Source organism: Pelodiscus sinensis, chromosome 7 (genome assembly GCF_052426305.1).
Source record: "Pelodiscus sinensis isolate ZL-2025 chromosome 7, ASM5242630v1, whole genome shotgun sequence".
Classification (NCBI taxonomy): Eukaryota; Metazoa; Chordata; order Testudines; family Trionychidae; genus Pelodiscus; species Pelodiscus sinensis.
The window spans coordinates 45,383,750-45,527,928 of NC_143058.1; the positions used below are offsets into that span (position 1 = coordinate 45,383,750).

The 144,179-nt window shown below is 43.7% G+C and overlaps 2 protein-coding genes and 1 long non-coding RNA gene across 11 annotated transcripts in view; 1 reads left to right on the top strand and 2 right to left on the bottom strand.

The window, feature by feature from the left end:
* The first annotated feature begins 280 nt into the window (after nucleotides 1–280).
* Nucleotides 281–24,298, top strand: LOC142830196 (uncharacterized). Its single transcript, XR_012905226.2, has 3 exons — nucleotides 281–809; nucleotides 6,197–6,233; nucleotides 20,663–24,298. It is a non-coding gene; the product is annotated as an uncharacterized LOC142830196 (long non-coding RNA).
* A 2,341-nt stretch (nucleotides 24,299–26,639) lies between these two features.
* WIPF1 (WAS/WASL interacting protein family member 1) lies at nucleotides 26,640–118,748 on the bottom strand. 9 transcript variants are annotated; one of them, XM_089779766.1, is made up of 11 exons: nucleotides 118,509–118,748; nucleotides 92,822–93,041; nucleotides 90,564–90,673; nucleotides 67,815–67,880; nucleotides 50,635–50,723; nucleotides 48,928–49,057; nucleotides 47,174–47,353; nucleotides 44,372–45,145; nucleotides 37,761–37,976; nucleotides 33,118–33,231; nucleotides 26,640–30,170 (listed from the first exon to the last, which is right to left on the bottom strand). In XM_089779766.1, exons 5-11 carry the CDS (start codon nucleotides 50,683–50,685, stop codon nucleotides 30,115–30,117), a joined length of 1,521 nt encoding a protein of 506 aa, XP_089635892.1. In that variant the 5' UTR covers nucleotides 50,686–50,723; nucleotides 67,815–67,880; nucleotides 90,564–90,673; nucleotides 92,822–93,041; nucleotides 118,509–118,748; the 3' UTR covers nucleotides 26,640–30,114. The 9 variants fall into 9 exon arrangements, with proteins under 9 accessions (XP_089635892.1, XP_075789779.2, XP_075789777.2 ...); XM_075933664.2 differs by lacking the exon at nucleotides 92,822–93,041; XM_075933662.2 differs by lacking the exon at nucleotides 67,815–67,880.
* Nucleotides 118,749–133,386: 14,638 nt separating this feature from the next.
* CHRNA1 (cholinergic receptor nicotinic alpha 1 subunit) overlaps nucleotides 133,387–144,179 on the bottom strand; it is an 11,819-nt gene continuing 1,026 nt past the window's right edge. Inside the window, exons 2-9 of the mRNA XM_006119477.5 lie at nucleotides 142,363–142,508; nucleotides 142,218–142,262; nucleotides 141,515–141,624; nucleotides 140,806–141,001; nucleotides 139,645–139,882; nucleotides 138,268–138,491; nucleotides 136,595–136,834; nucleotides 133,387–135,357 (exon numbers count right to left, since the gene is read on the bottom strand). Of these exons, the coding sequence (XP_006119539.1) occupies nucleotides 135,226–135,357; nucleotides 136,595–136,834; nucleotides 138,268–138,491; nucleotides 139,645–139,882; nucleotides 140,806–141,001; nucleotides 141,515–141,624; nucleotides 142,218–142,262; nucleotides 142,363–142,508 (1,331 nt within the window). The 3' untranslated portion in view covers nucleotides 133,387–135,225. The remainder of the gene's footprint in view (nucleotides 135,358–136,594; nucleotides 136,835–138,267; nucleotides 138,492–139,644; nucleotides 139,883–140,805; nucleotides 141,002–141,514; nucleotides 141,625–142,217; nucleotides 142,263–142,362; nucleotides 142,509–144,179) is intronic.

Genomic DNA, 144,179 nt, shown 5'->3' on the forward strand with positions numbered 1-144,179 from the left:
TGTTCTTCGAGATGTGTGTCCCCGTGGGTGCTCCACTGTAGGCTAAGGGTTGCCCTGAGCCGCAGATCGGAGCTTTGTATAGCAGTTTCCCCTGTTGATCCATGCATGCCCAGGAGGCGTCTCGAGCCCTTCCCGCCTCCTGAGGAGCATGACTCAACCCCCTCCCTTTCAGTTCCTCGTCTCTGCCCGAGAATTTGACTCCAAGAAGAGGGGAGGTAGGGAGGGTCGTGGAGCACCCACGGGGACACACATCTCGAAGAACACTCATTACTGCACGAGGTGAGTAACTCCCTTTTCTTCTTCGAGTAGTGTCCCTGTGGGTGCTCCACTGTAGGTGACTACAAAACAGTATTCAATGTAAGGCTGGAGGGAGCCGGAGTCATTGTTTAGCAGTGGTAGAGAGTACTGCTGTGGCAACTGCTGAATCACTCTTGAGTTGTGGAAGGATAGCGTAGTGTTTAGCAAAAGTATGGTCTGAAGACCATGTTGCTGCCTGATAAATGTCTCTTAAGGGGACATTGCCCAGAAAGGCTGTAGAAGCAGCCGTGGCTCGAGTAGAATGCGCTCGTGGTGGGCGTTGTAGTGGTCTATTGCCCAGAGAGTGGCATTTGATTATACATGTCGATATCCACTTTGAGATTCGTTGGGATGATATTGGTGTCCCTTTGGATTGTTCAGCAATGGAGATAAAAAGTCTTTCAGATTTATGAAATGGTTTTGTTCTTTCTAGGAAGAAGGCCAGAACCCTCCAGATGTCCAGAGTGTGCAGGCTGGCATCTGTCTGTGAAGAATGCGGTTTTGGGAAAAAGGTAGGTAATACGATTGGTTCGTTGAGATGGAATTCTGTACAGACCTATGGCAAAAACGTGGGGTAGGGTCTAAGTATGACCCTATCCTTTGTGAAAACTGTGAAAGGAGGTTCTGACATTAATGCTCCGAGTTCGCTCATCCTCCTGACGGAGGTGATGGCTAAGAGGAAACAGACTTTCATAAAAAGGAAGGGAAGTGGTACTGTTGCCAGTGACTCAAAGGGAGGTCTGGTGAGGCAGTTCAAAACAAGATTTAGGTCCCACAAAGGGGGTGGGGCCTTATGTGGTGGGTACACATTCTGGAGTCCCTTGAGGAATCTCTTCGTAATAGGATGGTTAAAAATGGAGAAGCCGTCTACTGAGGTATGAAATGCTGCTATTGCAGAGAGGTGTACTCTTAGAGAGGAGATTGATAGTCCTGATGCTTTAAGGTCCAGAATGTAGTCTAGGATGGTATTTAGTGGTGAGGCACGGGGCTCCACTTTGGCTCGCTGACACCAGTGACAGAAACGTGTCCATTTCTGTTGGTAAGTTTTCCGAGTAGACTGTCTCCTGCTATGGAGGAGGACGTCTTTTACTCACTGGGAGCAGCGCTCTTCTACCTCCGAGAACCAGAGAGAAGCCATGCGTGAAGATGCAGGGTATTGAGTTGTGGATGCAGTATCCTGCCGTCGTCCTGAGATAGTAGGTATATCCGGTATGGTAGTGGGTGTGGAGGCTGGACCGCTAGCCTGTGAAGGTATGGGTACCAGGTTTGGCGAGACCATGATGGCGCAATCAGGATGACTAGGGCTTTGTCTCTCAGGGTATGTCTACACTACCCTCCTAGTTCGAACTAGGAGGGTAATGTATGCATACCGCACTTGCTAATGAAGCCCGGGATTTGAATTTCCCGGGCTTCATTAGCATAAGCGGGGAGCCGCCATTTTTAAATCCCCGCTGCTTCGAACCCCGTGCAGCGCGGCTACACGGGGCTCGAACTAGGTAGTTCGGACTAGGGTGCCTACTCCGAACTACCGGTACACCTCGTTTCACGAGGAGTAACGGTAGTTCGGAATAGGCACCTAGTCCGAACTACCTAGTTCGAGCCCCGTGTAGCCGCGCTGCACGGGGTTCGAACCAGCGGGGATTTAAAAATGGCGGCTCCCCGCTTATGCTAATGAAGCCCGGGAAATTCAAATCCCAGGCTTCATTAGCAAGTGCGGTATGCATACATTACCCCGATAGTTCAAACTAGCGGGGTAGTGTAGACATACCCTCAGGATCTTGCGCAGAACTCTTGGGATGAGCGGTATGGGAGGAAAGGCGTAGTGTAGGGGGGCTGTCCATTTGATTAGGAAGGCATCCCCCAGAGAGTGTTTGTCAAGTCCCGCACATGAGCAGAATTGGGGACATTTGGTGTTCTGGGTAGAAGCAAAGAGGTCTATCCCCATTGGTAGAAAATTGAGTTTGTCACCTACATATGTAACTCCCATTCGTGGTCTGCGGTGAAGTTTCAGCTGAGGGAGTCCGCTTTGGTATTGTTCATTCCGGGCAGGTAGGATGCTATAAGGGTGACTTGGTTGCGGATGCACGCGTTCCACAGGTGAATAGCCTCCGCACATAAAGAGCGGGAGCGGGCTCCACCCTGTCTGTTTATGTAGAACATCGTGCAGATGTCCGTTAGGATGCGTACTGTGTAATTGGTGATGTCGGAGGCAAAGTGTGCACAGACATTCCTTACTGCCCTCAATTCGAGGAGATTGATATGTAAGAGTGTCTCGTTTGGGGACCACCTGCCTTGAACTTCGTGACCATCCATATGTGCCCCTCAGCTGAGCAGGGAAGCATCTGTGGTGATTTGAATAGTGGGTTCGATTTGTTGGAATGGAACCCCTGCCAGAAGATTGTTTGGCACTGTCCACCATCGTAAGGATGCGAGCACGACTGGTGGCATAGTAACCGTTTTGTTTCGAGGGGTCGTGATGGGATATAAATGATTGCAATCCAGAACTGAAAACATCGAAAGTGCAGACGAGCATGGTGGACTACGTAGGTGGTGGAAGCCATGTGTCCCATTAGTCTGAGGCATGTAAGTACTGTGGTGGTAGGAACTGTGAGCATCCCGTTTATAATTTCTTGCATGGCTGCAAAGCGTTGCTGAGGTAGGTATGCCCGGGCTGTAACTGAGTCCAGGCGTGCGCCAATGAACTCTATATCTTGAACTGGGTGCAGAATTGATTTGTCTTGGTTGATTAGAAGGCCTAGACGACTGAGGAGGGCCGTGGTAATATGCATCATAGAGGTGGTTTCGGCGTATGAGGATCCCTTTAGAAGGCAGTCGTCTAGATAGGGAAATATGATGACGTTCTGCCGTCTGAGATACGCAGTTACGACCACCAGTACCTTCGAAAATACCCTCGGAGCTGATGAGAGACCGAAGGGAAGAACCTTGTACTGGAAATGGTCTAGTCCCAACGTGAAGTGTAGGTAGCGTCTGTGGGAGGGGTGGATGGTTACATGGAAATAGGCATCTTGGAGGTCGAGGGCTGCGAACCAGTCCCCTCGATCTAGCGCAGGAATGATAGTGGAAAGAGTGACCATCTTGAAACGTTGTCTCTTGAGAAACTTGTTCAGTTTGCGGAGATCCAATATAGGTCTCCAACCCCCTGTTCTTTTCTCGGTCAGGAAATAGTTCGAGTAAAACCCTCTCCCGTGGAACTCTCGGGGTACCCTTTCTATAGCCCCAATGACAAGGAGCCGATTGACTTCTTGTTTTAGAAGGGTTTCGTGAGAGTGGTCCCTGAAAAGGGACGGGGTAGGGGGAAAGGTAGAGGGGATAGAAATAAAAGGGATGGTATAGCCCACTTGAATTATCTCTAGGACCCAGAGGTCCGATGTTATGGATTCCCACTGTGGGAGGAAGGCACGCAAACGATGATTGAATAGATGGCCATGTTGAGGTGCTAGATCGAACAGGAGGTCTTGCAGACCCTCGACCAAATGTTCAAATTTGCTGCTTAGATGGTTGGTTAGCCAGTGGGCGGGCTTGGTTGGGTCGCCTTCTGGGACCTCACTGTCTTGGTCTGTTGTCTTCATAAGGCCTCTGTGGTCGATTGTATTGTCCATACCAATATTGATTATATGAATTATATGGGGTGTATCGCCTGCGTTTATAGGGTGGCGTGCACATACCTAGCGTGCGAAGTGTGGACTTAGAATTTTTGCTGTTGTGGAGCATTTCGTCCGTAGTGGCTGCAAATAGCTTTTGTTTGTCAAATGGCAGGTCCTCCACTTTGGGCTGGAGTTCGCGGGGAACTCCAGACGACTGGAGCCAAGAAGCTCTATGCATCACCACCGCTGTAGCTGTAACTCGGGCTGCAGTGTTAGCTACATCCATTGCCATTTGGAAAGCGGTGTGGGCGATCATATGGCCCTCATGAACTATTGATTTTAAGATGGGTCTTTTGGAGTCGGGGAGATGCGCCATTAGTTCTCCCAGTTTTGAGTAGTTGTCAAAGCTGTGATTTGCTAAGAGAGCAGAGTAATTTGATATTCTGAGTTGTAGGGTTGAAGAGGAATATACTTTCTTGCCAAAGGAGTCCAACTTTTTGTGGTCCTTGTCTGCATTGCCTGTCCTATATTGTGGAAGCTTCGCTCGTTGTTGTGCTGAGTCCACGACTAGTGAGTTAGGTTGTGGGTGAGTGAAGAGAAAGTCGTTGTCTTTTGAGGGGACAAAGTACTTTCTGTCAATTTTCCTGTTAGTTGGTTGGATGGATGCAGGCGTCTTCCACAGATCTTCTGAGGTCTCCATGATTGTTTCTTCTATGGGTAGGGCAATCTTGCCCTGTAGTGTCGGATGTAGATTCTTTAACAATTGGTATTGTTTCTTCTGCACCTCTTGCAGGGAGACATTCTGGCTTGTCACTACTCTCTTGAATAGTTCTTGGAACTGTTTTAGATCGTCAATCGTTCCAGTGTCTGATGGTACTACGGCGTCCTTTGGTTGTGCATCAAGGGCATCAGAATGTGTGACATTTACTGACTGAGTATCTGAGTCATTGTCTGAGATTTGTTCCATCTCGTCCTCCGAAAAACTTGCTGGAGGTAGGGGTTGTGGCCGAGGCAAACTTCTCCGGGATGCAGTGGAACGAGGTGGGGAGCGGTGTCCATATGGCTCCCAGTGTTCCCAAGGTCCCCATTGCGGAGGATAAGGTGGAGGTGGGTAAGGCCAGTATGAGTGCCATGGGCCATGTTGTGGCGGAGCCCTATAATGGTGGGAGCAAGCCTTTCCAGGTGACGGATGTTGCGAGGAATAGACCGTGCGGTGGTCATCATCAGGAAGGGGAGCGTCGTGAAGAGACAACGGTGATATCAACCTGGGAGGGGATTCCCTTGATGGAGACCTCCCAGGAGAGTAAGAAGTAGAGGGCAAGCACAGATAATGATGCCTGCTGTATGGATCAGTCTCTTGTTGGGGCTGATCCCCAGCAGCCGCATCGGGCTGCTTGTCTGGCTGTGGGAGGACCAGCGGAGCATCAGCTGGTGCCAGTGGCTTCGGAGGCTGCCCATCCTTTTGCTGCAGTGCCGTGACTTTAAGAGGCACCGCAGCTTTAAGCCGTGGTGTAGCTTTCGGCGCTGCAGAGGCTTGAAGCGGCGCCGGGGCTGGAAGTGGTGCCGCGCTCTGAAGCGGCACCGCGGTTTGAAGCGGCGCCGGCTTTTCATGCCGTGCTGGCTGCTTAGAGCGCTCCCCGGGCGCCGCAGAAGCTTGAAGCAGTGCCGGGGCTGGAAGCGGTGCCACGCTTTCAAGTGGCACCGCAGTTTGAATCGGCGCCAGCTTTTCATGCCATGCTGGCTGCTTAGAGCGCTCCCGGGGCCGCTCAGCTGTTGAGCGCCCTGATGCCAGCGCGGAGTAGGAGGATCGCCCCAAAGCCTTAGTGGAAGGGGACTTCCCAGTCTGGTGTGCCTCTCCTCTGTGTTTGGGAGAGGAAGAGGCTGGAAGAGAGTGGGATGGAGAGGCTCTCGTTCTCGGGGCATTTTTGGAAGGCGGCGGAGGCTCTTGCCGCGGTGCAGATTGTTCTTCCGCAGGCTGTAGAGCTTTTTCAAATAAAATCATCCTGAGGCGGAGTTCACGGTCTTTTCTGGCTCTTGCCGTCAGGGAATTGCAGTGGGTACAGTTGTGGGGAGAGTGGGTCTCCCCCAAACACCGTATGCAGTCCAAGTGGCCATCTGAAGCCGGCATTGGGTCCCAGCATTGACCGCACTTTTTAAAACCTGAGGAGCTGGACATTGCGGGCTCTCTCCCTCTTGAAATTATTATATTTATCTTTTATATTGTTATAGTTTATGTGGTTTTGCTGCTTCTTCTTTTTTTTTTAAAAGTCTTTATGTGTTTCTTGTTTTGACAGGTGGGAGAAAGCCAGTTCACCAGAGTCCTGGTCTGAGGTAAGTTCAAGCCCCCTGAGGGGGGGATTTAATTAAGTCTATTTTTCCTATTTCTAGTTTTTTTTTTTTTTTTATAAAGAAACAAGGAAAGAGTAACTAGGATAAAACAGGGGAAGCTAACTATGCCTAAATAACTAAGGGGAAAGTAGTCAGATAGTCTGACAGGGAGCTCCTGGCTGCTCCGTCCGCTGACGAGGGTGGTTAAAGAGGAACTGAAAGGGAGGGGGTTGATTCACGCTCCTCAGGAGGCGGGAAGGGCTCGAGATGCCTCCTGGGCATGCGGGGCTCAACAGGGGAAACTGCTATACAAAGCTCCGATCTGCGGCTCAGGGCAACCCTTCACCTACAGTGGAGCACCCACGGGGACACTACTCGAAGAAGAACCACCCATTATTCAAATCCCTAGTCCTTCCAATACTGGTAAAGAAATTCCTGCAGTAGTGGTCGAGTCTATACAACCTTTGTTCCAGAGTCCCCTTCTACCCATCAGAACCGTCCATCTCCATGACAACAGATGCATCTCTTACAGGATGGGGCACTCACCCATGACATCACACAGCCCAGGGTCTGTGGTCCAGCAGTGACAAGAACCTACATATAAATGTCCTGGAACTCCATGCAGTCAGGAGTGCATTGGCGAAATTCCTCCCATTCATCATCAACGTAGACAATGTCACAGCAATGTTTTATATAGATCATCAGGACTGGGCCCGATCTTGAGCACTTTGCACAGAGGCCATAGCATTTTGCAACTGGTGCCTGGAACACAACATAAATATTACCGCAGTGCACCTTCCGGGCACTCTGAACACAATGGCAGACACACTCAGAAGAGCCCGTCTGACCAAACACGAGTGACAAATGAATCTACACATATTGTCAAACATTTTCCAACAGTGAGGTTACCCCACCATAGATATATTTTCCACATAATCCAACAAAAAATGCCACCCGTTCTGTTCCAGGGCAGGCATCGGCAACGGATTGATGGGAGATACTTTCCTCATCAGCTGGTCATCTCACCTAATGTACGCGTTCCCTCCCATACCCCTGTGAAACAGGGTTGTCCACAAGACAAGGAGAGACAAAGCCCACCTAATACTTAGAGCTCCAGCATGGCCACGTCAGCATGGTTCCCCGTTTTAATGGCAATGTCTTGCGCATCACCAATACACTTACCTTACAGCCAAGATCTCCTTCTTCCTCCAGACCCTCATGCTACCCAACCAAACCTCCACTCCCTGCACCTGAAGGCGTGGCTCCTGGATGGTTCTCTGAGTTAGAACTGACTTATTCACAACAAGCACAAACGGTACTTCTACACAATAGGGCACTAGCCAACTGTAAGACTTACTTTCAGAAATGAAAAAAAAAAACCCTCAGTGTGATGTGTACGCCATCAGGTAGCACCTTCAACATCCTCCTTACCTGCCATCCTCAATTATCTTTTGCACCTTAAGGAAGCGGGCCTTGCAATAAGTTCCCTTGAATTTCATCTTGCAGCTATGACTATCTTCCAATTTCAGATAGACGATTCATCCATATTTGCACATCCACTCACTAAAAGGTTTTTAAAGGATCTTCAAGCACTTTATCCAGACATCAATTCACCAACACAACCATTGGACCTGCATTTAGTATTGAACGCTTTAACTAGGCCATCTTTCAAACCAATGGCCACCACCTCACTATTATACTTATCCATTGAAACTGTCTTCTTTGTAGCCATTACCTCTGTGGGAATTGGCTGATCCCCCCATACACCATCTTTTTTAAAGACCAGGTCATTTTACATACCCACTCCAATGCCTCCCCTCCTCATCCTTCCACCTTAATACACAATATGCCTTCCTTCCAGAAAATACACCTGTTTCCCCAAACCACATGCCAATTTATTTGAGATGAAGATGTACGCCCTTGATCTGCACAGAGATCTCTTTCTTCATGCAATGAACTAGACCTTTTTGAGCATCTCCAAGACTGTTCATGTCAATAGCTAACCACAATAAAGGCCAGTCCCTCTCATCACAGACTCTCCCACTGGATTTTGGATTGTATTAAGCCCTGTTACTCCCAAGCAGAGGTGCCCCCTTCAGACAGCATAAGAGCACACTCAATCAGAGCCATAGCCATCTCAATAGCATTCCTCCACAAAGTACCCCAAAAGAGACATTTGTGTAGCTGCTACATGGTCGTCAAACCACACGTTTGCAAAGCACTACGTACTTACGTAGGGGCCTCTCTCCAACCTGAAACTTGCTAAAGCAGTCCTTTCCACTGCATTTCTGTCAGATCTGAAGTCCCTACCTCGCCTAATGTGGAGCACCCACAGGGACATCTCTCTTGAAGAAGAGAAGGTTACTCACCTCGATAGTAACTGATGTTCTTCGAGATGAGTGTTCCCCATGGGTGCTCCATAATCTTCCCTTCCTCCTCTCTACTTTGGAATTCTGGCCTCCTCACAGGCAACATTCAGGGTAGAGAAGGAACCAGGGATGGGGGAGACTCACACATGCACAATGCCGGCCATCTAGGAGTGCATGGCTGCAGACATGCACATGCGTGGCCCTAGAGACACTGCTCTGAAATCTCTAATCTAAGGCTCAGTGGTTGCACGCCGAACTAATGTGGAGCACCCACTGGGACAATCATTTCAAAGAACGTCAGTTACTATCGAGGTAAGTAACCTTCTCTTCTGCAAGCACACTTGCTGAAATGGAAATATCTTCTTGCAAGGTACTAGGTTTCAAAAGAAAATGTTATACAGGTCCCCTTGCTGAGTATAACATATAAGGATCACAGAGTTATCAGTGAAGTTGGTGGCAAAACTCCATCATTTTTGTAGGACCAGGATTTGGCCTAGAAGTTTATAATAGAGACAGAACTGTAATGCAAAAATAGTAAAAAAGCAGCTTGATTGTTAGTATAGAGAAGTCATCTTCTTGAAAGCTATCAAAGCAAACAAATCAGTTTGACAAGTCAAAGTACAAACTCTAGACTGCCCCTCAATATGGTGTTAACATGTCAAACTGCAGAGTAAAAAAAAAAAACAAACCAAAAGACATAGTGGACCTATCAAGTAGTATTCTAAATTTCATTTTTCTAACATTATTGCTTTAGGACTGCTTAATCAATGGGATTTGTTACTTGCAATTAAAAATATTGTCTTTTATGATTTAGAAATAACTACACATTTAAGTAGCATTAATATATAGTGTACAATATATAGACATTGTAGCTATTATACATTGCACATATTTATTTTGAATTAGCTGAGGACTCGCCACATGATGCAGTGAAATGTCTGTTGTGGCTAGTTTCCATGTGAAGCCACATTTATTCACTTTTCTGTATAAAGGCTGTTAATGGTATTATCACTGTCATATCTTTCCATAAGCTCTGCACTCACTTAAGCATAGTTATCTATGGTCATTGTAAGAAAAAGAAATTCATTTTGGTTCAATCAAAATAAATAAATGGAATGTTAACAGTAGTGATTCCAGGTGTCAAACACTGCTTCAAGGTCTCTCTGACTTTGCTCAGGAATTATATACTCAAGCAAGTTGCATACAATAAACTGCCTTCTTGATAAGAAATCTACATGGCCTGTTAATTGTGCCAGCTGATTCATTTGGAAAACAAGACACTTTGGACACAGACATATCATAAGCTTTTGAACAGTGTACGTTGAAACCTATTCAATATTGACCAGACCTTAACTGAACTCTCTTCCCTGCTTATCATGATCTTGTGGGGGTAGGTTACCCCATCAGAAGGGTTCTAATTAGTGGGGGAATTAGGATAGGGGCTTGGCAGCCCAAGTGACCTGATCAACCACCTTACAGTAGCAGCTCTGGCTCCCAGGTCAGCCTAGCCCAGTGGCCAGACTCAGTAAGACTGTCCTATGCAGGGTATCACAACTCTGTAGCCAGAATAAAGTGGGCAGCAGCTGGGCCTTCCCTATTCCACCAGGTACCAACCCAGGGGTACCCATTATAGGCCCAACATGGGTCCATCAAAACACACAGGATTTCACAACCAGTAGTGCCTTTGGACTACTTCCTACCCTTTATTCTGAGATGGGCAGTCTCAAGGCTTCCACTGTCTCTCCTCTGTTGGTAGTGGTCAGCTGGGAATTGGTTGGAGCCTTGGCTTGCTTTGGTACCTGGAAATGCTGCTGGGGTCTTTGCAGGAGTCTGCAACAAACATCTACTCTCTTCAGCAGCCAGCCGAGAATGAGCTGAGCTACTGTCTTTTATACCCAAGTTCCAGCTGGAGCATGTCCTGCAGGGCTGAGAGGGCATGGTCTCCTCACCCACAGAATGCAATTAACCCATGCTGAACCAGTGCAGGGTAGATACCCACCCTCACATTTGAGTTGCAAGGGACCTCAAATGCAGGCCCACCAACAGGAAAGAAAAAAGGGGGCGACTGCCCTGGGTCCTGGTGATTCAAAAGGGCCTGAGGCTGCCATTACAGTGGTGGTTGGATCTCTGGGGCCCTTTAAATCACTCCCAGAGCCTTGGGCATGGGTGTGTGTGGTCTGGGTAGCACTGAGGGCTGGCTGGCCCCACTCCTTCTGGGAGTGCGGATCCACCCACCCGTTTGCCGAGGGGCTGGTGAGTGTATCAGTTCCCCTGCTCAAATGGATCACAAGTGCATCAGCTCTTTGGATCACAAAACTCGTTTTATTATTCTTAAATGTCTTTGATTGATAGGTATCTGTGTTTCTAGATCTGAATAATTTCACTGATGGAAGCCCTCTCTTCTCCATTTATTCCTAATGAACAGTGTCAACAAACACCTGCTCTTGGGTTATTCTCAGCTTCATTCATTTCTATCCGTTTAGCTATAATAATGGATGTGGGGTGTTTTGTTTATATTTTAAAATGCTAATAGTATCCTTCCTTCTGGATGAATTGGTTCTTGTAACACAATTATTGAGCTGATTCTCCACTTTATAACATCAGTTTTAGGTTGGTTGATGCAATTATACTGACCTGAAATTTTTCTTATTGAGTGGAGAATCAGGTTTTGTCTACCGTATACCTCAGTTACTTACATTTTGCCTGCTGGTACAGCAACTGAAGGTGCTGTTGTCACTAACTTTACATTTTTATACTTCTGATCAAAGAGGTTAAAAGAAAAAAATTAGTTTAACACTGGGAATATCTTAAAATATATTCCCATATTTGAGGTAAAATATTGATAAAATGATATAATTTCATAATTTGTGACCTTATAGATGTAGTGCCTTGTGATCACAATACAAAGGCTCATGTGAGCAAATCACAAGCGCCACCTAGTATATTGTCAGAAACGCCATCTTGGTTTTCTTTTACTAAAGAACATTCTGGGGAAAATACTTTGCAGTAAGCTGAAATTTTATTTGCTGCCAAAATTCACTAAGTCAAAGTATGTCTACTGACAACGAGCTTTAGTAGACACTTCCTTTGCAAATTAGAATCCAAAAAAGTATCTATGGAACAAATCCCACAATCCTATTAGTGTTAGTGACAGTGGTCATGCAAACATGTGACTCCACATGACGCCTTACCCCACAGGAGTCCATGGTCATTTTGCCAAGAACTTCAGTGTAGCCAGGATCTCACCAATTTACTTAAATGAAGCTTTGTAAACTTAGAAACTCTATCTTTTGGTTTTGAAAACTTAAAGAGGGTCTTAAAGAGTTATTTAATTCCCCTGGAGGGAAAATATGAATCAACCTACCAAAAGTAGAGAAATGGCTCAAATAGATATTTAAGATCAAAATTATGAGACATAAGCCTTAGTGAAACAAGATTGAGGTGAATAGAAGTTTTTTTTTAAATGTGTGCTGAGTTATACCAGTGTAAATCTAGAGTAACATGGAGACACTTCAGAATACATTATGCAAAAGATGAGCCACTGTTTTTTAATATCCTTTTCAGTGACTTACTGCTATGAAATGCCATGCTGTGTTAGGCCACTTGCAAAATATACTGTGCAAACCTGTTTAATTGTTTAAAACAATTTTAGCTGTTTGGTGAATTGTTTCTGTGAGGGCATTACCAGATGCACATTATAACTACAGTATTTTCAGTTTCCATCAACTAGAAATTCAGATGCAGTATGTGCACAGCATGCTATCAGGAAGATAGCAAAACAACTCCAAAGTCTAGGTAGTTATGACTTTTCCTGTTTATTAAACATGAAGCTATACATGTGCAGCCTCTTGCGTTGTGATATAGGTACTTGTGTGCATAGCTGTTCCATCAAATACAGATTTTTTAATAATTTTAAATGTATTAACAATTTTACAGTCCTCTTTTCCCAAGTTTGTAGGACACAGTAAAGAACAAAGAAAATTAAAAGGTTCCTACCCTGAAGAATTTAGTTTTGTTCAAGACGCGCAGACAGGATGTGACTATTTGGGCACCTGGGCATTATTTTAATTTTAAATACATCATTAACTTGGGCGGGACAGTATAGCAAAATTAGTTTAAAGGAGGAATTTGAAGGAAGGAAGGGAAGGAGTTAGGCAGGCACTCTCAGGAAATGTGATCCATGAAACCAATCAGGAAAAAAACCCAGAAGGTGACTAAAATTTTGTAGACCACTTCTGTGCTCTCAAATAAACCATCGTCATTGTCTCACTGCTTTCATAGTAATGCAAGTAACTTGCAAGATAGCAGAAGTGAAAGCTTCTGTTTTCAATTAGGCTCCAGAACGATTTCAAAACACTCCAGCAATAAAGGCCTGGTTTATAAGTGGTACAACAAAACAACACTTTCCACAGCCTTCGTCTCATGTTGCACTGGACATAAGACTTAACACTAGACACTAGTTCTACTGTGTGTGTTGCTTTCATAGCTGCTGCCTCTTACATGCAGAGCCACTTCCTTTTAGGGAGCTTTTGTCATAGTCTGAACACTTCAGCTACCTATTTTTAATCCACATGTATCCTTCTCTTCTTAGGAAATGGCTTAACTACATTGAGTTTTAACTGCATGTGACATCTTTGCCCTCTACTGTCAAAAAAGAAAAACAGCAGACTGTTAGAAAGTACAAGGAATGTATCCTGTTTGTCAGGTCACTGTTTTTGTGTTTATCAAAATCTCCTCTCTGCAATAAATGTCAAAATATTGGTGCAAACAGGAGGTAACTTATCATTTGCACAGTACTATGTACGTATAAACGCTCATGTTTTAAAATTAGAATTACTTTCATGTCCAAATTTATGTCCATACAGAAACAAATTAACAATCTGATTTTCCTATGGAAATTACCAGCACATATATAGGCACACACATGTACACTTTGCACACAAATTTGAATGTTTCTGTGCACACAGACTTGGATTTGACTAATTTCACACACAAAAGCAGATTGGCAAAGTTGCACTTGTATGATGAGAGGTTCTTTTTGAAAACAGAGCAGAGTCCTAAAATTTTAAAAATGTTCTTTCATTAAAACTACTGTAACCAAATATCAGAAATTCCTGTTTTTGAAGGAGCATGAGATAGCCTGGAAAAGCAATATTCTACTTAAAATATAATTCAGATGTATGCCTTTTGGGCCCTTTTCCCAATCCCAATGTCTGTTAAAAAAATTACCAGCTACTTGGACAGGCAGGGATTGTGTCTTCTTTTTGCACAGCACATGGGTGCTTACAAATAAATGATACAAGGAAAAGTAACAAGAAATAGATTCAAAATGAGGAATGAGGAAGGCACTCACAGGAACTAGTATGAGCACTTCTGAAATAAAATGTTACTTGTTTCAGCTGAGAGAGGGAAAAAAAGAATAATGTAACAATAGAGAAGGGCATGTAAAGGAGATTACAGGGTAAAAAAGCACTGATAAAACCTTACCAATTAATAAGGGCCTAGCAGGCTAAGTACTTTTATATTATTGTACATGCTGTGTACACAATGTATTGTGATTACAGGCAATGTGTATGATGGGTTCTGTCACAGAGATCCCCATGAGACTGTCATTTGATGTGCTGAAATAGCACTGAATCCACCTACCTACCCTTTGGAGTGCCCCATGATCCTGTTCTGCTGAGCCAGACCCTCCAGTCTCCCCCAACACAGGCATAGAGTTGAAGTCACAGCCCACAGCAGAGGAATAAGCACACTAAGATCAGCTCACCTCTGAGACGGCTCAGTCAGAAATTTGACTGTGCACCCTGGTGCACAGTCGCAATGGGACCAGAACCCCAGGTAAATCTGTCTCAATCTGCATAAAGTTTTATATAGAGCAAACTCAAAAATTGTCCATCCCCTTTACCAAAGAAATATGAACAGCAGTTGTCCCTCCTGTAATAATTATTCACCCGGGGTTTATTAATAAATCAAAATGACTTTATTATCTATAAATGTTAGCATTTAGCTGGTTCAAGTAACAGCAGACAGATCAAAGTAAGTTACTTAGCAAAATAAAACAAAACATGCCAGGTAAGTCTAATACACTAAGAAGCTTGCTAGCTGCAATTTCTTACCCTAACAATAGTTTTGATAATCTTTTCTCACAGGATGGGGAGCCTCCCAATTTGGGCCTGATCTTTCCCCCTGTTCAGTTTTAGATGTTTCCAGAAGTCATCATGGGTGGTAAGCAGGGGCACCTGGAAGCCCCTATTTATTGTTTGTTTTTCCACCTTATATCCCTTTTGCCAAAGGTGAGAATCCTTTATGTTCAGTTTAAATTTTTCACACTTCCAATGGAAAGTACAGCATCCAAAATGGATTCGAGCTTCAGGCCACCTGGCCACGTGTCCTGGCGGGACCATAGACTATTCAAAGATAATTGTCCTGAGGTCTTGACCATTAAGTTCCCTGAGTATTACTAATGGCCCTCACTTAACATGTCAGATTGGTAAATAGGTTTATACTTTATCATTCCTGTTTTGAAGATAGAAATATGCAGTCACACAAATAGAATATTGTGTGACTGCATATTTCTAACTTCAAAACAGGAATGATAAAGTATAAGAGAGTTACTCACCCTGTGCAGTAATGGTGGTTCTTCGAGTGGTCCCCATGGGTGCCCCACTCTGGGTGCTGGTGCGTCCTCGCACCGGCAACCAGAGACTTTTCTAGCAGTTTCTGCCTGGTGCCCTCTAGCGGCGTAGGAATTGTTGAGCACATGCGCGGCACAGCTCCTCAGTTCCTTCTCTACTGTCCTCGGCAGCAGACGGAGCCGACCGTTCTCCTTACTTCTGTGAAAAAATAGTTAAATACCCCGTTTTAAGCCCTAGTTACTTCATTATCCAAGTTTTTTAGCCCTATTCTCCTTCCCAGTCTAGTTTAAAAACAAACATTTTTTTCTCGTTGCGGCTTGCTGCTTTTCCCCAACCCCTCATGTCCGGCTCCCCGGGCTTCAAATGTTGTGAGTCATGTCGGGATGCTATGCCCGCTTCGGACAGGTACTCCAAGTATATTAAGTGCCTTGGGGAGGCGCACCAGACTCAAAAGTGCCTGCACTGCTCCAAATTGACAGTGAGGGCGCGCTGAGACCGAGCAAACAGACTAAAGATTCTCTTATATGAGAAGTCCCTACGTCCTTCCTCAGAGGACTCTCCTACGACATCTAGACCACCTCAACTGAGTAAGAGTATGGAGAAAAGTCAACTGCCAGCCCACTCTGGCTCCATGACCTCCAAAACCGGTCTCTCTCTGACTCTATCCCTATCCTCGTCACCGTCAGTGGTACGGGTCAGCACCGAGGATAGGCCAGTAACCTCCGGTGCGGCGCAGCTTAAGATGTCGGCACCGCATAAAAGAGCTCATTCAGAGCCAAGACAAAAGTCAGCGGGACCAACTGCTACCACACCTAAGCCGTCCTCGGCACCGACTGCTCTATTGAAAGAGCGCATGGCACCGAGCCGTGCCAAAATGGCACAGCGCCCGGCACCGAAGAAGGCCCATGTCGACAAACCACCTCCGACTGCTCCGGTGCCGGGACAAGCCTCAGCACCATCAACACCCCTGCTGTCAGCACCGCCACTACCCAAGCCACATCGCCCCGCACCGTCTCAGAGGTGCGAGCAGTACCAATCCCCAGTGCAGAGCCACACCTCCTCGGCACCGCCATCCCCGGGTTCCTCTATCCACTCTATGAGGTATCGCCGCTCCTCGGTTGCTTCTCACTCGGTCAGTGACATCGGCATCGAATCGAGGAGCAGGTTTTCATTGCAACACTCTAGCCCAGCACATAGACCTCCATCCTGGCAGCCAACTCCAGTTCAATATGCATACGCTCCCCCTCCGTATCCATGGTATGCGCAACAGTATGGCTACCCACCTCCGCCATATACCACTCAATGGCAACCCTGGGAGCCACATCCAAAGAAGAGTCACCATCAGCCCTCTTCCACTATTTCCAGGCCACCTCCTCCCTCGCCTCCTGCTACTGCATCTGCCACTGAACCGAATTCTCCAGTCCCCTCGGAGGCACACGACTCTCTCTCTGAAGGGGAGACCAGATTTCCTCTACACAATTCCTCCTCCTCCCCAGATGAAGCGGTCACTACCAAAGCCCCAACATTGGGAGATGACACACACAAATTTCAAGACTTGTTTAAAAGAGTTGTGATAGCTCAGGAAAGAGACCTCCAGGAGGTGCAGGTCAAGCAATATCATCTTCTTTGTACACTACAGCTACCAACCGCCTCCAGAATTGCTATACCTATGGACGAGGCTATTATAGACCCGGTCAACAATATCTGGCAAACTCCAGCCTCCATCACTCCAACAAACAAGAGGGCAGACCATAAATATTTTATCACTCCAAAGAATATGGACTTCCTTTTTACCCACCCACCTCCTAATTCTCTAGTGGTAGACTCGGTGCGACACAAAAGTAAACAGCCTAACCTCAGAACAACTCCATAGGACAAGCACCACAAAAAAGTGGACATTATGGGCCGAAAAGTTTACTCTTCAGCCACATTATTCCTCAGGGCTGCGAACTATACTGCCATGCTCGCGGACTACGACCACGCTAATTACTCCAAGCTCCAAGACTTCCTCCAGCACCTTCTGGAGCACAAAAGGTCAACCTTGATCAATATTATGCAGGAAGGCCACACCATCTCCCACACAGCCTTATAGTCCGCTATGGACGTGGCAGACACCGCAGCCATATTACGGCCATGGCAATTGTGCTTCACAGGATTTCCTGGTTACAGGCATCTGGGGCACCTAAGGATCTACAGCAGAAGGTTGAGGACCTGCCTTTTGACCGGACCAACCTTTTCGCAGCTAAAACCGACGAGGTGTTGCATTCTATGAAGGACTCCCATACGACTCTCAGAACCCTTGGAATGTACACTCCTCCATTCAAGACAACTAGGTACCAGCCTTACCAATGCCCAAGAGAGTCATTTAGACAACAACCCAAATACGATTTCCGCCAGAAACAAAGAACTTACCACCGAAGACCACAGCGGCAACAACAACAGCACGTCACACCCCATCCACCATCAAGCAAACAGCAGGTTTGAAGGTCAGGCTGAGAGTCAGGAAGCCAATCCTCTGCCACTGACAACTAATACCTTTCAGTTCCACCACCCCCTCCGGGCCTTTTTCCACGAATGGTCCCTCATCACTTTGGACAAATGAGTCTTGGATTTGATTCAATTTGGTTATACTATCCCTTTTACCTCCCTCCCTCCCTCGCTCCTAGCACCCTCCTACCGCGTCCCTCTTCAGGGACCCCTCTCACAAAACCGTCCTCCTACAAGAGGTTTCGCATCTTCTTCAACTAGGCGCAGTAGTACATGTACCACCACAATTCCAGGGCCGAGGCTTCTACTCAACCTCCCTCCTAACCCAGAAGAAGACGAGAGGATGGTGACCCATCTTAGACCTCAGGCGCCTCAACAAATACATCGCATACCACTGTTTCAAGATGGTGACCTTATCAACGATCATTCCCATGCTTTATCAAGGTGATTCGCTTTCGGCTTTCGACTTCCAGGATGCCTACTTCCACATTATGGTTCATCCTGCTCACAGACGTTTCTTATGGTTTATGGTAGGCACTCACCACTATCAAAACAGGGTGCTCCCGTTTGGCCACTCTACGGCCCCCAGGGTGTTTTCCAAAACCCTGGCAGTCGTTATGGCCTCACTTCGATGCCAAGGCATCATAATATTCCCGTATCTGGACGATTGCCTCATAAAAGGTGCATCCTTTGACGAGACCAAGGCCATGACAGACAGACACCACAATAGCCCTTCTACTCAGCCTGGGGTTTCACATAAAATATGCAAAATCCACCCTACTCCCAATGCAGAGACTAGAATTCATAGGCGCCCTCATCGACACGGTCACGGTGAGGGCTACGCTTCCTGAGCACAGGTTCGCAACCATATGCAACCTTATCAGGGCAGTACAATCGGTGCTGACTGTCATGGTCTGCAACTGCCTCAAGATCCTCGGGCACATGGCTTCCATGACCTACGTTGTCAACTTGGCCAGACTTCACATGACACCTCTCCAGTCCTGGCTTGCGCCAGTTTACAAGCCTTCCAGAGACCAACTTTCCAAGCCTGTTGCCATTCCACCATGCATCACCAACTCCCTACTCTGGTGGACAATTCCTCAAAACATGTTACAGGGCGTTCCTTTCCAACGTCCACCTTCCACTCTCAGTTATAACAGATGCCTCATTCATGGGATGGGGGGCCCACTTAGGCCACATCACGGCCCAGGGCAAATGGTCATTTATGGAACAGACTTTCCATATCAACCTCCTCGAGTTACGGGTGGTCAGATATGCATGCCAACATTTCACAAAGTGCATAGTTCACAAGTCCATTACCATCATGACGGACAATACCAACTGCATGTATTACATCAACCGTCAAGGGGGTGCTCGATCCCCTTCCCTGTGTTCGGAAGCTATCAAGCTCTGGAACTGGTGCCTGTTACACGGGGTCACCCCTTTGGCCATTTACCCGGAATACTGAATGTCACAGCAGATGCACTAAGCCGTACATTTCTGGACCAGCACGAATGGGAGCTTGACAGACGTGTCCTCACTCCGCTCTTCCTTCACTGGGGCCAACCAGACTTGGACCTCTTCGCCACAAAAAACAACAGAAAATGCCACCTTTACTGCTCCAGAAGAGCCCTAGGGAAACGTTCCCTCGGAGACACCTTTTCCATCACATGGGATGCCCCTCTCCTGTACGCGTTTCCCCCCTTCCCGCTCCTACACAAATGTTGTACCAATAAAAGCAAGCAGGATCTTATGAGGGGGATAAGGCAAAAAGCCACATTTATTGTAAAGATAATAAAAAATAAAGAAAAGATAGAAGCAAACAACGTTGTTTAACTACTTATTCCTATCACTACTTAACCCTTTTATATATATACAGAAATATATATAAAAAAACCATTCATTCAAGTTCTGTATATAGTTACCAGCCTGGAAGTTGCTTGTGGCCAGGTACTCTGTACACAAGTGATGGTAGTGGGGAGCGAAGTCCTGATCAGATGCGCATCTGAAGCTCCTGGTGGGCTGGCAGCAGAACCTTGGACTCTGATTCCATAGTTTTTTAGTCCAGTTCTTATAGGAATTTCTTCCTATGCCAGTCTATGGAAATTGCTGCATCATGCTGATGTCTCCAGGGTGGCTGCCAGGTGCTCGTCAGTGATCTCATCGGGTGGGCCTCCAGTACTTGGTTTTCTCCACTTGACACCTTTTGGTTGCACTGGCACCTGACGCCTTCTTCAGCCCTTTGTTGCTGTATTCTCAGGCTGGCACCTCTCAGAACCATTCATTCATCGTCCAAGCACTCTCTCTCTCTTACATACATTCCCTAATTAATGTTTCCCATACAGTATTTTGTATAATAATAAAAGTTGTAGTTACAAAAGTTTCTGGGTGGTATTGCTTAAAACATTCTCTGAGTGCTAAGTAAAGTTACAATGTTTTAAAGAGAACAGGCATCAATTATGTAACAATGCCCTTAGTCAATTACAGGGCTTGGCTCCCATAGCAGAGTTAGTGGCATGACAATGCATTGTTACAATGTATCTCTGCAATGTCAATTTCAAGCAGTCCCTTGTACAGGCTTGAGCATGCCCTGGGACACAGAGGGGGGGCTGTTTCTGGCTACATAGGATTATATTCTTAACAGTTCTAAGTTACATGACCTAATACATTATATTCTAAAGGGGCAATAATAATAATAAATCTAAACATTTAACAATCTTAACTAATAATAAGAATAAGAATTAATGATCAATCTAAACACTTTAAGTTGTGGGGAACAAATTATGGGGAGTCACTTCCATTTGGGGGAATCACATTTTTAATACATTGATATGTTATCCCTACACAGAGTCCTCAACAAAATCAGGATGGACCAGGCGCCGGTCATTCTAGTGGCACCTGCATGGCCCAGACAAATGTGGTTTCCTTATCTTCTCAGGTTGGCAGTGATGGACCCGTATCCCTTTCCGCTTCACCACGACCTTCCATCGCAGAATCACGGTCAGACTCTCCATCCAGACGTTACCAAGCTCCATCTCCATTCCTGGCTCCTTCATGGCTGCAGGATGCTGAGGCTGCCTGCTCGGAACAGGTGAAGGACATTCTGATTAACAGTAGAAGACGTTCCACTAGAAGAACTTACCTGTATAAATGGACTTGATTCTCTCGCTTGTTTTCTCAAATGCATATGAGCCCACCACAGTTCACTCCTTTACCTACTCTACTGAACTATTTACTATCCCTAAAACAGTCGGGTCTAGCACTTAGCAGTATCAAGGTCCACGCCGCCTCCATACCTGCCTTTCACTACTCCACGGACGGCGCTTCTTTTCTCGCTAACCCATTGACCAAACGCTTGTTTAAGGGGCTGCAAAATACCTTTCCTCCTGTCCGTCCACGAGTCCCTATCTGGGACTTAAACCACGTTCTAAAGAGCCTTACAAAATCGCCATTTGAACCTATAGCCACTTGCTCTTGGTCTCATTTGTCTATGAAAGTATCCTTCCTCGTTGCTATTACCTCCAGCAAGAGGATGAGTGAGCTTGCGGCCTTGATGCTGACCCTCCATACGTTGTATTTACAAAGGATAGGGTGATACTCCGACCCCACCCTAAGTTCCTCCCTAAAGTACCCTCCCCCTTCCACATGAATGAACCCATACACTTACCTGCCTTCTTTCCAAAGCCTCATGTTGAGCCAGTCCAGGCTACATGGCATACTCTCAATGTCCGACGAGCCCTGGCCTTCTATGTTGATTACACGAAACTGTGGCGAGCCTCTCCTAGACTCTTCATCTCTCATGCTGAGAGATCTAGGGGACAAGCAGTCTCATCTCAGAGAATTTCTAAATGGATTACTTCCTGCATTTGAACTTGTTATGCCCTATATGACAAGCACTTACCTGGAACTGTCACAGCTCATTCCACCAGGGCGGTAGCTGCCACAACAGCCTTCCTTCATAATGTTCCACTGCAAGACATTTGCAACGCTGCCACATGGTCATCTGACCACTCTTTTGCACAACATTATGCTCTTTCCTCTTCCATAGCATCCTCCATGGCAGTGGGACAGGCTGTATTGTCCACAATTACTACTACACGGCTCCAAACCCACCTCCGCGAGCCAACAACTGCTTTGTAGTAACCCAGAGTGGAGCACCCACGGGGACCACTCGAAGGAGAAGAAAGAGTTACTCACCTTGTGCAGAAACAGAGGTTCTTTGAGATGTGTCCCTGTGGGTGCTCCACTACCCTCCCTCCTTCCTGTGCTTGGAGCCTTATACTCTAGTGGGTAGAGAAGGAATGGAGGAGCCGTGCCGCGCACACGTTCAACAATTCCTACGCCGCTAGAGGGCACCATGGCGCTTGCGCGGCACAGCAGAAACTGCTAGAAAAGTCTCTGGTTGCCGGCGTGAGGACGCACCAGCACCCACAGTGGAGCACCCACGGGGACACATCTCAAAGAACCACCATTACTGCATAAGGTGAGGTACTCTTTCTTATACTTTATTATTCCTGTTTTGAAGTTAGAAATATGCAGTCACACAAATAGAATATTTACATTCAGCAGATTATAGCTTTTCTAGTGATGTACAAGAGCTTAAATTTTGCATAAATCTTTTTCCAGTTGTGTGTGTTTTCATAATGAATCTGGGATGCAACATCACAAATGGTACTATACTTTATTGCTGACTTCTGCAAAAGCACTTCAAAGTAGGAATAAGATCCTCCGGAAAAGGGCTTTTTTTCCGGAGGATCGGGGCCAGTGTAGACGCTCTTTTCCGGCTTTTCTAAAAGCCGGAAAAAAGCGGCGGACATTTTTATTTAAATGCCGCGGGGGATATTTAAATCCCCCGCGCATTTCTCTATTGCGATTTCAAAAATTACCATGCCCCTTCCGGAAAAGGGGCCAATGTAGACGTAGCCACAGAGGGCAAATGATCATGTAGAGAACAGAATTATTAGGGGTGACTGTGTTACTTTTAGGCACCATCACACTTAGAAGAGCAGGAGCTGGCAGGCAGCTGCTTATTTGCAGCTGAGTAACAAGGACTGTTGCTGACCTTGTTTTCTGGCATCTGTTAATTAGAAACTCTTACCCAAGAACTTTACCACTGCAAAGTATGAGAGTAAACCACACTGTGAGCAAAATGGATGTGAGCTGTAATGTTAACATGATCACATCTGATCTTAATTAGCTTCTCGCAATGACAGTGTAGTTCAAAGAACACAAGGCCTCAGCTCCTGTACTTCTACTGTCTCCCTTTGTAATATTTTACTCAAGTTATTCACTTGATTTCCATTTTGAAAACAAGATCCCTTCAAGTATTCTAAATTTCTAAGGAGTGGTTTAACAGCATGCCTTTGGTCTGGAACTATTTCCTTATATAAAAAGGAATTGCAATTTTGTTTCATCTTAATTCCTTGATAAATAGGTGAAAAGATTGTCATCTATCACACAGATATTGTTCAATGTGTGCAAGTTAAGAAGTGCATTAGCAGCAGCAGCTCCCTGTGGGAATGTAATGACATTTACTCTCTGTATTTTAAACATTTACAAAGTTATTTTGTGTGCCTTCCTTTCAAAGTCTCTTTGCCTTTCTGTTGAAGCTTAACTTAGTTAAGGGTTGTCTACTTGTGATAAACAGAATTGTCCATCATCAAAATTGTTTTTGAAGACTACATTCAAATATAATTCCCTGCATGTACCGAGTTTAATAGTTTAGCCATCTCAGAAGGCACCATTTTACAGAATACCAGCCTTGAAAGAATAGGTGAGCCCTGCATTTTTATGATGGTAAATTGAGATGCTGTACTATAGAGACTTCTTTTGATGATCAGATCCTTGTGTGAAAGATTTGTCACAGTCTTGATATTAATGTTACTTCCTCTCCTTTTCCCTTCTTGTAATGCAAGCTTTTAGGGTCAGGGTTATCTTTCAATCAGTGTTCATTGCACATTACAATGGGGCCCTATTTTCGGTTCGGATCTCTAAGAACGTAACTAATAAACTGTGATACGGAGTCACCAACTTGAAACCGTCACTTTAAGAAGAGTTAAAATTAGTTTCAGACATTCAGACATCTGCCAATTGTCTAACCTTATATACTGGCTCCAAGTGACCTAAAGTATTGTTGCAAGAGTCCCTCTTCCCCAAGCCACCACTGGGTAGGCCGCCTCTTCCTCCTAGCCCCAGAGGTTGGGGTTTTGCAGCAGGTCTCAATGGTAGGGAGCCCAGCCAGGCACCCTCAGGCTCCCTCCCTAGCTGCATTTACCTAGTGCTGATCCAAATTGTTCTCTCCAATTTCTCTCTTTCCCTCTCACCTCCAATTGCTGAGGCCTTTAAAGGCCCTCAGTCAGCCAGCAGAGAAGTCAGCTGGCCCCAATTTGCATGAGCCAGCTCCTTCCCAGCTGCATCTAATTGGGCTGCAGTTCTCTGCTTCTTCTCACAGGGGTTTTTACCCTTTTGGGCTGCCTTTTCCCATCGCTGCAGCAGCTCCCTGGTCTGACCCTGTCTCAGTATAAAAAATGGTCCAAAGACCACGCGTAAGAGCAGAGTTATGAGGGGTGAAAAGATCCAGATTTCCCAAAACAAGTGAAGTGCCTGAAATTTTGCATCCCAAAAGACAAACTATTTGTTTCTCTCTGGTTTGTGAAGACATTTGATACATAATACTGTGTGTGTACATTTGTGTTTATTTCACATTGCACTCCATGATAAAGTTTGTTTGTTTTGCTTAGAACCAAATCCTGCAGTCTTTATTCAGCTATGACAGTAGGATCTGGCCTTAAAGTAATAATGATCTATAAGTATTGTATCAAAGATATAATGTAAATGTGTGATATTTGACCAATATTAACAGACTAATTTACATATTAAATTAGTATATATGGATTATAACCACACAGCGCAACCAAGTGGCATGTACCAATTTGGGAAATAGCTTTGCAAGTCTTGAACAACTACCCAAGACCATTATTACACTTCTGCTTCCCTTTTAAAACCAGTAATCAATTTCCTACCCTCCCCTATTTTTCCTGAAGGACCCGACACAGGGGCTGGCTAGACTGGCAAGTTTTACCGCAAAAGCACCTGCTTTTGTGCAAAAACTTGCCAGCTGTCTACACTGGCCGCTTGATTTTGCGCAAAAGCACTGACGTTCTACTGTCCAAAATCAGTGCTTCTTGCGCAAATGCTTTGACGTTCCCGTTTGGGCAAAAGCCCTTTTCCGGAAATGTTTTTGCACAAGAGGGCCAGTGTAGACAGCTAAAAACTGCTTTGCGCAAAAAAGCCCCGATGGCGAAAATGGCAATCGGGGCTTTCTTGCACAAAACGTCTAGATTGGCACAGATGCTTTTCCGCAAAAAGTGCTTTTGCAGAAAAGCGTCCGTGCCAATCTAGACGCTCTTTTCCGCAAATGCTTTTAATGGAAAAACTTTTCCGTTAAAAGCATTTGTGGAAAATCATGGCAATTTAGACGTAGCCTGTTTGTTCCCAAATTAATGTAGTAGTTTCTGCAACCACTTTGTCTTAAATAAATGAAAACATTTAAACATAGGGAACAAAGAAAAAGATCAAACAAAACAAAAGTTTTTATTCTCCATGACGACTAACATTTTATGAAAAGCTCAGTTCTGGATAGTTTTGGTTAAGCTTCCCAAAGACCTCACATAAGTTAGCCCACTGTGATGAGAAGGGAAATCTGGTTATCAGGTGGGTTTGAACATTTCTCTGAAAAATGTCATTTGTTTTTCAGCCACCATCTTGAGCTCTACTCCTTTCTCTTTTGCAGTCTTCTGTGGCTTTGTAAGCATTGCCTTTAGCACATTTTATATTACTATACGTTACAGATGTGGTGGCATCAGTGAACCAAGTGCATTATTCCTTTTCTTTAGAGATAGTCTTCAGTTTCTCTTCTTTGATTTACATAACTACATGTATTTGACTGTATATCAAAAAAGTGATCTGCTCCCTTTCAACACCAACACCTTCCCCCGGTCATGAATGGTGCAGGTCCAGACACTAATTAACTAGCTCAGAAGATTTTACTTTAGACAGTTTGAAGCCTAAAGGGCTTCTTCACCTTCTCTCTTTCCATCCAAAGAGACATTTTCCTTGCAGTGCTTTTTTTTTAAAATAAAGCTAATTAATGAATATTTCATGCAAGGCATTCTCATTATTTCCTGGTTGTGTGTAAATTTTGTTCCTACTGGACAGCAACATTCACAATACTACAATGTGACACTGAGAAACCACACATAGGTCTTATTTGGTACTGTTAATCAATATTCAGTTAATTGTTTAGGTAATGCTATGGACAGAAATTCTTCTTAAGATTCTGTTATAATAATGGCTTTATGCCAAGATTCCCCATTCCATAATATTTTGTTTGAATTCAATTAAGTTTGCTCTTAAGACTCAGAATTCTTGACTCCAAAGGAGGAAACTGCAGTTTCTAATTGCATTTTCTTGTTCAGCAAATATATTATTGAAATAAGACATCCAAATCCAATAGGAAATTAGTGCTCCATCCCGCCCCTTCCTCATAAACAGAATGCTAATTGCACCACAAACATATAAAACAGTTATTCCTATGAATAGAAGCTATTGTCTAACTTCTTAAACAGTGTACAAAATGTATTTGTAGTTCCATCCAAAAGACACTGCTTTTCTGAACCTTTTAGTTCTGTGAGTAAGGGTTTCCAAAGTTACGATATAGCTTTGCCTGAACTTTACTTCCAAAAATTCTTGATTGCTGCATCACATATTTAGTTTCCTGTAACAATTCTTATCCCTAAACAGAGTGGTTAGAATAATATCATAATAAAGCATGTCAAAGTCATCCCAACAAATACATAGCATGTGCTCTTCAGCCAAAAAAATACTGAATAGAAAAATATAAATAAAAATGGCCATTTCACACACACAAAGCTCTGATTTTATTTATCTGCTTGATTTGTACAGAAAATGGTTTCAGTGGTCATTTCTCATAATTTGATGACATACAGATAGTTTAAGGCATACATGTTAAAACACCATGCCACCAAAACAACATACCCCCCCCAAATCCTAAAAACAGCCATGTGTCATTTAATACACTTACACAGCCCCCCTGAAGTTAACTGGATTGTACAGGGATAGCAGAAGAGCTACATTGGTTCAAAGACTGTAAACATGTAAAAATGCACTTAATTTTCAAATGCATTTACATGAGAAATTGATTTGGAATTAAGCAAACTCCATTCATACCCCAATTAAAGGCCTGATCCATCAGTCTTTCCATGTAAATCAATCCCTTTGAAATTAGTGGATCGAACATGTTACAAATGCAAACACTTAGCTCAAACATCATATTGTCATACTGTAAGCACTGTTTTGTATTTTACATTAGACATCAAAGTATAATATATAATTTTTAATAAAAAAGCAATAACTGCTATTTTGACATTAAAAGTATGTTAAAATATAGTAAGGCACCATTGCATTAACCAGTTTTGTTTCATGCATATCTTTTTTAAACACTGTGCATAGTGAAATAAATACTGTAATACTGATCTTATTGTAAATATTTACTAGTATACAAAATGATATACTGAATGTTAAAATGATGCACTGTTTAATATATTTGGTGAATTTTATAATCAAAAGATATACATTTATTACTGTCTAAGGGAAAATGACTGCTTTCATTTCTCTGAAAGGTGTTTTATAGCTGTTTAGCATATACATAGTGAAAAAATGTCTAATAATAAAGAAAGTGCTAAAAATCAGATCAGGTTTCTGCGCTTCATTAATTGAAGCCCATATCACAGTTTAAAATTAAACTCATGCTACTTTGTTATGGCTTTGGTTATGATTATAGAAAAATTCTGCTCAGGAAGTGAATTGTGAAGTATTTTGGATGGTGCAGTCAGCTACAGGAATGAAATACAGCATTTTCACTGATACAGCTAAAGTGAAACTCTCTTGCTATAGGCAAATAAGTTACAAAAACGTATAACTTCTGCAGCTGCTCTCAGTTATTATACTGCATTACACTATTCATATTTTATTAAAACTTTGGCAGGGTGATTAAATATTATATTTTCAAGGTCATAATGTCATTCCTCAGAAAGTCGTAAGTGCTTTGGCTTAACTGCATGAATACAATCATTTATTCTATAAATATCACTATGTTTTAAATGTTCTTTGGACTTTAGACTCATACAATAATGTGTCACACACAGACTTTCAATATTCATAGCCCTTATGGGTTTTTTTTAAGTGCCATTCTTACAAAGTGATGTTAGTACATTTACAGATCAAATGGACTTGGTCCAAAGCTTCATTTCACATGTGGAGCTTCTTTTGAAATCTGTGCAAAAAGCTCAGATGGCTCTGATCCAACAGCTGGGTGTGTGTGTGCTGGTGGGCATATTTTGGTCTAGGATCAGGTCCATGGAATAAATCTCAGAATCAGGCCCTGAGATATCAAAATGTAAAAATACATATTTTATTAAACACTATCATAGGTAAAAAAATCCAAACGCATTTCTGTAAACACACATACTGGAAAAGCAAAGCTGTATTCATCGTGTTCAAATCATACCCTGTCTTATGATCATCAATGGGCTTGCACAGATTGTAAGACAGGGTGGAAAAGTCACATCAATGGAGAAGGGTCTCCCTGGACATGTTTCCCTATGCTTAAATGTTCATTTTGAAGAGTCTCCTCTGAAACCCCACAGATGATGTTCAAGTGCTGGGCTCCAAGGTCTCACACTGTAACAGAATCCGCAGAACTGAATCAGGAGTCACATTTTCCACTGCTCCGGGGATGGCATTTTGCCTAATATTTCTAACCTGAATGGCTTCTTCCTCTAATTTAATGAGCACCACCCTATGAAACAAGTCCATCTGAGTTTAATGGGAACTTCGGTGAGCGGGAGAGAGTTAGTGATTGGTGGAAAGGTGATAGATTTATTCTTCAAAGCTAGCTTTCTGAAGTCCAGCTGGCAGAGATACATTCATCAGCCATGTTCAAATCTAGAATCAAAGTCTTTTCCAAAGGCTTTCTCCATTTGTTTATCAGTTTATAAAAATATACTATTTAAAACACTCTGCTCAAGCAGGTCTATGATTTCTCTATAACAATGCCTAAAAAAAGTTTGCTGTCTCCTAATAAAGGAATTTCCTTCAGATCCCTCCTGAAGCCCTCAGAGAAAAGTTTGAACACAGGTTGGCCATACAACAAGCTCAGAAGGTCAATACACTCCACCACTGTTGAACCAGCAAGTTCTAGATTTTATGGCTCGCACTAGAAAATGCCCTTTTATTAGACCCCTACTGTTCAAATGTGAGGACCATTCATTTAAACACTCAGCTAATCTCAGTTGTCATGCAACACCACAAGGTAGGGACACTTTCTTGTGCAGCCAAACCACACAGAACTTCACAAGTCAAAAATACTTTGAAATTATACCCAGAAACAAATGGCAAGCTAATGCAGTCTGTGTAGTTTCTGAGTTGTCTTCAGGTATGGCTCTACATAGAGTGCATTCAGTAAACTAATTTTGAGGGCCTGGATAACTGTGGCATGATCCACAACCAAATGGAAAGGATCAGTAGCGATTAAGAGCATAAAACTGTTACAAAACAAGAGAGCAGGGCACCACTGAATTCTCAATTTTTCGCTTCTCTTTTGAGGATTCTCCTTCAGGTCATGGCAATAGCTCTCTGGACAACAAAGGCTGGATGTAACCTCTGCTGGAGCTCATGATGCCATTTAGTGGTCTCCCTTATGGGAAAGGTGCACAATCTATAGCATAAGCATTCATTTCTAACAGGCTAAAAAGGGGGTCAAACAAATTTGGGTTGAACTATTAATTTGCAAAATCACAAAGTTGGGCAGTAGCTTGCAGAAGCAGCATAGGGTATTTGAAGCAGGCAAAAAAAGATCCAAAGGAACCTCATCTGCATGGCATTCCCAGGTGATTAGTTTTCAGGCAGAAAGCGATAAACTATTGGACTTCGTAGTTCAAATGTTACAATGTGGTACTCAGAACTAGTCAGTAGGCTTGTCACTGCTCTTGTTGAATTCAATGGCAAAACTCCCACTGAGATCACCTGGAACAGGACAGGACCCAGTAAGCAAATGTATATTGTTATATATGGTCCCCACAATGCCATTCATGACAGCCTGCAATATAAGCTAGTAAAATCTATAGTTTTAAGCAAGTACGGTTCATAAACTGTACCTTACTTCTCTAATAGATACTCAAAAATTACCCCTCTCACAAGCCAAAAGTGTAAGTAGAGCAGAAGAGCAACTTTCCAACAATGTGGACGTGAGAAGTAATTCAAGAGAAATTTGCAAGCAGCAGTCACTCAACGAAGTGCTGAAATCCCACTTCACCTGGGTATAGGTGGGAGTGGTGGGACACCTCTTTCCCTTCGGCCAGAACCACCTAGGGAGGAAAGAAAGACGGCTCATCATGTATATTTATTTCAAGCATGCAGAAGCTCCCCATGAAACTATTTACGAGCTCTTGTATTATCCCCTCCATGAATTTTGTGTAGGTTTTTTGAATGGTTTAATTACCAAGATAAGAAATATAAGTGATATACAGAATAATTACTATTAATAGAGCCCTGTGTGGATACAAAATTAGTATCTGCATCTGTTTCCATAAAAATGAGCCAACGCTATTCATGTTGACAACTGCAGATGCAGATACTTGATGTAAAGCAGAGATACTCAAATCTGCAGGGTTCTAGATACAAGTTTGGATTGATAACTGGTTAAAAGACAAGAAGCAAAGGTAGGAATAAATTTTAAATTTTCAGAATGGAAAGAGGTAACTAGTGGTGTCCCCCAAGGGTCTGTACTGGGACTAATCCTACTCAACCTACTTATAAACGATCTGGAGAAAGGGATAAACAGCGAGGTGGCAAAATTTGCAGATGATACCAAACTGCTCAAGATAGTTAAGACCAAAGCAAAATGTGAAGAGCTTCAAAAAGATCTCATAAAGCTAAGTGACTGGGCAACAAAAATGGCACATGAAATTTAATGTTGGTAAATGTAAAGTAATGCTCATGGAAAAAATAATCTCAACTATATATACACAATATGATGGGGACGAATTTAGCTATAACTACTCAACAGAGAAATCTTGGAATCATTGTGGATAGTTCTCTGAAAACATCTACTCAATATGTAGCAGCAGTCAAAAAAAGAAAATAGAATGTTAAGAATAATTAAAAACGGAATACACAATAAGACAGAGAACATCTTATTGCCCCTATATATAAAACCAGGGTACTCCCACATCTTGAATACTGTGTACAGATGTGGTTGCCTCATCTCAAAAAAATATATTGGCATTGGAAAATGTTCAGAAAAGGGACACATTATTAGGGGTTTGGAACGGGTCTCTTATGAAGAGAGATTAAAAAAGAGTGGGGCCTTTCAACTTAAAAAAGAGGAGACTAAGGGGGTTATATAGAGGTCTATACAATCATGACTGGTGTGAAAAAAGTGAATAAAGGAAAGTTATTTACTGGTCCCCATAATGTAAGAATGAAATGAAATGAAATCAATAGGTAGCAGGTTTAAAACAAATAAAGGAAGTTGGGTTTTTTTTAAACACACAGTGCACAGTTAGCCTGTGGAACTCCTTGCTAGAGGATGTTGTGAATACCAGGACTTTAAAAGAGATCAAGAAAGAACTAGATAAATTCATGGACATTAGGTCCATCAATGGCTATCAGCCAGGAGGGGTAGAGATGGTGTTCCTAGCCTCTGTCAGAGGCTGGGAATGGGTGACAGGAAAGGGATTGCTTTAAGATTCCCTGTTCTTTTCACTCCCTCTGGGGCATCTGGCATTGGCCACTGTCAGAAGATAGGATAATGGACTATATGGACCGCTGGTCTGACCCAGTATGGCCAGTCTTATATTCTTATCTGCATCCATAGCCACAAAAAATGAGTTGCAGATACCCATGAATATAAAGCAGATATCCGTGGTTTTGAAGGGCTCTAACTATTAAGTAAGTATTTAATACTCCAAATGCCTGTAAAGCATGTTGTTCTTCTGCCTGTGGACTTTTTCCTTCTCTTGAAATGTGGCTGTAACTCTTGTTAGTATTATTAAGAGTTATCAATTATACAAGGGCACTAAGTCTTACTATGACTGTAAAACAAATGCAAATTGTAATATAAACACTGAAGTTCTACAGTTTAAGTCTGATAAAATCTCAAAGCACCATTTCCCCGCAAGATATTTTTCAAAATCCCCCAAACTAAGCAAATTTAAATTTGAGACGGGCACACAGTTCCCTGACCTTCCCCCACGTAAAAAAAGTAACAGGTTTTATAGAACTTGATCCTGCAAACCATCTTTCAATGTTTCCTCCATGGACAGGATGTGGGATCAGGCCTTTAGACTGCTATGCAATATCTGAATTGATTAATGTCTCTCCCTATTTTTCTTCCCACAGAGATTTTACCTGTGTGTGTGTCTAAAGAGTCTGTTCTCAATAACAGAAGAGGGACTTGCACAGGGAACACCTACACTATTTGTATACATGAGAACTGAGCCATTAAAATTTCTTCAAGCCAACAACACCATAAATATTGGTAGATCCATTAGGCCCAAATGGGCCCTCCAACACATTTACAATCCCAATGGGAGCTGTATTTGCAAATATGAAGGCAGAATTATGGAGTTTTTATGTTGAATGGTGTGTAGCCAATAGCTAACAGAAAAGGGGTAAAGATAATTAGCAGAGAAATTAGTACTCAGGCTACTAAGAGAAAACAGAAACATATAGATGCAAATTGTTCCCAATTATAAATATTCTTAAATACTCCTAAAAAAAAAGTATCCCTCTACACTTTATGGCTACGTGTAGACTGGCATGATTTTCCGCAAATGCTTTTACCAGAAAAGTTTTCCATTAAAAGCATTTTCGGAAAAGAGCGTCTAGATTGGCACAGACGTTTTTGCACAAAGCACTTTTTGAGGAAAAGCGTTCATGCCAATCTAGACGCGCTTTTCCGCAAAAAAAGCCCCGATTGCCATTTTCGCGATCGGAGCTTTTTTGCGCAAAACAATTTTCAGTTGTCTACACTGGCCCTTTTGCGCAAAAGCATTTCCAGAAAAGGGCTTTTGCCTGAACGGGAGCAGCACGGTATTTCCGCAAGAACACTGACAACCTTACATGAGATTGTCAGTGTTCTTGCGGAAATTCAAGCAGCCAGTGTAGACAGCTGGCAAGTTTTTCCACAAAAGCAGCTGCTTTTGCGGAAAAACTTTCCAGTCTAGACGCAGCCTATAGTTTCTTTCACAGGTCATCTGAAGGCCTTGCACATTATCTTTCAAAATTAACATGTTTTGGCAAACAACTTACTTCTGCTTTCATTCCTACCCACTTTACTAGGGTAACTTTTGTTCGTTGGTACGTATGGCTCTGGAGGTGGCAAGTCCGATATGGGATGGAAGGAAAATCTGCTTTCCCAGTCATCTGGGGAAAAATAAATTGTTACAGGAACATTTAAAAATAACAATCCTTGATAGAAGAGCTGTGTAATATAGATATTATTATACACTCTGTCTTGCAGTACCTCCTAGAAGCTGCAGTTACAAACCAGAACCCCAGAGGGCTAGATGCTGTACAAACAGAACAAAAAGATAGCCTAATAAGCCTGAATTCACTTCATTCATTCATACATCATTTACATCACAGCACCTGCCTTGTCTTCTTGTTTACAAGCTCCATTAAAAAATAAACGAAGAAAAACAATCCAAACAGGAGTCCATTGAAGTGTTCCAGTGACTGAAGTGCAACAAGCTCATACTGTGACTCAGAACATTAGATGAAGACTTAGTATATTCTCTCCATCTCACTTCCGTGCGGAAAACTTCATTTTCAGGGTGGAGAGTCAATGCTCATGGGGACTGTGGCTTCAAGCCGTGGCACAGATAGATCTCCAAGGGCTACCTAAGCTAAGTTATGATAGTTTCCTACAGACCACAGCGCTACCTTGAATCTCTGCAATGCTATGCGCTGGGACCCCTCCTTCCCTTTGCTCCACCTGAACGTGGCCCCTATGCTATGGCTTGTGAAGGGTAGTCCTTAGAGGGCAGACTTATGGCTGTCTTTTCACAGTGCTTGTGTTGTGGGGGATTCTCCCATAGTTGGCCATGAAGCTTTGAGAGCAGTGATGAGCAATCCAGGTTAGTGAGCAGGCCACTTGAGTGGCTTTCCTTTGTAGATTGAAGTCAGTCGTGCACTAACCATCACCCCCCAAAATAAGATTAAATACATCAATACATGGCATGCTGAATATTTCAAAACAAGTAGAAATGCTTTAATCTATATCTATCTATCTGTAGGTCTGCATATCTGTTTGTTCAAGAATTCCTCCTAAACAACAAGAGCCAGGGCAACCGAATTTGGTATGCAGTTTCCTTTTCTCCTAACTTAAAGCAAGGGCAGGGTTTGTTCTGCTATGATGTGACGTAGTTGGGGGGCTGTCTACTCTAGTGGCTGTAGGCCCACTCTGGTTGGGCATTCACTGGTTGCTATGCTTGGGATGTGGGCTATGGATGACCCCTACTGGCCTCCGTCTGTAAGCACTACCCAGCGGTTGGGGGTCGGGGGGGGGGAGGGTCGCACTGACTGAGGGCCCTCATGTCATGTAGACAATGGCCCAACCGGTTCTCACCTGACCAGGGAAGGGTCTGAACAAAGGAAGGGTGTGGCATGGGGAGGGGGCAGTGAGAGCGTGGGGAAGCATGGAGGAAGAAGACTAGCCAGTGTAGGGGGCTTCAGGGGCCTGTAACTCCTTCCCCCCCCAAGGGAATTAGGGCTGTTGGCCTATCCTCGTATGCCTGCATTGGTCCTGTGCTGTATCTTGGAGAAGCAATAATCCCTCTCTATTCTACTAGCTGGTGGATCACATCTTGCTACGGACAGGAGGCTCCCCCACGCGCCATCACATAGGACAACTGGAAACCCTGGGAAAAGGAGAACTTTCCATAACATGCAAAGGGAGAGGCTGTTTTCGGAGGGACGCAATATGAGAGTGGCCACTGGGAGAAGTGAGCCCATGGGGAGAGCTATTCTGCCGAGTGGCCACTGGAGGGCAGCTGTGCCACCAAGGGAGTGGCTAGTAGGGCTGGGGCTCTGCCATCTTGCCTGCCAGCACACCAGTAAGTAGTCCCGCTGCCCCAAACCCTTTCCCCATCTCCCAGCCCTTGGCCACAGTGAAGGGGTAGGTGGGTGGGCTGAGTGGGGGTGGGGAGGAGCGGGGAGAGAGAACAGGCTCTGGGCAGGCCAAAGGGTGGGGGGAGAGAATAGTCCCCAGGCAGGCTGGGGGGTAGCCTGCAGTAGGGGAGCACAGGCCCTGGGTGGCCTGGAGGGTTTTGGGGCAGGGGTGGGAAGAGAGATACAGGTCCCTGGACTCCAGCCTTCTGCACCCTCCTCACATCCCCAATGCCGTGCCCAGAAGGACCTGGACAATGCTGCATAGGCCTGGTAGTTATTCATATATGAATAAAACGTTCATCAACTTCAAATAATAATAAAAGCAAAACATTTTACTTTGTATCATCAAAACCCTGCCTGGCCTTTCCCCATCTCCTCTCCTAAGTGCATCCCATCCTTGCTCCTTCCCCACCCTTCTGGAGTACCATTAATCAGCTGATTTGCAGCATTCAAGCTCTGGGAGGGAGAGGGAGAGTGGGGACAAGGCACAAATCAACCAATTCATGGTGCTCTGGAAGTACTGGGAGGGAGGATGAGGAGTAGATAAGTGCAGGGGCCCCAGTGCACGAGAAATGTGTGAGAAGGGGGCAGAAAGGGGGTACATGGGCCACACCTGGAACCCTGATGGGCTGCATTTGGCCCATGGTCAGCCCATCACTGTTTTACAGAACTCCTTTACATTGCTACAGCCCATGTATGCTGCACGAACTAAGGTCCTGAAGTTGGTGGAAGGATCTCACAGTAGGTGGTTTCCTAATTCAAGGCCACTTGCTGGTGAAATCAATATTGTACCTGCTTAGGTATAGAATAAATCTGGCTCTACATATTCTATATTAAATTAATCTTATATCTTCCTACAGAAATGTGCATCCTAGTACACAACAGGTATTTAGACTTCATCAATATAGAAGCACTGAAACAACCAGAACTGCTTACAGAGTCCAATAAAATTCCATTTTCAAAGAAAAAAATAATAGCACAAGACAAGATGCATAATCGAAGAGAAAAGTACATTATATGTAAGATGTGTGAAGATACTTCTTCAACCACTACAGCTCCATGTTTCCTGACCCCACTTTGGTTGTATAGGATTCCAATGACATGTTAATAGTTAATCAAAATCACGGCAAAAATAATCTATGCTCATATTACACTGTTCTGTCTCTGGATGCAGAGGCTCAAGGGGTGGAATAAGGATGTGCGGGCAACTTAGGTTTTGTCATTTCCATACTTGAGTGCTTCCACACTTTGCAACCATAACATTCTTGTTATGTAGGTTTTTTGCATGACATCATCCAGTTATGACATAAGTAAACTTTAGCAGCAACTGACCACATGATAGATTATTTTGGGACTCAGTTTTGCATTCCTGAGGCAAGTAAGACCTAACTAGACTTCAAATAGTTCTGCCAATGTAGGAATGGGGTAGGTTCTGACCTCTAAAGGTGACTTACACAAGAAAAAAATATCGTTGCATCCAGTTTTGCCTTTTATGATGCAAAAAGAAAGCTCAAAATTATTTTTTTAAATAGTCTTATTTTCTGCTTACATTTTACCTTAGAAAGATCAGGAATATCAAGTATGGTCTTTCCTGATTTTGTAGGGAGACTCAAATATGCATTGTGGCTCATGGCTTAATTGAAAGGAAAGGACAGATTAATCTTTAACGTAGTTATCCTTTATCCCAACTAGGAATGTAAAAGTGTAATCATTTAAATGGCTAACTAATAAGTGTTCAGTTTGGTTACACTGGCTTTGCTGCAGACTCTGCGATATGACATTTATAGCAGCCAGCTTCGCTGTAGGCTCTGAAGTATAAAGCTTATATAAAAGCTTTATACAGCAGCGCATGCAACCGCTAGGATTTTTAGTGGTTTACATTTTGAAACAACTTTTTACATCCTTAATTCCAACCATTTAGTAGGCAAAATGGAAAACCCCAAAGTTTTAAACAGTTTGACTAAAGATCTCTTCTCCTTCTCTACCGCTCAGCTTTCCCTTTGTCTCCTGTGAGGTTATAATTCTATACTTCTGTCATCCAAAGAGTTTCAGGACAGAGGAAACCAGAATTTTTAACATGGAAATAAATCTTTTAGGCCTTCTTTATACATCATAAAGAATGCAAGAATGGTACACACGTTTTCTCTTTTCAGGTTACCTTTGAAGGATTGTTTCTAAGGTTCAAGGCTTGATGTCCTAGTGGCATGCTAGAATGTTCACACGGGCATGGGAACTACAGGTACGGCAGGTGCTGCAGCCTAGTGCTCAGGGTCCCAGCTGCTGGCTCCATAGGCCAGGGGCTCTGCTGCCAGACCCATATCCTGGGGTCCTGGCTCAAGTCCCATGCACCAGGGGCTCTGCTGCTGCCCCGTGTGCTGGGGTTCCGGTTTGAACCCTATGCACTGGGGACCTCTTCTGAAAGCCCCATGCCCATGGTCCTGGCTGCCAGTCCCATATACCAGGGCTTTGCTCCCAGCCTGAGCTGCAGGTAGAGGTGGACGGGGCAAGGAGGTTCAGCATTCCCGCTTTTAAAAAGGTTCCCATGCCACTAAATGCTTATGTAAATATTGTTAACTTTGCACTTCTCTTTTCAGCTTTAAAATATTAGATAACTCCATATGGCAGGCCTTTTCAGACCCAAGTTACACCTGGGTCAGTCAGGAATAATTCCTGTGTAACACTGTTAAGAGCTCAAAATCAGATGTTGGGGGTTAAATGCTGATAGCTTTGCTTAAGTCAAGCTTAAGAGTGATACAATGAATACATCTGAGAACACAGCTCACCTTCACATGATGAATCCTGGAAGCCATTTCTGATTGCTGATGACGGTGGAGGAGGTGGTGGAGGAGCTCCGGTACCAGATCTGTCAGGAGGAAGTGGAGGCCTTGGTCCACCCCTCTGGTTTTCGAATCCTGGCCTGGAAGGTAACTGTGGCGTAGCAGGCAATGCCCGTGAAGTGCTTCCATTTCTGTTTATTGGGGGAGGAGGTGGAAGGGGTCCTAAATCAAGACAGAGAAACAAATCAATCAACTAATCTATTGTACATAAAACCTACCATTATTCGATCAGCTCTATAGAGTGCAGGTTCAATGGGGCATGGGTATACAGAAAGGTGGCTTAAATGTCACCTTTTCACTTCCCTTGGCTAGGATAGTCTCTGTGCAGGGCTGGTCTCTTTGCTCCATGTGAATGCAGCCCTAACGCTACTCTAACTTACACTGGTCACCAAGGGCTGAAATCACAATGGAGCATCAGTGCAGCACAGAGGGTCCTGGCCATATGCCATTTTCTTTAGCCACATGCTCTTTTCAGGCAACGAGACGGGAAGTGGCACACGAGCGCTCTGACGCATGAAAACATAACAGCTGCCATACTGGGTCAGGCCAACGGTCCATCTAGTCTAGTATCCTGCCTCCAACCATGGTCAGAAACACAGCTTCAGGAAGAGTGTACAGAACAGGGCAATTTTGGAATGACCCTCTCCTGGCTTCAGACAGCCAGAGGCCTAAGGTCACCCTAACCATCCTGGCTAATAACTAAGGCTCCACCAAACTCACAGCAATGAAAAGTGTCATGGACCATGCAATCTGGTCTCTTGTGTACTTTTACAGATTTCATGGGGGAGACCAACATTTCTCAAATTGGAGATCCCGACCCTAAAGGGAGCTGCAGGGAGGTGGCAAGGTTATTTGGAGGGGTGTCATGGTACTGCTATTCTTACTCCTGTGCTGCCTCCAGAGCTGGGCAGCTGGAGAGTGGCAGCTCTGAAAGCAGCACCCTGCCAGCTGCACTACAGAAGTAAGGGTGGCAATGGCATAGATGGGATCCCAGCCATCAGCCACTGCTCTTCAGTTACTAGCCCAGAAAGCAACGCGGCCACCAGCAGCAGTGCAGAGGAAAGGGTAGCAGTACCCCAACACACCCCCACTCTCTGCAACTACTTTAGGTCAGAAATCAATTACAGCAACAACTTTAAAGCTGACATTTCATGATACCAGTAAATTTATTATTTTTAAAATCTGATGACCATGAAATGGACCAAAATGGACCATGAATTTGGCAAGGCCTTATAATAGCAATTGATGGACTTTTCCTCCATAAATGCACCTAATTCTTTTTTGAATACAGTAATACATTTGGCCATCACAATATCCTATGGCAACAAGTTCCAAAGGATAAGTATGCATTATGTAAAAAAGTATTTTCTCTTATTTGTATTAAACCTATAGCCCATTAATTTCATCGGGAGATGCCAGATAGTTGTATTGTGGGAAAGGGTAACACACACATCTCTATTCACTTTTTCCACACCATTCATGATTTTATAAACATCTATCATATCTCCCCTCAACTGTCTCTTTTCTGAGCTGAACAGCCTTAATCTTTTTAGTCTCTCCACATATAAAAGCCTTACCATACTCCTGGATCATCTTTGTTGTCTTTCTCTGAACCTTTCCTAGTTCTACTATATCCTTTTTGAGATAGGGCAACCAGAACAGGACTCTGTATTGATGGGGAAGGCACACCATGGATTTACATAGTGGCATTATGATATTTTCCATTTCCTTCCTGATAGTTCCAAACAGGTTTTTTTTGGGGGGGAGGATGGAGTTGTTTTTTCCCCACAGCTACTGAACACTGAGCAGAAGTTTTCCTAAAACAATCCATGGGGATCCCAAATTCTCCTTTTTGGGTGAGAGCAGCTAATTCAGAATGTGTGTGTCTGTCTCTGTGTCTGTCCTTCCATCCAAGCACTCCTCCTAAGCGTTAAGAGCTGGGCCCACCAAATTGAGTATACACGCAGTCCCCGAGTTACGCGGATCCGACTTACGTTGGACCCGCACTTATGAACGGGGCTTTCTTGCCCCGGAGCTCGCAGGCAGCGGGACCGCCCAGAGCGCAGCGGTCCCGCCACCTCGACCTCCGGGGCGAGAAAAGCTGCTCCAGGTGCCCCTGGTCTGCTGGGGACCATCACCAGCAGACCAGGGACACCTGGAGCAAAGCCTCAGAGGCGCGGCACCCCGCCGCTGCTGCGGCTTTGCTCCCGGTGCCCCTGGTCTGCTGGGGACCATCTCCAGCAGACCAGGGGCACCGGGAGCAAAGCCGCAGCAGTGGTGGGGTGCCGCGCCTCTGAGGCTTTGCCAGAGCAAAGCCTCAGAGGCGTGGCACCCCGCTGCCGCTGCGGCTTTGCTCCCCGTGTCCCTAGTCTGCTGGAGGGGAGGGGGGCGGCGCAGCTAGTGCGCCCCCCTGTCCCCCCAGCAGACCAGGCTTTTGTTGTGGACCTTGGGGCAGAGCAGCTGGGGCACTGCCGGTTGGTCCCACAGCGCTGCTCTGGGCACTACTGGACCAACCTGGCAGCACCCCAGCTGCTCTGCCCCAGGCGTCCTGATTCAGCCGCTGCTGATCAGTTTCAGCAGCAGCTGAATCAGGACGCCTGGGGCAGAGCAGCACCCCAGCTGCTCTGCCCCAGGCGTCCCCAAGTCAGCCGCTGCTGAAACTGACCAGCGCTGACTACAGGAAGCCCGAGGCAGAGTTGCTCTGCCCCGGGCTTCCTGGAATCAGCCGCTGATCAGTTTCAGCAGCAGCTGACTTGGGGACGCTTGGGGTTCTTAAGTTGAATCTGTATGTAAGTCAGAACTGGCGGTCAGTTTCAGCAGCGGCTGAATCTGGATGCCAGTTCCGACTTACATACAGATTCAACTTAAGAACAAACCTACAGTCCCTATCTTGTACGTAACCCGGGGACTGCCTGTACTCTGTATTGAATATAATCCTACCTCTGTTAAGGATTTGGTTGTGCCAAGAAAATGGGATATGCCTATAATGGGATTGCGTCTCATACAACCATACAGAAAAGAGACAGAATCACCAGGAAGGTGAAAGGAGTTGGCTGGGGCTGTGCGCCCCACCCTCCAGGACTGCGCCAACCCTGAGTCTCTCACCCCCCAGGTGCCCTTCAAGGAGGGGGAAGGGAAGTTGAAGCTTCCTTCACCCCAAATTTGTATGTGGGCACTGCTGGCTGTTCTCCTTTGTCAAGGAGTGAGAAGAAAGTGCAGTTTGTTGTAGGGATGTGAAGGTTTAAGCCTTAACAGATGAGGTTTACGGGTTAAAGTTAACTGGTGGAGCTGCAGCAGCTCCTTGCAGGCCCCAGCCAGGGCAGTCTCTGTTCGTGGTGGGCCTGGGGTAACCTTCATTTCCAACCAGAACACTGGAGCAGCCCCTGCCTGTGGTGGGAAGAGGGAGTGGGTTCCCAGCCTAGCGTCAGCTGGTCTGGAGCATCCCCCCACTTTCCCCTCTTTAATCGATTAAACGATGTGTTTATCTGGTTAGCCAATTAATCGGGATTTTACATGCCTTTGTTTGCTGCATTCCTTACTCTGGCTGGGGAGTACAGGAGGCAGATGAATCTGTGTCTCCCGCAGCCAGGGGACATGCACCCCTCCCCTTGGCTGTGCCTCTGGAGAAGCTATGGAGGGGTGCTTCTCACCTAGCCCCAAGCTGCTGAGGTAAGAGGAGGCGCGGTAGTCCACTCTTCCCTGACCAGCCTCCTCATCCCCAGAGCAATGATTTAAATGACACATGTACAATTTTATTTTCCAAAACCGTGTGCGCGCGCGTGTGTGTAATTTCATCTGCCACTTTTTGCTCAGTCACCCATTTTTGTGAGATCCTTCTGAAACTCTTCAGTCAGATTTGGACTGAATAATTTTGTATTGTCAGCTAACTTTAATACTTCACTGTTCACTCCCTTCTCCATACTGCTCTAGGTGTTAGCACGAGATTCTGCCAATGGCATAGCATAAAGGGGAATTGAGCTCAACAGTGGCAATGTTAAGCAGTGTGGCATCAGTTCTCTCTCTTACACAAATATTTGCTGCAGGACACACTCTGCTATGGTTGCAGCACACCAATCTGCCTCTAAATTAGAAACAGACCTCACACACAGGTTTTAACATTTCCAATGTCAGTACATTTAGCCAACTATAACGGTAACATGCTTAGAGCCAGCATGAAAGATATCCCACACAATATGGGTCAATTGGGATAATTTAATTATGTTGATTAAGTCATTAGAAGTTGTCCCTCTTCTCAAAGAAATCTAGTTACAGCTATTACAGATGTCTTAAAGATACATGTATTAAAAATAAATCAGTAGATATTCTGTCAGTATCCAAAAGCAAAAATGTACCACAAGAAATCCTACATACTTTGTGGTTTACATTTATGTGCTACTATAGTTTGCATTTATGTGCTACTATAGTTTGCATTCCTGGAATGGTGCTCCCTTAGAGAGGGTTAATGAAAGATTCATTTTAGTATCTTTCAGATAATGAGAGAAAATATTTCAATGAAAACAGTGTAAATATTGGAAAATATGAGTTAAACAGCAAACACTTAATCTTCTTGATAATACAGTAACAATAAGGCTGTGTCTACACTGCAACTTTTTGCAGCAGAAAATATGCTAGTGAGGGGATTCATTAGCGTGTGTCGCGATGTCATTAGCATATTTTCTGCCAATTCTTTTTGCACAAGGGGTTTTGCGCAAAAAGAAGCAATGTAGCTGCTTCCGTTTTGCACAAAAAAAACCCTTTTGTGTAAGATCCTTATGTCTCTCCGGGCATGAGGATCTTGCACAAAAGGGGTTTTTTTTTTGGTGCAAAACGGAAGCAGCTACACTGCTTCTTTTTGCGCAAAAACCCCTTGTCCAAAAAGAACTGGCATAAAATATGCTAATGACATCGCAACTCATGCTAATGAATCCCCTCACTAGCATATTTTCTGCCACAAAAAGTTGCAGTGTAGACACCGCCTAAGGATATAATCTATCTTCTTGAACATTAGTAATAAAAGGTTCAGGACAAAGTATATTATGAAATATCATCATGGATACAATATTATTTTCTGTCTCATTAGACATCTGCTAAATGAAAAATGACAAAGCTAACTCAAATATAATGACATTTGTTATGCTAATTGCTGTAGTATGCTTTATACTGTTGTGGCAAAGTCAGGCCAGAAGGCTGCAATGAAGTGGGAAAAGGCAGTCCTAGAGTGGTAAAAGGTCCAATCCCCCCATTAAACAGAAGTCAGTTACTGCAGGTCAATCAGGATCAGCTTACAAGAGGTTGTTTCAAGCAGAGTAGGAATAGCTGAGACAGGGCTACCTTGGATCAATTAGGGTCAGGTGACTGCACTCCAGGCCTGCCTGAGACCTTTTTAAAGCTTCAGGAGGAGAGGTTGGGCTCCCTATGCCAGAGGAAGGCCACAAGCCTAACCTTCTGCTGAGGGTGAGGCCCATCTTGCCAAGAGGAAGGAGTGCAGAGTCTGGCAAGGGAAAGAAGGGCCCTTGCCACAAAGTCTATTAAACTAATTTACATACTTCCATAAATATACACCATGTTTAATACTCACAGGGCCCTGTTTTTGCAAACCATTACAGTACTTGTGATCATCGCCACAGACAAACTATTCCCAGGGGATTCCTCATCTAATTGGACCCACAGATAATACAAGTTTGTTGCGCCTAAGGAGTATAATGATCAAACATCTTGGCTGTGTCTACACTGGCATGAATTTCCAGAAATGCTTAAAACAGAATAGTTTTCATTATAAGTATTTCTGGAAAAAGAGCGTCTACATTGGTAGGCTGCTTTTCCGGAAAAGCCCTTTTTCTGGAAAAGCATCTGTGGCCAATGTAGACACGCTTTTCCGGAAAAGACTACTGGGCTGTCTACACTGGCCCTTTTCCGGAACAGTGTTCCGGAATAAGGACTTATGCCCGAGCAGGAGCAGCGTAGCTTTTCCGGAATTGTGGCTGATTTTGTACAGTAGAGCGTCGTTGCTTTTCCGGAAATTCAAGGGCCAGTGTAGACAGCTCACAGCTTATTCCGGAAAAGCGGCTGATTTTCCGGAATAAGTGGCCCAGTGTAGACACAGCCCTTGTGTGTAGTTGCTGTTAACTATGATAGTAATTAATGTGTAAATACTACAGCACAATTACTAACTGAAAGTTACTTGAGTGGGAATGAAATGATATGAAGTATCAGCTACAAAATAACTGCAAATCAAACTCAGGTCCTGGCAGTTAATCCAAGTCTGAATAGTTCTTTTAAAGCTGTAACTCAGTTCATTACACTCTTTTAGTGAAAGGAGGAGTTCATTTTTAAAACAGATTGGCATTTTTGTCTATGGCCTCAATTTATATGGCAAATAAACAGCAAAACATATCAGTCTGCTTAAAACTACAGCTCATGTTCCATTCGGAAAAGCAGGAAGGAAATTGGTGTTATTGGAGATAAATTCAGCTACTTCACTGAAACCATGTGGATGACAATTACTTGAGTCATTACAAGGGCGGTCCAGAGAGCTGAAAAAACACTTGGTACCCTACCTGATCTGCTAGGTGGATCTCTTACTGGAGGAGGAGGCCGCTCATTTGGAGGGGGAGGAAGAGGGCCAGAACGACCTGTTCCAGGCAAGCTGGAAGCAGAAAGAGAACCTAGAGAGAGATTCCTTTGTGGAAGACGTGGCATGTCATCATTTCCACTTGAAATGGGTGGAACTGGAGGTAAGCCTGGCCTATTTGGAGGCAGGGGTGGAGCCTGAGAGAGATTAGATGGCCGAGGCGTGGAAGGAACAGGAGGTTTACTGTTCTGAGGTGGTGGAGATGGAAAAGTAGTTTCCCGACTGAGGAGCGGCCGATTTCCTGTTGGAGGCAGCGGCGGCGGCGGCGGCTTGTCATCTGTTGATTTGCCAGGAGCAGGAGGAAGGGGAGGTCTGTTAGAGAAAGAAGGTGAGGAACTTGGAGTCGATTGGCGAATAGATCCTCCAAATCCTGTATTTCTGTTTCCTGGGAAAGATGGAGGGATAGGCCCTGCGCTTGTTTGCCTGTTTACTCCTGGCACAGCAGGGGATGCTCTGTTATGCTGAGCGGATGGAATGGGTCTTGGAGTATTTGGAACAGGAGGAGGCCCTGTATCCAGTTTGGAACCAAAATCAGGTCTCGGAGGTGGCATTCGGTTTCTCTGTGGTTCAGGAGCGGTACTTCTTTGTCCCAAAGGGGACGGCCCCGGAAATCTGCCCACGGCACTTGGTGGTGAAAAAGGCTTGGCAGATGTTGTTCTTCCTCCTGGTGGCAGCATGGGAGGTCTGTTTCCTCCAGAATCTGGAAACACAAGCGAAAGAAATACTACTCCCATCGGGATAAAAAGCTGGGCAATAGCCAAGAGAAGGTAAAACACATTGTGAAAATGGGCCAAACCTTCAAGTCTTTAGTCAGATGCACTGGGAATTTTGTACTGGGCATAAGGACTGACTGAAGTCTGCAGGATTTGTCCCATAAGGATACTCAGTGGGTGATTTAAATTAATTATTTGTAGCAATGGTGCCAAAGTAGCCATTATGTTCAGTCACAGGAGGACCACATATAAAGGATACTCATGACAGATTAGAGCAGTGGTGTTCAATCTTTCCTGACTATTGTACCTCTTTCAGGAGTCTGATTTGTCTTTCATATCCCATATTTCACCTCACTTAAGAACTATTTGCTTACAAAATCGGATACAAAAAGACAACAGTTTCATAGCCCACTATTACTGAAAAATTGTTTTCTCTCTCATTTTTACCATATGATTATAAAATAAATCAACTGGAATATAAATATTGTAATTATTTTTCAGAGTATAGTACGTAGGGCAGTTTAAAAGAAGGGCAGATTAAAAGAAGTTTTAGTTTGTACTGACTTTGCTACTGCTTTTTATGTAGCCTGCTGTAAAACTAAACAAAATCTAGATGGTCCCCATGAAGACCTTTGCATACTCCCAAGATACTAGTCCACTGGACTAGAGCTATTATGGACCATTGCTAATGATATAATTGGATTTATTTTCAAGCTTTCCTGATGCATCCAACAACAGCAAGGAAGAAAGAAAATATCCTTGAAAAATCCGAGGAACAATAATTTTGGGTTTTCAACATGTGAGCAAAAACATCTGAACGGTCAATCAATATTTGACCACTAAATAAATAAATAAATAAATACAGACAGACAGACCGATAGATAGAAAAAATGCTTCCATTTCCCTCTCTCCCTTCTATTTTTATGGATTTGCTTGGGTTTCTCTGAAAAGGCAGTTTTGCAGTTGAAGGAACACTGGCCTATTATGCTGAGAATCTTGGATTAAGACAACTTCTAAACCTTGGATTAAGGCTAACATAGATAATGCCACCTCTGAAATACAGTGTTGTGTCAGCAAGTTAGATCTAGAATGAATAAAGGCAACTAATAGCCAGGGGTGGCACCGATTGCGCATTCCGCCTGGGGCGCCAGCTGCTGGCAGCCCACCTCGGGCTGCCCCTGCTAATAGCATCCTAAGTACACATTTAGGTGGAGCCATTACATCTCCTAAAGCCCAATCCTTAGTGCTGACTGTCAAACCCTCAGTTTTATAAGTCTTGCCTGGTGCTTTGTTCCATGGTGCACTCTTCAGCTCATTTGAAAACCTGTGCAATGCAGAAGTGTGTATGCCCAGCTAATGTATGACAATTTACACAACAGTCAGATGGGATATTCGCCACATACCTAAACAGGTACATTTTGCCCCCTTAGTGTGCTTTCCAGTCTAGGAGGTCTAGTTTTCCTAGGGCTTAAGGAAATTCTAGCTTGGGATCTTCTTGATGCTCCATTTTCAGGGTGCAGCAATGGACTGGATCTGGCCTTTATTACTTTACACAGAAAGTAGTCTCAATCCCTTGGATTTTTATTTCTCAGTAATAACTTTCAGGGAGAGTGGAGAAGGAAGGATTCTCACTTCTCTCCCTAAATATTGCTATATAAAACATAGCACTAAGGATGAAATAAACAAAGCCAAATTTAAGTCTGAAACTGCATTTCTTAACTCCCTTCCTTGTACCTAGTTACTCAAGGGATGGCCTTATTGGCTATAGAAACTGAAATTCAGAGGCACAAGAGTGAATACTGGTTTTCTTTTGAGTTTACTGTGTGGTTAGAGTTTAAAATTAGCCCCTTAAAATATTTTAGTTGTACTAGGTTTACATATGTTTGGAGGCCTTCCCTGAGCCAAAGAACTCTTGCTTATTTTATTACTCTTGTATGAATGTTTTTGTAAGTTTATCATTTAGATGGCTTTTAATATTGTCAATTGAATTAATAGATCTAGGAAATTTTCCTTACCAGTATCTCGATTCACTGCAGATCTAAGTTTTGGCATTCCTGACTGGAACAGGCCTCCTAAGCCAGGTGGTCCGCCACCACCGCCGCTGCCACCGCCACTGCCTCCACCATAGCCACCACCACTTCCTCCACCACTGCTGCCGCCAAAGCCGCCGCCGCCACCACTTGATCCTTTTGGTTCTGTTGAAACAAAAATCAGAATTTTTAAATACATAAACCAATCATTTCCATAGCCTCTCTCCCCCCCCTTTCTTTTCACTGTCTTAGATAAAAGGGTTATGAAGCAGGTAAAACCTAGCAGAAGCTGGGACTACACTAGGTAGAGATAATGAGAATTCCATGTGGCATTCAGCTGCCACTTCCATGTTGGGCTTCCAACCCCTTGCCCCTGTCTTGCCTTTGTCCTTCTCTACTATGCATCTATAAGCAACCTAAAACTTGGGGAAGAGGGGTCCTTCCTGGTGGTGGTCTGCCCAATTTAGAGGCCTGGAGAGTGTACAAACCTCAGGGGATCAGTGATTTGTTTTTACACTGCTTTTGGTATGGTCTAGAAATGGACTGACTGGATTTTAGCTTGTTTTCCTAACAGGCAGCCATGGTTATAATATAAAAATGCTTCTGTACTGTGACCATGACAAATATTGTGACTCCATGACTGAAATGGCACAAAGTATTTTCCCAGTTCTAAATAAAGGCAAGGGACTAATGTAGAGAACCATGGTGCAATGAGCAGGTCATAGGATTGGCCATCAGGAGACCTAGGTTGTGTTCTCTGCTCTCTCACAGATGTATATATATGAACTTGTATTTGCTTGTATTTTTCAGCCATAAACAGGCAGTCCCCAGGTTACGTACAAGATAGGGACTGTAGGTTTGTTCTTAAGTTGAATTTGTATGTAAGTCGGAACTGGTACATATTGTAGGGGAAACTCTAGCCAAACATTTCTCTAGAGCTCAGTTTTATTCTCCCACACCTCACTTCCCTCAGTCCTTTATTCTCAAGCTGAGGTGTCTGCTGAGAAAAGCCGCTCCGCGTCTCCCTGGTCTGCTGGGGGGGGTGGGGGGGGGGGAACGCTAGCTTCGCGTCTCCCTGGTCTGCTGGGGGGAAGCAGCTAGTGCGGGGTTGCCTCACCCCGTGTGTAAGTAGGGATCCGATGTAAGTCGGATCCATGTAACCCGGGGACTGCCTGTACTGTAATATGGACACTTTGTCAGAGCTGATAAAGTACCAGTGCTTCTAACACTCAACCTGGGTGTTCAGCCAAAGCTCTCATCTTCCTGTCCCAACACCAAGATGCAGTTTCTTTTGTAATTATTAAAACAGCCAAACATTTCATATTAGTAGTGGGAGCAGATTTTTTTATATGCTGCTCTGAAATTAAGAATATTTTCTATAGCCATCTAAAGTAGTTCTTTAAAAAAAACAAACAAAAAAACACTGCAGTCTGCCTTTAAAATAAGCAGTACTGCAAACCTTGAAAGCAAACTTCCCTCTACCATTAAGCATAGTTCTACCAATTACAATTTTCTATAGGTTTACCAGAATTAGAACACAAATATACACATATTATAAACAGTAATTGATATCTCAAGTGATTTAAAACATGCACCAATATAGCAAAATTATTTATGATCATATTGCAACAATTTATTTTGCCTGACCATCCTGGATCTTTTCATGTGCTAATGATAAAAACAACTGTAATTTTGCATATTAACTCATCATTCATTAACTACATTCAGATAGTACTTACTGTCTAGGATAGGGCCACTTCTATCATTAGTAACAGCTTTCTTTAGTTTTTTTCCTTTACTAATATCAGATAAGAGAGCATTTCGCCCTGATTGTTCAGACTTGCTTAAGGAAGGCTTTTCGGTATTTGCCTGCAAAATGAAACAACAAACAAATATACAAAACTGAAGCGTCCTGCTTACGTACAGTGTATAATGGATACCTCCATTTACAAGCCAAATGCAGTAAAACCATTTTTGTGTCACAAAATCTCCCTCTTTCAAATGCAGCACTGACAGCAGTTAGCTTTGCAAAGATTCTGGTCCCCCAGGACCCATTGCCACATGGAGGGTCTCATTTGAAAAACAGTCCTCTCTTCCATCCAGCATTCAGAGTTCAAATTTGACACATATGAAGCTAAGATGGATGTGTACCTTTTTCAGAAATCCCAGTTTAAAAATATAAAATTGAAACGATGGAAGAAAAAGGTTGCTATTTAGAACAAGGGTATCCCCCCAAACCTATCGCTGACTTGCACAGAAAGATTGAAGTTCCTAGAAAAAAAAATATCACACCAAAGTACATAATATCCAAATACCGGATATCTTGGGAATGAAACTAAGGATTTGACTACTGTTTTTATTAAATATATCTATAAAATATTGATCCTCTACTTCATAGCATCATAGAATCCTAGAACTGGAAGGGACCTCGAGAAGTCATCAAGTCCAGTCCCCTGCCTTCACAGCAGGACCAAGCACAGTCTAGAAACATCCCAGGCCTTTCTGATTTCCACTCAAGGTTTTAGGCTCTGCTTTGTCTTTTCAGAGTGTCATTTTTGCATGACCCTTTTTGGATACTGACGTAACATGTTGAAGGGGAAAAAAAGAGAGAGGAAATGTTTTGTATTGTTATACAAGAGTCCCAAATCTTTCCAGACATTTCTAAAGCTTCTCAAGATTGAAAGGGGGAAGGGGAGGGAAAGGAGGGAGGGAGAAAAACACACCACATTACTCATTCAGATGTAATTTATTGCATTAGATATCTCCCCTACTTTGATCCATTTCCTTGCAAAACTACCACTGAGGAAAGACTGCAAAACCCCCCCACTGTTTTGAGATCATTTAATGCCCATTGAAAGGGGTTCCTGATGTGCCAGCTCAGTAATATGGACATTTCCCAGAAAATGGCAACAGCAGCCACAGAGACGGTGCAGAAGGCTTCTGCACCTTGTGTGTGTCATGGCTTCCAGGAGCAGCACAGAGGAGAAATAGGCAGGGAATGATCCCGAGTCTTTGTTCATAAAATAGGAGGCTCCATGAGGCCATGGTTGTCAACCTTCTCCATAGGATGGCCTCATGTTACAACAGAAAAAAAGTTTCATGAACCACCTCCTATGTAGCTATAATGACAGAAGATGGTCACAGCCTCCTGAAATAGGGCTTTGACCCCATATTGAGACACCATATATGAGACTAACCCTCCTGTGCGGAGGAAAGACAGACATACACAGCAGATGTGGACAGCAACGGACTCCTTGGGAAGGAGTAGCAACACTGCTAGTACTCCTGCAAGGGGTGTATTCTCCCACCACCCTTACCTGAATCCCAATACACAATTATGCACAAAGGTCCAGAATTTGCCCCTTAGATATGACTCACATGGTAGATTGTAACAACATTTATTCTAAATGTATATTTCATAAGACTACTTCTAAGTTGAAACTTACCACTGCAAGAGTTGGGGGAGGCGGAGGAGCTGGAGGGGGAGGGACAGGCATGGTCTACAGTTGAACTTTTTCCAATATTGCTATGAAACCTGGAACAACAACAACGTACAGTAAAGTCACAAATCTAACTCCTTATTCACACTTTATCCTCACTGCTGAACCAGATTTAACAGCTACGTTTTCCAAGTATAAATCAGCGTTAGAAGAATATTTCATGTTCTAAACTTTGACAAGAAAAAGACACATGTATTAGCAATGGTGACATACATAATCTGGGGTCCACACAAGATCTCAGTAACTTGCAAAAATGGTAATTCCAGATGAGATCAGGCAAGGATGCCTTGTTATCAGGCAATACCATCAAAACATAGATGCAATGTGTAGGAATTCAGTTGTGCACCGCCTGCTGATGGACTTTATTCAGTACAACTTGCTCTGATGGCAGGCACTTGGGAAGTGCAGTAATGCCCAAGCAAAATGTTGATTGAATCCCATGACATTTTCTCCTGAGCCAGCACTTCAGGATAAGTCTTAGATGCTTGCAGGGATTTTGCTGTATGAAAATTACACTTTGAAAACACACCACTGGATATTAGAACTTCTAAATTCCTACTTTAGAAAGGATGCAGTCCCCGAGGAGCCATTTAAACACTGATGTCTGCAAGTATAGTACTGCTACCTCTATAGCTTTATCAAGGGCTACAGGGAAACACAAGGCTCATGCTCATCCCTGAATAAAGACTCAATTTAGCTGCACTGACCTTGGATGAGCTCCAGGAAAGTACTGTGCCTCTTCCCAGAGCCCGATTTACTCTCCGGGACTGGAATGGGGCCGACAGAAAGTATGCCCTGGTCTACACTAGGGAGTTATTATTTTGAAATAAGGGGGGTTATTTCAAAATAAGCAGAACGTCCACACTACCAAGCCCATTATTTCAAAATAACAGGCTGGTTAGTTCAAAATCTGTATTCCTACTTCCCTGGGGGAATAAGCTTATTTTGAAATACCTATTTCAGGAGTTATTATTATGAAATAAGTTATTTCAAAATAATTTCCTACTGTACACGTGCCCTACGTTACTTCATTTCTTTTTGGGAGCACTTACTCCTTGTGGTGTGCCTGGCAAGCTACGCTGGCTGGCGAGTAGTATACACAGCCCCGGCTTCTCCCACCTGCCTCTTCACAGAGTGAGAAACCATCAGTCTGGCCTTGCAGTCTAGGCTGCCCTTACCTGGCCATGCAATCGAGGCCTTATTTCCATGTATGGCTGGGTAAAGGGCAGTCTAGCCCAAAGCATTTGGGGATGTACAAGTGTGAAGACGACATATAAATGCAAATTATTATCATAACAAAAACCTAGGCTTCACAGTGTAACATATGTTAGAAAGAAAAGTCTCAACAGCATAGATTGTGATGGAACTGCTTGGCTGGCCTGTGTCAAATACACACCGTTAGGGTTCTGGTGTGGAGGGCCCTCTACTCTATTCGCCTTAGTTGAGCCTCACCATCTATGATGATACTTATAGCCATGCTAGCTGGGTATGCGGCATCTGTACTCTAGAAGTATGTCTACACTTACAGTGGCACATACTGTTTCAGCTGCTGAGGAGACTCCAATGGCCATTAGTAATATGTGCAACTATGGAGTTTTGACATCTCCAGTGCAGGCTGTAGCAACAACAGCAGCAGATACAAACAGAACTAGTTTCAGGCAGGTTAGGCTTCTAATTTCATGCTCAACCTCATATTCAGCTACTTTTAATAATCCTCTAACAACCTCTTTTGGTTAAGAGTTCTAAAACCTTATCTCAGTCGAAACATCTCCTAACAAATACAACAACCTCCCCTCACATCTTGACCTAAGTTAGCCATGTTGTACGTGAGTTATTAGAGCAGTGGTCTCCAACCTTTTCAACCACAAGATCACTTTTTCAATTTAAGTGAAATGTAAGATCTACCTTAAACACAAATACCTTTGCCCCACTTCCTTCTTGCCCCTTCGAGGACCTGCCCCAGCTCCACCCTTTCTCCGAGGCCTCACCCTGCTCACTCCATCCCCCTTCCTCACCTGTCCTGAGTAGGGTATTGGAGTGCAGACTCTGGTCTTGGGCCAAGGGCTTTTGAGTGTGGGAGGGGCTCCAGGCTTAGCCCAGGGTGGGAGATTGGGGTCCAGTAGGGTTTCAGGGTGCAAACTCTGGGAAGGAGTTTGGGGACAGGGGAACTCACATCTGGGCAGGAAGTTGGGTGTAGGAGGCGGCTCAGGGTTGGGACAAGGGTTCAGGAAGCAGGCTCTGGCTGGGCACCACTTATCAGAGACGGCTTCCAGGTGGTGGAGCAGTGGGGTTAAGGCAGGCCTACTCCTGCCCGGCCCTGCACCACTCCTGGAAGCAGCTGGCATGTACAGCAATGGCTCCATATGCTGCCCCTCATCTACAGTCACTGAGCCCACAGCTTCCACTGGCCACAGTTCCCCATTACAGATCAATAGGAGCTGCAGGCTGTCCGAGACAGAACATCAGAAATGGCTGCCTGTCGCAGGGAGCCATAGCCTGCAATACCTCTGAGGCTGGTATAGGGGGCTCTGTCTGTGAGGTGGAGTGTTTTCCATATAAGGGCGTGTAAATTAATAATCTTCCCCTGCTCGCTCCACCCATTGCAGGGAAAGATCAGCCAATGGGCTGACTTGTGCTCAGGCCTGCTACTCCACCCACTGCAGCAAAAACCATCCTATGGGGTGATAAGTTCACAGGCAATAAAACAGGCAGGCAGCCCCTCTTTCACGGGGGATTCACATCGAGTGAACGCCTGGTCTGATCACCCAGACGCCTTGCACCCCCCTCTCTCGAGTCTTACTGAGCGTACTCCGAGTTGGTCGACCCGAGTGGAGACAGTTTATGAGCATGTGACTGGTACTTGTGTTCCTGATGTCTCCAGAACTGGTATAACCCCTCCCCCCCCGTCATCATCCCTATCCTAATTGATTTTTTAGTTGTTGTCCTTATTGCTTGTCAAGTGACAGTGGTTAAAAAGTTACTAAGTTAGTTTATAAATAGTTGTGGTTTAGGGTTTTTACTGTTTCCTTGTATAAAGTTGTGTAAATAATCAGCACTATGAACAATACCAGTGTTAATTCAACTGTTCCTAACCCCTGGGCAGTTATTGGGAATTATTGTGATTTAGAAAAGCCTCAGGGAATTGTTTTGTGTTGTCTGGCAATCTGTTTAATTTTTGTTCTGATGATTGTCTGGCGCCATCAAAATAAAATCAGTTTGTGCTTTTTAAAACCCCCAGTTGTGGTCTTATCCTTTCCAGCATCCTTTCGAACCTCGTGTATTACGGGGACTGACACAGGAGTGGTGTCTGCAGGCAAGGACAGCATGTGAAGATCCCCTGCTCTGCCCTTCTCAGGGGCTGCAGGGACATGCCACCCACTTCCATGAGCAGCAATTACCACAGGGATAATGACTCCAGCCACCACAGGTTAGGCGTTTTAGAACTCATAAGAGATAAATGAAAATTATGAAATGCACAGACCAATCAAAACCCAAAAGTAACACTTTACAAGCAGTAAAATTAGTAAAAACAATCTGCCCATGTATGTGTTGGGTCAGGAGGTAAGAGTGAAGAACAGTGTGTTTGTGAGAATGACAGAGACACACACAGAGTGTCAGAGATTTGCATGGTCAAGCTTCCTCCATCCCCTTCTCTCTGTGTGTTTTTGTTGTCAGTTCAAACAAATAGGCATTAATAGCACAGGGCAGTGACATACTTATATAGAATACTTAAAAGTAAGGGGAATCAGAATAAAACTGTCCACCGGCCTCCTTGATGACAGCAATATTGCCCACTGAGGTTATTCAGAGGAACACAAATCTTATTTTCTTCCCCCATACTTATTTTTGAAGTCTCAAAAGAAGACTTGAATAAAACCAAATTCTACTTATTTCAGCTCTACCTCATGCTAGCGGAATTGCCAACCCTCCTGGAATCAGCATCAACCTCCCAGTGACTGTTGAAATCAATCCTGGAGATTTTAATAGATTATTTTAAGAAATTGACATTATATCATCTTGGGAAAAAAATCTCCCAGAATAGCTTCAGTCATAGTTGGCAACCTTACATGATATATAGAATATGCTGATTAAAATCATATTCATGCTAGAAAAGGGAAGTTCAATTATCTGAGCTGTTTGTTAGTAACCATTTGGAGTCAAATCACCACTTCACAGTTCTGTAATATCTCAGAAATGACAAGGTTTAGGTGCATTAGGAAAAACTTGGTTAGAAATGGAGCTCTCTCAAGATGCTAGTGTGTTGCAAAGCAGAAAACTTATTTCCCTAGTTTTTTGTAAATTCATAAACAAATTGCAAATCCATGCTACAGAGAGGTGAGCAGAGAAGTTTACATAGGCCCCATGTAAGAATGTGCTTAACTTTAAACGTGTACTTTAGTCCCATTGATGTGCTTGTGTTTTCCGGAATCAAGATCATAAGGAATATTGCCTAAAGCAGGAGCAAACAAGATATGGTCTGCAGGCAAGATACAGCCCACCAACCCTTTGAATCCTGCCTGCGACATGCCTCGCTGGGACCCTCAGGCAGGGAGCAGCCCCCAAGCCACTCAAAGCCCCTGACTGTTCCATGTCTCTCCCACATCTCAGCTCTCCACCTCGGTCATCACCCAAGCCCTTTGCACCCCAGCTCACAGTTCCCTGCCAGACCCTGTACCCCCTCCTACACTCCTCTCTGCTGCACCCATACCCCCTTCCAGACTCTGCACTCCAATCTCCTGACCCAGGTCACAACCCCCTCCTTTACCCAAACTCCCCCTTCAGACTCCACACCCTCTCCTGAACACCAATCCCCTACCCTGAGCTCGCTTCTGTACCTCTGTCCCAGACCCTGTACCCCCTCCATTGAAAAATGTGACCCATGACCACTTACCAAAATATTGGCGAAGCCCCCAATCACAAATTATTATATAACCCTGGCCAAAAGTCTTCAACAAGGGCGGGAGGGGGCAGGGAGAGAAATGGCAAAAGAACACCATCAACTTGAAATCTAACTGGAGGAAGGGAAATGGAATTCAAAATAGTTTCAAGGTCTACTGCTGCCTCAGGACTCTGCCCACGTTTGTAGGTTTATATTCTCCTTTAAAACAAGTTTTTCCTCTCTGCTGCTGCTACTTGAGACACCAATGCAAATTAAAGGAGAAGCTGACTAACTTACTGAGTCTACAAACAGCACTGTCAAAGGCACACAAAGAAAGAAATTATCTTCAATCTTTGTAGTGACAGGAGTTACAGTACTAAGTGAAATAGTCCCAAAGAGAAGTAGATATTATCAATTGACAGTACCCCCGTAAGTGCTTAACATTTCTTTTTCAGACTTATCCATATTTTCAACTCTCATGCTCAAATAAAGTGGAACATAATCTATTCCTAATCTTAGCTTTCAAATTTTAAATATTGAATTTTAATATAACAAAAGAGCTAATTAAGACCTATGCAGTTGCCTTCAACTTCCTGTTAAAAAAAAAGTCAACAGGAAAATTAGTTCTTACAGCAAACCACAACCATCCTGTTTCTTAAGACAGCCTTTACACAGCTGCAGTTGCTTGCCCAGTTACTATGCCATAATACAGGGGAGGAAAAAAATGGTCTTGCTTTTTGCTTACAAGAAAAATCTTTTAACTGCTTCAGCTGAGTGAAATGGGAAATAATTTGTTTTCCTTATTTAAATGCTGTGGCAAAAGACTACCAAAGAATTTGGTTAAAAAACGGTGTATAACACCACCATTACAAATGCCCAGAGAAAGCATCTTTAGCAGAAGGAGAAATATACAATTCCTAAATAAAATGCATGCATGTAGGTAGCTCAAAGATAAATTAGTCCAATTACTTACTTACTGATCTATTCATGTTTCCTTGAAGACTGGTTGTTTATTTGTTACTTATTTCAACTATCCAGTTTTGCATAAAACTGTACTATTAAGTTACCCTTACTTTTTAATGGATCATTTTAGAATTTGTAAGCAGAAACTGGCTTCTTAAGAAATTCAAGGGGGTGGAAGTGAACCAAGACTGCAGGTAGGCCTGGAAGTTTAACAAATTCAAATTTCTAAGACCACTCCTTTCCCAAAACAGGCCTCTCCATTTTCCCAATCACACATTGTTTAGAAAAAAAGAAGGGTGGGGGGGAAGACGAACCACGCAGGAGGCAATGCCCTGCCTTCCTATCCTGCTTCTCCAGTGGCAAACGGTCCCCTTGGCTCTCTCCCATGTGTCTTCAGTGCCCCACAGGTAGAAGGCTAGAAGCTGTTTCTAAAGACTGGTTGAAGTGAGGCTTCTGGGACAGGTGGGAGAGAAAACAGGATGTGCAGGTTTGCTGCCAACAGCAGGGGAATGAGCTCAGGGAACTCCCAAGGGCGCGTGTTATGAAGCTATGCGAGCATGGGCTGAAATTCAACAATTCACCCAGACTTAGGCAGAGTGGGTTGGAAGCTTGAGGCAAGATTTTTTGCACAGCTCTCATCACATTAGACTACTGTTTGGCTTGCGTGTGGTTTTGGTTTCTGCAGGCCGAGTAAACAAAGAGCAAGCAAACAATCTTTTTTAAAGGCTTAAATAAATAAATTTAACTCGGAGGCTGAAGTGAAAAAATACCATCCATTTTGAAGCCTCCAAAATGCTATTAGATCAATGCAGTCAGTAGGGTTGCAGTCATTTCAGACTTTGGTCCAGTGTACCCCTCCATTTCACTGAAAAGACAACCGTGCAATGCTCTAGTATGACCTACAATTCACAGTTCTTTTCCTGTACTTTAGCTAGGTGCTTTTATTTCACTTAGCAGCCATTAGAAATAGAGGATATGGCTTTTGTCAGATAAATTGGCAAAAAAAAAAAAATCAGGGGTGTGTGTGGGTGTGTGTATGTAACATTTATCAAAATAGAGGGAGTTATGACATTCTTTTGGTGTTACTTTTTTCCTATCTGCAGCTCACACTGCAGTTTTATACCAAAAACCAATTGTCCATCCTTGTAATCCTGACTCATCACTGGCATAGGTACATTAACTTTTGTACACTATAGTCCAGGTTCTTTCCTTCCTTTATTGTGAGCAAATACCAACATGCTTGATCTATAACCGGTGTGGCCAACCTGCGCCTGAAAAAGAGTCACCATTTACCAATGTACATTGCCAAAGAGCTACAGTAATTTCTGAGCAGGTGAGGAGGTTAGTTAAACAGAAATTAAAAGGCACAGTGACTAGAGCCAAATCCCTGAAAGCTGCATGGAAACTTTTTAAAGACACCATAATAGAGGCCCAACTTAAATGTATACCCCAAATTAAAAAAACATAGCAAAAGACCTAAAAGAGAGTCACCGTGGCTTAACCACCATGTAAAAGAAGCAGTGAGGGACAAAAAGGTATCTTTTAAGAAGTGGAAGTCCAATCCTAGTGAGATAAATAGAAAGGAACATAAACACTGTCAAATCAAGTGTAAACATGTAATAAGAAAAGCAAAAAAAGATTTTGAGGAACAGCTAGCCAAAAACTCAAGAAATAACAAAATGTTTTTTAAGAACATTAGAAGCAGGAAGCCTGCTAAAAAGCCTGTGGGTCCCCCTAGATGATCGAGCTATAAAAGGAGCAATCAAGGACAATAAAGCCATTGCGGAGAAACTAAATGATTTCTTTGCTTCAGTCTTCACGGCTGAGGACGTTGGGGAGATTCCTGAATCTGCACCGTCCTTTGTGGGTGATGAATCTGAGGAACTGTCCTGGATTGAAGTGTCATTAGAGGAGGTTTTGGAACAAATAGAAAAACTTAATGTTAACAAATCTCCGGGACCGGATGGCATTCATCCAAGGGTTCTAAAAGAACTTAAATGGGAAATTGCTGAGCTATTATCTGTGGTTTGTAATCTATCCTTTAAATCGGCTTCCGTACCTAATTACTGGAAGGTAGCCAACGTGACACCAATATTTAAAAAGGGCTCTAGAGGCGATCCTGGCAATTACAGACCGGTAAGTCTAACTTCAGTACCGGGCAAATTAGTCGAAACAATAGTAAAGAATAAAATTGTGAAGCATGTAGAAGAACATAATTTATTGGACAAAAATCAACATGGTTTCTGTAAAGGGAAATCCTGTCTTACTAATCTATTAGAGTTCTTAGAAGGGATTAACAAACATGTGGACAAGGGGGATCCAGTAGATATAGTATACTTAGATTTTCAGAAAGCCTTTGACAAGGTCCCTCACCAAAGGCTCTTGTGTAAATTACATGGCCATGGGATAAGAGGGAAGGTCCTTTCTTGGATTGAGAACTGGTTAAAAGACAGGAAACAAAGGGTAGGAATAAATGGTAAATTTTCAGATTGGAGAGGGGTAACTAGTGGTGTACTCCAAGGGTCAGTCCTGTGACCAATCCTTTTCAACTTATTCATAAATGATCTGGAGAAAGGGGTAAGCAGTGAGGTAGTAAAGTTTGCAGATGATACCAAACTGTTTAGGATAGTCAAGACAGAAGCAGACTGTGAGGGACTCCAAGAAGATCTCACCAAACTGAGTGATTGGCAACAAAATGGCAAATGAAATTTAATGTGGATAAGTGTAAAGTAATGCACATCGGGAAAAATAACCCCAACTATACGTACAGTATGATGGGGGCTAAATTGGCTATGACAAATCAGGAAAGAGATCTTGGGGTTATCGTGGACAGTTCTCTGAAAACTTCTACACAGAGTGCAGCAGCGGTCAAAAAGGCAAATAGGATGCTAGGAATTATTAGGAAAGGGATAGAAAATAAGACCCAGAATATCTTACTGCCCCTGTATAAAACTATGGTACGCCCACATCTTGAATACTGTGTACAGATGTGGTCTCCTCACCTCAAAAAAGATATTTTGGCCTTGGAAAGGGTTCAGAAAAGGGCAACTAAAATGATTAGGGGTTTGGAACGGGTCCCATATGAGGAGAGGCTAAAGAGACTGGGACTTTTCAGTTTAGAAAAGAGGAGACTGAGGGGGGATATGATAGAGGTCTATAAAATCATGAGTTGTGTGGAGAGGGCTGATAAAGAAAAGTTATTTATTAGTTCCCATAATAGAAGAACTAGAGGACACCAAATGAAATTAATGGGTAGCAGGTTTAAAACTAATAAAAGGAAGTTCTTCTTCACACAGCGTGTTGTCAACCTGTGGAACTCCTTGCCAGAGGAGGCTGTGAAGGCTAGGACTATAATAGAGTTTAAAGAGAAGCTGGATAAATTCATGGAGGTTAGGTCCATAAAAGGCTATTAGCCAGGGGATAAAATGGTGTCCTTGGCCTCTGTTTGTCAGAGGCTGGAGAGGGATGGCAGGAGACAAATTGCTTGATCATTGTCTTCGGTCCACCCTCTCTGGGGCATCTGGTGCTGACCACTGTCGGTAGACAGGATACGGGGCTAGATGGACCTTTGGTCTGACCCAGTACGGCCGTTCTTATGTCTCCTCTCCCATCTCCAGCATCTTTTGCCCACCAGCAGCCCCACCAATCAATGCCTCTTTTTCCTTCCCTGTGCCTCCTGCCCATTGCACTCAACTGTTTCCTGGCACTCAGGAGGCTTTGTGGAGGAGGGAAGGAGTGAGTGGCAATACACTTGGAAGAGGAGGTGGAGCCAGGAACTAAGCACTGGAAAACTGGCACCTGTTGCTACAGCCCCAGAGTCACTGCCTGAGCAAGGAGCTGCATATTAACTTCAGAAGAACCACAGGTGGCTCCAGAGCCACAGGTTGGCCACCCCGATCTATAACGGTCTATCACGGTGAGCCTGTATGAAGAGGAATGCACTGTAATTAGTTTCAGTAGTTGTATTTTGTTTGGTAAACATATTGACTCTCCCCCAACATGCAATAGATTAAAGATGTGCAGTGTATGATTTGTGCAGGGTTGTAACAAGGGTGAGGTGAGTGAGGCACTTGCCTTGGGCGTAGGGTTGCCAGATGGTTTAACCAAAAATACTGAACCCCTTCCCCCCCCCAAAAAAGAAAACACACTGGGAAAAAAATTCTGTTGAGAAAAAAAAAGGGAGGGGGGAAGAGATCAAAGTTGTTGAGCCTATATATATATATATAAATAAAAATTAAAAAAAAGATCAGCATGACTCCTTTAAGAAGAGGCTTTTTTGCCGGTGGCCATTTTGGTTTTCTGTTTCAGCCACAAGACAAGCCCCTGCGGAACCACGTAAGTGGGAAGGGGGGCAGGGGCAACCCAGGCAGGGACTCCAGGGGGCCTGGTGGTGGAGTTGCTGAGTGTGTCGTAGGGTTGCCAGGTGTCCAGTATTTTTGCCTCCTTGCAGGGGAAAGGGGGGAAAAATATCAGAATACACCAGACATTTTAGGTGTCTGGTATTTGCTGAATTTTGTTTTTAAACCAGACAGGAGGCAAAAATAACGGACTGTCTGGGTCAATACTAGACACCTGGGAACCCTACTTGGGCGCATAGCTGAGGGGGCACAGAAAAGTCAGCTACTATGCTGTCTTCGCTCATGCCACGTCAGCACCCGTCCGCGCTGAAGACGGTCTTGCCTCAGGGGCCAAATTAACTAGTTACGACTCTGGATTTGTGCATGATCAGCAAGAAAGATTTCGCTTTTAACAAATAGGAAGTATACTCAATGGCTGACAATTAGCATTTATGTAGTTTGGACTTTCAACCTACCGATGCAGTGTTGTTGTAGCGGTGTTGGTCCCAGGATAGCAAAGAGAAAAAGGTGGCTGAGGCAATATCTTTTATTGAACTAACTCTGACCAGCTTTTATTGGACCAACTTACTAGCCCAGAGAGCTAGCAAACAAGAGCAACAAACAGGAAAGTACTGAAGCAGACAGAGACAGCTACACTTACGAAACAAACATTCTCTAAACATAGGCCAACAAACCAACAACTCTCCTGTCCTAAACCCCTCAAAAAACCAACCACCACCCTCTCAGCCACATACACAAACAAAACCCCACAAGAGTAAAAAGAATGCTGGCAGAGGCCCAGCAGCAGAGATGGGGCTTTGCAAATTATTACACTGAATGCAACTGGTGTACAATTGGTGTGTCTGTGTGTGTAAAACTGGTGTGTGACAGGCACTGGTACTGCATGAGCTAAAAGCCAGCTAGCAGTTAGCTAAGGCTGTGGAGTAGATTCATTCACTCTGTAAGTGGTCTTAGTACCACTAGCTGGGACAGTACACCACATCTGTGGGTTGTATGCGCATTTGGTGCAAGTTGTATACTTGTTTGAGAAAAGACTGTGGAGACCAGAGGGGAACTAAAGGAGACAAAGGTACTGTGACAGAGCTCCTACTCTTGCACTTCATGGGTCCTGCGCTTTCAGGTGGATTGCTTGCCACAACAGCCCTCAATTTGGGGACCACACTTAGGGCATCAGCTTACTGTTTGTTGAGCTACTTTCACCATAAGCCAGCATTAAGTATAGAGGGAAAGCCCAATTCTAAAGTATTTTCCCTGAGTGGAAATAGGTGTGGAAGGTACTGGGGGGGGACCGGGACTCACCATCTACTTCGGGTTCCAGCCCATGGCCTTGCAATATTTATTTAAAAAAAAAAAAAAAGTCTCTAAGACCAGCTGAGAGCGAGCTACAAAACCCCAGGGCTACTTCCTCACACCTTCCCCAGCACCTTCCTTATCCCAGGCTCTTCCTCCTAATAACCACCGGTGTTTGCTCCTCCTAGGGCAGTGGTCTCCAATCTTTTTACACCCAAGATCACTTTTTAAATATCAGGGCAAACCAAGATCTAGCCCAATGGTTCTCAAACTTTTTGGGCTTCGGAGCCCTTTACATGTTTAAAAATTTATGTGGAGCCCCAGCGGTCCACTGATTGTATGTGTTGTACCTATCGATGTTTCCAGTTTGTCAACCTCGTGGAACCCCTGGAGATGTCTCGCGGAGCCCTGGGGCTCTGTGGAGCACAGTTTGAGAAACATCAATGTAGCCTCTCTCTTCCCCAACTTCCTTGAGGCCCCTGCTCTCCATTTCCCTCCTCTCCATCACTTGTGTCTCCAGCCCTTACTTACTCTCACTGGGTTGAGACAGGAGGTGCAGGCTCTGGGGTAGGAATGAGAGATTTGGGTGTGGGCAGGGGTGAGAGGTGCAAGATCTGGGAGGGAATTTGGGTGCAGGAGGAGGTGGAGAAGGGGATATATAAGGGGCTCAGGGCATAGGGGTCTGATGGGCTCAGAGTTGGAGTCTGGGTGTGTGCGCGTGTGTAGGAGTGTTATAATGCTGAGGCCAGATGTGGGCTGGGCCCCAATGGGGAGCGTGCTGTCCAGGCTTCATTTTTAAATAAAATATTATGTCCAACACAAAACATTTCAGCATTGTCTTTATTTATGAAGGGCAGGGAACATGTTTTGGATCAGGGGCCACTGACCCACAGAAAAAAAAAATCTGTCGGGGACTACACAAGTGAGATGCAAAAAGCAACCCCTCCAAAACTGCCCAAGCCTCACTGATGTGGCTCCAACGGAGACACCTCACTCCCTTAGCAGCCCAACCCTATGGGGGGGGGGGGGGGTAATAGGACTGAGGTTCAGGCCAGATTAACTCTTCTGGAGTTCCAGGACAGGGCTGCCAGTGAGTGGGATAGGGATGGGGGTGCAGAATCTGGGTGGAAAGTTGGGTACAGGGACAAGCTGCGGATAGGTGTCTGGCCCGGAAGGAGGGGGCAGGAGCAGGATGCTGGTTGAGGGTCTGGCCTGGGGCCAGGGTGCTGGTGGGGGTCTGGCTAGGGGAGAGGTGGCAGGGGCAGCTCAGTTGGCACATGGGGGTCTCTAGGGATAAGGATCTCTGGTGCAGGATCTGCAGACAACACTGGAAGAAGCACACATATGGCTCCTTTAAAAAAAAAAATCCAGCCACTTAGGATCCTGTGCCACCATCCTAACCCCCCCCTCCCTTCCCTGAGCACAGGGAAGGAAGGGAAGCCAAGAAAGCAGACGCACTATTGTGGGCAGAGGTGGAACGCGCACTTTCTTGTTTTCCCTTCCTTCCCAATGAGAGAGATTTCCACACCTAACAGAGGACATGACCAGACTGAGGAGTCAATACAGGAAGTTTTGGTAAATGAAATAGTAGGAAGTTATCAGGACCAGATGGTCTTTACTCAAGAGTTCTGACAGATCTCAAATATGAAATGATAGAACTTCTAACTGTGGTATGCAACTCACCACTGAAATCTGCCTCTGTACCAGATGACTTGAGTGTAGTAAATGTAATACCAATTTTTAAATAACTCGCCAGAGGTGATCCTGGCAATTACAGACCAGTAAGCCTAACTTCAATGCTAGGCAAACTGGTTGAAACAACAATAAAGAACAAAAGTATAAGACATAAACATATGTTACAGAAGAGTCGACACAGCTTTTGTAAATGGAAATCACATCTTACCATACTATTACAGTTATCTGAGGCGGTCAATAAGCATGTGGATTAGAGTGATGCAGGTGATATGATGTAATTGGATTCTTCAGAAAGCCTTTGATAAGGTCATGCACCAAAGGTCCACTTGTGTACCTTCCCTCCTATCCCTTCCCTGTTTAGTTTCCCTGAAAACCTTTGGTGAAGTTTGGTGACTACTGGTGTAATCAGTAAGGGTATGTCTACACTACCACCCTAGTTCGAACTAGGGTGGTTAATGTAGGCAACCGGAGTTGCAAATGAAGCCCGGGATTTGAATTTCCCGGGCTTCATTTACATATTGCCAGGCACCGCCATTTTTAAATGTCCGCTAGTTTGGACTCCGTGCCCGCGGCTACACGTGGCATGAACTAGGTAGTTCGGATTAGGCTTCCTATTCCGAACTACCAGTACACCTCGTTCCTAATCCGAACAACCTAGTTCGTGCCGCATGTAGCCGCGGGCACGGAGTCCGAACTAGCGGACATTTAAAAATGACGGCGCCCGGCAATATGCAAATGAAGCCCGGGAAATTCAAATCCCGGGCTTCATTTGCAACTCCGGTTGCCTACATTAACCACCCAAGTTTGAACTAGGGTGGTAGTGTAGACATACCCCATCTGGTTAAAAAGGAGGATACAAAGGGTCGGAATAAATGGCCAGTTTTCACTGTGGAGAGAATAGTGGGGTTCCCCAAAATGCTATAGTGGGACCAATACTGTTCAATATATTAATAAATGATCTGAAAAAAGGGGTTCATAGTGAGGTGGCAAAGTTTACAGATAACACCAAAGCAGACTGCAAAAAAATAAAAGGGCTCTCAAAACTTGAGAGACTGAGCAACAAAAACGCGGATGAAAGTCAAATATTTATAAATGCAAAATAATGAATTTTGAAAAACAATCACAAGTGTACATAAATAATGATGTGTCTAAATTAGCTGTTACCACTCAAAAAAAGATATTGGAGTCTTTGTAGCTAGTTCTCAATGTTCAGAAGCTGTCAAAAAAGTTAATAGTGTCAGAAACCATTAGGAAAGGGATAAAGGATGACAAAAAATATCAAAATGCCAATATATAAATCCATGATGTACCCACACCTTCCGTACTTTGTCCAGGATACCGCTCAAAATATTTTCCAGTTCCAGTGTAATAAAGACGATTCAGAGTATGAAATGGCTTCCAAATGAGGAGAAACTAAAAGCTTTCTGGATCAAGGTTGTTCAGCTTAGAAAAAGGATGACTAAATGGGTATGATAGAGGTCTATAAAATCATGAAAGTTGTGGAAAATGTGAATAAGGAAATGTTATTTACCTATTCATATAACATGAGAACCCAGGAACACCCAATGAAATTAATAAGCCACTGGTTTTAAATAAACAACTGAAAGTACATCTTCAAAATGCACAACCAACCTATAGAAGTCATTGACAGAGAATTAGTGAAGGCCCAAAGCATAAATAGGTTTAAAAAGAGAGAGAGAGAGAAAGAATGAATTAGATAAATTCAGGGAGGGTAGATCCATCAGTGGCTGTTAGCCCAGATTGTCAAAAAAAGCAATCCTATATTCTGGGTGTTCCTAAATCTTTAACTGACAGAAGCTGGGACTTCTGAATGACAGAGGATGGATCACATGATAAATTGCCCTGTTCTGTTCATTCTCTCTGAAGCATCTGGCAATGGCCACTGGGAGAAGACAAGATACTGGACTAGACAGACTATTGGTCTGACCCAGTTTTTAATGTTAACCTCTATTAGTGCAATAATAAATGTACCTACTGTAGTTGCAAAGAACAAAAGTGCTTGCAACACTAATGAGGAGTGAGACTGAGCACCACTTTACAAAAATCGAAGGATGAGGGTCTTAGGCTTTGACACTTTAGGACCATAGATCTTTTAAATGCAATGACATTATTTCTGGACAGTATTGCATATTGGTACTTGTATACATGAAAATTAAAAGGGCCAATATCTGAACACTAACTATGAATCCCTGTGCTGTAGGCAAGAGACACCACCACACACAAACACACACACACCCTCCCCTCTCTCTCTCAGAATCCACAACTAGAAACAGGTTCATCTCTACAACAGAGGTGCTAAAAGGAAATTTCCACAACTGGCAGGGGCAACAGTTGTGGTACATCATCACATACAAATCCAGTACATCATGCCAACTCCACAAATCAAGATCATAATAGAAATACCCCAGTGCTGTCTCTAGTATTGCTCAAAATGTTGCTAGCATCTTTCATCAGGGTTCAGAATGATAAGAAGCTACCATAATATAACTATGCTATTGAAGTAAACCTTAGAACAGCATTTCTCAAACTGGGATCCGTGGGCCCTGCTGATTAACTCGTCTCCCTCTGTCTTCTGCACACAAAGTCTGACAGCACAGCAGGGTTAAGGCCAGCTTCCTACTTGACCTGGGTCTGCAACACTCCCAGAAGTGGCTAGCACATCCCTGAGGCCCTTGGGGGCAGCGGGAGGAGGTTTCTGCATGTTGCCCCTACTCTACCTTGAGCACCAACTCCATAGCTCTCATTGGCTAGAAACTGCAACATGTGGGCAGCACACTGTGATCCCTTAGTCCTCCCACCTAGGAGCTGCTGCGAGAGGGATGTGCCAGTTGCTTTTGAGAGCTGCCAACTGGTGGGAGCCCCACCCCCTCCTACACCCAACCCCCCCACACCCAGAGTCCATACCGTCTCCTGCACCCTAACCCCCTGCCTCAGCCTGGTGACAGTGAGGGTAGGGAAAAGAAGCAATGGAGGGAGGAGGGATCAGTAAGTAGGAGGCAAGACCTCAGAGAAGGGGTCAGGACAAAGGCTGGGAGGGAGCCTGGAAGGTCCCTGAAACATTTAAATCAATATGGGGATCCTCAGTTTGCTGAAGTTTGAGAACTGCTGCCTTATGCGGGCCCCCCCCCCACCCAAACCCATTGAGGTTCATAATCATGACCATATAGTGTTATTAATAGCAGACTGACCATCCCAGAGGCATTCCATCACACACTGTATCTGTTCCTGCTGACTGACTTACTTACTGCCCGTTACGCCAATGGCGCATAGGGCAGCATCCCTCTAGGATGGACCGCCACCTTGTCGTGGCTGGAGGGCTTGCGTGTCTCGATGACCCCTAGAACTATGCTGGCTGGAGCTTTGTGCTCCTGGTAGGGTTTCCCATGCCAGACAGGTCAAATGGTAGAGACCAGACGAAGTGTGGTCCCTGGTCCTCCAGGTTGGGGGTTTGGCACAGGGCTAACCACCCTGTCCTAGGAAACATTTGGGGTTACGGAAACAGCAACAAAGAAATGTTCCTGCTGAGACTAGGACTAAAAACTCTCTTAAATCCAAAAACATCCACTCTATAAAGTTCTCTAGAAGAGACTCAAGGTGCAGCATTCTATTTTTTCATCCACTTTCAAGGCATCTACTACAGCAGCGGTTCTCAAACTTTTTGGGCTCCGGAGCCCTTTACACGTGTAAAAATTTATGCGGAGCCCCAGCGGTCCACTGATTGTATGTGTTGTACCCATCGATGTTTCCAGTTTGTCAACCTCGAGGAGCCCCTGGAGATGTCTCGTGGAGCCCTGGGGCTCCGCAGAGCAGTTTGAGAAACATTGTACTACAGTCACTAGGGAGGTGATGCAACTAAAAACTGCAGTAAACCTCACATATGTTAAACACCAAGGACTAATGCAGGGAGGCTGTGATCTTACCAAATGCGCATGACTGTTGTGCTAATTAAGTCCACCAGCTATTCGTTAGACCTCCATCATCCATTTCTAATAATAGAATAAAACCAGTTATGATATGCAGCATGTCATAACAAAATAAATCAATCTCATTTAAAAAGCTTAGGGTAGAAGCAGGACTTCTCTCTTATACATCACACTCTACAAAAGCAAGCTGCAAAGGAATTAAGTAGAAATGGACCTTCTGGCACCCTAGATATGCAAACTTTGGCAAGTTCAGATTCTAACTTTATAGTTCAAGCTTGTCTGAGAAATAAGTTATTTTTAAACAAATGTCTTATTCTGCTAAATGTAAAAGGATGACTAGTTATGTGGGATGGCCAAAGTGAACAACTGGATTGTAAGTCTGTACAAAAGATTGTTGTGTGCATCTAGGCAGCCATTTTAAGTCCTTTTCAAGGCTTCTCTCCTAACATGACACATTAAGTCAGAAATGGGCATACAGAAAGCTAGCTGTGGTTAATCATTTCCTGCATGATTAATTTCCAAACAGAGAAAGAGGAAGGAACAAACAACAAACTGTAGAAAAAAAATTATGGCACCCGAAGGGGGGAAAAACTGAAGTTACCAGACAAAAGTGTTGACCATTCATCTCTAGACTTTCTTTATTCTGTGAAAAGGAGTCTGATCTCCAACACAGATCTTATTTAGGACTATTAACATTCCAACTGTTTTTGCTAAGGACAGAGAAAGGAAAACAAAAAGTACTGCATTTGAGGAAACTGGGTAAGATGAGTCACAGCTTCAATAATGTAACTACCTTCAGGCAGACCAAGCTTAAGAGTTACAACATCACAGTTAAAAAAATAAAACCTGAAACTAGAGTTGGTTAGAAAAATGGGCTTTCCTCACCCATCGATGTCAATGCACATGAAAAAAAAATCTAAATTTTTAATGGAGAACTGATTTTTTTTCAGAGAAATTCAAATTCAGACATGCTGCTGCAGTGCCTAATGAAAGCTGTAGCTCAACTGAGGAAAAAGGATTGCGAGGCATCTGACCAGGGACACTGGTCGGTCTATATCCCCCTCACTATGCATCAGGGTTCCATTAAAAGAATGCACCCTAGAAGATGCAGTTTGGCCAGCGATCCTGGCTCACAGAAGAGAATGGGGGCACAGCTTCCATGAGACACGAGGGCAGCATATTCCAATTGGAATATTTCAGTCTTCAGGCAAAAGAAAAATTGGTTTGGGGGCAAATTATAAAATAATTGTCTATGGAAATCATGGTAGCTCAGTAAAGGGAAACGGATAGGTTACCCTCAATAACTAGTTATTATACTCCTGGGGGAATTCTACATTACTGCACACACAGGCTGTGTCTACACTGCACCCCTTTTCCGGAAAAGGGATGCAGATTAGACACTTCGGAATTGCAAATCCGCGGGGGATTTAAATATCCCCCGCGGCATTTGCATTTACATGGCTGCCGCTTTTTTCCCGGCTTGGGGATAAGCCGGAGAAAAGCGCCAATCTAGACGTGATTCTCCGGAAAATAAGCCCTTTTCCAGAGGATTTCTTATTCCTACTTTCAAGTATTCCTTATTGAAGTACTGAAGTATTGAAAGTAGGAATAAGAAATCCTCCGGAAAAGGGCTTATTTTCCGGAGAATCGCGTCTAGACTGGCGCTTTTCTCCGGCTTATCCCCAAGCCGGAAAAAAGCGACAGCCATGTAAATGCAAATGCCGCGGGGGATATTTAAATCCCCCGCGGATTTGCAATTCCGAAGTGTCTAATCTGCATCCCTTTTCCGGAAAAGGGGTGCAGTGTAGACACAGCCACATAGGCTACGTCTAGACTACATCCCTTATTTCATAGTGGGATAAGGGATCTTTCGGAAAAGGCTTTATTTTCCGCAAGATCAGCGTCTAGACTGGTGCTTTTTTCCGACAAAGCTCCGTGCGGAAAAAAAGCGGCAGCCATTTTTATGCTAATGAAGCGGGGGAGATTTAAATCCCCGCTTCATCAGCAATTACGATACGTCTAATTTACATCCCTTTTACGAAAAAGGGACATAGTCTAGACGTAGCCATAGACTTCATGCCCACTCCAAGATTTCTTTGGGGAAGCCACAAGAGCAGTCCTGTGATTCTCCCCAATAGTATATTTATGGGTCCCCAGGGCAGCCTGCTGAGAAATAAATCACTGTGGAACAGGGGGCTAGAGGTCAGACCCACCCTCAGATTTCTCCCAGGCTGCTGGAAGCTTTGCCAAATCCTCCCTCAAATCCTGCATCTGTCACTCCTCAGATGCACAGGGAGGGAGTCATTGTATAGTGAGTTGCACTGTCAGCTGCCCAATCCCCATGCATCCAGACTCCCTCATACCTAGGCCCTCCCACCAAGCCTCACTGCCCCACACCCAGAATCCCCCCCTGCTGAGTCCAATTACCTCCACGTGGATACCCCCGCAGTCTCACATTGCCATTGCACACAGGCCCCCTCAACAAGCCTGGGTTTTTTTTTTTTTTGGTTTGGGGTTTTTTGCGTTGAACTCTCCCCAGTGCCTGGATCCTCCACGGAGCCACCCAGACCTCTCTGAACCTACACACCAAGCCCCACACTTGGATCCTGCTAGCCTGAGCCTGCCTGACTGCACCCAGAATCGCGGGGAAAGGCCCTGGGGCATTTAGGGTTGCCAGGTGCCCGGACAGTCCGGTATTTGTGGCTTCTGTCTGGTAAAAAAAAACAAAAAAACACCAAAATACCGGACGTGTAAAATGTCCAGTATTTTCTGTTTTTCTCGGATGGAAGGCCGCTTGGGACATTCTTCCCCTGCCACATCTGGTGGGGGCGGGAGGAGCGGGGTAATTTAAAGGCACAGTGACTCTTTTTTGGTGCATTTTTTCCCCCCCCTCAACCAATTTTTTTCCTGCCATGTTCGGTATTTTTTGTGAAACTATCTGGCAACCTTAGACATTTCTGGGGCAAGCCTGGTCCTTGCACTGTGTCAGAGTTGGATGCAGTCTCACCACTGTGTCTATGTTTCAGAGGTGGGAGGGAGTCGCAGTGTCATCTCCCATCTTACGGCAGTCAGTGGCCTGTGCTCCCCAATGCCATGCTGAAAGCTCCACATTTATTTGATAAATAAATTGTGTGGAATTTTAAAATATTGTGCGCAGAATACTCAGGCCCAGAATGCCCTCGGGATTAATATAATCAAAGTGTATGTACCTTTAAAAGCAAGGCCTGTGGCATACCAAACTTCTACTCCAGAAGAACACAGGAGCAGTAAAGGCTGTAACAGCAAAATGCTGGAAAAGAGAGCAGAGGTGAAAATACCAGTAACCTGCACTACAGGAAAAGCCGAGGAAGGAACAGGAGATGTAGACATCTGCCTTTAACAAGGCCTTGTAAAAAACAGGCTAACTTCAGAAAAGGGAAGTTACCATGAACACAAAGAACCCAAGAAAATTCCAGGAGAAGACAACTCCAGAAAGGGGAAGTTCATTTCTTATGAGATTTTTGGGGTTTATTTGAAAGCAGAGGCGAGTCCCAAGGAGAGGTACTATTGTCTGGCTGGAAACCTACCTGCTCCCAAACAAGCCACATCCTGTGTAAAACCCCAGTAGGGTTGCCAGATGGTTTCAACAAAAATACTGGACACACTTGATATTACATCACAATCTACATTACATCTTATTTAGAAAATACCGGACATTTATATTTTCTCAATTTGTTTCCAGAACAGACAGCTCAAATACTGGACTGTCCGGCTCAAAACTGAACACCTGGCAACCCTAAACCCCAGTATCACTAAAAGGCTAAGGAAGCAGTCTCAGCCAATGAAGTAGGAGTGGGGGCAACACTCATATTGAGCATCTCCTTCCATTTCTAGCAGCTCAAACTCAGAGCTCCCCTGCTCTCATTCCTCTGCAGGGGATTAAACAAAGGCCTCTTCACTTAAGACCTCAAAACAGGGCTTAATGTGATTTAAATAGCACACTGGTTTTGTGTAGCCCTTTTGCACAGGAGTGAACTTCACCCTTATAAAACAGACTAATTTAGTAATGATAAGGATAACCAGTTTCACACAAAACTGGAAATTTTATAGGTGTCCAGAAGCAGGAAGTAGGAAAACAGACTACTAGAGATCTTTAACAGCAGCGCATGGGGAAGTCTTCAGAAATATGCGAATGTAAAACCAGTGTCAGGTAAGTGTTTTTCCAGACCCAGTCAGACTGCAGAGACATACTTCATTTCTTTCAGACTCACAGCTTAAATTTTAAACATGACAACACTTTAATCTATATTTTCATTCTTTCCCTATTGCAAACAGCAGCATGAACTGAGACACATAGAAACTGCAGGTATTTAATGGCTCATAGACAAAGCACACAACAGGACAAAGTTCAATCTTCTTTTCTTGAGAAAAATGCAAGGGTGGGTATAATATGTCCACTTTCTTATTAGTGCAGAAAGGTAAGTTTGAGATCTGTTCAAATAGCTTAGGCATGAAAATGAGTCCAAACTCACTGTTCTCATAGGTTTATCCTCTAAAACATAAAAACACACACCAAAAACAACCAACCCTAAACCAACAATACAACAACAAAAGTTCGGCTCACATTGGCCCCTACATGTTGTTTATCCTGTGGCTCCTCTCAGAAAAGAAATGAGCCTGGAAAGATGATCTATCTGAGGGAGCCAGCAGAACCAGTGAACTCTTTGGCTATGTTTAGACTACATCTCTCTTTCGAAAGAGGGATGTAAATTAGAGATATCCAAACTGCAAATGAAGCCAGGATTTAAATTTACCGCGCTTCATTTGCATAATCACATCACAGCATTGTTTAGAAAAATGCTATTTTGAAAGTGAACCCACCATCTAGACACAGTTCTTTCGAAAAGAAAAGCCTTTTTCAAAAGATTCTGTACTCCTCAAAAAATACGGTTTATAGGATTTCAAAAAAGGCTTTTATTTTTTAAAGACCTGCGTCTAGACCGCAGTTTCACTTTTGAAATAGCATTTTTCGAAAAAAACGCCGTGATGCAATTATGCAAATGAAACATGGGAAATTCAAATCCTGGTTTCATTTGCAATTTAAATATGTCTAACTTACACCCCTTTTTCGAAAGATGGATGTAGTTAAGACGTACCCTTTCAGTAAATTATTAACAAGTCAGCACAAGACCCCAGAACAGTTCCAGTGGAACCAAGTATATTAGTTCAGAAGAAAGTAATGCAAAACGGAAATGCAGGTAACACTCGAACCATCCCAACTGTGTAAATAACCAGTATAAGTGCGGCTATGTGCAAAAAGTGAGAGCTGCCACCAGTCCAGTAATGTTTTATTGACCCTCAACAGGTGTTGCTCACTAGTCTGAAGCAACCAAGGATTAGATTGTGGAAATCCAGCAGACTTGTGTATGTAGAAAATTCCAGCTAAGTAACAGATTGCTGTGGTGCCAGAACAGTTGTCTCCCAAATACTTTATAAGTCTGATATGGAAGTTCATTTGAATCAGTTTTCTGATGTGCAAGGGAGACAATATGTTGAGAGCTAAAATTATATTTTATGTTCTAAAGTACAGATATACACACAGGGCCAGGATCCTGCAAAGTAGTGAGTACCCATAACTCCTGAAATCAGTAATGCGGCGCCCAATGCAACTCTCAGAATCAACAGATAGACTCCCACTGACTTCAGTGGCAGTTTGCCCAAGCTCGTGGTATGTTTAGGATCTTGAAGCTGGGGCTCAAAAGCATTTTGGTATCAAGCCCAAAATTTGAAAACAGTATACATTCAGAAGCCTATTCATATTTAATACTGTGCAAAGATAAACCTGTGCTGGATCACTAAAGTGTGTGATTGTGCACATAATAGTGTTGCAACTAGTTATACATCTGCACACACCATTAATACACTATAGCAGTGGTTATAAAACTTTAGCAAACCAAGGACCCAGTTTAGATTTTAAAATTTTCAGGGATTTCCTCCCCAACCCTTCTTTGAGGCCCTCTCCCACCACTTTCACTGAGGCTCAACCCCCACTTGCTCCATCCTCCTTTCTCTGTTGCTCACTTTCCCCTACCCTCACTCACCAAACTGGGCACACAGATGGATGATCACAGATCCCTGTACATGAGCAGTTGAAGTAACAGTGCTTACACTTTTTGTCTGCTTGAACTAAGTCTCTGCCCTATAAAGATTATCTTATTCTGGATTTTACATTTAAATTTAGACCACAACATTTGGAGATGCTGCTATTGATTCAGTAAATATTTTCAAACGTCCAACAATTTAATCCAGATTCCCAAAAGTGATTTTAAATCTACAATTAAAAGGAAGGGGGAGGGGGAGGAAGAGGAAGATCCCATGCAAAAGGCATCTAAAATATGTGCTTTAATCAACTGACAGAATGAAGGCTAAAGCTGTTCCCAGATGACCCTGCAGTTCTTAGGTACTTTGGTGAATTGTGATCTCAAGTAAAATGTGAGCTGCAATACAAAAGTCTGTGACTGGGTTTGCCGGTCCACGGTATAAAAAAAAAGTTGGGAACCACTGAACTAGGTAACCCAGTGCTTGATGGTTGCCTCTTCTGTTCATTCTCTCTGGGGCACCTAGCATTCTACTGTCAGATGATAGGATACTAAACTAGGTAGCTTTTATATCATTATTACATTAACTGAATTATCTCATTGCCTGGCAAAACAGCTTAATTTTAAAAGGTTTGATATAGATATGAATAAAAATAGAAGTCCACATCCTCAGCTGACAGGAATTGGCATAGTTCCATCAAAGTCATGGACTGACAGATTTACACTGGCTGAATATCTGGTCAACAGTTACAAAACCTACAATAAAATTACAAAGGCTGAATTAGACAAAGTGTTCAGGCTTCTGGAGACATGTAGATTGTTAGCTGGGGTCAGGATGAATGCTTACTCCATGGTATAATATTGAACAGCTGCATGAATTATAGGCTTTATGCCTTGTTCTGAATATCTGGCACTTACCACTGTGATAGTCCTCCTTCAAAATCTTACCTATTTCAAAGTGGCGGTACTTATAAGGATTAAGTATATAATTAGGTGCCCAAGTCCTGGTTTGTAGACACTATTGCCATCTCAAAATTCCCTCAGCTGCCACCTAACCCTGATTAGGTGTTTAAAGGTACTTGGTGCCTACATTTTTGCCAAGGACACCTTTTTGGTGCTGAAGTTTCTGTCCTGTGTCCCTCTAGGACTGATTGCCTGGCTCCCTCCTAAGCCCTACACAAAATTCTCAAACCAGGGAAAATAAGTGTTTGGCTGCCTAGGTTGCATGTGGGGGCCTGTCATGGGGTAGGACTCCTCTCCTGCCTTCTTCTCTGAAGAAGCTGCACAGACTCCAGGAGTTGTGCCTTCACCCTATTCTTTATTTCAAAGTTTCTGCTATAATTTCCACAACAATCCCTGTGCAGTAATCTATTTATAGCACCAACAGCATTTCTGGACCCTCTCCCTTGGCCCTAGGGGAAACAGGTCTTCCTCCCTTGAAGCCTCCATGTTATTGAGCTCAGCTAGCCTTGCTCCCTTCTCTCTCTTCCCTCGGCACTTCCCTCCTGCCTCAGGCTGATGAGATAATTGGCTCCTTAAACCATCCATCCAGCTTGATTGAGAAACACTGAATTAGACAAAGTGTTCAGTGGGCCTGCACCAGGAAAGCCACTAATGGGCCCGCACTGCTTTAGCTATCCTCTTTGGAAAATCATGGGAGAAAGGAGAGATTTCAGAAGACTGGAAAAGGGCAAATATAGTGCCCATCTATAAAAAGGGAAACAAGAACAACCCAGGAAACAACAGACCAGTTAGTTTAACTTCTGCGCCAGGGAAGATAATGGAGCAAGTAATTAAGGAAATCATCTGCAAACACTTGGAAGGTGGTAAGGTGATGGGGAACAGCCAGCATGGATTTGTAAAGAACAAATCATGTCAAACCAATCTGATAGCTTTCTTTGATAGGATAACATGTCTTGTGGATAAGGGAGAAGCAGTGGATGAGGTATACCTAGACTTTAGTAAGGCATTTGATACGATCTCGCATGATATTCTCAACACTAAGCTAGGCAAATACAACTTAGATGGGGCTACTATAAGGTGGGTGCATAACTGGCTGGATAACCGTACTCAGAGAGTAGTTATTAATGGTTCTCAATCCTGCTGGAATGGTATAACAAGTGGGGTTCCGCAAGGGTCTGTTTTGGGACCGGCTCTGTTTAATATCTTCATCTACGATTCAGAAAGTATGCTTATTAAGTCTGCAGATGATACCAAGCTGGGAGGGGTTGCGACTGCTTTGGGTGATAGGGTCATAATTCAAAATGATCTGGACAAATTGGAGAAATGGTCTGAGGTAAACAGGATGAAGTTTAATAAAGACAAATGCAAAGTGCTCCACTTAGGAAGGAACAATCAGTTTCATACATAGAGAATGGGAAGCGACTGTCTAGGAAGGAGTATGGCAGAAAGGGATCTAGGGGTTATAGTGGACCACAAGCTGAATATGAGTCAACAGTGTGATGCTGTTGCAAATAAAGCAAACATGATTCTGGGTGCATTAACAGGTGTGTTGTGAGCAAGACACGAGAAGTCATTCTTCTGTTCTACTCTGCGCTGGTTAGACCTCAGCTGGAGTATTGTGTCTAGTTCTGGGCACTGCATTTCAAGAAAGATGTGGAGAAATTGGAGAGGGTCCAGAGAAGAGCAACAAGAATAATTAAAGTTCTAGAGAACATGACCTATGAAGGAAGGCTGAAAGAATTGGGATTGTTTAGCTTAGAAAAGAAAAGATTGAGGGGGGACATGATAGTAGTTTTCAGGTATTTAAGAGGGTGTCATAAGGAGGAGGGAGAAAACTTGCTCATCTTGGCTTCTGAAGATAGAGCAAGAAGCAATGGGCTTAAACTGCAGGAAGGGAGGTTTAGGTTGGACATTAGGAAAAAGTTCCTAACTGTCAGGGTAGTCAAACACTGGAATAAATTGCCGAGGGTGGTTGTGGAATCTCCATCTGTGGAGATATTTAAGAGTAGGTTAGATAAATGTCTATCAGGGATGGTCTAGTCAGTACTTGGTCCTGCCATGAGGGCAGGGGACTGGACTCGATGACCTCTCGAGGTCCCTTCCAGTCCTAGTATTCTATGATTTACCTAAAAAGTCTGCAGTCACGGAGCCTCGCAGCTCCTATTGGCCCCAGTTCTTTGTTTCCAGCCCAGGGGAGACATGGGAAGTGACGTGGCCCAGGCTGCCATTTCTTATTACTCCCTTTGGCTGGAAATGGCAAACTGCTGCCATGAGGCTCCATGGCTACAGACTCTTTAGGTAAACAAAGTGGTGCAGGCCCATTAGCGGCTTTCCCAGTGCGGGCCCACAAAACACTTTGAGAAATACTGGTCTAATTGCTCCAGGCAGCTTTTTCTGCCTGATTAACAATGATTAACATTGAAGTGACAGAGCCCAGGCTCCCTAGTTTGCTCCCTGCAATCTGTCACAGTATCCATATCCGCTCAGAGGCTGGTAAATGGATTGGGCCCCCTCAGGTGAGTTCATACAAAAACACCCAAGAGGAGGCAGCTGGACTCATTTAGCCTGGAGGATCGAGTACTCAGCTAGGGGGCAGGATGCCACTAATTCAACTTCCCCTCCTGAGGGGGCAAAGAGATATGAACAGGGATCTGCCATGTCTCAGGTGAGTGCCCTGAGCACTCAACTATTCTAATGTGTGTATCCCTCAGTGTCTCCTTCATTTAGATAATTAAATATTAATTGGGCCAGAGAGAGAGTTAGAATGACTCTATAACCTAGTGCACAAACACCTGGCTTTTCACAGTTCATGGACTGCAAGCAGAGACAGACAACTTCCTCCAGCCCCAACGTAGACATCGATCGCCGAGTGGCGGCAGGGCTTAGTTCACATCCCTCTCCCATTTATTAGCTTAGATGGCTCCTTACTTAGCATGCTGGCATTGTGGATCAGTCTTCCATGCCTCTCTCCCACCATTCACTGTATAGGAGCCCAAGCACCTAATTCCAGCCTTGTCAATCACAGTGGTTTTCAGTCATCTCAAAGTTAAGCACAGTGATGCTGAGCATTGCAGAGCTTAAGTCCCTTTGTGGATTTAGGCCTCAGTCCATGAACACTTGAAGCATGGGTGTGCCCTCCATCTCTACACCTTGTGCTAAGTGCAAGCAATGAACTTCAGGGTAAAAAGTGGGGAGAGGGGCCTTGCAGAAGTCCTAGTGGTAGCCCCATGCTAAAAGAATGTGGCAACGCACATGGAATGGCTGAATGGGGATTCCTCCAACCCTGTGCACTGTGAAAGGTGTGCCACACCAGCCACAAGCCACTGGAACATTTTAGGGAAGGGAACACTGGGTTTATGATTACATAGATCCAGTGGCTCTATCCCAAATCTCTTACACAGGAAATCCAGAGAGATAAGAGGCTGCTATTTCAGCTTAATGGAATAGCAGCTGGAAGCCCGTAGATTGTCCACTAGCACACTGAAGAGAGGACACCATAGCCTTCACTACTTGCATTTGATATTTTATCCTTATGCAGGCAGTTCTGCCATCTGTGCTCGTTTGCTATTCCTATCACCCAACATTTCCGTTCAGCCCATTCTGGAAAAAACAAACCCCGCCACCCCTGAGTAACACGAGACTGAATTTTTTTTAAATGTATTATTTCCAGTGCTGCTCTTTGGAAAAAAAGAAATGTCACATCATAAGGTACTTGGGGGGGAGAGGGGAGGAAAGAGAGGTGAACTTTTCACTTTTTTTTTTTTTTTTTTTAAAAACACATTTTATAAAGTGATTCATACAGTAAATTCTCAATGCTAACGAACATACTCTGTTCTTCACTGGTCTAATTTCCACTTAGCTTATAAAAGTGCAAATACGATCAAGACAAAATATATTTTACTTGTCACAGAAGCTCAGATTCAACAAAACTTCACCTTGGCAAGCCTATTATTATCTAGTTTTTGGGCCTTGGTCAAGTTTAAGCACTGTATTAAATCTCGCCGAAGAGATGAGGAAACATGCAAATACTGAATATGGGCACCTTAATTTGATGGCTGAACTTGGCATTTGTACAATGAAATTTGCACATAGCTAAAGAAATGCCCACTTTAAATTGACAATTACTGAATAAACATCCAAAACTTGAACATCCTAGTGAATTGCCTGCATTTAAATCAATTTTTGCTGTCCAGGTAAAAAGTCCCATATTAAAGTAGGTTTCTGAACATTCAATTTCTGGAAAAAACAAAACAAAAAAAGACCCACCAGAAATATGTTCCTCCCCTTATTGATGCAGCAGTTAACCAAGTAGAGTCTCTCTTTTCCATTAATTTTATGCAGTACTACTTTATATTTTTCATTAAACAGGCCATTCCTCTTGCGTTCATAGCAGTCTTAACATTAGATGGAACTTGAGTTGCACTGTCGACTAGATTTGCCAAATTTAAGCTCTCATTCTATGTAGGGACTGATACTGTATTCTGTTCCTGTTGTGTATGTGTTTGTGAAGTCTACAGAATTTCATCATTTGTTTCCAGAAACATTTAGTGCAGTCATTTTTTGATCCAGGCCAAAATTTTTGAACTTGGGTACCTAAAGAGAAACTCCCCAAACTCACATTTTTACGGCACCCTTTCAAAGGTGTGTCTTCCATCAAGGGAGCATCAATACAGTTCTCTTCGGTCACTTAATGCAGCATTGCTAGTGCAATAAAAGGCTTTATTACAGAACCCAGAATACTTGCATTAGCCAGCCTGTCCATCTGAATCTTTTTATAGTGGATATAAATTGATTAGCCAGTTTTTAATTGGCCGTATTGGATGCCACTGTACCCAAACCATACAGGTGAGCATAGGCAAGCAGGGGCCCAAATGTCTGCTATGTTCCCTGTAAGCTGTGTGCTTGTGTGGCCATACAGGAAAGATTCCAATGACACACAAACCTAGCTGTGGTGCACATGCCTCAGTGCACATAAAAATGTAGTCCACGCATGGATGGAAAAAGTCTGTACAGAGATGGAAAAGATTAGAGGGAACATTGCATGTTGGGCATCGAATGTACTGGTTAAAGCATAGAAAGAATGTCAAGAGAGCTTCCTATGCGGAGGTCACAGAAGTACAAAGGTCAGACTCCAGTTCATCACATGGTTTATTTCAGAAATAGTTTTCTGCAGCTGCATAAGTCATGCATGTGACTAGTGAATGAAGACTGTTAAAAGCTGGAGAGAATGACAGGTTGTAGACCTTCGTGAATTAGGGGCCCTACAACATATTGGGAAGGGATGGTTAACACACAAGATATGTCAGATCAAAAGAAACAACAAGATCCAGCATCAACACTCATCAGGTTTTATCAGCTTGAGTCTTCAACATGATCTTAGCTGCTGGTATAAACATGGAATGAAAGGCAGCCTCTCAGAAATGCAGGATGTGTCTATACTGTAGCTGGGGGGGGGGGGGGGGGGGGAGGGGGAAGTAGCCCAGACAAACTTGCAGGGGACTTGAGCTAGCAGGGGACTTGAGCTAGCATGTTAAAAACAGTGATGTGGATTTCTGATTTGGGCCCCTACGCCTAAGCTGGGCTTCAAAACTCAAGCTTCTGAATTGGAACATTCGCATGGCTATTTTTAGCATGCTAGCTTGAGCCCTGCTTGTAAAAGTCTGTCTCCACAAGCTAAGCAACTTCCTCCCAGCTGTAGCACAGACACTCTAAAAGATTCACTAAATCAAAATCAACTTCACAAACTGCATGAGAAATGAAGTGGGATATGTGAAAATTCATTATAGTGCTCCGGTAGCAATGCTAATTTCTGCACGGTTGAGGAGGCACATTCATTGCAGATTCGCTCTGTAATTTTGCACACTCTGAAGGACACAGAACCGTGGCATGCATGAATTCACATGTTCTCAGGCATTCAGAAAAACTGAAATAAGTCACCCTTTGAGCTAAAGTACCTCGTGCTTGTTCTCAGAGCCCAAAAGAGAAGTTCAGTAAAACTTCCAGTTGAGAAAAAGTATTTAAAAATAATTGCTAAAGATCAGTGAAATTCATAGGCAGTGGATGTTCAATGGAAAGGGAGCTCCATCTACTACGCCAAGGGTGGGCAATAATCAGTCTGTGGGCTGAACACGGTTCACCAGATATAGCCCTTAGTGGACCACCAAACACTAATTTACTTGCAGGTCCACAGATATGACTGCTAGTAGCTCCCATTAGCCAGGAATGGTCATCCATGGCCAACAGGAGTTGTGAGCCCATGGGTAAACAATGCATCTGGAGGCCTGCTAGTAGCGAACCCTGGCAAATCACATTCAGCCCACAGTCTGCTGTTTACCCACCCTTGGTGTAGTTAAGTTTATCTTAACTTGATTCTTGCACATGGTTAGCATCCTCTCATTGTTTCCCGTCATGGGATGCACCACTCACTGCTGAACTGGTGCCTCCTACTGATACTCTGGCTACGTTTACATGGATAACTCTTTTTTGTGCTACAGCTCTTGTGCAAAAAGGCAGGTGTGGATGCTCCAGAGGGATTTTTCCAGAAGAAACCCCTACTGGCAAAAGCACAGGTGCTCTGATGGCTATTCTCTGAATGGCCATCAGAGCTTTCTTGCGCAAGAGCGTCCATGCAGTGCGGATGCTCTCTTTTGCAAAAGCACATTGCTTTTGCGATGCGCTTTGAGGTCTCGATGCGCTTTTGCACAAGAAGTTTTTGCAGAAGGTCTCTTCCGCAAAAGGTTTATTGCGCAAAAACCGTACAGTGTAGACGAAGCTTTGGAGAATCAGCTTGAGGCCAGCCGCCTCCCGCTCTAGTCCATGGTTGGCATACCCTCACTGTCCATTTTCAACTCTTACCACGTCCTGAGGAACCACAGGATCTTCTTCATGGCTTGTCCACATCACTCTCCGTGTTCCCCACTTCTGAGGAAGTTTAATCCCTCAGTAGGCCCACACAGTCCTCCTGTTCTCTGCCTCAGTGCCACTGACCCACTGGCTGGCAGGGGAACTCAGACCCAGCCTCTTTTTGGGTTCCAGACCAGGAACTGTTAGTAAGGATGTTACATTTAGATTAATCAACTAATCAAATAGTTGATGTAATTTGCATTGACTATTCAACTAGTCGATAAGGACGTCTCCACCTTTGAAATGCAGCAAGAGCCCTGATGACTCTTGCTACTTTTCAAAGGCAGAAGTGCCACCAGCTTCCCCGCTATGACCTGTCCCTTCTCCCAGCAGAGACCGTGCTTTTAAGCTTTTAAGCTGGCTCCCTCCAGTACTGGATCCTGCTGCCCCCTTGCTGCCTCTCTCTGATAGAGGCAACAAGATGTGTGCGTGTGTGTGTGTGTGGGGGGGGGGGGAGCAACTAGTTGCTTACATCTCTGTTACCTCAGCAGTCTGAGCCCTCTCTCTTTGACCTCACTGCTCTATCCCTAAGCTTCTTCCTACCACTAATTTCCACTTTTCTTCTTGGGGCTACCAGTTCCCAAGCCCTCCTCCCTAGGCATGAACACTGTCTGCACTCACTGCTCCTTAAACAGCTGCCTAATGGGTTAATTAGCCCCCATGGCCTGTATTAAACCCTGCAGGGTGAGTGCGGTAGTCACCCCATCACATTTCACCACTTATTTACTTTTTGGGAAGAGGTAACCAGTAGATCATACCTTCAATTCAGTGTGTGCATATGCTGGGACCTAGAAAGCACTGCCCAAGTAAAGAGAACATCAATAAAATTTGAAACAGACAGCTGAAAGGCCTCAAAAGCAAAAATCCATTGAAGGTCCCTTCTGTTGTCAGCGATCCTTACTTTCGTTGGCATTGCAGGCTACCAGCCAAACTGAGTCCCTGTCTCTTGGGGCTTCCAACCATCTGTTTATAGTTTTACAGAAAGACAGAACCCCAAAAACACATGAATTCACATGCACTTATCTAAGTATACTCTACATTATACACTCTTAAATTTACATCTTGGTACCTATGCAAAGTGTTTATTGTGCTATGGGTAGAGGTGCTACAAATCGTGAAGGAAACAGAATTTCATGACCATCGTTTATACAGTTGAATTCCGAATGATGACTGAGATGGTAAAGAAAAATCCACTCATCCTCACAAGAGAAAATGAGTTATCGATTGACTGTGGTATGCTGTATATCATAGTTCCTAAACGACAGAAACTCTGAGAACGGCAGCTAATTTTAGCTTCAATTTCCTCTTTATAATGGGAATGGCAATCAGATTTTCTCAGCACATTTAAAATACATAGTTTAAAGCCTGTGCAGATTAACTGGGGTTAAACTCTGATTGGCTGGACAGTATGGAGAAAGCTAAATTGGGTTTCATTTAAGAGGGTTTGGAAATCAAGTTTAGAATATGATGGACTGAAGCCTGAAATCTCATATAGAAATGAAGAACCTCATTCACCTCAACTCTGAACCCATATCTTTCAGAGTGATGGAGGAACCCCAGACATTCAAACTCATCTCTATAGTTTTGCATCTGGGTCAACTCCAGAGCTAAAAAGGGACTTGTGTTTTGGTCCTTTGCTTAGTCATGATCAACAAAAGCATTATTCTCATGACAGCAAGTGTTACCCTAAGACTGCTGCCCAGGATTGTGCTAATCTTGCAAAACACCAACCAGACCTGGCAAGATTTGGACTTCATGATTATTGAATTTATCAAGGTGCTTTTAGTCAGCCAGAGACTCACAGGCAGTATCTACATTAGCTTTTCTTTCTCTTTCAGATTTCCTGCTATTGCTAACACTATTGTAGCTTCATTGTAAGCAAGACACTGCTCTTCTATTCTTGTTTAGAGGAGAACGGTAACAATGGAATTGTAATAGAAATTATAGATGCAGTCCCTGGCTTTCCTGGATCTGGCTCCCAAGGCTCAGGGCTCCCGTCCAGCACTGGGGAGCCTGTGCTAGCACCCCAGTACCCCTGCCATCCCACCATGGGACGGAGCACACAATCTACTACCCTGAGCTCCCCCTGGGCTCTGGTATGCGCAAGGGGAATATAGAGCATGTCTTTCTCCTTCTCAGTCGGGGGCCATGTCAGTGAAGGTTTGGTTTTTCCAATTTGCTTCTCGCTAGTGTGCAGCCCCCGGCTGATTTTCCTGTGGGTCAGTAGCTCCCGGCCCAAAAAAGGTTCCCATCCCTGGTCTAAACAGAACATTTTTTCTTTAGTAACAAGCCCCTCCCCCACAAAAATCAATCTAATCTTAAGATTTAGCTTCACAGTGCAACTATAGTTAAATACAAATATGCAACCTTTGCCAACTAATTCTTTATAAAAATCCGTGAGTCAGGACAAGTAGAAATTCATGATGCTTGGTCAAAGCAAACCCTTCTGTTAGCTCCTGATCTGCTGATACAATCATACAAAGCTCTAAGATGCAGTTAGCTTTGGAAAAACATACTGTGCACGCCAACTTGCTTGTGGGTCTGGCTCAGGATCTGACACTTAACCTAGGAACAGCCAGACTTTAAAATCATTCCTGTGGCATCAGGAAAGAACACTGCCACATCAGAAAGATTTCGAGCAACTTGCCAACATCACCATTAACTCTTCCTGAGGAAAATCTCCTCCCGCTTTTTTGTGTGACAAGGAACCTTCTAAAAACAACAAAGTGCGTGTGCGACCTACTAGTAGTTTCTTTATCTGAATGTACTGTATATAAAACAATCACTTTGCATCCCTCCACTCACCCTCACATGCTCTTTCTATGCCATCCTACCATACTCCTCTATCTTTCCAAGGATTCTCTGCATCTTTTCCCACCACCCCAGGCTGCATGTACCCCCAGGCTAAGGCTTCCAAGCCTCCCATGCATACCAGGGCTGTGCGTGCACTCCCATTCACTCTTTCCTGCCATATCAGGGTCTCCCATTCTCCTCCCTTCCCACCATTCAAACAGAGAAATGTCATCAAATTGAGTGGAAGCTCTCAAGCTCAGCTAAAAATACAATTACTGAAATTCAACAGAACATGACATTTCCAAAAGTTGAGAGTTTTACTCAGAAGCCCCATAACTTCTACATTTGTGCCATGTGGGTGAGAAGCATTTTCTTGTGGGAATGAGAATTTGCGCAGGAAAATCTGGCAGTTATGTAAAAAGGGTGCTGCTGCTTTTCTGTGGACAAAACTGGTGAAGGCACAAATTTGCTATATCTAAACAGCAGCTTTATTCCAAAGTAATGTAGTGCACATCTACACAGCAAGCCCATTATTTCAAAATTAATTTGACATCATGGACTTCTTACTCAGACTCCTGTAACCCTCATTGTATGAGGAGTAAGAAAAGTCAGGGGGAGAGTGCTCTATTTCAAAATAACTGCTGTGTAGACAACACCAAAAGAAGCTATTTTGACTAGAGCTACGTAATTAGCGTAGCTCAAGTTACGTAGCTTATTTCGAGCTTAGCTCTGCTGTGTAGACATGTCCCTAGTGTCCAGATGCAACACTTGTCTAACAGAGACAGGACTTGATTCTGGTCCCACATGAACGTAGTTCTGTCAATGGACTTACACCAGTTTAAAAATCAAACATAAGTGAAAGCGGAATTAGACCCAGCAAGCATGTGTGGGCGGGTATGTTCTGAGGAGACTGAATGGTGCATCTGCAGTTGCCGCCCTGAAGGAACCAAGACTGTGTGAATAGCTTCATAATAAATAGGCTATTTTGAAATTTAATACCATAGAAAAAAAATGCACGCAAAAGCTGAAACCATCCCCCCACATCCTCCAGCCACACTTTGAACTGCTGCTTACAGAAGTGATTTGCAGAACTTGTGTTCAAATGGGGGAAGGGGGCCAAGGCACATGAGGAAAGTATTGCAAATACTGCAACAGGCAAAAGATACTGTTGGCCACTTCAGCAGAGGAGGCCTATTTCTATAAGGCAGCACAGTGGTTTTAAAAATTACCTGAAAATAGTCTTTAAAAAAAATCTAATAATTCTAGAATAGTGTAGTGAATGCCCTTCTGAGTAGGGTAATGGCATCATTCCAGGGGTTCATGACTGACATAACTTACAAATATTTTAAGGTCAAAATGTCCAAATCGCCTCTTGCTCCACATGGGAGTACCTGCATGAACTACTAGTGAAGTGAAATGCACAGCAGAAGCTTGCTCTAGTCTCTGACACTAACCTATTGAGTTCAGACACAGAAGTTACAGTGCTGTGTATCTCTGTCTCATCATATAGGGTCAGATGAGTAGACACTTTCATCCCCCCACAGCAGTTTGTTTTATAACAGGTATGAAGTCACCAGCACAATGCAAACTGGAGCTGTTGAGTGAATAGGTGTTGGCAGAGCACGTGTTACTCTTTGGCTAGGTCTACACTACACCCCTCTGTCGGCAGAGGGATGTAAATAAAGCACATCGAAAATGCAAATGAAGCGGGGGTTTAAATATCCCATGCTTCATTTGCATAACCATGTTCGTACAGGATCTGTCAAAAAAAATCACCCAGCTGTCGGCAGAACTGCATCTAAACCACGGTTTCAGATTCGAAATGGCGCTTGTTCGAAACAGCGCCAGAATGTGATTATGCAAATGAAATGGGGATATTTAAACCCTCGCTTCATTTTCACTTTTGATGTGCTTTATTTACATCCCTCTGCCAACAGAGGGGTGTAGTGTAGACCTAGCCTTTGAGGGGGAATTAGGCACATTTATTAAACATTATTATTTTCAGGTCACTTTTAAAACAACAAACTTGTGTGCTTTCTACCCTGAGAAGGCACCCAAAACACAGATAGCAACAGAAAAAAAAATCAAATTCTCTACATTACATGCTAAGGATCAAATAATAACCTTTCACAGATATAAGACCCCTTTATCAACTTCACATTTAACTGAGCACAGAATTTGTCCCCAACTGGTTCTATTTCTATATTCTGTTTTGGTTTCCTTCTCTCCCTCCACATCTACTTTCATTTCTTTGTTTAGTTGTACCCTAGTCTAGTCTCTTTTTGCAGCTCTTGTTTTTAATTTGCTTGGAAAATTAATAAATATTCTCCCCCTTTTTTATGTAACAGAATGATACAGTAGCCCATTTTATAGAAAGTTTCCCCATCCCTTCATTTGCTCTTGCCCCACTGTTCTGATTCTCCTAGCTTTCCCTTTTATACTTCTTCCAGTTATACTGGTTATTTGTGTTCACTCTTGGCAGCAGAATTAAACTTAGACCATGACTACCTGAGAAACGCACAGTAGCTTAAGTTACAATTCTTTTTCAAATTGATGTAAATACCACCTGCAAACGCCAGTGTGGACACACTTATTTTAAGAGTAGCAGATTTTGATTTATGTACAGAAGTTCCTAAATGATTTACGCTAAACCACTATTAAACTAAAATCATGTAACTCAGGGTTTTTCCATTGTTGTAACTAAATTATTTTAGAATTTTAGAGCAGTGTTTCTTAAACTTTTTAAGACTGAGGAACACCCCAATTTTTGTTTTTTTAAATGAGGAACACCAAGGATTTTTTGTTGAGGAAAAGGAAAAGGAAAAGGAAAAGGGCCAGGGAGAAAGTTGGGGGGGAAGTCAGGGGAAAGTTATTGAGGAAAAAAGTCACCTGCCACTTTAAGGATGGCCATTTTGAATTCTGTTGTTCTCCGCAAAACACCTCCAACTGCGGAACACAGTTAGAGCCACCCCTTTAATTAAACTGGTACAGCTCTCCCTGTAGGCAAGCCCTAAGCATCACCCTGAGCACAAAAAGGAGCAAGGCAGAAAGGAAGGGAGAAAGAGCCATTGTGTTGGGAAGAAATAATTACACATACAACATCTATAAAAATGCCAACCACTGATATGCCCACTACCTAAAGCTGCACAGAAATAAGACTCCCAGCTGATGGAGTCAAGTGCACAGTCCTTAAGAGAATACACATGCTGGCAAATGTCCCTGTGGTCAAAGAGTTTTATTTTATAATTTTCCAGTATTGCCAGGTCCATGCAATTCAAAAATCTTGAGACTAACTTAAACAGTAGCTTTTTTTGGTCTTTATTTGCCTTTTTATTTTGAGTCTTTAGGCTTTATGTTTCTAACTTCTCTGTGACCGTGGTGACTAGAATCTTCCTTTCCCCCCTCCCCCCTTTCTTCCACTGAAAGCTGAAATCCTCAGTATTTATAAGATTCCAGGAACTAGGATTTAAAGTAAAACAAATATTTTGAAGATGGAAAATTGCTTTACTTTAGTTTGCCATTTTCCTTCACAATGTAATATTAGAACAATGAACAATAGGACCATCACAGAAAACTCATTAGCTATCATGAATAGATGGGTTACTTCTTTACAGTTCATATGGTGACTAGGTTTCCATTATATTCCCAATTTTTACCCTTCCTCTTGCTACACCAGTCTCCTTTTAATGTCTTTTTGTTTAGACCTGTGGCAGAAGCAGTGCTTTTGGAACATCTGGTAAGTAAAGTGACAAGCCACTAGAAAAAATAATCAAAGATTTTTATTTTTTGAAAGAGAGGTTTCCTGTCTCTTGATCTGGTAGAATTCAAAGAAATGCTACCATTCAGATTATGCTGCTGTCCTCAAATGTAAAATGGCGTCTTTTGGGGGACAAAATTAAAGATGCTCATTTTCATTTTACTGGTGAAACACTGATATGCACTTGGGTTTTTAGAGAGTCCTGGTAAAGGACTCTCACTGGAGCAGAGATTCTCAATCAGTTTGGGAGCTCACAAAATTTGTGAGTTCTGCAAGATCAGAGAAACTCAGCTAGTGCAAAGAGCCTATTTAGCAAAGCTTAAGAACTCCTCAAACTAGGGTTGCCAGATGGTTTCAACAAAAATACCAGACATTTGACATTACATCACAATCTATATTATATCTTATTTAGAATATACTGGACATTTATATTTTCTCATTTATATTTTATCAATTTGTTTCCCAAACAGAAAGCTTAAAATACTGGACTATCCGTTTCAAAACCAGACACCTGGCAACCCTACCTCAAACTCCTTGGACCTGACTCAGATAGCTCTTGCTTGCAGCCTCCTGGGTTTATCAGCTCCGCAGTACTTAGAGTTACCCATGTAAGTTCTGCAGAGTAAATAAACCCAGAAGCTGGTCTTCTGTGGGAGCTTTCACCTGGCAGAGTTTCCAAGTGACACACTTAAGCAAGTAGCGTCCATTTGCTGCTAGGATCAGGAGAGAAGAGCAGCACCGGAACAGCTGTTGTGAGAGGGCCTTGTATTGCTATCCAGGGACAGATAGGAGGATAGCTTTGCACAGCAAGACAAGGGACATTATGGCCCTTAATGTGTGCTCAATGACTTTTGTACTGATGTTTTTAATCCCTACCTTAGGACTCAAGTGAAGGCCAGCATGCAGTTTGTAGGAGGGTTTTTTTTTTTTAAAATGAACAAAAAATTGTCTGTCAAGGAAAAAAAATCAATACTAAAAGGTAATGGGAAGAAATAGGTATTTTAAAAATGTTAAAATTCCAACCTTTACTTTCATACTTCTCCTTGAGCCCCAACCATCATATATCACAGTTAACACAGGACTCCCATTATCACAGAAAGACACTCTTGCCAATACAATACTGGAAGGTAGACCTTCCACTAACTTTCCTGAATAGGGATCGGCTGCAACATTTCCACATGGTCCTCGATACAGGGATAGTCTCACTGCATGTTGTGAGAGACCATACTTTTGAAAATTATACACACACAAAAAGGAAGACATTTCTTTCATGATACATTGCTAGAATTGTCCCATTACTAAGTGGAGGATAAATGACAGTAAGAATGCAGTTCCTCAGTTAAGGTTCTCTTTCTCTCTATCTTGATTTCCAGGATCTTTGCTTAAATTTTCAGAAGTACTAGTACAACATTTCATTTCCGGTCTTTCAGGGGTTTAATCTTACTTTTAATTTCATGCCAACTCTGACTTGCAAACTTTTTTTTAAATTTCTTAAATTACAGTTCTCTAGGAACGTTTAAAATTGAGTGTGTCTTTTGACTTGTTAAAAGAAAAAATGCAGCTTGGAAATTTAAAGTGAAGATCTCATTCAGTCTACTTATTCCTTTGTATTCCAAGTGGAACATGAAAGACATTGGATTCAGTTTCATTCCGGACACAAAATTTCCAAGCATGGGAAATTCAAAGTAGAGGAAATATTGAGGCAGAATCTTCATAGGAAATCTAGAGTGGATACAGGAGAAGAGCAGAATGGACAGAAGGGAAAATAAGAATCCTGTACTAAGTGAATAAATTCTTGTTGTGTGTGCTAAAAGAAGGAAATGTACATTTTCTTTTCTTACTATCAACATTTCCTACACTAGCTGACAACTTCTACCCACTTTTTAAAAAACACTATCCTGTATTTATTAGTAGCTGAACATTAGTTTTATAAAACTGATTCATTTGTTCACTAAAGAATCCACAAAGGCCCTTCACAAAAAAAAGCCAGTAAGTGTCGTCAGTGTAAATCTGAATAAATAAATATTTTTAAACAATTCACCTGTACACCATCCCAGTGCAACAAGCCATGCTAAATGCTCTTTCCATGCTCATAGTAATGCCTCCGAGTTTGCTCCTGTAATAGCTCACACTTACAAACAGCTACCAACCCAAGTCTTCTACTAAAGCCTTCCGAATCAAATAACTATTAAAAGGGATCTTTAAAAATGTACCTTGAGAGCGAGTAGAAACAGACATTTCAGAAAGACTAACCTGTGGTGTTTAATCCGTTGGAAATCACCAAATTCTCAAGTTCCCCTAAATAATCTTGTTGCTTGTTTCCTGTAAGAGCTGCATGTGACATCACCACTTCCTCACCACACCTTGTTAAGAAGCATACTGGTTAGAAGCATATAAAGAACCACAAACACACTGTAACTGCTGTGTTAAGAAACAATTCATACATTTCTGCATAGCCAGGAAGGCACCAATACATTCCTTTTGGGGCTGATCTCAGACGACTAAAGGGATCACTATCTGATGCTCACTTATATTAATGCTGCACTGTGAATGACAATATAATTAGCTGGCTTTTTTTTTTTTTTTTTTTAAAGGAAGCATGAATGGCCTCATCAGGCACCAATTAGGCACTGATGCTGTGGCGCATGGGTATGAAATTTCAGTCTGAATATATTGCTCACAGGCTTTTCAGAATAGTACTAGGTTCAAAGTATCGATTTTGCATAGAGGAAAAATGTACTAAAAATTTGTTTTGTGGAAAAATAGTAGTCAGTACAAAAACGTACACATCATTGACACAATGTACTTATTTCTCAGAGATGTTCTCAGGAGCAATTCTTTAATGCTTATAAAGTGCTTTGAAGACAAACACTCTTTTCATTTACTGTAGTGTACATGCCAAGTAACTCCATCCAATGACGGACTTGACAAACACGCAGGAACAGAACATAAACTAGGTAGGAGAGGGTTGGTGAAAATTATGAATATGATTACACGGTTACTCATTAGATAGTGCTTTTGAAATGTATTTTCAGCAGTGATTTGAAGTCAGGAATGGAGACCTGAGCAGTGGATTTTGGATGAGCATTTCAGTCCTCAGTGGCACCATGAAAGGACACACCAAGATATTGTAAGGAAAAAGAATTATAGGAAGCTGCCATTACAAATGGACTAAAAAGACATGGAAAAAGGAGAAACAAAATATTGTAATGCTGAAAGATGTTAATGGTGGCCAACAATCACAGACCTGGTGAGAAACGATGGGTGCCCTAAACAGCCTTTTTTTAAAAAGCACACTGAAGGAATAATTAATTTTTTGTTTTGTGATAAATGAAACAATAGAAGCCACAGCTAAAGGTAAGTGCCACCATGGCAAGACTTCAGTAGAAACTAAGCCACATAGACTGAAGGGTTTCCTGACTGAAAATGCAGGGGGTAGGGCACTGGTTTGCTTCTGTGTGCCTCCATGTATGTTTAAAAAAAACAGAAAGCAAGTGTGCAGAAAGAGAAGCAATGGGAGTGAGGCTTGGCAGAAAGCCCTCAGAATGAGCTTTGAGCATATTACTTGCAGAGAAGGAAGATTTGGATTTCTGGATGAGGAAACTGCTTCCCATTTGTTTCTGTGTTCAGGGAAAACAGACAATTGTGTGCAAGTTAACAAGAATGCATCAAAAAAATAGATGACTCAATTAATCAATTTCTCCCCTGAATAGAAACCATCACACAAGGCCCCAGGCTAAAAGGGGCAACAATATAGACTGATTTCTTATCCGATCTATTCTGTCTTCCCCAAGATCTCTGAAATATGAAAGGCAACATGCATCTACGAAATTATAGGGCTCCCCAGTTCCTGGAAAAGCTATTGCATTTCTCCTTCCACTTTGTACCACCTGTCCTCATGAGGTGGGTGCTGTGTCCACATATTTTCACAATAAGTCTTTCATCTGAACACTTCAAAACACTTTTCCTCAAATTGGCAAGTATTAATCCATGTTTCGGATGGGTAAAAAAATGGAGGAAGAGAAAGTTAAGTAACTTGCCTCATGTCATAAAGTGAGTAACTGGCAAACAGACCTGCCTCCTAGCCCTATGCTCTTATCACTAGGAAGGATTGCCCAAGATTGGAATGGGGGAAGTGCTTTATGAATTCATCTTCCCCCACAACAATTTATACCAATCGGGACAGCAATACCAATTCAAAACTTAAGAAAATTTGGGTGCTGGATGTTAGGTAAACAATCCTCCAAGAAAACAAAGAGATTAATATTAGGAGGGCACAACTCTGTGTGTGTCAGTCTGTGTGTAAACTAAGCACCTGCATGCAAACTGGGTACTTGTGCATGTAATTCCCATTTTGGATCTACAAGTGCCTGTTTGTGCATGCACCTGCAAGTGCCTGTGCTCACACTGTGTGCATGCATGCACAACCCTATGTTTGCAGACATCCTTGCTGCCTCCACCATTGAAAATTTGGGCCCAAATGAGGAAATAAGGGCCATAGTATTACTTACATTAGAAGACAATTTAGAGCACTGTGAAATGCTTTCAGTTAGAATAATCTTTCTCTGAGCATGCAAACATTCTGCTCTGTATGCCTCAGCACTAGAGGAATGAAGGGAAGTTGAAGAGTTCAGGAACTTGCTCTATGTTTGTTCACAACACACTGCTCCATTGTACTCATCTTCTGCTTAAACCGATCCTTTAGAAGTTTTTCAGGAGTAACAGTCACTGCTGATAAAAGTGGAGATTTTTTTATTACACGAAAAAGGCAACATTTACAATGGCACATTTAATATAGGAACTGCTAGTTAGAAATAGAAAGCTAGATCCTCAGTTGTTCCAGGTCTTGGCTTGGTGCAGATGGGGGTGAAGGGGGCATAGGACGCTCTGTACACTTAGGGGACAGGTTGTCTTCCAAGTAACTTAGAGCAGCCTCAGTGCTGCTTTAAAATTATGCCTGGCCATAGTTGTTCCCAAGGAGCTGCCACAAACAAGAGATAATCAGAGTGCGGCAGTACTCCAGCATTACCTTCCTTGTCCTGAGGTGGTGGTGGAGCTCTAGCTAGGCCATTCTTGTACTATCAGGGAAATTTACAACACCTCCCACTTAGCTGGATCTTCTGGGTTTGTGGGTGCTTGGAGTCTCCACTGTAGCTGCTCTGACATCTCCAAAATAAGGATGGAAATGTGCACCCGAAGGTCTTTATGTCCACCTCCCATGGACAAACTCGTTTTTCTCTTCTATCATATTGTCCATCCATGCCAGCCATAGGGGGGCTGTACTCTGGTAGATCTGGGAGCACTGCTGTCTCTGGCAGGGGGTGTAACCCAATATATTCATTACGAATGACTGGCTCACCTCCTAATGTGGTGTGTCCTATACACACAGTGAAACAAAGCCATTCCTTTTTTTGAGGGCAGGAGTCAATACCTAAGGCTGTGTCCAGACTCAGGGGTTTTTTCGGGAAAAGTAGCCTTTTTCCGAAAAAACTTCACCTGCGTCTAGACTGCAGCCGCGTTCTTTCGAAATTAAATCGAAAGAACGCGGCTTTTCTTTCGACGGCGGTAAACCTTATTTCACGAGGAAGAACGCCTTCTTTCGAAAGTGCTTCTTTCGAAAGAAGGCGTTCTTGAATGTAAATAGGGCTTCTTCGAAAGAGAGCATCCAGACTCACTGGGTGCTTTCTTTCGAAAAAGCGGCTTGCTCTTTCGAAAGTTCCACGTGCAGTCTAGACGCTCTCTTTCGAAAGAGGCTCTTTCGAAAGTATCTTTCGAAAGAGCCTCTTTCGAAAGAGGCTTGCAGTCTAGACATAGCCTAAGTTCCTCCCGGTGTGCAGCCATATAACCAATGAAGGGGTGATATATGCAATAACTAGACAGTAAGTTATATGAAAGGGCAGATTTTTAGAATTGGTCCTGATCCTTCCCTCGCTGATATCACTACAATATGCAACAGTAACTTACAATTGAAGAAAAAAAAAACAGAGCACCCTTACTAGGAGTGAATGGAGTGGGGGTATAGATCTAGAAAAGAGTAATGTAATGTACCACTGAGAATTGTTGTTGTAATGTCATATTATGAGATTTTGCCACACCTGCACACTTAAACAATTGAACCTTTGGGTCAAAGATCATGCTAACAAACTTCAGAGTATCTACCAGTACTACGTACAGTACCATCTTTTATTCACGCAAGCATACATGCTTTTGTAAGATGCTAGTACACATGGCTATCATAATTTATAAATGACGTTTGTTGTCCCAGATGGTTTCAGAGAGCAGAACAAAAACCATGGAATGTTTGAGGCTTCTTACTTGAAAAGAGCAGAGTTTATGAAAATACTTGCCAGTATATTGGACAATATACACAAATGGAGAATGCACAGCCCAAAAGTCAATTTGTGGCAACCGTGCCAGAGCTAGTGCCCGCCGTAGAGAGTTGGACCACATATCGGAGATGTGGAAATTCACATATACTTAACTAAATCTGGCAGTCTGCGCACACACACTGATTACTAAAATATTGTGAGATATTTTCTATATCTAATGTTCCCCTCAGAGCCATAACTGCGCAAAAAGCCATTGCACCAACGTTACTGGGTAAGAGTTTGTACTGGTCCTGAACTTTAACAAGCAAGACATACATGAATGTAGGATCACTACAGCATGTGCAACTGCTAACAAGTAAAGAACCATAGACAGATAGATACAACACTATTTGTTGATTTCATCTTATTTCATCTCATCCTCTTGTCTGAAGCAAGCTGGGATTGGTATCTGACTCACTGATTATATTGTTTCAGTGCTTACAAAGCCATTATATAGAACTTAAAACTATTTTTTAAATAAACCATTTTTCATATTTAAAAAACCCTTTACAATGACCCTGTTACGAGTTTTTTAAAAGGACAATTTTATATTAGGGGCTAAATAACCTCCTACCTCCATTCTTTAACCAAATACCAACTGTAACTACTTAACATACTGCTTTGCTTGAACACTCAAATGCTAACATATCTACATATATTTTAAGGACAGGTTCTCTTAATACTGAATATTTTAAAAATAATAATCTTCCAATTCTTTTGGTATTGGGACACTGAAGAAGAGGTGTTCAAATGTCAAAGCAGGAGTGTGGTAGGCAATAGATGCTGAAAGAGGTTCAGGCATGGAAACTGGGACTTCTCAACAGTTTATAATCCCTGCTGTTTCCATCCTCTTGCTCATTATCAGCACAGATGGGGGCTGCAGATTAGTAAACAGTAGGAGTTTGGTAGTGGGGTGAACTAGAGCATGTGTGATATAGGGCTAGGTGTCCTGTTGGCATCAGCGGGACTTTGTAGTGAGATTTAAATATTTACTGGATGTCAGAGAGGCTCCCTTTAACAAATATAAGAACATTTTCCTGTTCCTTAAAAAGTATGACTGATAAGTGATCCGAGTCAAAAAAGGACTTCAAGCAAATCTTTGAGAACCAAAAGTTTTGAGTTGAACTCACCTTTCCAGTTATCATTTGGAAGAACTGAAACACCGCGCACACACACACACACACACAAAACACTCGCTGTTCTCATATCATTTCTGACTTGTGGGAAAACAGAAGAAAAAGGAGTCTTGCCTCAAAACCTAGTGTGTGGAGAGCCTTTGAAAAGATTCAAATAAATGAATTTTGAATATTTTCCAACAAAGTTCAAGCTCTTTAGAGGTCTATGCCTACTGTTACAACTAGAGGCACATGCAAAGAAGAGACTAAGTTTTTTAGTTTCTGTCCACTGTTCTAGCTACAGGATGCATAGTCATACAGCTAAATCTTTGCTTGGTACCATCAAAAGATCAAGAAACTAGTTAGCTTTTCTACATATAGTGAGTAATAATTGCTAAACTGGCAAATAGTAGTCTGGCTCCTCCCCCCCCCCCCCCCCCAAAAAAAAACAAAAACAAAAAGTCCTGTTGGATTAGAGGACTCCAATTTTAGCCTAATATCAGGAATCAGAAAAAGGACTTGTTATGATGAATTGTATTGGTGTCTGTCTGTATCCACACAGTACATGATTTCTAAGTCTACTGCACTTGGATACAGAATAAGACTGATAATGACAGAGCAGCATTTAAAAAAAATCATTTCTGGTTATTTCAATCCTTCCCCACTTCCCTTCCCCCCTAAAAAATGGCCATTTTTACTACAGAGGGCCTTACACTTCTCTCATTTATTCCAGTGCAAATCAGGGGTCTAATTACAATTGTATTCATTATAGCCACTAGTATAAAATCCCTGGAAGTAAAATCAGAATTTGTCCCATGCTTCGCAGAAGGTATTACAGCAGAATACCTCCAACACTTTTCTAGATTATTGAGTTGTTAATGGCATGTCTGCTGGCTACTCATCCTTTTGACTGCATTCCCATTAGATTGTGGTGATGGTGATATTAAAAAGCAGAAGTTTAATTCAGCAGCAGCAATTCGGAGTTCTAAAGGTTGTTCATACCGTATCATAGATATGCTTTCTGGTATCAAGAGTTTCTGTAGCTTGTATAATTGGATACAGCATTCCTTAGGAAAAAAAAATCAGAACTCCCATTGACCTCAGATGAGACCCTCAACTCTGCTAGAACAGAGTAACATATTTCTCTTTCCCAAATGTTTGAATCACAAAATTTTACATTCATATTTGAGTCCAGCTTGGTTGTTTGTTTTTTTTACTTGACACACTGTTAAAATTTAGAGCTTTTAAGATCAGAAGAAATATTATTGATCATCTGAGAAAGACACTGGCCTATCAATTTGGAGCTGGTGTGAGTGGCAAAAAAGAAGAGAATGCACTTGAGGTTAAGTAAAAACATTGGTAACCACACACCTTGTCACCTTCCTGTGTCACACAGGCCACAGAATTTCCCCAATTAATTTCTGTTTCAATGCCATAACTTCTGCTTGAACCAAACAGAGAGAGAGTGTTGAAATCCCTAAATCAAAAAAATAGAGATTCTACCACATCCTTAGCTAAAATTGTTCCGGTAGAGGGAAATTTGTAATTTGAGCATTATTTCTAGTCTGAATGTGTAATAGTTTCAAATATTAATTCTGTTCTTGTGGAGTTTAGTCATTACTAATTACAGACAAACTATTAACAACTCTTAATTTACAACATGTACACACAGTGTAAACCTATTTTAGGATTTTCCACATAGGTAAATATACCACATAGGTATATTCCACAGCAATTGGACACCTAATCTACATAAAACTCAGAATCTCACTGCTAATAAAGTAGTGATGTGCATCTCTGCTTTTTTTGGAAAATTTACCAGCAATTTCACATGAACAGGAGTTTTGGCTTAGTGAAGAATTTAAGGTTCTAATATGTTTCCATTAGCTTTTTTAAAATTCTTATTAATTAGCCTTGGAAACTGATGTGCTCCATTTTAGAGGGCAGTCTCAGGGCCTATGTGTCACTGAAATGCCACTCACACCCTAGGGATGTAACACAGGCAACATCCCTACAAGTTTACTCAGATTACTATGCCCAGTGAGCATCTGACCCGTCCTGAAAGGTTTTCTTGCTTAGGCTAAGGGAAGGGGGTTAGGCTTCTGCGGATTCATTCCTTGACCACCTCATGCATTTCAACGTGAAAGCTAACTAGTATCTCTTCTGATGCAGACATTTGTCCCACTAGAAATAGACGCCCATGAACTCACTCATTTCTCTCACCAAACAGACGCTTGTCCAAGAGGAGAGACAAGCGTACTCACCTTCTCTCTCATCTCCCAAAGAGCAACCAAAAGCTAGGAAATGGCAGCCATGTTCAGTTAAGACCAGCCTGGCTAAGATTCAAACTGCTAATTTAGAAGTGAAAGGTTCATTGCCCCTTATCAGAGCCTGGCTCCAAATCTATCTCATCACCCAATTTTCAGAGAACCAAACTTGACAAGTTTTAGGAACAGCCTCATTATCTTAACAGAGAAGTGTGGGGAGTATTAATAATTATCTAAATATCTGTTAGAAATAAACAGTGACTCACAATAGCTGGGGGCTGTGGTGGGCTGGACAGACAGGAACCCATAGTGAATTTGGCCAGTAAGAGGGACCCTTGAAAATGCAGCCTAAGACTGAAAGATAATGCAGCTATCTGGTGTTCTGGCATCAAGCAATCTGACACCAGTGTAGTCAGCAGGAGTTCCATGGAAGAATGAAGCCAAGGGTGAAAGACAATAAGCATCTGATTATTCAGAGATGAAAAAATAAACAGTAGAAGGCTAGGTCCTCAGTGGAGAAGGAAAGAATTGAACGAGCGCTTGAGCAGATGAATATGTGCTCCAACACTGTTATCTTGGGGCAGTGAGGAGTCTTGTCACCGTATATTTTGTAGCTAGGCTGTTTGAAGACTTCTCTTAGGTTATTTATCATGGAATAAAAATATTGTACAATCCAATTTCCAAAATTCAGCTTAACTAAGATTATGAGTACAGAACAGTCTTCAGGGAAGCAAACCAAGAGCACTGAGAATAGGCTACCAGCTAGGAGGTAGTGCTAAACCTCTTCTCTCCTTTATAAACTTAGGGTGCCCACGGGAGTGGAAATGGCACTAGGGTGCAAGACTCAATCATTTTACAGAGGTTCTTCCTGTGCCAACCCTATCTCCCTCGTTGTCTGAGTTTTCTATGGATCAGATTCCTTAAGGAATGAGTATGGTGCGCTTTGGCAGGCATGCTGTAGGTATTGTGGGCACGCCCCCAAGCATTGCATGCTGCAGGAGATTATAATGTCGCTTCATCCATTTTCCTGTTCGTACCAGCAGAGAAATGAGCAAAACCAGCTGTTAGTATGTTTCTATCTCCTCAGGATTGCATGTAGGCTTGGCAGTATTCAATTTAAATTTGTGATTGGTCAACAGTGATTTCACTGGACATGAAGAAACACATGAAAACAATATCCATTCATAGCACTCATTGAGTGCAGCCCTCCCATACAGTGCAGCCACAGAGACTCAGTATTCCAGCCTGGAGACAAGCAGGGAGCCCTTCGCAACTCTACTGCCATGGCTCAACTCATCTGTAAACTGAGTAAGGAGCTGTCCCTTTGCAGGAACCTCTGAACAGCAGTTTGTCCTCCTCCCAGTCCTGGCTGGGGTTTCTGCTCAGCCCCACCAGGACTGCGACCTTCCCCATATTTTGTACCTGCAAGGACCCAGTACCACAAGGAGCCACCACAGGTAATAACAGGCAGTTCAGCCAGGAAACTGAAACATATGTTAATTGGTGTTTCTCAAAGTGGTCCGTGAAACCACTTTGCAAAACCTATGAACTGGCCGCTTCGGTGCATTTACTTACTGGAGCCATGGAGCCTCATGGCTCCCATTCGCTTCAGTTCACTGTTTGCAGCCAATGGCAACCGCAGGAAGCAGCGTGGGCCAGGCCACGAAAGTGGGTTTCTCAAAGTGGTTTTGCACACCACTTTGAGAAACACTGATCTATATTAACTGCTGAATTCATGAAAAGAAATACAACTGAATTCGGCTAAGCCTACTTATATGTTAATTCCTTGATTTTATTTAACTTTGGATAATTACTATTCTCCCAGCTAAATAAGTTGCATTTTTAAAAACTTCTACATGGAATTGCCATTGTAAACACTAATTTTGAAACTTGACTGCTCATTTGTGTTTGATGCTCCCAAAAACACATTACTCCCTGCGTAACTACGCTTTCAACAACAAAGCCCTCTCATTTTATAGCTGACATTATGCCATACAGAATACCTGAGCTACACAAACTTCTGAGAATCAGCATTGATGTGTTTTACTGTGGCACAAAGTGTCAAGCAACGAAGGATGAAGGGCCTGTCACCTGGCCCTCCAGTAGTTGTATGCAGGGAGGTCAGAGGGAATTCCAGGGGAATTTAACATGCAGAAAGAATAAAGGATTGAGCCCATAGGGGCTACTGCATCAAACACATAAGGAAAAGCAGCTTCTCCCAGCATATCCAGGACAGAAACTTCTCAGAACTACATTCCAAACACTCGACAATAAAAGATGCTTGCTTGGTGCACATGAGGGGACACAAATTCATCCTATCCATCTCTTCAAGAAGTACAAATTAAAATAGAAACAGCCTCCTCTTCCACCCCCCACACACACCAGGAATACAAGTTCTTTTATTCCCAAAGAATTTTCTGGAGAGACGGATCATAAGTGCTAATTGTAATACATATAAAACAGGGTTTACTGTGGTTGCCCCATGCATGAAAAAGGAGAAGGGAAGGGAAAAAGGCTTTGTGCTTTCCATGCTGTGCAGCAGCTGCCTGCAGTCCCTGACCCTGCACTTCCAGACTTCCCAAAGGGAAGGCCATGGTCCTTCAATACATCAGCCAGCAGAGTTGGCTGGACACGGAGGCTACATCTATACTACGAGTTTTCTCGGCAAAAAAATGCTAATGAGGGACTCATTTGCATGAGTCGCAATCTCATTTGCATATTTTCCGCCGATCCATTTTTGCGCTGGGGTTTTTGTGCAAAAACAAGCAGCGTGGACGTTTTCTTTTTGCGCAAAACTCCCTTTTCCCACAAGATCGGTAAACCTTTTTGGGGGCATAAGGATCTTGCGGAAAAAGGGTTTTTTGTGCAAAAAGAAAATGTCCACACTGCTTGTTTTTGCGCAAAAATGGATCAGCAGAAAATATGCAAATGAGATCGCGACTCACGCAAATGAGTCCCTCAGCATATTATCTGCTGAGAAAACTCGTAGTGTAGATGTAGCCTTAAGGTATGTCTACACTATAGAGAAGATCGAAGCTGCTGCTGTCGATCTTCCAGGGTTTGAATTAGCGGGTCTAGTGAAGACACGCTAATTTGAACTGAGAGGGGCGCTCCAGTTGATGTCGGTCATCCTGCTTCCACAAGGAGTAAGTGAGGTCAAAGGAAGAGTGTTCTCCCTTCAACTTCCTGCAGCGTAGGCAGCGCCAAAAGCCGAGTTAAGGTACTTCAACTTCAGCAACACAATTAACGTAACTGAAGTTGCGTATCTTAATTTGTCCTTATCCCATAGTGCAGACACATCCACATGGAGTAATATGCTCTTTCCACTGAAGGGATGTAATAGTAAGCTGGGTACCCAGATCTTCCAAAGGAGGATCTCTGTGTTGAAGAACACCCCAAAGAAAAAAGCCTCCAAACCCAAAGTATCTGCAGAGGCAGGGAGAGCCTTGCTTGGACCTATCCTGCTGCTATTATCTCCCTGCAGCACCTTTTCCATGGGTCAGAGTAGAACAGGAGTTAGTCACATCTACCAATATTCAGTGTTACTGCAGGCACATCTGCCAGTTTCTGAGGGGATCATGCTGCATAGAATGACTTCTCCTTGGTCCTGCCAAGCCAGAGAGTCATCCACAACAGGCATTAGGGGATCCACAGATTGTTTATGGAGTGGAGGAGAAGGGGTTGTTGTGTTGGGCTCCCAACCCCCTTTCAGGGCTTTTCCTCCCCATTTCACTTGTATTTGCTTCCTTCATGCCTCACGGTGGAGGGTCTGAAATGGATGTAAAACCAAACTCTAATTAGTGCTTTGAAGTCGTAAGATGGTACATTATAGAAGTTCAGAGTATTATTACCCCATAATTTGTGGTCTCCAATTAGCCGCACCCTTGACAATGAAAAGAGATCTTGGCCAAAAGAGATGTTTCTGTTTAAGACTGGCATTGTCTTGCATCATTCCTACTGAAAAAGGTCATCAATGCCTCTCATAAAAGATGAGAATCTGTAATCAAGATATTGTGAATTTGCCTACAATATTCTAGCTAGAGATGTGAACGAGTAGTCGACTAGTCAATTAACCGATAAGCCTAGGCCTTATCAACTGTATCAGTAGCAGCAAGGGGTAGGGAAGCAGGAGCTGGTAGTCGGGTGAGCCAGCTTAAAAGCCAGCCCCCCACAGCAATGCCGCCACGATGCTGCCTGCCCCTCCTGTGTCTATCAGTGGCCCAGACTGGCTATAGACAGAGGCTGCTCCCGCAGCAGCCCCCATCTGCAGTGAGCCTTGGTGCACCTGTACACGTAGCATTCTAGGCCCGCCCACCTCGTTTGCAGAGCCACCCAGCAGCACTCACCACTCATTTTCTTGCTGGAAGGTGAGCAGTGGTGGTGCGTTCAAGCTTAGCAGAATGCCGGCGGCTCAGCTGACGGGGCTAGGTGGTGGGCAGCTGCCCCCTGTTGTGCTCCCGCTGGAGCCAGGGCACCATGAGGCCGTCCCTACTGGAACAGCCTCACCACAGCTCTGGTCCCAGCTCCAGTGGAACATCATGCAGCCCGGCTGGCAGCTGCCAGAGCCGGGCTGTGGTGAGGCTGCTCCTGGGGCCAGAGCCGCGGTGCACCTCTCCCCACTGGGTTTTGGTATTTTGGTTTTGTTGCTATTTTTTAGCTTATTCAAACTTACTTTCCTGAAAACACTGACATGTTTTTTGGGAAAGATGAGGTAATGGTTAGGGCTTGATCCACCATGAACTGGTGTCTATGCTGATTAATATGATGGTCTTAAAGATCTAATTTGAATACTAGTGTTATATGAAAAGGACATTCTCTTTAGATGATACCAGAGGCATTCAAGTCAAAACTCAAAACCTCTGTCTGAACAGTAAGAGGCAACATAACGCATCAGTTGGTTTATTTATTTAAAATGCTCTTACTCGGTTTTGAAAAATGGAATTGTGGACGTATTTGGGCTGTGGGGGGCTCCATGTTTTTTTTAAATCAACTCTACATAGTTTGAGCTCAGCTTGCAGTCCCTAGGGTTTCTTATATGTTTAAAAGTAAGTATGCACGTAATCGCTTTGCTGGATGTGCTAGGCACATCTTCTAACTTGCATCCTTACTGATACACCAGGGTTCAAAGTCAAGTTGGATCCTCTCCATCTTGTGTATAATCGCCAATAAAAGGTTTTATTAGCCAAATTCGCTACTTGGTGGCAGGTGTGCAACTCTCCCAGCTATGACAGATGAAGTATTAATTTTCTTTTAATTTGATTTCATATTAAATAAACATTTAAAGCAGGGGAGGGGAGCCTTTTTAGGGTCAGGGGCCTCTGACCCACGGAGGGGGGGAAAGGGAGAAAAAACAAACCACAGTCAGGGGCCACACACAAAAGTGACAAGCAAAACAAACCAACCAAGCCACCCTTACTGATGTGGCCCCCTGATTGACAAGGAGAAAGACATTCGCCACATTCAGGCTCAGGAGAGGCCCAGTCTGCTCAGGGAGCTGGTTTTTAAATTGGCTCCCCTTGCAGACCAGCTCCCCCCAGCACCCTGCGCTGCCTCTGATACAGAGGCAGCAGCACGGGGTGGCAGGGAGCTCCCCAGGAGTTAGGCCAAAGTGCACCGGCTGCCGGCCCCGCCCCAGGGACAATGGAATAGTCAACTAACTGCTAAGAATTCATGCAGTTAGTCCACTATTCTATTACTCGATCGTTAACATCCCTTATTGTAGCCAGGGCTTTGACTTGCCTTCACAATGACATACAGCAGCAGCTTTTCTTCTGCCATGCACCTGTGAGATCGCAGATGTTCTACCATGCAATTTCTCAATTTAGATGAATAAAAAAGGAAATTTTCAGTCATCTTGTGCTGTTCGTCAGTCATGGAACACTTCACATTCTAGTTCCCCACAACAGTGGGGTAGTTGACCTTCCTCTTCAGTCCAAGCACTGCCCTCCCCATTTTTAGGGAACTTGCAACATTTTTAAATCAGAGCCCTATAATATAACTAGCCCCTGCCCCACAGAGCTTGTTTCTTGTCTTAAATTAGGTTGGATCAAGTGACTGTAAGAAACAATAGAGAGAGAACATGAATGTAACAACAATGAGAACATGGAATTATAGACAAGCTAGCCTGGCTACACAGTTCCAGGTCATTTTTAAGGTTTTGTGATACAGGTAGAGATGTCTATGGTTAACATTGCCTGACACTTCCCATTATATGATCCTGTTTTCAGTTGCTTATAACTTGGCCAACCTATCATTTCAGTTGAAATTTTCCATCCATGCTTCACAATGGCTTTTTTTTTAAAGCAATAGTTTGTCCAAAGGGGTTCAGCCATTTTCTTGGCCTTGTCCTGGGAAAAATACATTGGTTTAGCTCACATCACAATACCCTTACCATCATTTCACTGCAAGATTAGAGCATTTCCATGCTTTCGAACAACAGCTTGTAATTTGGCAGGGAGAAATCACCCTAACATCAGAGATGTGCTTTTGCCATCCCTGTGCAAACTGGCCCAAATTTGGTGAACTCAGGCTCAGTAAAGACTTGCCAGAGTTTGGTGGCTGAAGATTCAGTCTACACTGAACATGCTCCTGTCCCTACTGTTCTGGACTGATTTTCCCATGCAATTGCGAGGGGCCGCTACGGTGCTGGGGAAAGGGACTGAAAGCAGGGAGACTCTCTCACCCATGCCTCAAAGCTTCCCCTGCTGATGTCCAAGCAGTGAGAAACAGGAAGAGGAAGCTGAAATGCATAAAGGTGAAGAGGTGGACTGAAAGAAATTGGGACATGGACTGGAGTTGGGGAGGGGAGGGTGAGCAATAGAGTCAGTAACTACTAGATACTCTTCCTTTTCAGAGCAGAACTCAGGATTCTTGAATCTCATCCTACCTCCCCTATCAACAACCATCTGTGAAACCCATTATGGAAAAAAGTAGCACATAGCTCCCTCTAGTGGCTGCCCACATACAGGATTAGGGCTGTAAAAAGGCATTTAAAAATGTAACTGTGTAACCGCTAGTTGTTTTGGTGGTTACACTTGCTGCGGGCTCTACAGTATAAAAGCTTAGCATGTAACCTGTGGCTCGGGGTCAGGGCCGGGCCTGCCAAGGACAGGGGCTACTCTGGCTATCCAGTGGACCCTGCGGGGAGCTGCTCCAGCCCCTACCAAATAACTTCAATTGGTTAACCATTTACATCCCTACACAGGATAACTTACAACAGTTATCATTTACTCGCTAAGTGGCAGAAGTTCATGGATGCGACGTTGAAGCATGTGAGAATCAATACATTTTATGTGACTTTTTTCCAGTCTTAAACAAAAACTAGGAAATTACATCCAAACAATTACAAAAACATTCAGGTTGTGAAATCAAGTTATCAAAAAAAAGTAAAATACCAGAACTAATGTTGTTTGTGCAATGTGGCTGTCAGATTGCCAAAATGACAGTGATCACAACAGGCTACTACTAGCTTTTTCTAAACTTCTCAGCTGGGGACTGGGGATTTTTTTTTTTTTTTAGCAAAAGGAGGAAGAAGAGAGGGTCATTCTCTTCTCTCACACCTTGTTCAATTAAAGAAAGCAGACACCAGATGTGAAACTTGCTACACTTCAGGTTGGGTTACCCACAAAAAGGAAGGATATTCCAGCACTCATGGGAAGTTCTCATTAGAAGCCACACAGCTATGGCTTTGAATGAACTCTTCTCCACTCTCATGGGAGCTGAAAAAGTATCATCAGGTGGATTCAAGTTAACAGGTTATGGATGCCAAGGTCCTTGCTCAGATCTTCAGCTCATGCACATTTCACTTGGTACAAGACCAGAAGCGGGCAACAAGCTGCTCCAATTTACATCCAGCTTCTCATGGCTCTGAAAGGCCATTCTAGCAGCTGCAGTTTACCAGGGTCCAGGAATGTCCTAACCATGGCCCCTTTCCCCCACTACCACATCTTCATCAGTGAATGTAGGGCAGTTGTGTAGGAGTCACCACAAAGGCACTGCACTACCCAGAGTATTCCCTAAGCAGGGAAAATCTCAGGTAGTTGGATCTGCTGGTTTTATAGGGCTTAACAGGGCAAAAGTTCTAGTCTCCTGAGAGCATGTATATACTAGGAAATTATTTCAAAATAACAACTCCTGAAAATCTACTACAGGGAAGCCTTGAAATTATTCCCAAGCAGGCTCTCTTAATGTGGATGCACTGGGGAGGAATTACCAGTGAATGACTCTGAGGAGTAGTTATTTCAAAATAGCAGCAGATAATAGTCTACATTATCACTATTTCAAAATAAGCGTTATTCCTCGTAGAAAGCAGGAGTCATTTTGAAATAAGGGGCTGGTTATTTTGAAATAACGGGCTTGGTACTGTCGACACTCCACTTGTTATTTTGAAATAACTCCCTAGTGTAGACCAGGGCTTAGTGTGAAACCAGAGCCCAGTTCTAAGCTATTAGTGCAGAAGATGCAATTTTAAAAGGGGCATCCAACTGAAGACACATTTCTTTGAAATACTTTCAATTGTTACAACTAACACCTAAGAGAAATATGATGAATGAGAGGGATGCTACCCTTTCCTGGACATTCCAGCCATTCAGTCAACCAAATTGCCTATAAGGGTTAAACCCAGAGACAGTGGGTCTCTGAGACTCTCCAGAAGTGTTGGCAGGGAGTCAGAAGACAGTGTGAGATTTGAATTGAAACAGCAATCTGCCTGCTGCAGTCTGTGTGAGACTTCACACCAAGAGCTGGGAGAGATGGCCCGAGCCAGGAACAAGGCATGGAATTTCCAGTGATATCCATGCTTAGGAAGGACTAAACCTTGGAACAACAGATGTGAGTAGAACAAGGCTAGACAGACGTGATCAGGTTATTTTCTTTATTTTGGGGTTTGGTTGAACTCTATGCTGAGCCCATGTACCTCCCTGTACTAAGGATGTTAAGGACTAGTCGACTATCCAATAAGCAAATGCTTATCTGACAGTCGAGTTGACTAGTCAATTTGCCCCCCCCTCCACCCTGCTGCCTCTATCAGATAGAGGCAGCAAGGGAGGGGGGGGGAGAGAGTACTTCAAAGCAGCAGTGCTGCACAGAACACATACCGAGCTCAGTGTGGCGAACTGAGTGTGGCTGAACAGTGTGGCCAAACCCATACTGAGTTGAGGTGTTTCAAAGGGGCAGTGCTGAGCTCAGGCTCTGTGCGGCGCTGCCCCTTTGAAACGCCGCTGATGCATTTCAAAGCAGCAGCGCAACATGGAGCCTGGGGTCAGTGGGGAACTGAGTCCCCTGTTGACCCCAGGCTCCATGGAAGCGCTTCCGCTTTGAAATACACAAGAGCTGGGAACTCTTGTACTTTTCAAAGCTGGCGCGCCCCCCCTGAAGCCTGGAGACAGCAGGACTTCCCGCTGGTCCCGGGCTGCATGTGGAGTTCCACATTCTTCCACATTCCAAAGGAGGAATGTGGAAGTGCCTATTGAGTAGTCCATGGAAATTCCATGGACTACTCAACTAGTAAATTACTCGATATTTAACATCCTTACCCCATACACAGTAACTTTTAAACTAAATCCCAGGGAAACAATTATCTGTGCTTTAATCTGCTTTTTCAGTTGCTCAATAATACCTAACCACCAAGTATGCTTTACCAAGTATGTTGTCTTTACTTTCTTAATAAAATCACCTTTTTAAAACTATGATCTGATTCGTGTCCCAGAAGGCAGAAGGTTCTGTGTGTACATGCCGGAGACTGAAAGATCAGCTATTAAGAAGATTGCAGTTTGTTTTCAAGCTCTCTCCTGAAGGAGGATTAAAGAGCTTGGGGGTACCCAACAGGAAAAAACATTTCCAAGTGCATCTTCCTGGGTTCTCACCCAGAGTACTTCCCCCAGAGTACTACCCAAGGTCAGGGTATTTTAAAGTCTCTTGCAGGCCCCCACCTGCATTTGAAGTGTCAGAGTGGGGAACAACCTTGACAAGGACTGTTACAAAAAATAAAATAATTCCAGGTTGTTTTGTATGTTTGACAGCATTTTGCATGTAGTCATTTCCACTGTCTCCTCTGGCCATGTGCGTCTGTTAGCCAGCAAAAGGGAAAAAAACACCACAACGCTGGAAAATGTGTCTGTAAAAAGTCAGCAGGGAGATAGAGGACACGATCTACAACTAAATTTTGACACATTTGAAAAAATTAGATTTCAAGTGGCTGTATTCCCTTAGGTATCAGTAATTAGTGCCTGATGCTTGTAAACAGAAGTTTCTGACAACAAACACTATAAACATTGGGACTTGAAATCAATTTGGATCAGTGAGCCCTGGATGATCTCTCACATGGAAGGATATTGCTCTAGTCCAAGATTTTTAGTGTACACGTGTCCTATTTAGGGATTCTTAAAAGATTGTTCAGCTTGCACTAGTCAAACCACTGAGTGTGTCTAATCCGTGATACCTTTCAGAAGATGAGCCCTTCAGTTTATCACTAGCATTGCAGTATGGCTTAAGGGGACATACTTATCTTCCAAGCAACCTTATCCAGACAATTAATTTATTTATCTGGCAGACTCAGCTGTTAGAGTAACCATGACACCCAACCCTCCTTACAGGAAAGCAAGACAATATGTTATCTGAGATTCATAACACTTATATTGACAATAAAATGACACATTATTATATAATATCTCTGTGACAAAGGACTTCATAGCTTTCAACTCTTACTTCTGCCCTCTTAATATTTTGCTATCCATTACAAGTTAGTCACAAAACCTTACTACGAAGTAGAAAATGGACAAATCTGAACCATGCAAGGTTTTACTGACTTTTTAGCTATGCTTATGTAACCAAGTAGAGTTCCACAGATGCTAACAATTAGCAGATGACCTGCACAAGTTACATTCTAGGCAAATAATTTTGCCAATAAAATGGGGGGAGGAGGGGAAGAGTATAATCCTGCCTCATCACTCAAAAAATGAGCTACTGAAACAAAAGCAACAGATTTAAACACTAAGTTGAAGTGTCTCTCTATGATTCACTTTTTCTCTTCTTGATACAATTCAGCATAATTTATAACCAAAGAGCTGAATGGGCCCTTGTTCACAGCATTAGGAATTCGAAACAGGGACACAGTTAACTCTGCAGGCTTAATTCCCAAATGGTTCCTTTCAATATGCTGCTCTGTTAACTTCTAAACAATTTTTAGATTAAAAAGATTTATTGAGTTTAAAACTTGAATTAAAAAAACCCTGATTCTTTGGATGACTTTTAAAACATGCTCTATTTTTAATGACAGATGATTAATCAAAATAAGATCAGTGAAGTGGAATGAGAGGGTCTTGCCCCCTTTCCTCCCCCTTGCCAATAATTCTTGTTGTTCACTGGGGTTGAATAGCAGGAGGCGATAGTCTTATGGCAAGAAGCAGTGTAATTTAGCAAATACAGTAAAGCATTAGCCTGGGAGTCCAGAGATCCAGGTTGCCTTCTCAACTCTGTCACAAACCCTGCTGTGGGAAATCACCTCACTTCTCTGCACTTCACTACCCCCTCCCATCCTCCTTGGAAATCTAGAATCCTAAATAGAGAAGACGATTTGGAGTTAGGGATGGTCTTCCTAGGAGACCGTGCAGTGTCTACCACAAGGGATAGACACTGATTTTGGTTGGGGCCTGTAGACTTTAGCTGTGGCAGTCTCAGCAAAGAGGGGGTCACAGACTGAAAGGGCTCATTACTCCCCCTCAACACTAGAATTGCTCCCCTCCTAGTGCAGGTGGGCCAGTGTGGGCCAGTATACCATACCAGCAAGTTAGTTTTGGCTAGTATGGCATATTGGAAAGATTCCCTACTGGCTACCCATAGCTCCTCACTGGCTGCTGTCTCTCTGTGTACAGTGATGGGGCCTGGGCATGCTATGGCAGCCCGAGGGGCAATCAGTTGGTGTTCTGCTCCTTTCCAGCAGAGAAAGGAACAATCTCACCCCCCCCCCCCACTCCCAAGCTCTGTACATAGATCAAACAGCTCCATGGAGGGACAGGGGGCAGGACTGAGAGTTCTGCTCCTTTCCCTTCTGCAGATGCAGTGGGAAAAAGGAGCATAACTGCCAGCAGATTTTCCAGCTGCCCTACTGCCCCCAGACCTCCCTCCCAGGTAATGTGGGATAGGGAGAAGAAGTGCGTTGGGGGCACAGGTTACAAGCTGGAGCATGAGTCACATGTGGGGGTCACATGCCCCTTCTTAGCTGGTGTGCCCCATCCCCCTTCCAGACTGGTAAGAACTTTTGTTAACTTATAGCACTGCTTTCCGGTCAAGTCTGAAATTCACTAGTGGAGAAGTCCTGTACTTTTTTTATGGCTAGAAAGATGTTAAAAAGTTTGCACTAAACGAAAGTTTAAAAAAAAAAAAAGATCTAGACAATACTGGGGCAGGGGACTGGACTCAACCTCTCGAGGTCCCTTCCAGTCTAGTATTCTATGATTCTATGTAATAATCAAGTGTGTGCCCAGTGGGCAGTCTTCAAAGGACCCAAGCTCTAAGAAGAGGAGGACAGTGTATACATGCTATAGAAAAAAAAATCAAGGTGGCAAGTATTATATACACAACAGCTTAAATAAATGAAAAGGAATCTTTATTTTTATAATAGGAGGATAAATAGCTACAAAATTAGGATTTTTACAGATAACTAATATTTGGATTTAATTAGAAGCAAATGCTGAAATACATTCTAGACAGGCATCATAATTTGACACTGTTTATAAAACAGGACAGTCAAGGTATTTTATGTGTATCCATTCATCTCCTAGTAGGGCTGGGCCAAACAGTCTACTTTTAAAACTTCATTAATATCTCAGGTTTGGTTTAACCTGCTCCCACAGTATCTACCTTCTCTCTTACCAATTCAATCTGACACGGGCCAAAGTCAGTGGGATTTGGATTGGGTCCTGAGAGACTAGCTTTTTCAGGCCCGTATGTGTCATTTCAGGCCCGTATGTGTCAGTCTCCCCATCTTGCAACTCTCCTCCTCCGTCACGTCAAATGCACTGTAGCATCTTCTAGAAGTTCCAATCTTATTTAAAACTCAACAGCCACGAATTTTTATTCTCTTATCTTTAAATGCTGCTGAGATAATCACCACTATGTAATTATCCAATCCCTAACACTGGAATACTGTGGACCAGACACTGATTTTGCTGTATGTTTTCTTGGGAAAAAAAGTATCTAGATGTAAAAAACATCTATCCAGCCCTTTGCTAATAATTCCACAGAGAAAGAAAATATATTTACTTCTGCTTTCTTGTAATAGTTCTGCAGCTTTCACAGGCTGTATCTATTATGCTGCATGCTAGTGGCCCTACCATATCTATATAGTGTCAACATTACAGCTCAGAGCATCAAACTAATATTGCAAAAGGAATTGCCACTGTAAAAAAACCCACCAATATTTCATATTTTTGTTCAACAGTACGTGCAGAACAAAGTTGATTCTAGACAACTTCATTAAAATTAGGTTCTTTATAATGCATTTCCCTAAGCTATTCAGTAACTGGTACAAGTCCCTTAATTGACAGAGGATTCATGATCATTTCTGAAAAGAAGAAATATGAAATAGAAGAATGTGAACACTTTGCTCAGCACTTAGGGCAACAGGATAGATATTTTCAAGAGCTGTTACTCAGAGACACCTTCTATTCTGCCCCAAATAGGGAACTTCTAACAACAATGCTCATCTGCAGTTTTGAATTAAAGCATGAACAAATTCCCATTTACAAACACACATTACACCAGATCCAGGGCTTTAAAAAACACACAACACCAACCAAACAACTCTACATGCAGGAATGAAGTCAGAAAGGAGAAAGTGTCTAAAATTTGTACTGGGCTGTCAAGTTATCTAGAAGATTGTAAGAGAAATCAATGGGGAGAACACCAACTTTTAATCAGAATCGTTCCCATTTCACAGCGGTCAGCTGCTAGGCTTAGAATACACACGTTACCCCATTCACAAGAGCTGTACATAGGTTCTCTCTGTTTTCTTCCAATATTTTCAGATTGTTTCCAATTAGTAATTCCAAGGTCCACACAGTCAAGACTAAAAGTGAATTTTAGTTGTAATTAAAGGGCATCATTTTGGCATAATTCAGGAGTAGGGAACCTTTTTTGGATTGGAGGGCCTTTGACCCACAGAAAAAAAATCAGTCAGGGGCAGCACACAAGTGAGAAGCAAAAAAACCTAAAACAGAGGCCAGATCCAGGCAAGCCGGAGGCCACATCTGGCCCCTGAGGTTCCCTACCTCTGGTATAACTGGAGGTAGTGTATGCTCCTATAAGAAAGAGCTCTTTTCCTTGAGGAGACTTGCAGATATTTATTATGCCTCCAGGCAAAAGGTACCATCCTTTCTGCTTCCAAATGTGCTTGGCTATTTTTACAAGCAGTAACAACATGGGGAGCTGTAAGAAATTCCATGAGTTACTGGTAAGGAACCTTGCAGTTTGAGTGTCTCCCTCACAAAGAGGTAGAATAGCATCAATGTGTGACTGAACTCTCTGGTATCTTACACTTGCGGTCTTATTCTTGTCTTATGTGAAGATGGAAGGTGCGGGGAAAAGGAGGGAAGAACACATAGGTGCTTCAGGTAAAACCTAGTTTCCAATACAGTTCAGATTTTCATTGTATCTACACTAAGTGAGAGGACTAAAGTTCAGATGCAGTTACAGGAACCTGATTTATGTACTTCAGAGGGTAAAAAAGGGAGAGTAATCCCTTGGGGTATGTCTAGACTACATGCCTCTACTGACTGAGGCACGTAAAATAGGCTACCCAACATAGTCAATGAAGCAGGAATTTAAATATCTCCAGCTTCATTAAAATACAAATGGCTGCTGATCAGCTCAGCTGATCGTCGGCACAGTGTGCGAGTCAAGATGCGGATTGGTCGACAAGGGAAGCCTTTGTTGACCACTCCTGTAAACCTCGTTTCACGAGGCGTAAGGGAGCGGTCAACAAAGGCTTCCCTTGTTGACCGATCCACGTCTTGACTTGCGCACTGTGCTGACGATAAGCTGAGCCGGCACAGCGCAGCGGCCATTTTTATTTTAATGAAGCCGGGGATATTTAAATCCCCACTTCATTGACTATGTCGGGTAGCCTATTTTACATGCCTCTGTTGGCAGACATATACCCTTGGAGTTTTATTCTTAAAGGAGGCATAGAGATACCTGCTGCCATTCAGTGAGTGCTATGTTACTGCAGAAAGTTACAAATTACATTTCACTGAAATTGTTTTAAATGGTTTCATTTCATTTTCACTGAAGTTGTTTTAAAATATTGGAGTGCAACAAGATAAGATAAGTGCTTCTAGTTCCCATGAACCAGAATGGTAAATATTGAACGAAAATAGTAAGCTGGATCTACAGTATTAAAAAAAGACTTTGAAAAATCACCACTAGCCTGCAGAATAGTGATAGAAATGTAGCCGTGTTAGTCTGGGGTAGCTGAAGCAAAATGCAGGACAATGTAGCACTTTAAAGACTAACAAGATGGTTTATTAGATGATGAGCTTTCGTGGGCCAGACCCACTTCCTCTGATCAAATAGTGGAAGAAAATAGTCACAACCATATATACCAAAGGATACAATTAAAAAAAAAATGAACACATATGAAAAGGACAAATCACATTTCAGAACAGGAGGGGGATGCGGGGGATGGGGAAGGAAGGAAGGTAAGTGTCTGTGAATTGATGATATTAGAGGTGGGGAGAGTGGGATGTTTGTGAGTTAATGGTATTAGAGGTGATAATTGGGGAAGCTATCTTGGTAATGGGTAAGATAGCTTGAGTGTTTGTTCATTCCTTTTGGAGAGTGTCGAATTTTAACATGAATGACAGTTCAGAGGATTCCCTTTCAAGTGCAGATGTAAAAGGTCTTTGTAGCAGAATGCAGGTGGTTAAGTCATTGAGAGAGTCCCCTTTCTGGTTAAAATGGCAAGAAACTGTTTTTTCTTTGTGATCTTGTCTGATATCTGTTTTGTGGGCGTTAATCCTTTGGCGAAGTGTCTGAGATGTTTGTCCAATGTACATAGCAGACGGACACTTTCGGCACATGATAGCATAGATTATATTTCTGGATGCGCAGGAATACGCGTTCTTTATCTTATAACTCACTTGGTTAGGTCCAATAATGGTATCAGCAGAATGAATATGCGGACAAAGCTGGCAACGGGGTTTGTTGCAAGGGAAGGTACCAGGGTTGGTACCACACTAATACCCCCCTGCATCCTCCTCCTGTTCTGAAATGTGATTTGTCCTTTTCATATGTGTTCATTTTTTTTAATTGTATCCTTGGGTATACAGGCAGTCCCCGGGTTACGTACAAGATAGGGACTGTAGGTTTGTTCTTAAGTTGAATCTGTATGTAAGTTGGAACTGGCGTCCAGATTCAGACACTGCTGAAACTGACCGCCAGTTCTGACTTACATACAGAATCAACTTAAGAACCCCAGGCGTCCCCAAGTCAGCTGCTGCTGAAACTGATCAGCAGTTGATTCCAGGAAGCCCGGGGCAGAGCAACTCTGCCTCGGGCTTCCTGTAGTCAGCGCTGGTCAGTTTCAGCAGAAGCTGACTTGGGGACGCCTGGGGCAGAGCAGCTGGGGTGCTACTGGACCAACCCAGCAGCACCCCATCTGCTCTGCCCCAGACGTCCTGATTCAGCCGCTGCTGAAACTGACCAGCAGCGGCTGAATCAGGACCTGGGGCAGAGCAGCTGGGGTGCTGCCGGATTGGTCCAGTAGTGCCCACGGGCGCTGCAGGACCAATCGGCAGCGCCCCAGCTGCTCTGCCCCGAGTCCAAAACAAAAGCCTGGTCTGCTGGGGGGGGGGAGAAAGCACACTAGCTGCGCCCCCCCCCCCCAGCAGACCAGGGACACGGGGAGCAGAGCCGCAGCGGCAGCGGGGTGCCGCGCCTCTGAGGCTTTGCTCTGGCAAAGCCTCAGAGGCGAGGGACCCCGCCACGGCTGCGGCTTCAGTCTGGGTGCCTGTGGTCTGCTGGGGACGGCCCCCAGCAGACCACAGGCACCCGGACTGAAGCCGCAGCTGCGGGGGGTCCCGCGCCTCTGAGGCTTTGCCAGAGCAAAGCCTCAGAGGCGCGGGGAGCCGCCGCTGCTGCCGCTCCAGTCTGGGTGCCTGTGGTCTGCTGGGGACGGCCCCCAGCAGACCACAGGCACCCGGAATGAAGCCGCAGCCGCGGGGGGGGGGGGGTCCCGCGCCTCTGAGGCTTTGCCAGAGCAAAGCCTCAGAGGCGCGGGGAACCGCCGCTGCTGCCGCTTCAGTCAAAGCGGACCACAGGCACCAGCAGACCACAGGCACCGGGTCTCAAGGGGCAGCAGCAGCGGTTCCTGCGCTTCTGAGGCTTTGCTCTGGCAAAGCCTCAGAAGCGCGGGAACCCGCCCGGTGCCCCTGGTCTGCTGGAGACGGTCTCCAGCAGACCAGGGGCACCGGAGCAGCTTACGAACGGGGCTTTCTCGCCCCGACTTCCGGGGCGAGAAAGCTCCGTTCGTAAGTGCGGATCCGACGTAAGTCGGATCCGCGTAAGTTGGGGACTGCCTGTATATGGTTGTGATTATTTTTTTCCACTATTTGATCTGAGGAAGTGGGTCTGGCCCACGAAAGCTCATCATCTAATAAACCATCTTGTTAGTCTTTAAAGTGCTACATTGTCCTGCATTTTGCTTCCACTAGCCTGCAGAACTGCTGGTTCTCACCACCTTGAAACTTAGTTTCAAATTAGCTATACAGGGTGCATGCATCTGCAAAGGAATACACACAGATATATTATGGGTGTGGCAAGTGACCCACTGAATCCAAGAGTGGGGCCCTCTGTGCTAGACATTGAATGAAACAGAGACAGAACTTGCTCCAGAGAGCTTCCATTCTGAGGAAACAAGACAAGGTTTCCTTAATGCATCTCGCATACAATTCCTATGACATTAGGTCTTCACTGATTGGGAGAGAGACTGGACAACGTTTTAAGTGGTAACTAAGGGCCTATGCATGTGATAGACACACTTTAAGGGCCAACATCCCCACAAACTCCACAAGAAGATTATAAGAATGAGCAGAAAGGCAGCAGAAGAGACTAGAAGGGAAAGAGACAAAGGCCTGGTATATATCTATCTAACATAGGTGACCGGTTTATGTGCTGAGGGATGCGAAAAATTCACACCCCTGAGAGATGTATTTAAGATAACCTAAACTCAGTGCAGGAACCACTAAGTCAATGAATAATTCTGCTGTTAACCTAGCTACTGCCTTTTGGGGGGGTGGATTTACTTCAGTAACAGACAAATCCCTTCCCTTGCTATAGTGAATGTCTATGCTACCAAACTGTAGCAGCATAGCAGCAGCCCTGCTACTTTAGTACATGTAATGTAAATATGCCCAAAGTTTTTTTTTTTCATTTTGCCTATGCAAGAGCTGCTGGAGTCTGGAATGGAAGAATGACAACAGGGACTGACAAAAACAGCCAGCCACATTACAAGAGTAAACACATACCATGCTTTTGATGGAGGGTTTTACCTTTAAAAATATTTGTTTTTCCTCTGTAGCTTTCCTCTGACCCATTCAGTCTTTCTGTTCCTGCTTCCTTCTCATGCATTCCCCTCATGTGGCAAACAGGTTAAAACAGCCACATTTCCGCCTCCCCCATACTTTTCAGACTCCTTCCCTAGGTGTGTTAAAGCACAGAAAATCTGCTCATGCTCTTTCCATAAGCCACAGTGCATGCTAGACTTAACAAGGCTGTAAGCTGAGTTGGGCCTGCAGGCTGTTGTTTACCTCAGCCTAGCAATGCCCTTCCATTTCTAGAGATGAGGGATCAAAAAGCCTACCAAGGACTCTGATAGTCACTTTGGTTCTCCAGTGAATTCCTGATCTCCAAAGCCTTCTGTCTCTGCCAAGGACAAGTATGGAAAGAGAGTGGCGGTGGGGGGAGCTCAAGAGAAGCATGTTGGCAGAGCATTATGGGAGAATCTTGCACATCAAGTCTGCATGCCTGACTCTTGCTAGATGCATTCCCCCTTCACAAGCAATATTTACAAAAAGAAGAAGTTCTATGTTTTGGAAAGCAGAACAAGTGTGTTTCACCTAAAGTTACAGGGCCAAATTCTGCCCCAAATTGGCTCAGTTGGTAGCACACAAATGATATTCAGAAATATAAGAATAAAAACCACTTCAGAATCTGAAGTGAACAAAAACTGATTTATTGACTTTTGCCTGACTAACAAAAGCAAGTAAAGTAAGCAGCAATAGCTCTAAGAGGTGTGAGCTGCTCCTTTCTTCTCCATGGCATGTTAACTCTGAAACTTAATTACAAATTTAAATATCAAGTATATACCATTTAACTTCTAATCAAAGCATTTAATAAGGTTGGTATGCCTCTTTTTCTTAAGATCTGCACAATGTACAGAAACAGCATCTCCATTTGGTTGTCACAAATGGAAACAGTTTTATTTGTCCTGGCATCCCCTCATTTCTGCGGCTTAATCTGGTTGCATTGGGTTTACACTGTCAGAACCAGGCATGTTGAGGATAGCTGGCAATATCTTATTTACTTAGGGCAGGGCAGAATTATGGCGTGTAAGAAAGGGCAGCATTTGGCCCCACATCTTACTGAAGGAACAGACAACTCCACTTTCCAGCCTCCCACCCCAAAAGAGTGCAGAAAGTAGAGCACAAGGAAAGGAAAAATCAGAACAGGGTGGGAACAAGAGGGCGCACAGTCTATGGAGGCAGCTGGGAAGAACGGGAACAGCTTCAGAATGCAGGGAGCTTATCCAAGGGTTAGACAGACAGGTCTGGAAAACAAAGAGGCAAGAATTCAGCTTCAGTGTCAGGGCACAAACGCAGGCGGCTTCGCTGGGGCCAGCGCGGCTCCTCTCTTCTCACAAGCCAGTCCCTGTCTCGCAGCCTGCCCAGCCCGCCTCCTCCCGCAGCGTGTTTATGGGGCAGGCAGGGACCTTTCCCCCAACTCGCAAACTCTGGACAAGCAGAACTTCCTGAAAGGCTGCGCCCGCGGGCCACAGCCCGAACTCCTAGGCTCGGAGCTGCAGCCAGCTGGGCCCGCCCCGGGGCAAGGGGGCCGGGAGCAAGCGGAGTGAGGCTCTGCCCCACTGCGATCAGAGCTGGGGGAGGGGAGGGGGAGGGAGTGATTGACAGCTCTGCCACTGGGTACCCCGCGCACTGGCGGGACTTAGCAGCAATAAACAAGCCCCGAACGCAGGCGGCTGCTTCCCCTCCGCCGCAGGACAGGGCAGGGCAGGGCCACGCCACACAAACAGCCCGCCGCCGGCAGCGCCGCGCTCCAGCTGCTGCTAGGGTCTGACCCCACCTAGGCGCCCGCGCTGCCAACCCCCTCCCCCCCCCACACGCACAGCTGCAGAACCCCCCTGGCCTCGCCCCCCCGGGGACCCCGGTCCCTTACCGCACTCCGCCTGGGGCCCGCCGGGCTCCCTACGCCCGGGGCGAGGGTGGCAGCGCTCGCCCGCGAGCCAAGCGCGCTAGAGACCGGAGCATTTTGGACTGGGACACTATTTATAGCGCCTGCGAGCAACGGCGGCAGGAGGAAAAGCTCCCGGAGCAGCAGGAGCAGACCCTGCCCAATGAGCCCGCTTCGCTGCGGCACATGGCCCGAGCCTCGGCGCGGCCCGAGGGAGCATGTGCGACGTGTCCGCACATGCCCATTAGCCAAGTGACGCTCCGGCGCGGCCCGTGCCCATCTCCTGCCCTGGGCACCCAGCGGCTCCGCTTCCCGGGCAAGCCCAGCCCCGTTATTGCCCCGGGACCAGCCCCGCAGCAGGCGCGAGCAAGTGGGGTCTTGCCTCGGCTCAGCTGAAGAAATACGATTGGGAAGAGAAGGGGCAAGGGCAGCAGTTGTAAGAGCTCGTGTGTTTTGGATCACGCACAGCAGAGCCGGGCTCCCTTCCCTCCCTCCGCCTCAGCGTCCTCGGGGAGGTTGGATTTTGCCTGGAGACGTTTGTTTTCAGTCACAGAAGCCCCACCGAACCCCTTTTCCTCCCAGTTAAATGAAACGCGGAACGTCAGTTTAAATTAGCCCCACTATTTTGGGAAAATGTGTTTAAAATGTTTAAATGGGCATAGCCATTTTCTAAATGATCACCTTAAATAAAGGTGACACACACAAAGAGGCTGAGATCAGAACTTTTTTCCCTGCCCCCATCACACAATCTTGCAAGGATTCAAAAGTCATTACCCTTGTCCTATGACTGGGGTCAAAATCTAACTCCAGGTGTTATAGAATCATAGAATACTGGAACTGGAAGGAACCTTGAGAGGTCCTCTAGTCCAGTCTCCTGCACTCATGGCAGGACCATGCATCATCTAGAACAGGGGTGGGCAATAATTTTTGAAGGGGAGGGCCACTTCAGAAGCGGTCGTGTGCTGCCCCGGAAGAGGTGGGGCCAGGAGACTTCCTGTGCTCCCCGCCCACTGACCCTGATTGGCCTGGGAACAGGGGAGCACGGGAAGTCTTTGCCCACCCCCACCAAGGGTGTGTGGCACCTAGAAGAAACCACCAGATATTTTGAACAGCTGGCAGCTCCCTCCAGGTGCCATGCATCCCTAGCAGGGGGAGGAAACTTCACATGCTCCCTATCCCCAGATCTCAATTGTCTAGGGCCAGGGGAGTGGCAGGGTAGCCACAGGTCAGATAAATGGCTTGGTGGGCCAGATTCAGCCCATGGACACTATTTGCCCACCCGATCATCCCTCACAGGTGCATGTCTAAACTGCTCTTTAAAATCTCCAATGATGGAGATTCCACAACCTCCCAAGGCAATTTATTCCAGTGCTTTGCCACCCTGACAGGAAGTTTTTCCTAATGTCCAATCCAAACCTCCCTTACTGCAGTTTAATGTCCAATCCAAATCTCCCTTACTGCATTGCTTCTTATCCTGTCATTAGAGCTTGAGGAGAATATTTTTTCTCCCTCTTTCTTGTAACAAACTTTTATGTCTCCTCTCAGCCTTCTGTTTTCTAGACTAAACTAATCTGGTTCTTTTAATCTTCCCTTGTAGGTCATGTTTTCTAGACCCTGAATCTTTTTTTTTTTTAAAAAAAAACTCTTGTCTGGACTTCTTCTAATTTAACCACATCTTTCCTGAAATGTGGCACCCGGACGGAACTGGACACAGTAACTACAGTTGAGGTCTAATCAGCACAGAATGGAAGAATTACTTCTTGTGTCCTGCTTACAACACTCCTGCTAATATATCCCAGAATGATGTTTGCTTTGTTGCAACAGTCACAATTTAGCTTGTGGTCTACTATTGCTCCTTCCTAGACAGTCACTTCCCATTCTGTAGGTGTGAAACTGATTGTTCCTTTCAAGTGGAGTGCTTTGCATTTGTCCATATTGAATTTCATCCTATAAACCTCAGACTATTTCCTCAGTTTGTCCACACTACATCTAGGCAAAATTCGGCCCACAGGCCAAATCCAGGACACCAAGCTTCCAGATCCAGCCTATGGAAGCTTCATTCAGGCTCCTTTCCTGTCCCGCTCTCACTCGGTCACAACACTCCAGTCACAACGCTTCCTTCACTCAAACTCCCTCACAGATCCCACCGCTTCTCTCTTACACTTCAGTCCCTTACCCCCACTGCCTTTCTGCATCCAACCTCAACCCCAGACCCTGCACCGCTTACCATAGAGTGTGGCCCTTGACCACTTACCATATTCTTGGAGTGTCCTCTCCATCAAAAATTATTGCCCACTCCTTGTCCAGACCATTTTGAATTATAATCCTATCCTCCAAAGCACTTGCAACCCTTCCCAACTTTGTATCATCTGCAAAATGTATAAGTGTACTCTCTCTGACATTATCTAAATCATGTATTAAGAGCTGGAACAGAGCCAGTCCCAAAACTAATCCCTGTGGAACCCCACTTGTTATACCCTTCCAGCATGACTTTGAACCACTGATAACTGAGAATAGTTATCCAACTACCTAACTCTGAGAATAGTTATTCAACCAGTTTTGCACCCACCTACTAGTAGTTCTATCTAGGTTGTATTTCCCTAGTTTGTTAGTGAGATTGAATCAAATGCTTTACAAATATACCACATCTACTGCTACCTCCTTATCCACAATACTTGTTAGCCTGTCAAAACAAACAAACAAACAAACCCGATAAAGTTGGTTTGACACAATTTGTTCTTTACAAATCCATGCTGGCAGTTACCTATCACCTTATCTTCTAGATTTTTGTAAATGGATTCTTTAATTTTTTGCTCCATTATCTTTCCTGGTACAGAAGTTAAGATGTCTTGTCTGTAATTCTCTGGGTTGTCTTTCCCTTTTCATAGATGGGCAAATATAGTGCCATTTCCCAGTCTTCTGGAATCTCTCCCATATGCCATGACTTTTGGAAGGTAATAACTAATGAGATATCTCCTTAGTCAGCTCCTTGAGTATTTTAGGATGCATTTCATCAAGCTCTGGTGACTTGAAGACTTCTAACTTGTCTAAGTTTAACTTGAAGTTTAACTTGTTCTTTTAGGTAAAAATCCCATAGAATGTACAGTCACTTGTTTAAGGTACATGAAACCTGCAGCCATATATTTAGTTACCAGAAGTTGATGGCTAAAAGGTTCGTTTTGAGTCAATGTACTTCGCTTTATATACTCTTCGTTTATAAAAGCTTCCTTTCAAAGGTAAATAGGGCATTTGGGGGGAAGATTTGGAGGGGGGGAGAGAAAGCTGGTATATTAGAGAATGGGCAGGTAAATTAAAAAAAAGTTTATAAAGGTAAAGAGCAGCATTCAGAACACTCTTCCAGCAACACCAATGACTCAAGCCCAGCAATGGCATGCATGAGAGTCAAGTAGAGAAATGAGAATTAAGAGGAGAGAGTTAGCCAGCTATATCCAGGTGACAAGAACAAGGCAGCTTATTTCTTGCCATCATAAATGCAGACTGAGTCAGGCCAGTTGTATTCAGGAGAGGCCTGCACCAGATTCATCAGAGGCAGGTACGAAACCTCCCCAATAAATAGTTGCGGGACAGCCTGCTCCCAAAGTTTCTTCCTAACTCCTAATTGTTGTATGTGGGTGCCTTTTCTCTTTCCCAAATCGGTTACTTTTTTTCTTAAAGATTCCCCTCAAATGCTCGATGTACTTGTTATCCAGACATGAATCTTCCTGAGCTCTTGGCCTCCATGCTACTATGTGGCAATTAGGTCCTCTGGCTAAGTGAGGATGCCACCTGCTAATTATTTCAGCCAGTTTAGCATTGCCCTGACCTTCCAAGCTTATCTAGATTGGGATTGAAAGACAGTTCCAGCCCTCCAGAATCCCCAGCCCCAGAGGTCTTTCTATTTATGCTTACAGTGCTCCTGAGACAGGTATTTTCCTTGTCTGCCTCTTTTAGCTTCGAGAACAGGCAATCGGGCTGGAATTGGAGCTCAAGGGACAGTGATGCCAGGCAGGCAGCAGAAAACAAACATAATTAAACAGAGAGAAGGAGATGTGTACTTTTCCTTTTTTAAGCATTGCTCTGCACAGGAAGGTCAATTACCCCTCTCCACATGAGGCCTCTGAGCAGAATTTGTTGACTTACCTCAATTAACTTGTTCATGTAGAAATTGTTTTTTGATAGGCAAGCAACAGATTCTTCTTCCTTTAACCTTGGCTTCCTCCAGTTTTCTAGAAAGAAAAAAATCTCTTAATGCCCAGTGGAGCACTATTTCATTCAGGTGCTCAACAAACAAAAGTGCTGGTGATTTAGTAGTTTAGCAGGGTTTATCCTGGACATTATTTTTTAGCTGCTGTGGACAGAAGGGTGAAAGGTACTCTCCATTGTGTGCTACCACCCATTCAAACACAATATAAATTCATTGTTCCCATACATCCTTATGAATGTTCCATGTGTAACAAACTATACACTTCCTTCCTTCTAACTGATCTGTATCATTTTCTCCCTGAACAAACCCTGACCATCTTACCAACTGCAAATGATATTATGTGAGGCTGTGACAGATTGACTCACAATTAGTGTTACCTCATCCCAGCTGCTCTGCAGATTCGCTCCTTCCAGGTGCTGTGCCCTTCTCTGGCAGCCTCTCTACCCATCATCCTCTCATCCTGCAGCCCCTCTTGCTCCAGGAGCTATAGCTTCCTCTTCATAACTTAGTCCTCTGCCTGGGCGTGGTTCCCCTTTTCAGGCTATCAAAGTTTTTCAGGGCAAACTGTCCACTGCACAGAAAGCCTAAGGGGGTTTATGTTGCTAGATGAGTTTCACCTAGAGGAAGATTCAGGCAGCAGGAGTTAATCAGGGAGGAGGTTCAGCTAGACAGCAACAGGAGCTGCCTGCATAAAGCCCAGGAGTTGAGAATAGTAACAGGGGCATAGGGAATTAGTCTACAGTTATTCCTTGAGTGAAGGGAGGTGGGGTTGGAACTTTAGAAGATAGTCTATGTCACTGTTCCCTGTAAACCGTGAGCTTGTGTGGTCACTCAGAAAAGTTTCTGCTGTCGCTAGGGATGTAAAGGGTTACCTGGTAAGCCTTTGCCTTAGTGGGGTAACTGGTTAACTGAAAGCCTGGGAGGAGCAGCCACCTGCCTGTGGTTATCTTTTTAAATGGGATTTTACATCCCTCGAGGTTACCCAGATGATCAGCAGTGCCAACTTTGTTTCTACGGGTAGTGGACATTTACACATGCCTCGGTGCATATAAAAATTTATTCCCCACATGGATAAAAAAGATTAGAGCGAACATGGTGATGAGGTGTCCACAAAAAGCATGGCCAATGGCTTCTTCCAAAAGGCATCCAGGAAAATCAGAAGTCTGAACACAGTCTAGCTTCCTGAGGACTATGTATTCCCAAAGCTCATAATACCATGAGGCCACAAACTGTAATTCTGTTTGCTGAACTAACTAGTTATGTCTCACTCAGATGCTTTCACCAAGAGATTAGTAGTTACCCCAAGACAGCTCTGAGGGCTGCACTAGCATGGCATGTTGCCTTCTTATTGGACCAAAGCAGTATCACTTCACTGAGCATCCCAAGGTGGTATCTTGAGGCCCAGAGCCAGAAACAGTTCCTAGATTCTATTCAGCCCCAATCTGCCTAGGAGCATACTGATCCAGTGATTGAATCCAGGTATAGCAACCTAGTGAGTATCCACCATGGATTGCTCCTCCAGGGTTGTGACGCCAGCAGAGGATGCCTAACTGTCTCAAAGCATTCATGTAGGGTGTCAGGATCCCAGGAGTTATCAAGGACTGCTCAGATGTGTACACAACTATGTGTTGATGACACGTGTGGCTAGCTGGTGATCAGAAATTACTCTGGCCTAAGGTCTGGTCCTTTCTATCTTAAGTTCTGGCCCAATATCAAAAGCAGTGCTAATATGAGAGACCAGTGACAGCTGCTAAGTCTGATATAAAGATTGCCACATCTGAAAACAAATTTTTTAGTGAAGAAATTGCCTCCCAGGCAGAGAACTTGCACAATGCTTATGCACCACATACATCCTTCTGAAAGTCCAATAATATTTCCCCAGTCCTTAAAAATCCAGTATTTTTGGCACTTTATTTCAGTCTGTCACTGTGGCTTCCCTTAAATGTGGAAACAGGAACTGCTTAGTCAGCAGCATCGTGAGACTCAGATGGCCTCTCAGGCAACCACAGCAAAGGGACAAACAGAATCTTATGCTTTGGGGGAATGCTGAGAATGCTTATGGTACTAATATTCAAAACCAACATATTGCAATGTGTTCAGATTATCACGTGAGACCTGTCTGATGTAGAATTCCGCATGACCTGACAGTGCCAGGACTGCTTTGGCAGGACCTAGACAAATGCTTTCAGGCCCAGTAAGCTTTTCCAATCACTGGTCCCAGATGAGTGATCAGAAGGAAATATTTTCAACCTTTGGCATATCTGAGCTCATGATCAGGTATTTAGAGTAGGCTGCTGTCGCTTTCCTGCTCATTCTGCCACAACCACTTCAACTCGGCTGCCTGTCACATGGCTGAGGTACAACTGGCTGAGGAAGTTAAATAAAGCCATCAAATGTAGCTTATTTGTCTGTGAATATTAAGAGCAGCAGCTCATTTTGATTGCTGCTTTCAGGCACACGCAGCAGTGGAAATGCTCCTCTGGAGCTCTTTAATGGACTTCAAAATGCAGACTTTAAAAACCCCTCAGCTCAGTGAGCCAGGTCCCTTGGACAGGATAATTGCTGAAGAAGATGACAGATTCAGGGTGGCTGGAAATGCCTGAAGGTGAAATATCCAAGGCCCATTAGAAAACAAACTAAGTGCACAGGGAAAAGAGTGGCCAATGTGGTTAAAAGAGCCTTTGGAAGCAGAAAAGGAATCATACCTGTACCAAAAAATAAGAGACACTAGAAAAGTTACAGGGGTGGTGGGGAGTGTGCCGAATTGAGGCCTGGAAGAATAATGTTAAGAGCTCATGAAGGGATGCTACAAGCAAAGGATTCAAAGAAGAATACACACTTTTATAAGCAAGAAGGTAACAAGGGAAAGTACAAATGGCTCCTCCTTACTCAGAAGATCTGCACACTACTCTTGAGAGTCAGATAAAACAGTTACCTACTTTTCTATACTTGTTGTTTGAGATGGTTCGCAGTATAGGTGTGTGTGCACCTTGTGCACAGCTGTTGGAGAGTTTCCCCTCAGCAGTAACCCCCTTTGGCTTCAGGATTATGGTTAGGAAGTAATGAGAGTAAAATCCCTTCCCTCCAAATGACATGGGAACTCTGTGTGGCCCTCACGAAGAAAAGAGACAGGAGCTCCCCCAGCCCCCACCCCACCAAGCAGCATGCCCCCAAGAGAGTGATCTTCGTGAGGTGGAGAAATGGGTTGGGAGGGGGGATAGAAGTCAATTGAAGGGTATGTTCCTGCTCCACTTCGCTTAAGACCCAAAGAGCCATGGTGATGGAGGTCCAAAGACTCAGGAAGAGGGATAAGCAGTTGGCAAAAATAGGGGTGGGGAAAAGATGGTACTTTGGTAGGTGGTAAATTGCTCTCAACCAGCAGGTCAAAAGGACCCAGTTTGCTTAGAAGAACTGGTAGCTGCAGAGGAGGAGAAGTAGGGGAAGGACACTCTTGTAACTTCTACTTCTTTTTTTGGAAGAGACGTGGGTATGCAGTAGGAAGAGCTGAAACTCCTGGGCCTGCTGTAGGCGGAACAGTTTTCTTTTTGCTGCTGGTGTATAAATCCTCAGAGACTCAAGGTTTGTCCTGGAAACCTTAAGGGCAGGTCTACCCTATGGGACAGATCAATGGGGCAGCAATCAGTCCCGTGGGGGTCTAGTATAGATGCACTAAATTGACCATCAATTGTTCTCCTGTTGACTCCAGAACCAGCGAAATCATCACTGGCTTCCCTCAAAAGGAGCCCACTTGTAGAACTCACTGGCCCCAAACTGCTCTGCGGCTGGAGCTGGGTCTGTGGGAGCATGCACTTCCACGCCTGCTCCTGGGTGAAATTCCTGAACAGCAGGAGCCAGCACTGACAAGTTAAGCAACTCTCTGGCTGCCCTGAAAGCCTTGAGTGTGGGTGGCATTAGAAAGGGCCCCTGACTCTAGCACTGATATGTGCGCTGGCACTTCAGGGACCATTCCTGGGAAGCAGAATGAGCAATCCTTGGAGTGTGTCTGGTGGGGCCTCTTCTTTGGCACACCTCCGAGTGCTTGTCTCTATTCAGTGCCTTTATTGTAGACAATATATTAACCACCCCTAAGCTGTTTTTACAGGCACACTGTTTAGGGTAAAACTGACTTTAACAAAGAGGGTGGAAAGGCCAGTAACAGATGACTCATATAGGATGAATATAGTTAACTGTACTTTGTTTTGGTCAACAGATAATAATGACAAAGCCCTTGATGTAATAGTACTGAAGATTGGGTAAATTAAGAAGAGTGAGATTATAGTAGATTTAATGAATATTCAAATCCAAAAGTCCCAGCTAAAATCCACCCTGAAGGACTGAGCTGTCAGGACTCAAGTTCTGTGTTAAAATTCTGCTAGCCAGGAAGGGCCGATCAGATGATTTCCGTGCCTCTGATGGGATTCAGTCTCTCTCTGGATACAGCAGCTAACTCATCCCTGCCAAAGATGACCTAAAAACAGGAGTAAATATGATGCCTTTAGGATAGACTAGATTACACCAAATATTTTCACACCCATTTCTTTGTAGAAGAAACCCCTTGTCTGAGGGACCCTAGTCTGCCTCTTTGGGTGGCAGAAACTGGATACTTTCCTATAGCCTCAATATCCTCTTGAGACCTTTGAGGAGCAAAGGAAAGCTGCATTCCTATCAAGGTGCAGTTTAAGAGAATTGGAGGTCCCCCTTCTTTAATTAGAGTGAGGAGAAAGTATTGAATCAAAAGTGGAAAAAAGCGTAGATGCCCCCCATGGCTGGCACTGCTCACTTCTGAGACAGGGCTCACTGGCTGTGGCAGCTTTGCATTGCCACCCCCCTTCCCACTCCTGGATAGTCTGTCACTAGGAGCTCTGCGCCCTGTGTCTGCCGAGAGAAGCAAAGCCGCGGGCAGTGGTGCAAAGCACCAAGGGAGGGGTGGATTGGGAATCACCAATACCAGTTGTGATGGTTTGTCATAATTTAGGATCAGTGTGTGGGGTCCTTGTGATGTTTGCAGCATGCATGTACTGTGGTAATTCAGTAAGAGAATTGTCAGGAAATGCACCCAGAAAGGAGGAGGTGGACCCTGATGCAAATTTCTCGGCATACCTTGGAGAGATAATGCAAGAGCCTGCCAGAGAGGTTTTCCCAAGAATAATCTCTGTGAAGGGGTCAAACATTTGGAGGGGGAGGGGGTACACACATGTGTGCGTGTGCATGCATGTGTGAAAAAGAGACTCTCTCCCTCAAAGCAAGAAGCAGCCTTTTAAGACTGATAACCACAATTCCACTGAGAACCACAATTCCACAAGCCAAATACACAGGGAAGCGTTGGAACTTCAATTCATTCACAAGTTTAATTCTCATGTCAATGGTCTGAATGGAGATACCGCATGGTTGGGACATTATCAACCAACCAAACAATGAAGGTGCCAATGGTTCTTTGTCTGTGTAGAATCTGGTGTTAGTACTCTTCCTCTCTAATTACTAGCTAATGGTTCTTATTTGCTTCTTTTAACTATCCACTCTTTAGGTGCTTATAGACTATTAGTTTTGCCTGTTACATACTACTCAGCTTTCCCTTTGATATTTATATACCCACTGCCTCTTCCCCCCCCCCCATTTTTTGCCTCTTTCCCCTCCCCTCCCCTCCCCTCCTCTCCCTTCCACTCCTCTTCCTCCTTCCTTATTTTTGGTTCTGGACATCCAACACTCCAGTCATCTGAAGAAGTGGGCTGTGCCCACAAAAGCTCATGATACCATCTACATGTTTTGTTAGTCTATAAAGTGCTACCAGATTATTTGCTGTTTTTTAAGTTTATGCCGTACAGACTAACTGGGCTACCCCTCTTTAGCTTGAGAGCCTACAGACTGATGTGGGAGGTCTGGGGAGGAGTGAGTCATCTCGGGTCCCCAACAAGAGTTATGATAGATGTGTAGAACTTTTGCAATTTTAAAATTCTCCTTTTGTTAGGTTTAATGCTTTGTTCATACTACTCAGAACAAACTGGCTGTGTCTAGACTGGCAAGTTTTTCTGCAAAAGCAGCTGCTTTTGCGGAAAGACTTGCCAGCTGTCTACACTGGCCGCTTGAATTTCCGCAAGAACACTGACGATCTCATGTAAGAAATCAGTGCTTCTTGCGGAAATACTATGCTGCTCACGTTTGGTCAAAAGTCCTTTTGCTCAAAAGCTTTTGCGCAAAAGGGCCAGTGTAGACAGCTCAGATTTGTTTTGTGCAAAAAGCCCCGATTGCGAAAATGGTGATTGGGGCTTTTTTGTGCAAAAGCGCATCTAGATTGGCACGAACGCTTTTCCGCAAAAAGTGCTTTTGCGGAAAAGCATCTGTGCCAATCTAGACACTCTTTCCCGCAACTGCTTTTAACGGAAAACTTTTCCATTAAAAGCATTTGCGGAAAATCATGCCGGTCTAGACGTAGCCACTATGTATTAAAAAGGTTGCCTGGTCACTGGTTTTACTGCTGGTCACAAGCTCCCACAGGGAAGAACTGCAGGTACCCAATCTAGTCACACCTGCTGTATAAGCATTGGAATAGAGAGACCTGCTGCTTGATTGCAGTGCCTAGTGTACTTTACTTTAGGTCAGGCAAAGGCATAAGGCCTGAGACCTGTGGAGACATACCCAAAGCCACAGAAGGATGGTACATCTAGCTCTGTGACCACAGACCTTGCCTTTACACTTGGGCTAGGTCTACACTGCAGAGATCTTCCGCAAAAACTTCTTGCACAAAAGCGTGTCCACACCTCAAAAGCACATCACAAAAGTGATGCGCTTTTGCACAAGAGAACGTCCACACTGCATGGACACTCTTGTTCAAGAAAGTTCTGATGACCATTCTATGACTAGCTATCAGAGCACCCGTGATTTTTTGTGATAGGCTCTTTTTGCACAAGAAACCCCTGTTGAATGTCCACACACACCTTTTTGCGCAAGAACTCTTGCACAAAAAGGAGTTATGCCTCGTAGGAGGTATACTTACTCCGCAAAAAGCCCGATGTTCTGTTGACCGACTGTAGATTTTCTTGCACAAAACGCACTTGAGGTGTGGACGCTCTGCAGGTTTTTGTTTTTGTGCAAAAACCCTGTAGTGTAGACATAGCTTTTCAGTGGTGGTTCATAGGGATAATAGACTCATTGGTAGCAGAGAGCAGGAGAATGTCAAGATGTGAATTGGGAGTTTCCTTCCCTTCACACTTGGTGGAGTATTGCAAATAGCAGGACTCCAGTCTAGACAAAAAACTTACTTAATTGTGGTTTGAGGCTGTAGCTCACCAAACCAACAATCAGCAAAAAACAGGAAGCATTTAATTTGGCACTGGGGCAGCAGAACTGAGTTGACGGCAGGAACTAGTGAGGAAAAAATTGTATTCCTTCTGCCAGGTAGTACGGGCAGCAGCCAGGGCCAGGTTCAATATCTAGGCGTTCCTTTTCATCCATCTCACACAGAACGGGCTTGAGCCCCCATCCAGTAGCCTGAGAAATTCACACACCCCTGGGCGTGCGATAGGCAATGCTTCCTCACTCGCAAGCACAGAGTCTGAGTGTAGAAAAGAAACTTTAAATGAAAGAGAGAGAGAGGTCACATGGCATTAGCTTGGGAAAATACCATGAACAGAGTTCATAACCTTGCACGAGTAACCGTCTCAGCTCAAATGGATTGAGCAATGTCCTTTGCCTCTCAGGCTCACTCGTCCACCAATGTAAGGGTACCATTCACCTACCCAAACTTTCTCTGTACCCCACTTCAAACGCTCCACTTACAGCTCTGTTCAGTCAGTGCAAACATTGACACATCACCCTGATGACTCCATTCATTGAGTCTGAGGCCATGCCACCTTTGTGCTGCTCCTATGGTCTGCTTGCTCCACCAGCCGCTGCTCCTACTGGCTGTCCATTCCTGCCAGTTGCCCATCTGCCACTGCTATTACTGGCTGCCCACCGGTCTTCCCACCAGCCACTCTGCTGGCTGCCTGCTGTTGCTTCTACCAGTCACCTTGCTGGCCGCAATGGGTCTGGCTCCAGGCCAAAGCAGTGACTTCAGCTCTTAGTGATGTCAACTTTTTAGCCACTATCTAGGCTGGCAAAAGATTCCAGCTTCCGCTGGAATAACAAAAAGACTCCTGATGGAGTCTGCTTTAGGTCTATCCTTAGAATGAGGGTGGGAAGGCAGGTTGAACCAGTCTTACAGCTCACACCTGGCCAGCATGAAGCAAGACAGCTCAAGTCCTTTCCCCCCTAACTCAGTTCACTCAACTCTGGAAGGGGAAGGCTTGTTTATCTGAGATCCTTACAATGATGGTGTCTCTCCTGCAAGCACTGGTGTCATATTTTACAGTTCCCACATTTAGGGGTAGCATGGTTTGTGATCCCACAACAGCCCAAATTAGTTACAGTACATCACATTCCATTCTAATAACTGATCCTTCATCAACCCTGGCTAAATTGGATTTACATAACCACACCCCGGATTCCTTCCCCATCCCAGCATGAGCTGTATTTACATATCAACAGTTAATTATCTTGCAGGGTTAAACAACTTCAGCTGGCTGCATTGCAAGCAGTTCATCAGACCCCTGGCTTACAAATTATGGAGGGTGAGCTATGTTTCTGCCTACACAATATTCCCTCTGTGCTTGGGAAATACAAGGTGGGACAGCCTGAGTCCTACTCCTTCTTTGGCCCAGCCTGCTCACTTCCAGGAAAAGGAGGTGGTGCTGCTGATCTGAGCTAGGAAGTGGCAGCTAGTCTGAGATAAGGCTCTTGGAACGGGGAAGGGCTGTTTCTCCTTCAGCAGCCAGCATGGGAAGCAAGAAGCCAGATAAGCCATTGCTCTGGGTGCCTGGGACTGGGAGTGTGGATGCTGTGCTGATGCAGGTGCCCCCATTGTGCTGCTTTCTAGATCAGCTGTGCACCTCCAAGGTCAAGGTGAGTGCCTATCCCTCCCCATCCCCCCACCACTACCATGGCCCCAGGCTTGCAGCTTTCTCTGCACATCAGACTCCGCAGTTCACATCTCCAAACCTTGCCCCCCCCCCTTCAAGTTGAGCTTCCACAACTTCTTGTTTGGCAGAGATTTACATATTAAAGTGGGGATGAATTTAGCTGTTAGTATATTGCAAATGTCCATATAATCCGAACACACAATATAATTCTTGCAGAACAATAGCACAATACTACTTTCAAAGTTGCTTTGTTAAAGTTACAGCAAATTATTTAGAACTATTGAGATAGTAACATCACTGATTTTGGCTGCTATCTTGAAAGAGAAATAATTAATTTAAATCCGTTCTCTTTCATTTCTATTCATTATTCAGGAAGAATACACTGCAAAGGGAGAAGTTTGTATCACCAAAACTACATTCAATGTTGACTTAAAAATCCCTACAATAGCAAATATTTCAGAAATGGCTCACACTTACAAAAGCAGCAGTACTCCATTTTACCACAAGACGGAGCTGCTGGCTAACTTATCTGAGTTGTAGCACATTTGCTTTGGTACATCATTGTTATTTAAAACGGTGTATTTTTATTTCACTGTATTTGTCACTTAATGTTATATTAAAGTTGACACTGAGGTATATTTTCCAATGAAACATCTTCATGCTGTATATAGAGATATTGAGCTGTCTAATGTGACTTAGGCTATGTCTACACTATATCTACACTCCGGTATCCCGAAATAGCTATCCCGTGTCTTAACAGCATGCCCGTTATTTCAAAATATAATGGTCTCGTTATTCTGATGTCCCGATAAACCTCATTCCATGAGGAGTAAGGAACGTTTCAGGATAGCAGGTTATTTCGAAATATGGTGCTGTGTAGACAGTGCCAAATGATGAAATACACTATTTCAAAATACGATTGCAATTAGATACAAAATTTGCATAGCTCAAATTGTGTATCTTACTTCAACCTATGGTGTGGGGGGAAGCTGCAAAGCAGGCTGTTAGAACTGAGATGATCACAGAACCCAGCAGAGCTCTCATGAGCACCTTAAACACTGACTGAGAGACCACTGAACACCACCTCGCACTAGTGTCCCAACCTCTGTCCCATACAGCACAGCTAGCAGCAGGAATTTCCTCACACTAATGCTGGTGTGTTCCAACCATCATCTCTAGAGCGTAGAGGGGAGTTTGGTCTCCAGGAACCTTCATTCTTTTGCTTTTCTCCTGAAACTACTAACCAGATGTTCTTTGGGACATGGAGGCCTCACAGCCGGGGCCCTCAGGAACAGTACTCTGATAGCCATTTGTTTTCACTCACAAAGGGCTGACATTAAGCATGACCAAAAAAAAGGCAGCTGCATGGCACTTTGATATCTCGTGCTAGCTCTACAATTCACTGGCAGGCCCTATATCCCCTTTCAGTACCAGGACTACCAGGTTAAGCAAATTATGGTTTGATCCCCTTCCCAGAAGCATGCTCCCCCCCCCCCCCCCAAATTACAAAGCTGGGCCTGTACACAGGCCAAACAACAGCCACCAATGGTAACAAATAAGCCACTACCCAACTGGTCAAGATTTCAACCATGACCTAAAGCTGAGAGGTTTCCATAGCCCAGTGCCATGGACTAACCTTCTCCCTCTTGCTATAGTGAAGGATTGTTTCAACTTCAGTCACACAGCTGTATGGGAGCATCAAAACACGTGCTGTGAATATCTGGTCAAAAGAGAAACTGGAGTTTCTTCCCCTGTACTCACACTGCTTTTCTGTTAGTTTTCTGAGAACCCCAATTGATATATTTAAAGCAGGAATGGTACAACATTTTAGGCCAACAGTAGAGTATATTCCTAGAAAGCAAATGCTGATTTCAGAAATAGAAGTATCCACAACTTGCTTGTAAGAATGGTTCTCATCCAGTAAACAAACTGAAAAAATTCCAAGTTACCTGTGTGTCGAGTCAAAACCAATCAACACAGTCAACACAGCTGGGATTTTGGATATGGGGAATCATCTACAGGTCAAGAATTAACTGGAGAAGTCACAGATACATAAGTTACTCCCTCAGTCCGATTACATTTTGGAGTATGTTGACATTCAGAGGTGCAGGGGGTCATTCCCAGCTTGAGGAAATATATGCTAGTTCTTATCTAGATAGTGTGCTAAAAACAACATTGTGGTAGCAGTGCATATGGCCACTTTAAGTATGTGCCTATGGTGGGTGCACACTTCCCTCCTACAGCTCCAGCTGCACTGTATTTTTAGTGTTTTCAGTCAGTCAATGCAAGTGCAGGTATGTCACCTCCAGCTGGGAATCACAGCCCCAGTTTGAAGTGGAGATACACCCTCAGAAAAAAAGCTGAGGTTGGAAGAGGGGAGTGAGCATGCAGGGGGAAGGAGATGTGGGATCAGAAATAGATCTTACTGCACCTAGTTGTGGATATCCATCCTTGTACCAACATGGCTCACTTAAGGAATACCAAATGAGAAATGTTATTGTTTGTCTTTCTGTACTCAGAATGTAGAAAATCCTTTGTGCAGGAAACTCTGTGTTGCATGTGGCAAGGGAAGGAATCCATGACACGTGCCTGTGAGCAGCCTCTCCACACTTGATATTTCAGCCAAAAGTGGGCACTGCCTCCTGCCACCCCATGAGGGGTTTAGAATCACCACTATCAATATTGACCCAGCTCCTGGCCTGTTTCCAACATCTTCCCTTTATTTGAGACAGGCACAAAACCCTCTTTATGAATAATGGGTGCACATTCCCCCTGCACAGTTGTTCTATCTGTGAAATTGCATGCAGGTGGCTCCATAGGGACTTGGCAGACAGGAGTTCTTATGCGGATCATGTTTACTGGGCAAGGCTAGATTTCCCCCTACAAGAAAGTTGCCTCCTCCTTGCTGAACCAAGCAAAGTTTCCACGGGCAGAAACACTTTTCATAGAGTCACCTGTTGTTGAAAAAAAAACACACTGAAAGGAATTTTAGAGATGTTTGCTAATGACATCTCTCTTGCTAATGGAAGGGTCATTGGTGACATGGCCAATACAGAAACGACACATAAGAGATTTAAAACCAGCTTGAAAGCTAAGTTTAGATACTGAGCTAATGCCTTGATAAAGCTTGAAGTGAAGAATCCTATCATCAGTTATACCTTATTGACATGGACTGCAGCTGGGGCAGAATCTGGCCCTTAATATGTTTCAAAGTTAAACATTCTATTTATACATTATTAAAATAAGACAGAATAGGTTTTACAGCCATTTCCATAGCACTGTCATGCTGTTAGTGATACAAATCTTTTTCTTTTGACATAAGAGATATCATCAGAAAGTGGCTCAGAAATGCCAAGTGTGGAAAACATCATTTTAATATGTTCTTTTTTGTTCCCCGTGGGAAGTGATTCTTAGATGTGGAACCTTCCAAGAGGTGAGATGAACACAACAGGTAGGACAGTGAAATGTATTAAATAAAAGCCAAGGAAGTAAATAAGGATGTGCTACCCCTGGAAAGGGGTAGTACACTTTTTAGAGTTAATGTTCATCCTTGTTGATTTAATTCAATAAGACGACCAGCAAACACGGCCAATGTTCCAATAATGCAAACCAGCATGAAGATACCAAGGAGAAGATGATCTATTACCATTGCAACAAACTTCCATTCTTCTGCAGCCTGGACATGAAAGAAAGAGGAGACAATCAGAATCTCCAGAGAGCTATGTGCCTTTCAAGGCAGTGTATGGAGGTGTGGGTAATTACTGTCTTGTGCAAAGGAAAGCTTCTCTCTGGGTTCTAGTATTATTATGGAAGAATACTTATTTTGAAATAAGTTAGTGGTCTGGAATGCCTATGCTATCCAGACCCCAACTTCAAATTTAGGGATGATTCAACCCTTTATCCTTACTTATAATGGATGTCTTAAGAACAGAGGTCTTGTGTGTTCTACACTGGTTAAAAGAGCATATTGTTCATTTTGTAAGAGCAGAGATTTAGTATGGTGTTTCTGGCAAAGACACTTGAACACACATTACATTCCCACACACTACTGAGCAGCTGCTGGAGTGGGGCTTTCAGAGTATTAGAAACATTCAGCCACAGGCTTATTCCTGATTGTGGGGACTTCATTTTCAACTAGCTTTGATATGTATAAAATTTTTAAAGTGCGTTCCAATTGGCTCTCAATGGAACTTGTGTCCTTAGGCTGCAAAGTGAGCCTTAAAAGTATATTCCAATTGTGAGTGTTAAGAACCAGACACCATTTCCCCTACAGGTGTAAGGTCATTCATGGTCCCCAGTTTCTGCACCGAGAAACCTTTGGGACATGACTCCCTTTTCTATTGTAGGGATCAGTTCAGTTCTGAGCTGTGGGCAGACAATGGTGCCCCAGCTGGCTTCGCCAGTACAAGGCCCTCCAAACTAGTTGCTCTGAGTTAGCTCTTTTGTGGAGCAACTTCTATGGGAAGACAAGCAGTGTGAGAGTGAGTACAGAGTAGCATGCCATGCATGGGACTGGGCATGATGTTTTGTTCAGGTTCATTTTCCAGCTTTGGGTGTGTTGCAAACTGCCTATTATATTAGGAAAATATCCTGAATGGAATATATTAGGAATCTGTTTTGAAATATTGTTAATTTCCTTGAAACCTTTCTAACTACTTGTGCTCATTCCACTCTGAGCTCATGTAGTACACTTGGAAAATCTTAGCACATTTTTTTTCAAAGACTCAGTTGTCATCTGAAGCTATTATTTATCATTCTTTACAGATTGCATCAAGGGGAGAACAGGGCTCTATGATAAGGCAGAGACTATGTTTGGGGTATACTTATGAGAAACGGAAAGATTTAGTATTCCCAGAAAATTAAGTGTCTTATTTTAAAAGCGAGGGATGAATCACAGATAAAAAATGCCTTACATTACTGGATTCTTGATCTGATTTCATTGTTTCAGCAATGTATTTGATTCCCTCTATAGCACTTTTCACATCTGGGTTTTTGGTAAGGGGGGAGTGGAAGTTGACGGTAGCAGGACATGGTTTTCCAGAGATTTCAGAAATATCAATGTCTTCTGTAAAAATCCTTTTCTCTTGTTTATCCCTGGATGGTCGTTTCATTGTTGAAAAAAACATAACATTTGGGATAGTGTCAATAAAGATCTGAAAAAAGAAAATGTATTGGGTTTTGTATTGTCTTACGGATGTGACATTGCAACAAAACAAAAACAGTTGCAAGGATTCTTAACTACCAAATAATCTCCATTGGATTCACTAGGAATTCCCTATTTGCAAGTATGTCACAGCCTGAACCTTAGTCGCACGTTACTTGTCTTGTATACATCTGATGCCCTGGGGCTGACTGAATCATCACAAGCCTCTCATACATTTTCAGGAAACATTTTCTTGATTCCATATAAAGTGTACGCACATTTCACAGAGTCCAAACATAGCCGGAGTGGCTCCAGAAAGCCACCAGCACACTTTTTTGGCAGTCTCCTCAAACTGCTGCTTGCAGGCACTGCCCCTGCAGCTCCATTGGCTGCAGTTACCAATCAATGAGAGCTTCAGAGTTGGCGCTCAGAGCAGGGGCAGCATGTGGTGACACTTCCTCTCTCTTAGGGTCTACAAGGATGTGCTGACCTCTTCTGGGAACTGCACGAAGCAAGGAAGGAAGCCAAATGCTGTGGCAATGGGGATCCCTGGGGCCTTTTAAATCACTTGGGCCCCTGGGCAATTGCCTGTTTTGCTCCCACCCATCGGTATGTTTGTTCAGGTCTGTATGCTGTAGGTCTGCCCTATATAGCTTAATGCCAGGTCATGCAAGCTGAGTGATGGAAAGACTGGTTGGCATGGCCATGGATGGTTTGGGTTCCCTTGATGAAGCACTTGTGGTGACATACACACAACTCTGCCATGAGTCTTGGAAATTCTGTGACCCTCATTTAAGGTGAAAAAGTAGATTTCCCTCCCTCCGCAATGACTTTGAAGCAATGCTGTTTCTCAGGAGAGCAGGGCAGAAAATGTGGACTTGAGCTGGGCCGCTGGCTGTCAGTCTCCAGAAGAATGGGAGTTGCATGGGAAGCGCTTTTTGAGCTCTGCAGATGGCTGATGGGGGTTTGCCACTGGCTGGATCAGGAGTGATGCAGCCTGATAATCTCTGGGTTCCCACAAAGTGCTATAAAACAACCTACCTGCATCTGACAAAGTGGGTATTTGCCCACGAAAGCTTATGCTCCTACACTTCAGTTAGTCTATAAGGTGCCACAGGACTCCTCATCGCTTTTGCAGATTCAGACTAACACGGCTACCCCTCTGATACTTGACTACCTAGTTCTGGCTCTCTGTGCTTACAGCTGCTACTTTGTTTTACCCCACCTGTCTCCCAAGTGTTGGGTTTTCTCTGTGACAGGCTACCAATACTAGGCAATTTTTCTATTTTGCATCTCAGCCAGGGAGCCCTGATGCTGCTTGCTCAGAGATTTATCTGGATTGGGCAACTCCTCGAACACCTTGAGATTTGTATTACATAAGTCTCAGAATTAAATATTCAAAGCCCCACGGCAGCGGAGAAATTCACAACTAACCCTTCTTACCTTCCTCACCCACTGTGGCATCACATGGGTACTTGGGGAGCGATGGTGGGTGTTGATTACAATGACGGTAATGATGATTGATGCTATGACAAACACCATGGTAAATAACATGTATTTGCCAATCAAAGGCACTGCACTGGAAGTAGAGGGAATCAGCTCCACAATGACCAGAAGGAAGACCGTCAAAGACAGCAAAACAGAAATGCTCAGAGTCATCTTCTCACCTGCCACACAGAACAAATGCTATTAGTGCAGGGCAGTGCAGAAGGTGTTCATCAGGGAGAGAAACCATGTGATTTCATAGGTGGTTGGTTGCTGTTCACCTTGAATACTTGAAGGGATACCTATATCTGGACTACTTATACATCTCTACATTACCAAAAGTATCAAATCTGGCTGGTCATTGAAGTTCTTGTGCCATTGTGGAGGGACCAAAATAGGATCAACCGCTCCCCCCGTATCAGGTTGGAGTTTGTCAGGACACAACTAGGACTGAGGACAGGCTGAAGGCACTGACAACTCACTTGCTATGAGTATCTGTATGAGCCACAGGTGTTAAGTGAGTGGACACAGGCTCAACTCAGTGCTTGTGCCTTTGTGGTGATTTCTTCAGCTCCTTTAGGTAGCTTTGTTTTTCGCTCTGGTGAAATGACAGCCTCACCTTTGGCTGGCTGGCTGAACAAGCGAGCATATGGCCTTAAAGCTCAGTAAATATTTGAGACTTCCTTTAGGACAGGGGTGACAAAACTGACCCACAAATCACAATGAACATTCACTCGAGTGGCATGTAATTTTTTTTGCAAAAGCTTCTGATAAGACCTTTTCTCAGAGGGAAATTGAAGAAAATAGCAACCAAGGGAAAGATGCAAATTCTTGGTATGGATTAAAAAATAAATTAAGCACCAAAAAATGGTTGCAGTGAATAAATGCTTCTCGGATTCAACAGCAGCTAATAGTGGGCTAGGCCACAGGCCAGGATGAGACCAGAGTTGCTTATTATATTGATTCATGCAGTCACAGAAGCTAATGACCAAAATAATCCCTTAACCCAAACATCCTATAGTAGGGTTTCCAGGGCCATGATTTGCTTGTTTTTTAACATATTTGATACATTAATTTCAGGCACAAAACCAAGCAGTCCAACCTGGCCTCCAGTTAAATGGATAACTGACCCTTGATTTCCAAGGGAGCTCGGCCAGGCATATCTAATAGCAGTTTTAGAGTTTAAACTGTTTGTCAGCTAGGTTTACAGTGTCCATCAGTTTAGCACATGATCCTGACATATTGCTGAACATCTGCCATCCCACTAATTGTGAGTTATTACTCTTTTCTTTGAGAATCAGGAGCTTATCACAGTAACTTAATGAATGCACGTACCTGAATCGGTGGGCAGATAAAACACTAGCCCAGTTAAAAATGAGAAGAGCAGACAGGGAATGATGACGTTGACAATGAAATAGAGAGGCAAGCGCTGCATGAGGAAATGGTAGGTAATATCCAGATATGGAGTATCAGGGCAACAGGCATAGTAAACAAAGTGCTTCCAGCTCCGGTAATCTTTCATCACCCACTCACCACTCTCCATAAAGTTGCTCATATCCGGGCGATCACTCTCCTGACAGGATAAATAGTAAATCTCAATAGAGCTACTTACCACTAAATTAAACCTTTACATTGCTTGCAAAGCCAGAAGCATGGGAGTATACTGAATATGGTTTCACTAGGAATCAAATGAGCCATTCCCTTCTAGGTTACATTTATTTTAATATTGTGCTTTTTACACACCGTTCAACAAGATGTTCTACAGAAAGAATCAACTAGTCAAGTTAAAGAGAAAAGGGGAGTCTTCACTGCAATATCTAAAGAAGAAGGGAGTGATTCCAAGTGGAACAGGTAGGAAATCACAAGTAAAAACCAGCCAGTAGAAATCAGCAAGCAGTGTGACTTAAGAGGCTCAAACAGAAGTGGGGTGAACTGGGTGGAGGCTAGGCAGATAAGAAGTCAGTGAAGCTAGTGTGCACAGGTTTTTAAAAACCAAGAGGGCAGTTATTAAGTAGATTTAGAGATGGCACTTAGCTGCAACAGTGGTAGAGGTGATAGAAAACGAGAGAGGGAGAAAAAAAGAGAGATAGTCAATGAATATGATTGAGGGTAGTCTGTTTCAGGAGTGAGAATGTCAACCCTCCTGACATAAATGTAATCACAATCTAGTGGCTGTATCCCAATACTAAGCCCTAATACTACTATAGTTAACAAAGAGTTACCATAGCTGTACTGAAGTCAATGGAGCCATGAAGTCAATGCACTAAATGTGTGCAGAACAGCTCTAGGAGACCTATAGTGCTGAATACTGTTTGCTAGTACACTCTACATTTTGTCATTAATAATTTTAGTAATTTAATATCTGTTTTATTTTTCAATCAGAGCAGTTTACAATTAACATTTAAACCCAAGACTTAAATCGTGACATGGGAAAAAGAATTCAGATTCAAATATTCAATATCTACTGGTAACCCCATTTAAAAAGTTAGTTCATACCGGATTTATGATAACCACTGTACCATCATACGTCCAGGTGCCCAACTTCATACTGCAATTCTGCTGGTCAAATGGAAAGTGTGTGACTATAATTTCGCAATAACTTTTAAAAATTGCTGGTGGTGTCCAAGTGATCTTGCCTGTATGTTCTAAAAGAACTTTGGTGAATTGATCAATAGCAAACTCACCATCTGCACTGCAAAAGGAAAAGGAAATGTACAGTGACACAGACAGCATAACGGACATACATATAATACAGTATCTTTGTGAAGGAGACTCGGAAAGAGTATATACTGAGTAAAGGGGTTGCTCTGAGGTATCTGGGTGGAGATTTGGCTCACAGAATACAAAACCCATAGACTGAATTCAGACCTGAAGTACCAGGATGTACTCTAGTGATTCCCCTGTCACTAGGGTATGAAGAGGGGTGAGTGCTAAGAATTTATCTTGATCTTCAAAGGATGGACAAGTTTTCTGTCCTGCACTGGGCTTGCTATTATGGTCAGACCCTGTTTTAGACCTTCTCTCCCTCAATCTTTTTCTTTTACTAATCCCAAGTGATGCTCATCTCAGCCAGTCATTTAGACACAAAGTGTTCCAATAGGTATTGAAGAGGCTGATTACTGGTTCCCTTCCTCTGCTTCAGATTCTGTATTTTTGTGTTATATGAGGCTCTGCGCAGAATTTTTGTACCGCTAGCACTACTTACTTGTTATAAAGAACTATATCAGGCCGCCAGATTATCTCAGATGGGATACGAATTTTTTTCAATCCGCCATATTCTTCTGGATTCCATTTTAGATTGACATCTGTCCATTGCTAAAAAAGAATTTTGGCCAGTGACAACCAGTTATCAGTATTGCTGGAACTAAATCTAATATTTCCAAGATCTATGATTTCATACTGTTGATACAGGTAAATAGGCACAAAAGTACTGTATGTATTCTTCTACCAATGCTGCTTTCTTATCTAAATGTCTTGTCCCATGCAAAGTACCTTTTTTCAGTAGCTCTATGTTGTTCAATGGAAATTCAAGGTTCCAGCTCTGTATAAAGCAGTGTTTCTTAAACTTTTTATGATGGAGGAACACCAAACAATAATTTTTTTATGAGGAACACCAAGGATTTTTTGTTGAGAAGAAAAAAAAAGAGAGACTAGGGGTTACTGAGCAAAAAAGAAGGAAAAAAAGGTCACCTGACCCTTTAAGGGTGACCATTTTGAACTCTGTTGTTTAAGAAACACTGGTGTAAGAAATTATCAGTTAGTTCTGCCATCTTCCTGAGCTGCTTCAGGAAACCATAACAAAAACGTGGAGTATATAGTATTAGAAACCAGAGAGTAGCACGTTCCTGATTAGCTCTAGGGTGTTGGTTTGCTTTGGAATAGCAAGAATAATGACATTCAGAGGTTACCTGTTTCAGGCGCACGTTGGTGGTTACAATCTGATTTACTTCATCCTTCAAACAACAAACAAAGTTTAGGAGTAAAGCTTATTCAGAAGAAATATTTGATAAGCTATTATAAAAACACAGTTAAGTGTCATCATTCATACTGTACCACATTAATAAGCTGAATAAGCTGCAGCCCAACTGTGACCACAACAGCCTCATGATGATCTTCCACTGGGCGCACTACTTTGTTGTAGTTCTTGAACAAGTCTTCAACTAGACGAGTTTCATGTTCAGAGCACAGGATCAGACCAGCTGCACAACAGCAAATATGTCACCAGTAAGATAGTGATAGAATGTATTGTGATATTGGTAAGGCTATCCTGCAATATGACTGATATAAAGACACGTGCCAGTTTATTGAGGGAATCTAACCATAACAGATCTTATTTACTATTTCATTGCTTCTTTTTATTTGCAGACCATGTCTGAGGCTGCTTCATAGTTATCAGGGACAATAACCCATTCTGATTCTGGGTAATGTTTGCTTGTCAAGGGTAAATATCATTGACAACACATACAGTTCCACCCAGGAGACCAACAGACATCAAGAACACCCATTATCAAAGTTGGAATCAGGCTTCATGAAACACCTAATACCGATCTCACCCTGCATTGTTGGATACTTATAATTGCCAAGCATTTCTTGCATCTTTTTTCTTGGATCCACATCCTTGCCCTTGCCCCTAACACTGGAGATTTAAAGAATATGCACAAAGAATGTTAGTATGTTTAGCTAAAAGTGCCACCTTGTGGCCTATGGTTGTATTTTATTTATGCAAGCTTATCCTAAGCTTTGCATTCTGGGAGTAGTTGGGAGTGATTCTCAGCATGGCTGTGCAGTTAAGAAGACATTAACACTATGTTCCTGCAATCTGCTCTCTGTATACATCTGTTGACTGATCCAGCTTCATCTTGTTTTATATCTGAATCTCAAGTGCAACAGCATGCAAGTCAATTATTTCAAATCCACATGGAAAAGGAAAACAGGCTATTCCTCTTAATTAAAAGACTTGTGTGACTTCAGACAAGACAGACCTAACAGGTTATCTTTATTTAATGTTCAGTCCATTTCCTTTTCCCATATCTTGCTCACTCAGTGAGCAGGCACATACAGAAAAAAATCTGCTTCAGAGATTATTTTGCTCCTCTGGTATATCCTTATGATGATTTCCCATCTCATTTTGGTGAGAGCCACAAGGGAACTGTCATCTTGCAGTCTTCTTCCTACAAAATTTCATCTCTTCTCAGGAAAGTAGTTGTTTATATCTGGTTCAGGTCACAGAGAAGCTAACAGCTGGTATGTAAAAATGGCCCTTGTATATTTTACATAATATGGAAACCCAAGCCCTCACCATCAGGGAAAGGGATAACATACAATGCTAAAGCCCTTTGCTACATGTATAACAGAAGCTACTATAAACTTGACTTTTTCAGTAACAGCATATTTTCACAAGTCAGTTACTTCTCATCATACCAGCAGAAAGCACACAATAAAACCAATTGTGAAAATAGGTGGGGTGTGTAATGTGGTTGAGAAAGCGATAAACTATATCTCACTGTCCACAAAGGACCAAAATGCAGCCTGGCTAATGCAGTGTTACAAGGGCACAAAATGTATCCTTGTCCTCAGTGTCAAAGGGAACTGCATGAAAGGTGAAGCTGGCTCTGCAGAGCCTCCTTTCTTGTTCCCAGTGACCTTTGTTCCAGCAACAGGAATGGACTCTGGTAGAAGCAGGGTTAGGTCAGAGGTTAGCACTTCTGAAAATCCCTTCTCTGAGCTCAGACCCATGAATAAGTTCTTAGGGAGAAATCCTGGCCCCACTGAAGTCCACTGGAGCATTGCCATTGACTTTAGTGGGCCAGGATTTCACTCCTAGTTTCTAACTGATTTACTCTCAGATCCTTTAAAATAATTGATCTGGG

Excerpts from the sequence above, each read along its gene's own strand:
- WIPF1 (XM_075933663.2), bottom strand. The coding sequence starts at position 50,685 with ATGCCTGTCCCTCCCCCTCCAGCTCCTCCGCCTCCCCCAACTCTTGCA. Across the intron at positions 45,146-47,173 it reads TGCAGTGAATCGAGATACTG|ATTCTGGAGGAAACAGACCT; the intron begins GTAAGGAAAATT and ends TTGTGTTTCCAG. Across the intron at positions 30,171-33,117 it reads GGGTAGGAATGAAAGCAGAA|GTGGTTCTGGCCGAAGGGAA; the intron begins GTAAGTTGTTTG and ends TTTCCTCCCTAG.